We start from the raw sequence: 140,888 nt of genomic DNA on the forward strand, positions 1-140,888 counted from the left end.
GCAGAGAGACAGAGAAGGCAGGGGTAACTACGGAGCACCCCAGGAATGAGCAGGGACCAGGGAGTCTGGCCTGGGTGTCTTTAGGCCTGCCTGCAGAGCTGGGCCTGGCCTCTGGAGGGTGCTGGGACTGTCTGGGGAAGGAACAGCAACAGGTTACAGGCATAAACAGGAATGAGCTCAGCGATAGCTGGGTGGCCGGCCCTGCTCACTGATAGGGCAGGGGTTGGAAAGGAAGGATGGTGGCCCAAGATTCTTTCTCTGCATATTAGGATTACCCAGGATCTGTTCCCCTTGAAATCCTCCCCATTCCTCAAGGCCAGTCAGTGCCCCCGCCTCCATGCAGCCTCCCTGGATTCCCTCTGCTAACAGGAATCATCTTCCTTTAATTTCCAGGGCATGATATTTGTGCCTGTCTTTGGCTGGAATTCCACTGGACCATGGCATCATCTCCCTGTCAGTCCCTAAGTCAGCTCTGGAGGGCCATCTCCTGACACAGCTTCTCCTCACCTGCTCCTCCAGTAAAGGGTGCAGGCCAGCATCTATTCAGTCCATGACCCTTGACCAGCTGCCCTTTGTAGATCATCTCACTTAGTCTCCAGAGCAATGTCTCTTGTGCAGCTGTGGTGATGTTGTCACTGGTCATTACCCAGGCTTTAAAACCAGTCTTGGGTAAAACCTCAGATCTAGGGCTCCTTGGGTGGGTGGGCTTGCACTGGTTCTCCTCATCTTTGGGCTGGGACATCACGCCTGGCCCTCATGGTAACTATTACTGTTATAGGAACTGGCCTCAGAGGAGGTGGTAATAAATGTATATTCAATGAATGGATGCACGAAATCTGCAAATGTGCTTTGGCCTTGAGCGAACTTTTCGCAACTGGAGGGAGGCGGGCGTCAGGGGAAACGATGATGCAAATTGGTATCCAGATGGTGCTCAACTGCTGGGCTTGGGAGAGGTGGCCGCAAAGTCATCCTCCTCCTCATTTAAAGTGAGTTATTATTCTCCAGAGAATAGGGAAGCGGGCACTTGGCTCCAGCATTGAAATGGGAATGTGTTGGCCAAGCAGGGCTGGCAGAGCATCTGACTGTGCCCCGAGGTCGTCAGTACCAGGAAGTGGGGGCAGGGTGAGCAGGCTGCCCGGGGGTACACCTAGCCCAGTGCCAGGTCCCTGGGGAAAACCAGGAATCTCTGCTCTGGGTGAGGTGAGGAGGGGACTTGTGGGCAAGCCCCTGCCTGCCCTGTTTCATCAGCAAATGACCAGGATGAACAGAATCCAGTCCGGAGAGTGCCTCCCTCATGGACAATAAAGGATGTAAACCCTAATAGTGAAATTTTGAAAAGGCTTTTGGGTCTGAGGCCTGAGGCAAAGAGGCTAAATATTTTCAGCACGATAATAATAAGGTAGAGTGGAGTTGGGGGCTGGGGTGCACAAACTGTCTTTCTTCTAAATGGAAAAGTATGTTAGTCACTCAGTCATGTCCGATTCTTTGTGACCCCTTGGACTGCAGCCTACCAGGCTCCTCTGTCCATGGGACTCTCCAGGCAAGAATACTGGAGTGGGTTGCCATTCCCTGCTCCAGGGGATATTCCCCACCCAGGAATCGAAACCAGGTCTCCTTCATCACAGGCAGATTCTTTACCATCTGAGCCACCAAGGAAGCCCCAAATAGAAAAGACCAGAGTTTAAAATAAACTCTAGATGTGTCTTGGGAAAGGAGGGTTGTCTGGTGAGGAACCCTCCTCCACTTGAGAGCAGGAGACTGGCCCCTTGAGGGAGAAGCTCCCATTCACCGTTATGGTCTGGGGTCCCCCACCCCTGGGAGCCTGTGTGATGCTCCAGGGGGAGATGTTTGGGGTGTCTTCTGTTCTGGGGAGGGAGGAGAAGAGATTACCTCCCATGGGGGAGGAAGTCTGGTGGTGGGGGGCAACCACGAAGGTCCTGCTCACAGGCCCACCAGGCCAGGATGAGTCACGGGGTCTGCTTGGGCTGGTGACTAGGTTCAGTTCACTGCAACACATTTTGAGCACCTGCTGTGTGTCAGGCTCCGGGTAGGGACAAGACTGTGCTGTGACTGGAACCCAGTGGAGAACCTAATGCAGCGGGGTCGGGGGTATTTAGGGGCACTGGTGGGAGGGGGACAGTCAGGATGGGGGCGGCCTCTTCCTCCCCCACTGGGTCAGTCGCTAATTCCTGAGCTGCAGGAGGGGCCTAGTCCAGACTGCAGCATCCAGACGAGGTCCCAGCAGATGCTGCTGCCAGGGCGGCTGAGAGCTGGCCCTCTTCCCCTGGTCCCTGGTACCCAGCCCAGACTTAGCGGAAGTTGGCTGAGTGAGTCCGTTTGAGAGGACAATCCGCATTACCTGGCCTTCCAGGCTACTACGTGCCTGCATCGGGGAGCATCCTCGGGGCAGAGAAACAGCCCTGATGGGGCAATTGTGTGCCGGGTGGAGAGCATCGGGCAGCCAGGTTCCAGGCCGGTCTGCCCCTTCCTCACTCTGTGACCCCTTGAACTGACTCCTGAGCCTCAGTTTCCCCAGGTCTGGCCTGAGCTGGTGGAACTAACTGGTTCTAGCTCAGGCTTTTAAAAGAAAAAAGTGCTTCTGGGTCAAGGCCTTTTTGCCTCTTCCAGGCCCCTCGGGGATTCATTTGCATTCTTGGAATAAAAATGTGACTGTGCTTCATGCTTAGCCGCACATCTAAATGCTTCTTTGGGGTTTATTTTGGAGAAATAACTCTTCGGACTGCCACCAGCTGGGCCGGCGCCGCCACCTCCCCCGGGCGAGGCAATCAGCCCCCTGCCAAAGCTGGAGCCCACGAGGGGCAGAGTCTCCGGACCTGGGGGAGGTGCTGTCCAATGAGAGCCTCACCCCAGGGGCTGTCGCGAGGCTGTTGGGAAATGTCTCGTTTTTATATGTAAATAAATCATTTCCAGAGATTGCTCTGATCACAGCGGGGCTGCTGTTAAAACGTTTGAAGTGGGTCCTCTGCCACCGTAAACTTTGTTAAGCGTTATTATCGAGTTCACTTGTTTTCCTCCGCTGATGTCACAGAAATCTGCTCACTCCCTGCGTTTTCGCCACTTCTGCCTTTGTCCACCCTGGTTGCATCCCTCTAGGGCCGGGGAGCTCATCTCCAAGCCACCCATTCTGTGGTAGGACTCTCTGAGTAATGGGAAAGTGCGCTGGGATGGAAATTCTCTTTCTGTAGCTATCATGTCTGTCTCCCGAGCCACACCTTGCTCTTGTTTTTTAGGAGCTAAGTTGTGTCCGACTCTTGTGACCCTGTGGACTGTAGCCCACCAGGCTCCTCTAGCCATGAGATTTCCCAGGCAAGAATACTGGAGTGGGTTGCCATTTCCTTCTCCAGGGGATCCTCCCCACCCCAGGGATCAAAGCTGAGACTCATGCATTGGCAGGCAGATTCTTTACCTCTGAGCCACCAGGGAAGCCCCACGCTGCTCTGGCCTCTCAGAACCAACCTGCTCCCTCGGCCACGCTCCATATATGGGACCAAGCTCCCACCTCCGTCCAAAGCCTGTAATATCTGCTATCGCTTGGCCCTGGCCCCTTTTGCACCCTCACCAGTTCTCGCCCCTTACTTTCTCTCATCCAAAGCTGTCTGTCCTTCAAATGCACAAATGCACACCCATCTTAGGCTTTTACACTACTGTTGCCTCTACCAGGATACTTTTTGAAAGTTTCCTTCTCAAGGATCCCAGTTCAAATGTCACTTCTTCTGAGCAACCATCCTAGGTAAAGTGTCCCCTAAGGCCATCACTCTTATGTCATTTCCTCCAGAGCAGGTAACATTGTTTAACCATTGCTGTTGCTGTTCAGTTGCTAAGTCATGTCTGACCCTTTGTGACCCCATGAACTGCAGCCCACCAGGCTTCCCTGTCCTACACTACCTCCCAGAGTTTGCTCAAACTCACGTCCATTGAATTGGTGATTCCATCCAACCATCTCATTCTCTGTCACCCACTTCTCCTCCAACCCTCAGTCTTTCCCAGCATTAGGGTCTTTTCCAATGAATTGGCTCTTCTCATCAGATGGCCAAATTACTGGAGCTTCAGCATCAGTCCTTCCAGTGAATATTCAGGGTTGATTTCCTTGACTGTTTAACTGTAAAACAAAATTTACCTGGTCACACGTTGCTGTCTACCTAACTAGAATGCAAGTTCCCTGCCAGGATGGGTCTTTATCTTGCTCCCACTGTCATCTAGGGCCTACCATACAGTAGATGCTCAATAAATGCTTCTTCTAAGAATGTGGCACCTGTGTCCTCAGAGTCTCCTGGCCACTGGTTCCTCAATGGCCACTTGCAAAAAGTGGATTCAGGGCCCTCACATCCACAGCCCCCTCTCTGGACACGCTTCCCTTTGTCTAAATCACAGATGTCCAAACTCACTTAGCAGCAGCAGCTGTTCTCCAAACGAAATCTTAGCAGCAGGCCCACTATATAAAACAGATAAACAGAAAGGTAGTCTGGCTGAAGTCGGGGAGGAGAGGAGGGTCCCCATACTCCTTGGCCTGCCAGTTCCCAGTGTGGCCCCCCAGGCACCTGCAGAGATATCTAGTTTCTGCCCAGCCATACTTGTGCCCTTTTTGGTAACAGATTCTGATTTTCCTCTGTGGCCCCACCCTCACCCATTCTCAGACAGGGATTCCATGCACCCAACCTTGCCAATTAGCCAGTGCCACACTCTGTCGGCAGTGACTGGCTTGGGAAAGACACGTGACCTGAGTTGGTCCAGGGTCTAGCGCTGGAACTCTTCCTAGGAGCATCAAATAAGAAGTCTGCTCTTTGTTCTGGGGTTGCTTGGCTGGTTGAGCAGAAGGCAGAATCTGTGGGCATCCACAGGAGAGAGCCTTTCTGATTTAGCCAAGTCAGAGGACAGCAGACTCAAGAGATGGAGAAAAAGTAAACAAGGGCTAATGACATCTTTGGACTCCGGGATCTGGCTCTACCTACACAAATGCAATCCTTCACTTTACAGTTACCTGAGCTTATAGATTTCCTACTTTGCTTAAGCCTGTTTGAGCTGGGCTTTCTCTCACTTAATAACGGAAGGAATCCTGACGGCTATATTAGGGTTCATGGAATACAGCTGAAGAACCACCGTTCTAGATCATCCTTCAAATCAGGCAGGATGCATTGGATGTTTTAAAATTTCTGCCAACTTGTTTTCATGGATAATGATAATAACAATAATATCTCTCAGTTCTTCAGTGGTTTTCAGGTTTCATCATGCTTACAGGAGAACACTGTGAAAAAAACCCAACCATTTCTACCTGTAGATGAGGAAATTGGAGCTCAGTGAGGTTAAGAGAATTGCGCAGACACCTGAGGGATTAATCACAGAAATGCCTTTGCAAGGGTTTTTTTTTAGGACTTATAACAAACAAGTGAGAAAAATATTAATACTTCAGTTACAGAAAGAGCTCACATAAATTGGCAAACAAAACAAATAAAAATGTCTTTCAGTAAATAAATGAGCAATAGAGAATTCTCTAAAGAAGTGATTTAGGAAACAATTTAAAAATGAAAAAATATTTCAGACTCACCAATAGTCTAAGAAATTCAAGTGAAAATAAGAAAATACTATTTTTTATTCTCATTTTTTTAATGTGTAAATACAAAAACAAACAAACAAAAATACCCAAACACTGAATGCTATCCCGTACATAGAAAGGCATGCTCTTCCATGGCAATTCATTTGAAAAGAATTTGTCAAAAACATCTTTAAAGCAGGGTGGGCAAATGTTTTCTGAAATGGGTCAGATAATAAATATTTTCAGTTCACTGAATCATACAGGGTCTGTTGCAACTACTCAACCTGCCATTATAGTGCAAAAGCAGCCATAGATGTGGATAAAGCTGTGTTCCAATAAAACTTTATTTATAAGAACAGGTGATAGGTTGGTGTTGCCCCAGGGGCTGTGGCTTGCCAATCCTTTATTTTAACTATTTATTGTAGAATTATTAAAATGATGGTCATAAAGACATGTAGTTACATGGAAACATACTTTGGATATAAAGTTAACTGAAAAATAGCAGGTTACCCAATTGTTTATAAACATAACCAAGCAAAGAAAAAGCAAAGTCGCTCAGTCGTGTCTGACTCTTTGCAACCCCATGGATGGAATAGCCTGCACCAGGGATTTTCTAGGCAAGAGTACTGGAGTGGGTTGCCATTTCCTTCTCCAGGGAATCTTCCCGACCCAGGGATCGAACCCAGGTCTCCCTCGATGTAGACAGATGCTTTACCGTCTGAGTTACCAGGGAAGCCTAAGGAAACCAATAGCAAATATACCTGAATTTGTTAGCTGTGATTACATTAAAAAATCTAAATTTTAGGAGCTTAAGCCAACCACTATTACTTCTTCCAAGTCTTTATTTGGTAAGGCTGTTCTGTTGATTGGGCCAGTCTTGGCTGATTTCCGGAGGTTTGGCTGGAGGTCTGAACTGGCCTCAAAAGGATGACTCATCTCTGCCACATGCGGGTGCCTCTTCTCCAGCAAATCAGTCCAGGCATGGTCACCTGGGGGCACTGACAGAGGCCAGAGAGCCAACAAGAAGTTCATTTCTTTTTATTACTGAATAATAAGTCATTTTTGGATGCCCTACAGTTTATTTATCCCTTCCACTTTTGAAGGACATCTTGGTTGCTTCCAGTTTCAGTGAATTAGGAATGAAGTTGCTGTAAACATTTATGCGTGGGTTGTGGTGTGAGCATAAATTTTCACCTCCTTTGCGTAAACACCAAGGAGTGAGAATGCTTAATCATATGGTAAGGAGACTTCTAGTTTTGTAAGAAACCACCAAACTGTCTTTCAAAGTGGCTGGACCATTTTGCATTCCCACCTGGAATGAGAATTCCTGTTGCTTCACATCCTTGTCAGCATTTGATGTCAGTGTCACAGACTTTGGCCATTCTAGTAGGTGCGTAGTGGTATCTCATTGTTTTAAGTTGCATTTCCCTAATGACATAAGGTGTTGAAAACACCTTTTCATATGCTTCTTTGCTATCTGTTTCTCTTCTTTGGAGAGATGTCTATTCAGATCTTTTGCTCATTTTTATTTTTTAATTTTATTTATTTATTTTTATTTTTTCCATTCATTTTTATTAGTTGGAGGCTAATTACTTTACAATATTGTAGTGGGTTTGGCCATACATTGACATGAATCAGCCATGGATTTGCATGTGTTCCCCATCCCGATCCCCCCTCCCACCTTGCACTCCACCCCATCCCTCTGGGTCTTCCCAGTGCACCAGCCCTGAGCACTTGTCTCATGCATTGAACCTGGGCTGGTGGTCTGTTTCACCCTTGATAGTATACTTGTTTCAATGCTATTCTCTCAGAACATCCCACCCTCGCCTTCTCCCACAGAGTCTAAAAGTCTGTTCTGTACATCTGTGTCTCTTTTTCTGTTTTGCATATAGGGTTATCGTTACCATCTTTCTAAATTCCATATATATGCCTTAGTATACTGTATTGGTCTTTATCTTTCTGGCTTACTTCACTCTGTATAATGGGCTCCAGTTTCATCCATCTCATTAGAACTGGTTCAAATGAATTCTTTTTAACGGCTGAGTAATATTCCATGGTGTATATGTACCACAGCTTCCTTATCCATTTGTCTGCTGATGGGCATCTAGGTTGCTTCCATGTCCTGGCTATTATAAACAGTGCTGTGATGAACACTGGGGTGCACATGTCTCTTTCAGATCTGGTTTCCTTGGTGTGTATGCCCAGAAGTGGGATTGCTGGGTCATATGGCAGTTCTATTTCCAGTTTTTTAAGGAATCTCCACACTGTTTTCCATAGCAGCTGTACTAGTTTGCATTCCCACCAACAGTGTAAGAGGGTTCCCTTTTCTCCACAGCCTCTCCAGCATTTATTGCTTGTAGACTTTTGGATAGTAGCCATTCTGACTGGCGTGTAATGGTACCTCATTGAGGTTATGATTTGCATTTCTCTGATAATGAGTGATGTTGAGCATCTTTTCATGTGTTTGTTAGCCATCTGTATGTCTTCTTTGGAAAAATGTCTGTTTAGATCTTTGGCCCATTTTTTGATTGGGTCGTTTATTTTTCTGGAATTGAGCTGCAGGAGTTGCTTGTATATTTTTTAGATTAATCCTTTGTTTCTTCATTTGCTATTATTTTCTTCCATTTTGAAGGCTGTCTTTTCACCTTGCTTATAGTTTCCTTTGTTGTGCAAAAGCTTTTAAGTTTCATTAGGTCCCATTTGTTTATTTTTGCTTTTATTTCCAATATTCTGGGAGGTGGGTCATAGAGGATCCTGCTGTGATTGATGTCGGAGAGTGTTCTGCCTATGTTCTCCTCTAGGAGTTTTATAGTTTCTGGTCTTACATTTAGATCTTTAATCCATTTTGAGTTTATTTTTTGTATATGGTGTTAGAAAGTGTTCTAGTTTCATTCTTTTTCAAGTGGTTGACCAGTTTTCCCAGCACCACTTGTTAAAGAGGTTGTTTTTTTCCATTGTATATTCTTGCCTCCTTTGTAGAAGATAAGGTGTCCATAGGTTCGTGGATTTATCTCTAGGCTTTCTATTTTGTTCCATTGATCTATATTTCTGTCTTTGTGCCAGTATCATACTGTCTTGATGACTGTGGCTTTGTAGTATTTTGCTCATTTTTAAATTGGGTTTTTTGTTTTCTTATTGTTAAGCTCTGTATGTATTATGTACATTAGTCCTTTATCAGATACATTTTGCAAATATTGTCTACCAGTGTGTAGTTTACTTTTCATTCTCTTAAGAGTGTTTTTAACAGAGCAAAAATTTTCATTTTAATGAAGTCCAAGTTATCAATTTTTCTTTCATGGATTGTGCTTTTGGTGATGTATCTATAAACTCATTGCCAAACCCAAGATCACACATGTTGTCCTCTAGAAGTTCTATGGTCTTATGTTTTACGTTAAGTCTGTGATCCCTTGTGAGTTCATTTTTATGAAAAGCATAAGGTCATTATCTGGATCCTTTTGTGTGTTTTTTTTTTTTTTGGTATGCGGATGTACATTTATTCTATCATCATGTGTTGGAGAGACCATCCTTTCTCCATTTTATCACCTTTGCTCTTTTGTTGAAGATCATTTGACTATACATGTGTGGGTCTGTTTCCTGGGTTCTTTCTGTTTCTTTGATCTACTTGTTTATTTTTTCATCAACACTACACTGTCTTGATTGCAGTAGGTTTATAAATAAGTCTTGAGGTTGAGTAATGTCAGTCCTCTGACTTTGTTCTTATTAAGTGTTATGTTGGCTGTTCTGGAACTTTTATCTTTCCAAATAAACTTCAGAACCAATTTGGTGATTTCCAAATAATAACTTGCTAGGATTTTTACTGGTATTTCTTTGAATGTATAGATCAAGTTGGGTAAATGCACTATTGATAAATGTACAGTTGATGCTAACAGGTGAAAGTCATAATGTAGATTCCATTGCTCACACATGCACATGAAAATTTGCGTATTGTAAGCAGTGGTTTGGAAAAAATGCTAGGGGCAATAGTGGAGCACTCCTCTAAGAAGTGCTGCATCGCACTGTTTATAATTGCCAGGACAAGGAAGCAACCGATATGCCCATCAGCAGACGAATGGATAAGGAAGCTGTGGTATATATACACAATGGAATATTACTCAGCCATTAAAAAGAATTCATTTGAACCAGTTCTAATGAGATGGATGAAACTGGAGCCCATTATACAGAGTGAAGTAAGCCAGAAAGATAAAGACCAATACAGTATACTAAGGCATATATATGGAATTTTAAAAGATGGTAATGATAACCCTATATGCAAAACAGTAAAAGAGACACAGATGTACAAAACAGACTTTTGGACTCTATGGGAGAAGGTGAGGGTGGGATGTTCTGAGAGAACAGCATCGAATCATGTATATTATCAAGGGTGAAACAGATCACCAGCCCAGGTTGGATGCATGAGACAAGTGCTCAGGGCTGGTGCACTGGGAAGACCCAGAGGGATGGGATGGGGAGGGAGGTGGGAGGGGGGATCGGGATGGGGAATACATGTACATCCATGGCTGACTCATGTCAATGTATGGCAAAACCCACTACAATATTGTAAAGTAATTAGCCTCCAACTAATAAAAATAAATGAAAAAAAAAAAGAAGAAGAAGTGCTGCATCGCCAGTGCCCACAATGGCCCTGAGTCGACACCATGTGGACAAACACGGACGTCATGATTCTGAGACAAAGGTGGGCTCTGGGTATGGAGAAGTTCTGCAAATACCTTGACTGATTTATTTTGCTTATATTTTCTTTTTAATGTATACACAAGGGTGATACATGATTAAAAAGTACTTTCGGTCTAAATAAGTCTAAAACAGTTATTTCAATAAATATGAAATAAAAAATTTTAAAATGACAAGGAAGCGTCATAATTTATGGGTCTCTTGTGTCATCATTGTGACAGAGGTTTATTTTTTCTTAGTGGGACGTAGAAATAATTGTGCATCTTAAACCTGATGTCTCTAGATTCTATGATGTGCAGTAAATGGTGGTATCTGTTAGCCTCCTGGTAGAAATCCCATAGCATATGTAGCGTATGTGGAAGAGATTGTGAGTTTAATAGGGGGGACATTTACAAAGCTGTGGGCAGGGCTAAGGGAAATCAACCAGGGTGGTGCAGGGTCTCTGGCTGGCCACAGCTGGGACCCTAAGAGGCAAGGAGAAGCAGCAGTTACCAAAACCTGGGGAGAGGCTATAGGAAAGAATGGCTTGAGTCACGCTGCCCTCTTTGCAGGAAAGAGCCAGGGGAAGGAACGCCCAGCCTCGCTCTCTGGCATCCCTGATTCTACGCTCATGCCCACTCCTGTGGGGCCTCCCTGGGAAGCAGAGGCGAGGTGTCATTGAAACGCACCCAGCGATTCCCCTGCTGGACACAGGATGGCGGGGAGAGTGGGCGTGGCTCTGGATGGGTATGTGAAAATCATCAGGCGGAGGTTGATGACTTTTGTTTGTTTTTAGCTTTTATTTTATTGTACAAAGTTTAAACGTTTCTGAATTGTTTTATTTTTATTTTACTTTATTTTTTACTTTTTTGCAAAGAATCTTTAATGAGAACGTTGAACTTGCTTTCACAAATTATTTTTATACCAAAGTATAGTTGATTTACAGTGTTGTGTTAATTACTGTTGGGCAGCAAAGTGACTCAGTTACATACATACATATATGTATACATTCCTTTTTTAAAAAATTTGGCTGTGCTGAGTCTTAACTGGGCTTCCCAGTTAGTGCTAGTGGTAACGAACCCACCTGCCAATGCAGAAGACAGAAGAGAGGAGGGATCCCTGGGTTGGGAAGATCCCCTGGAGAAGGAAATGGCAACCCACTCCAGTATTCTTGCCTGGAGCATCCCATGGACAGAGGAGCCTGGTGGGCTACAGTCCATAGGGTTGCAAAGAGTCAGACACAACTGCAGCGACTTAGCACGCATGCACGAGTCTTAGTTGTGGCATACGTGATTTTTAGTTGCAGCCTGTGGGGTCTAGTTCACTGACCAGGAATTGATACTGGGTCCCCTGCATTGGGAGCGCAGTATCTCAGACACTGGACCACCAGGGACATCCCTTTTCCTTTCAAAAAACGATTTTCTTTTCCATGATGGTGCATCAGTGGGCTGCTCCTAACGCCACTCACCGCTCTCACCCTGGCGCCCTGCGCTGAGACCGCGTGGGCAGAGACCAGACGCACAGGCGCCTCGAGCTCCATCGCCGGGAGCAGGCCCGCTGTTCCTCCTCCACCCTCTGCAGGTTCTGCCGCTCCCGCCCTGTGCACGGCGTGGCCAGGTCTGGCCTCTGACCGCCTCTCCGCTCCCCTCCATGGCCCAGCATCTGATTTACAACGTGAGACGCTGTGCAGAGAAATGAAACGCCAGCTTCGGGGCTGAAACTTGGGTCCGGGCCGGCGGACGTCAGCTCACAGGCAGGGTGGTGGACAGCTGGAACTCGGATTGCAGGATGTTTATAGTTTATAAAGTGAGTTGTGCGTGTTTCAGTCTTGGCCTGAACACCTGCTGGCCCGGTTGGCTTGCCAGGCAGAGTCTCTTCTGATTTAGAGCTCTTGGTCTGCCAACTTGATCTTGGAAGCTAACTCTCTTGCTTGTCAAACCCACGGCAGACATAGGATCAAAGGATCTGTGACATCACAGCTGTGTTATCATTCCAGGTTCTCTGTCACTGGACAGGCCAGGAAACAGGCCCAGAAACGGAAGGTGCTGGCCCCAGGTCCCAGCACCTGGGGTGGAACAAAGATCCCGAGGGTTAGAGTTTGCTGCCTGTGTTCAAGACCTGGCCATGAGCACTTGGATAAGTCCCTCAGTCTTCCTGTCCTCAGTTTCCATCTCTGCAAAATGGGGCTGAAAATAATTCCAAGCTCATTGGTCATGAAACTCAAATGAGCTCTGAGACAGGTACGCTGTGAATGATTTTGAGCAATGTGGGTTCATGTCCATGGCCCCTATGAGCTAGCCCAGAAAGGGCCTTGGTGTTTGTTGAGTGACTTAATGAGCGTGGAAAGGGCTCTACAGACTGTGAGTATGTGTGCTACGCGTTATGTTTAGTGGTGCTCTGTAATGAGGCTGGATTTCTGCAAAGCAGTGAATCTCACCAACCCCATCCGTAGGCTAGAGGGTCCCCAAGATGACGGTCCTGTTTGCTTTTCTCAGCAGCAAGTCCAGAGGTTTTACTCGTGGGATGTAAAGGCGATACTGATGGTTTAAACAAGAACCACCCAGCTGTCAGGTGCTGCGGGAACGACTGCTTAGCCTGGACATATAATGCTGGCCTGGCACCCAAGGCAGTCATGAAGCCCTGGTTCACGGCCACAGCCAGGAGAAAGCCACTGATGCTGGAATGAGTTTCTGGGGCTCCTGGGAGCATGTGGGTTGGACTGGGCCCAGCAGAGGGTCTGCTCTGCAGCAGGCAGGCCCATGGAAAAGTCTCGGCTCCCAGGACTGGCAGGGAGGGGCCGGGAGAGGCCACGTGGCCCCCTCAGTGCTGGAGTCTACCCCCTCAGTGTATGGGCCCTGGCAGGGGTCATGACCTCTGCATCAGCCATGTGAGGGCTGCTGCAAGCTCCACAGAGAAAAGTGAGCTCTGGCAATAGGAACACAAGCTGGACGAGGCCTCGAAGACCCACTTGTCCCAGGTATTTTACAGAGAAACAGAGGCCCAGAAAGGGGAAGGCCTTGCCATGTAACATAGCGGGTCAGCCTTGAACTTGGGTCCTCACTTTCCTGACACATGGCCTTTCCCAGTCTCTCCAATCACTTTAGAGAATAGTTTCCAGGCTCCCAGGGGTAGGCATTGCAGCTGCTCCATGTGGAGCATGTCCATGGAACAGCCAGGATGGTCTCAGCAGAGTGGCTACTTTGCATGCCTCCCTCATGCTCTAGTCTAAAGAGATGGCAATGCCTGGAGTTGTGCAGTGTGTAGCCTGTGCAACAGTACATAGCAGCCCTGGCTGGACTTACACAAAATAGACTTCTATGACAGTTCAGAGGGCATGTCCACAAGTGGCCTATTTGCCATGTAGACATCCCCATCATTCTTGCTAGCTGATGTTTTCCTTGAGAAGTAGGAATATACTCTAGTTAGACAACTCAGGAAGGTCTACACTCTCAGAACCTTACCTCATCCACCCTTTTATTTTCTACGTAAATAAGGAAAACAGGCCTGAGAGGCGAGAAGGGATTGGCATATGATCACACAGTGAGTTGGTTGCAATTATTCTTGAGTGACTCCTCTGCAGACCCCTCTGGGGCCCTGGGAGTTTCTGTGAGTCTGCCCTTGGTTTCTCTCCCTTGGAATTCCACCTGTGTTCCCTGCAGTCCTGGCTGTGTACTCACCTCCGCATCCTTGTCCATCTGTTCTGTGCACCTCTGCAGAAGGAATTTTCCCTGAACGCTGACACCCTACCCTTTCTCTGGGTCCTCTTGCCAATCCTTCCTCCTCCCTCTGCTCCAGATCCATCTTCCCAAGGGGCCGTCCTGAAGCCAGGCTCATGTGGGTACAAGCTCTCAGGGCCTCTCGCAACCAGATGCCATCAGCTGTCAGGCGCCCTGCCCCCTGCCCCCTCCTCCTTCCCTCTGGCCACTCTGGTTTTTCTGCAGTGCTCAGCCTGTCCGTTGCTGCTGTGGACCCATGTTCCATAGATCCCGCAACCTAAACGTCTCCAGTGTCTGGCCCTGCCTCTCACCTTTGCTGTCACTTCCACTGCTCTGTCCCCCTGCTGTTCCTGCCATCTGGTCTCCCTGTCCCCCAGTCCATGCCCTCAAGGAGGTGAGAAGCCTTCAGAGGTGCTTGTGAATTTCTGTGCAAAATCTGAACAGCTCAGCTTGACTTAGGAGCCCTTCCAGGTCCAGCCCCCGTGAGACTACCCCACCCATTGCCCACCTTCTGCTCCCTTCTCTCCAGCCTTATCCAGATGTTTGTGGCCTCACAGGCTTCGGCAGTCTTCTGTCCCTTTCACACGTGCTCTCACTTCCTGGGCATCCTCTCACCTCCTCGAAGACCCAGCTTGAGAGTCCCCTCCGCCAATTGTCAACCCTAAACCACTCTTCTGGTGAGGGCAACGGTCAAAGCACAAAGGCTCCCCATCTTATCCAGTACCCCAAGGCATCTCAGCAGGACACATGCCTGAGGTTTTGGGGCTGAGCTCTCTGCACGGTCATGCTACGTCTAACCCCAGAACATTCTGGAAAGCCTGCCTCACATGAGAGTGATGTTTGTGTGGGAATAACTTGAAATCTGCTTTCATTTGTTGAGTGCATCATAGACAAATGCTGGGCTTCTGGAAGTGCTTGGAAGCCGTTACCTTGCTCAGCCCCTCACAGTGGATCACAGTGCCCTAGCAGGTGTCCTGTCCCACTGCGAGGTCATCACCTCCCAGGCAGGGCTGTAACAGTTTGCATGGTCTGCCTCCCGCCAGATTGAGTGCGGGGCGGTGCAAGCTGTCTTGATGACCTTTTTTTTGCCCTGGAGGAAGACGGCTCTGGTGCAGGGGGAGAGCTCTGGGCCAGGGCTGAGGGTCAGGACACAGCCCTCCTGAGAATTTTGTGTAGCGATGTACTCACCTCCGCTTGCTTGCCTGCTAGCCGGGAGGACCCTCACTGATGGATCTGCCTGCTCTAGACCCTCTGCTTCTGACTCTGGCTTCAGGGCTGTGCTTGTCAACAGTCTCCCAAAGGATGCGACTCTGGTCTGACATTCGGGAACTTTTGGGCTGCTATCCCCATGGGACTCCACACCCAGTGTTGTTATAATAACTCTGTGAGGCAGGAGGCTATTAACACACCTGTTCACAGGTGAGTAAGGAAAAGTAAGGGAGACTCAGAGATAGGAGGCGACATGCTCAGGACACCTGAGCAAGCCTCTCCCTCCAGCCCCTGTGCTTCTGCACCTGCTGAAAATTTAGGACCTGAACTTTCCGTGTTTGGCCGGTTCAATTTACAAGGAGAGGGGAGGATGGAGGCCAACGCGGAGCACTCTGAACTCTTTCAGTCCCTGTGGGTGGAAACCGACTGGACCCTGAAGTGCTGGTTGGCAATGCCTGGGGCCACCTGGTGGCGGCCGTGGGAACTGCAGACAGGTACCCAGGAGGCCAGAAGGGGCTTGACCAGCACCAGTCCTTGGAGCCCCAATCTGTGCACCCTCGGGAGGCAGAGGCCCCTCCATTTATCACGGCAGCAAGATGGCTCTATGGAGGCACCAACATCCATCTGAGGTGTTTGCTCCCTTGGATTCCGGTTTAGAAATCTAGAGTCTTTGACTTGGGTCTGGCTGGGTTCCAAGCAAGTCCAGGCCCTTTGGGAACTCCGTTTCCCCACTTGTCAGTGAAAAGGCTGGTTGTGATCTCTGAAGAATTCTCTTGGCTTGAACATTTCCTATGTCATGACTGAGGACAACGGATGGCACTCTGATGGGGCTAGAAGAATTCTTTCTCAAGTCTGAGGTTCAGGATCTGGGAAGAGGACCCAGATCCCAGAGCTGGGAAATGTGCTTTGTCCACTCCAGGGGGGAGGGAAAGACAGGCTGAACCACGCCCAGCTCTCCTCCGGGACTCCTGTGTTCACCAGGCGTTCTCTGTAGATGTTCAAATTAAAATATAATTGAAAAATGAGGCTGTAACTCTGGGATGAGGGGTGGCAGGGCCCAGGGCTGCTGACTTAATCAGGCGGCCTAATGTCATTACGTCTGTGTTAATAAGAGGCGCCGCGGCTGCGGGAGGGGGCCGCTCGCTGGGGCTCGGACACTTTCCAGCTAACGGGGCTTCTCTTCTGCTGCTTTTCACTGCAAACAAATGCCACTTGGGTTCTTTCTCCATTCCAGAGAGTTCCCTGGAGTGAGATGAACATATGGGCCAAGATGGACTCTTTCTGTATGTGTGCTCAGTCGCTAAGTCGTGTCTGCTTCTCTCTGAAAGCTTGAGCATGAAAAGCTGCCTGGTCTGTAACCTGGGAAGAAGTGATGGTTTATCCTCAGGGAGACTCTGCCTGAGGAGCCCCAAGCCCAGCCTCCCTAGCCCAACCCTGGAGAAGGCACCCCTTTCCCTCTCCCCCTCCTCTCTCTCTCTGACTCTCTCACGCTCTCTGCCTCCGTCCTTATCCTTAGCACCCCTTCCTCTTCAACTGCTCCTTTGCCAACACATATGACAATGGCCCCTTCAAACCCCAGACAAACAAAGGCTGGTGTGACTGCTCTGGGCTCTGTTGTTGTCCAGTTGCTAAGTTGTGTCTGAGTCCTGCGACCCCAAGGACTGTAGCCCACCAGGCTCCTCCGTCCATGGGATCCTCCAGCAAGAATACTGGAGTAAGTTGCCATTTCCTTCTCCAGGGGAATCTTCCTGACCCAGGTATCAAACCTGGGTCACCTGTGTCCCCTGCATTTGCAGGCGTATTCTTTACCACTGAGCCATCAGGGAAGTCTGTCTCCCAAATGCTGGGGTCCTTTGGACCCTGGGGCCTGGGCCTCATTTTAATTTGGGGAAATTCAATAAACAGAGAAAAATTCTCTTAGGAAAACTGATGACATCGCATACCTGCATTACTCTGAGTTAACTACTGTTAGTATGTAACACATCATTTTAGTTAGTATCGGACACAACTGTGGCTTCAGAGAGGGAAGACCAGACTGGGGAGACCAGGTAAGTGCCTGTCTTTATGCAAGAGCTCATTTACACACTGCTGTGGACTGGTCACTAAAGCCAAAGTCAGTAGAAAAAGCACAGACTCACGGTCAGAAGGACTGTGCTGCCCTTTGTGGGCAAATGTACATAAACAGAAGGAGTTGGAAAGTATTCTTGTCCACACAAGCAACTGGAGCTGCCTGGACCATCTCCGGAAATAAACACCAAGACTGGAAACGTGGCTACCTACCGAGAGGGGGATGGTTGGATAGCATCACCGATTCAATGGACAGGAACTTGGGCAAACTCCGGGAGATAGTAAGGGGCAGGGAGGCCTGGCGTGCTGCAGTCCCTGGGGTCGCAAATAGTCGGACACAACTTAGTAACTGAACAACAACAATAACAGAGAGAGGGGACCTGGGAGGCTGGGGCAGGGGAAGGGAGTGAGAGTCACTTTTTACTCTCTATTCTTCTACATCTTTAGGGGACAAGGCATGCGTGTAACTGTGCTGTCCATGGGGGATAATGGGGTTCCACAAGCAGGGTGGGCTCAAGTCTGGAGTCTGAGGCTCACCCTTTGGACCATGCGTATCATGAATGATCTGTCCAGAAGCGGACCGGCAGCCTTCCTTTCTCCTGCATCTTCACTCGTGGTAACATCCTTCCTGCTAGAGCCAAGGGAGACCAGGCTTCTCACCAAATAGGAGATGACCCAAGGAGACCCAAGGTCCTTGATAAAGAAGCGGAAAATCACTGCTGTGTCTGCTCACGTGACGGATATGCCCCACTGGAGCATCAGTCATGTGTCGCCAGCTCGCCAGGAACTCTGCTCGGGAGTCTGGGGAGCGCGAGGAGGTGGGCAGACAGGGACACCTCTGCTTCCACCTCCAGCCCTGTCTCTGGGCAGTACCCCTTCCTCTCTCTAAAGCTGCCGCAGAACAGCTGTCTGCTCGTCTCTCTGAAGCAGCTGCAGGTTCCACAATGCCCTGCGTCTTCCTGATCCTGGGTTGCCACGCGCTCCTTGCAGTCTGTGCCCAGGACAGGCTCCAGCGCCTGGATGGGAGCACCCCGAGGCTCAGACTGGCAGGTGAAGGCTGGGTTCCTGACCAACCAGAGGCGGGCCAGGGGGGACGGCCACGTCTCCCAGTGGGACTCTGTACAGGACGCACAGAGCGTAGTGAAGGAGCAGGGGCCTGGCCTTCCTGCCGGCCTTAGCCCCCTCTCTGGACTCTGGTCTTCAGCCCCTGTGTGCCAGCCCCCTCAGGGTGTTTCAGCCCCACCCGCTGGCGGTCTTCTCCCACTAGGACTGCTGCTGCCGCACCTGGATCCTTGCTCATGGTACAAGCTTGACTTCTTCCCGCTTGGGTGCTGACACCCTCCTGGAGAGCCCTACTCTGTCCCGGAGACCAGTGAAGTCTCTTCCAGGATAATCTCTTACACCCCCTCTCACACCTTGAACTTGGAATCCACACAGGCGGGGCTGGAAGCCAATGAGAGTGGGAAGCCTGAGTCCTGCAGGCTCTGGGGGCTGAGTCCTTTAACTGCTCCTCCAGCAGGGGGCGCCTTGGGGCACCATCTCCCACTGCCCAGGCCAAGGCAGGCGTCATATGGAGCTGGACCTGTCTGGACCGCAGGGTGACCAGCTGACACTCAAGCTGCCCATCCTCCACCCCCGGTGTTAAGTGCCCGGGTTCCCACTAGCTGCTCTGTAAGTCTAAGCTGCTGTCAGTAAGCCACTGTGGGCCACGATGTGCCAGTTCCAAGCTCTGAGCCAAGCCCATCCCCAGCCCCGGGAGGAAGGGCACTGCCCGGTAACCTGGTCAGGCCCCTCCCACCTCTGAGCCTCCCCACCTGTAAGACGAAAGATCAGGAAGCATCTTCCCTAAGACTCGTGCAGTCATAAAAAGGCCTTCTTGTCTCCATCTTGCCTGATGCTGCAGAAATGAGATTTTACTAAAGAAATATCCCCCTGCCTGTCCATGGGGATCTGGACGTTGGCTGTGTTTCTAATTGTCAAGTTCCCCTCCTGTAGTGACAATCTCCTCCTTCTGCCTAAAATGCTTAGACATACATTGCAGTCTGGGAGGGGCTGGGACAGCTTCACCCGCTCTTTGTTTAGCTTGCTTCTCAAGGGGGCCTGAGGCCCCTGGGTGGACTAAGGGCAGCACACCTGATCTCCTTTGGGCCACCTAGGAAGCAATTAGGGAAGTCCCAGGTGGCGCTAGTAGTTAAGAACCCACCTGCCAATGCAGGAGATGTAAGAGACACGGGTTCAATCCCTGGGTCAGGAAGATCCCCTGAAGGAGGGCATGACAACCCACTCCAGTATTTTTGCCCGGAGAATCTCAGGGACAGAGGAGCCTGGCAGGCTATAGGCCACAGGGTAGCAAAGAGTCAGACACAACTGAAGCAACTTAGCATGCAGGAAGTAATTTCCCCAGCCTGAGGGGAAGAGAAGGGGAGGCAAGTATAGAATAATAGAAACCCAAGAGAAGCCCAAGTGGGTGCTGTGGGAGCTCCAAGGAGTTAGTCAACTGTGAATGGCGAGTAATGGGAGACTTCCTGGAGGCGGTGATACTTGGGCTGTGTCTCGATGGATGAGTAGGAGTTTTCCAGAAAGAAGTCGGGGTGCAACAGGTAGAGAGCATGAAACCTGCAAAGGAGGAAAAATAAAGGGCAGCATCAAGACTCCAAAGCCCTGGAGTGCAGACTTTGGCTCTCTTGCTTCAGAGAGCTACCACTTGGACACTGGGTGGGGGATGGTGGAGGGAAATGAGCCCAGAAGGGGCAAGAGTGCCCCCTTTCTTCTCGCGCTCCCACCAGACTTCAGGCTGCAGTCTAGCTCCCTCCCAGCCTCCACGTCCAAGCCTCAATTTGCTAAAGCATCTGTCAACTCAAATCCCAAAAGGAGGAGCCCTTGACTCCCTCACCTCTGCTGAGCCTACTCGGTGTTCTGCAAATCTTGTCTAATTGCTGGTCACCTGGCTTCAATGGGGTCCCCTTTAAAAACCCACCCTCTACGCGGCCCCAGTTGGCTTTCCTGGTGGAGTCACTTGTTTGTGGCATCCATAAATCCCAGCACCAAACTAACCTCCAAAGCTGTTCACATCTCCCCTCAACCCAGCTCTCCAGGATGTGTGGAAATCATATTACAAGCCCTCCAGCCCAGCCTTCATCCACACCCCAAGCACCCTCTTGGTCTCCCCTCCCAACCACTTCAGCACCCAGGGCCCAGTGTCTCCACCTAGAGACCTCCCCTGGGCCCCGAGTCCCCCCACCCCGTCCCGAATTATTCAAGCTCTCCAGCCCCCAGCTCTTCTCGGTGCCTGGCCTGGCCTTGTCTGCAGAAATACCGATGAAGGCTGTGGCCTAGGCCCTCCTCTTGCTTTTTTCTGCCTCTGACCCACCAGCCCTGGTGCTCCCCTGTGACCCTGCCTGGCATGCCATCTCCTGTTTCCAGGGGAGCTGTGAGTACATTAAATTTTCTTTCAATGGCATTGGCCTCTGTGTGATGACTCAGTCACCTTTATGATAAATTCTAAGACCTAGGCACAACTCAGCAATCTCCTCTAGCTCCCAGGCCTTAGACACTGGTCCATCGTGGTCTCCCACGCTCATGCTTTCCCTAAGAATCCGAATTCACGTTTCTACCTGCTCTCATGACACTCCAGATCCATGTCTAAGTGACATATCAGGTTTATGGTGGCCAGACCTGAACTCTTGATTTCCTCCCACAAACTCACTCCTCCCTCCGCTTTTCTTTTCCCAGAAAACATCCCTCCTGTTCATCTGCTTGCTCAGGTCAGAGATCTAGGGGTTACCTTTGATCACTCCCTTTTTCTTGAAAGCCCACGCACCCCCACTTCAGGGGCTCTCTCTGGGAGATACCTACTCTCACCTTGACATTCAGATCCCAGCTTAAATGTCCCCTCCCCAGAAAGGCCCTTCCTGACCTGTCTCACGGCCCCTGTTAATTCCCTGCTTGGGAATCAAGGCCTGAAGCTTGGATGTGTTCAGGGTTGTCTTTTGCACATGATGGAATGGACTGGGCCCTCCTAGGTGTCTGCTGTGTCCCAGCATCCTGGGGAAGCCCGGGCACAGAGCAACACCTCGGGGTGCCTCTGCTGGGTATCAGGCAGAATGACCCCAGAGTCCTCAGGGCTGGGGGCTCAGGCACCTGGGGTGTGTACTTGGGAGGGAGAAGCAGAAAAGAAGCTTAGAGAGGATGGGGAGGGGGTCATGGCCAAGCCGGCGAGAGAGGCAGCTGATACTCGGGCTGACTCTGGCCCAGGGCCCGGAGCACTGTCGACTCCAGCCATTCACTTCTTGGTTCCCTGATTCACATGCGTCCAAGTCCACTCTCCTTTTTTAAATAAAAAAAAATTTTTTGGGGGGGCTCTGCCAGATCTTAGTTGCAGCATCTGGGATGGAGTCTTAGCCGCTGGACCACCAGGGAAGTCCCCAAGTCCACGCTCCTTTACAGTCACGTACATCTGAATGAGAGGTGGTCATCTCAGCCTTCAAAGCCATTTGAAATCTGGTTAAAATGGGCATTTAAGGTGGCTTCCCTAGGAAGTGGTTTGGAAAGGGTGCCTGATAGGTATACGAGCCTCCAGCCTCTCATAGTAGTGGGTGGTGGTCCCACTCCTCCTTGACCAGGGAGAGAAAGGCCCTCCCCAAACCCTGCTGAGCCTTTGATCCTGGACCCAGAGCCCAGGACCCTCAGCAGGCCTCCCATCCTGGGGCAGAGGTGGGGGCTCCTGGGTCAATCAGAGCCCCCAGAGAGGGCGCTTGGTCTCTGATAACGCTTCCCCACTTCTCTGGGTGAGATCTCAGATGGTTCCATCCTGCCCTCGAGGATGCCTTTGGGAGAAGTGGAGAATAGCATACTTGGTGATGCACGGCCAGGTGAGGAGAGAACGCAAAATAAAATGAACCACAGGCTTTGGAATGTAAGCGTGCTTTTTGGGTTGTTGAAAGTGGTCCACTGAACCCAACGAGGGTGTGGTTACGGTGTCCCGGGGCTCACTTCTCACTCCACCCCGCCCCAGACCAGAAGGACTCTTTGGAAAAATGGAAGCTAGCTTGTCATCTGTGAGTCTAAAATGATGGAAAAGGGGTGATGGGGCAATGCCAACATTCAAACAGTGCTCTTCACCCCAGAGTCGGGTCCTCCTGGCCGGCAGCCTCAGGGTGCAGGGGGCACGGTGCCCATAGCCACCTGGGATCATTTCCATAGACTTTAATTTTCTAAGAGCTGCAGGATGGTCTCCAGGGAGCCTGGCTTGTCTTTCTTCCTGCTTTTATTCTAATAGGGCTTATACGAGAAACTTAAAATGACTCAGGGGAAAGCTGAGGAAGGAAAGGGGGAGGGCGGCCCTGGGGGGGTCAGCAGCAGGAGCCCCTTAGGGACTGTCATTAGGGACCCAGGAAATGCATCTGCAAGCAGGTCACGGAAGGGAGACCGTGAACTGGAGGCTTACTGGGTAGAGCTTTGTGAAAGACAAAAACACTGGTGCTGCCGTATGTTGTTTAACACCAATGTTGGTGTGGGTTTTTGGTTTTTTTTTTTAGCATTTGCAGCCTGCTTCCACTGTTAGTCGTTGTATCCTCTTTCATTCTAAGAGGAGGCAGAGTAGGCATGAATTGTTATTCCCACTTACAGACGGGGAGAAGTGTCCAAAGTGGGGGTCCTCACCAAAAGGCATGGGTCTCCCCCTGTGGCTTCTTTGAACCAGGGGCTTACTTTCCTTGGCCGACTCTTTTGCTTCTTTGAGAACTCAAATCAGGAGAACCGGCCTCCAGAGGCTGCCCTGGGATCCCACCCTCAGCCCCTAGTAACGCACTGAGGTACATCTTGTCATCAGTGTTGTAACTAAGTCCCCCTCCCCTCCTGGAACGTCCCCTCCGAGAGGCAGGTGACTCTCTTGGGCCCTGCTCCATCTCCCAGGCCTGGCCTTGTCCTCCCATCAGCAAGCGCTGAGCAGATGTCAGTGGGTAGAGGTTTTGGGGTGTGGGTGGAAGCAACGAACAAACATCACTGTGATCCAGAACCCCCTGCTCAACAGAAACAAGAAGGGGCTTCCAAGGATCCCAGATCTATTCGGAAATGGAGACTAGATCTTCCTGAGGTGGGAGGTGGGGGCAGAAAGGAGGTGGGCAGGGGCTCTGGAAGGTGCTGGATGGGGTGGGTCGTGGAGGGCTCCCTTCAGAAGCCTGATGGGGTGGGAGCGCAGGCTGCAGGCCTGGGAGACCATGAACTTTGGAGCAGGACCTAAAGTCTCCTTCCCCTGTAACGCAGGAGACTCTGAACAATTCAGAGGGCGCCCACTTGTGGTCACTTGAGGCCAAAGCCGAGCACCCGCAGAAGAATCCCACATTTCCCTCTCGTAGCCAACCAACAGTGCAGGAAAAAAAAGGTTCAAAAGGAGGGTGGGAGCACTGCTTTAGGAGTCAGGAAGCTTGACCTTGCCATGCCACTAGTTCACCAGGGTGCTTTGGACAAGCCATTCCACCTCTCAGCTTTAGTTTCTTCACCTGATTGATAAGAAGGTCAGATAAAACAAAATGAAAGGGGATGGCAGAGGATGGGATGGTTGGATGGCATCACCGACTCGATGGACATGAGTTTGAGCAAGATGCAGGAGTTGGTGATGGACAGGGAAGCCTGTCCAGGCATGCTGCAGTCCATGGGGTCGCAAAGAGTCAGACACAACTGAGCGACTGAATCGAGCTGGACTGATGAAATGAATGGGAAATGCTGACCACAGGCCAGCCATGGGCTAAGCACGTGCCTGTGTTACCTGGTATCCTCCAAGGGCACGGCTGGTAGGCAACAGAGGAAAAACTGAGGCTCAGATTGGTTGAGTGGCTCATCTTTAGTCACCCAGCTGGTAAGTGGAAGAACTGGGCACCCACCCGCCAACTCCCATGGCCTCCAAGGTCCCTATCTCTGTCCTGAGGTTCAAGGCGTCTGCTGGAGAGAAAGAGATTCGCAGGAGCCCTTAGGGTCCTGGCAGGCAGCTAAGACAGGAACTGAAGAACCAGTTGGCCAGGCTTTCAGGCCACAGGGCTAGTGCTAAGTTCCTCCAGTCATGTCCGACTCTTTGTGACCCTATGGACCATAGCCTGCTCCTCTGTCCAAGGGAGTCTCCAGGCAAGAATACTGGAGTGGGTTGCCACTTCCTCCTCCAGGGGATCTTCCCAACCCAGGGATCGAACCCACGTCTCTTATGTCTCCTACGTTGGCAGACAGTTCTTTAGCACTAGCGCCACCTGGGAAGGCCTAAGTAAGCTCATATACAAAACGCACTGTCAGGACTTCCCTGGTGGCACAGTGGTTAAGACTCCACCATCCCTATGCAGAGGGCCTGGGTTCAATGTCTGGTCAGGGAACTAAGATCCACATGCCATACGGTATGGCCAAAAAAATAAAGCACTATCTACGGGAGTTCCCTGGTGGCCTAGTGGTCAGGATTCCGGGCTTTCACTGTCATGGCTCAGGTTCAGTCCCTGGTCAAGGAACTGAAATCCCACAAGCTGCATGGCATGACCAAAAAAAAAAGAAAAACCCAAGCAAAACAAAATAAAAACCAATTTTGCGCCATCTTTGCAAAAGAAATTATGACCACCACTCAACCAGCCATCAAAAAACTATGTTCTCTGGGCCAACTGCTTACCCAGGAGAAGATCCAGCTGCCCCAGGGCTCAGCTCTTATCCTCTGCCCTGCGGTGGTGGAGGATTTGGGGAGTGAACCTGAGCCCCCGTGTGTCTCCTTAGAGATGGATATAGCGCTCTGACCAGGGCTTATTGGTCTCAAGGGAAGCTCCTGACAGGGGGCATCTGATAGGAACTCATAGGGACCCAGGGAGGCAGGCTGGGTGGGAGTGGAGAGGAAGCTGATGGCAGGGCAGAGACCCTCCTGCACCACTCCAGGTGTCTCAGGGGGAGTTAGAAGTGCCCCAGCATTGAGGTTTTGATTTTTTTTCTGGTCCAGGCTTTGGACATTCCCTCCAATGAGATGACCGTTTCATAGGATTGAGGAAAGAAGAAAGCAAAGAGTGACTCTCTAACATCATTCACCTGTGTCCTGCCGGGCACTGTTCATTAATATCTAAGTTAACCTTCATTTTAACTATTTCAAAATTAACTATTTACCTTGTTGTAATAGATATTAACATTTTAACTGAACTGAATTAAAAGCAAAAATAAACTCTGTAGCTATCTTGTAAGTTTCACCATTATGTTGCAAAGCTTTTCTGTGTTAGGAGAGTATTATTCTGTCACATGTAAACATTTAAAACATCACCATTTCTGCACCTCCCTCCAAGTTAGAATGTGTTAAAATTTTTTTTAATATGATGAGAACTTCATGACATGGAAGTGGTACAGGGCTTGGCCTGAACCCAGGCTGAGTGTCCCCGGGGACTGCATCCTTTCATAATGGGACTCATCCTCCCTGGCAAAGGAAACTGAGTCAGAGACCCAGAGGTATGGGCTAGACCAGTGTCCCGGAGTGTGGGAAACATTCATTCATTAACTTACTTCTCCAGCACCTGTGTGAGGAGATACTGTTCTAGGCCCTGGGACAATCCCGCTAGCAGGAGTCCAAGTTCCTGCCTTCCGTGTGACTGACCTCTAGTGGCATGAGGGAGTAAAGCAGGTGAGCGAATATCCACAGGGCTTTGTGGAGGTGAGTGTGATGGGGAAGAATAAAGCAGAGGAGAACAAAGCAGAGAACGCAGCAGGAGGATGGGGGGATAAAGACATGAAGACATAAAGGAAGTGAAGGGGTGGACCCTGCAAAGATCCACGGCAGGGGTGGGCAAAGTTTTCTACAAAGGACCAGATGGTAAATACTTCTGGCTTTGTACGCCCTCTGGTGTCTGTTGCAGCCACTCTTGCCCCAAAGCAGCATAGATAACACGTCAATGGGTCAGGGCAAGTCTGTGTCCCAGTAAAGCTTTATTTATGCAACTAGGTGGCGGGAAGGGAGTTCCTGAAAGAGGGAACAGCAAATGCAAAGACGGAGTGCCTGGTGATTGCGGAAAAGCAAGGAGAACTGTGGTTCCATGAAACAAACATAGGAACACTATACAAGGTGGGTGATACTGGCCAGAAGAGCTCAGGTCTGGCATGGGGGCAGAGGTGAGCGGGCACTGCGTTCACCATGGTAACTCTCTTATTTATTTATCTGTTCGTTTATTTGGCTGTTTGGGGTCTTAGCTGTGGCATGTGGGATCTTTCACTGCAGTGTATGGATCCTCCAGTTGTGGTGTGTGGGCTCTGTGTGGGAATCTTAGTTCCCTGACCAGGGATTGAACCTGTGTCCCTTGCATTGCAAGGAGGATTCTTAACCTCTGGATCACCAAGGAAGTCCTGTGGTAACTCTCCTTACTCCCCTCCTACCTAGTCAGGACCTGTCAAGGACCCTGGGAAGGGAATGTACAGAGCAGGCTTGAAGAGCCCATTTGCTAGTTACATAATTGTTCCTCTCCTGTAGCAAGACTTTGTTCAGAGAATCCTTTAAAGATATATTTTAGGTTGGATTCGGGTGACATGCAGAATTGCAATCAGAGGTCAGGAAGTGAGAGTTAGATGATGAAAAGGAGTCCACTGTGTAGGACCAAAGAGGAGCAGATGCTCCAGGTGGGAAGCACAGGGCTGGAAATCCAAGAGGCCAGACAAGACAAGAGGGGACAATGCCCCCCACTTCTCTGAGGGGTGCAGTGGTGTGGACACAGACTGAGGTCAGACCCGGCTCTTCTGCTGCTCAGCACAGTGACAGTAAAGAATTCTAACTCCCCAAACCTCAGTTTCTTAACCTGTCAAATGGGAACGATAACTCCCATCTTAGAAAGTTTCATTCATTCATTCGCTCCTTGAGGATTAATTGAGACGGCAGGTATAAATCTCTCAGCACATTGTGTTCAGGGGGTGTCAGGCCCCCGCCCCACCACATTCCTCTGGGGAAATCCCATTCCCTGGGGGCAAAGGCTCCTCTTTGATGATGAGAGTGTGTTGTTTGTGCAAAGCAGCCAAGAGGGAGAGCTGTGGCCAGGAGGGCCAAGCATTGCAGAGACACCTGCTGTTTACACGTTGGGAGATGACTGTTGAGTTTCCAAGATGGCTTGGAAGCCAACCAATCATTTTGCTCCATATTCTAGTTTGTTCACTGAACCATATTCGACAGGCTTTATTATGTGCCTACTGCATGCAAATATGGCTTCCCAGGTGGCGCTAGTGGTAAAGAACCCGCTTGCCAGTGCAGGAGATTTAAGAGAGGTGGGTTCAATCCCTGGATCAGGAAGATCCTCTAGAGGAGAGTATGGCAACCTACTCTAGTATTTTGCCTGGAGAATCCCATGGACAGAGGAGCCTGGTGGGCTATAGTCCATAGGGTCTCAAAGAGTCGGTCATGATGATAGCAACTTAGCACACACGCCTGCCAAGGAGGACCATTTCCTTCCTCGCCTTATCCTGACCTACTCCCTGGGGCGACCTCCCCCCTCCATCACACTGAACTTCTCACTGGCTCTGTTTGCCAGCATGCCTAATACCCCAGTCTCAGTTTGTTGAACTGAATCAATGAACTCTGGCCTGGAAAGTGGGAGTACTTGAGTCCTTGGGGAATCACTTCCCTTCTCTGGGGCCCTGTTCCCTTAATGAAAACCCCAGAGATTGGGTTACCAGAATGCCAAGCTTTGCATACTGTGATCTCAAACTGGATCCAGGGACACCCAGCTAGGCCAGGCCCATGTAAGACATCACTAGCTGATTGGGGCATTCTAATGCTAAGCCCTGAGGAGCCCTCAGAATCCTTCCAGAGGGCACCTGCCAGCCATCACCAATCAAATGCGAGTTGGCAGTTGAGATTAAACGGACTTTTCATTCCGGGCTGGTGTCCTGGGTGAGGTGAAGAGACACATCAGAAAGGCGCCAAAGGATACAGTCAAGGTGATGGGGCATGCGGAGGGTGGCAGGGATCAGAACGGGATGGTGGTGAGAAGTGGGACACTGGTCCGTTGGGGGCGTCCACAGGGGCACTGAGATACTTCTTCTGTGTCCTTCCTGTCCCACATCAGCCCCTCTACGGGTGAGACATGCCCAAGGTGGGCTTCACCTGGGCAGTTTTGGGCCTGGCACAGAGGGGAAGAAAAGGAGAGAGAAAGGCATCAACTATGAGCCAGGCACCTCGTTAGTCTTTTTCAAAGATGATATTTCTTACTTCCCAGTATCTGCCCTGCCAGGGAACTACTATTAACTTCACTTTAAAGATGGAGAACCTGAGGCTCAGAGCTTATTATCATAAAACCATGATAATCTGCTGGGGCTGAACTCCAGCTTCACCTCTTCTAGCTGTGATATCTTGGGCAAGTCCCCTAGTCAGCCTATGGCTCAGTCTTCTCATCTGTAGGGTGGGGATGATAGCAACAGCCAGCATGTTATGAAGGAGTTGATACAGATGACATTTTGGGGACATTCTCTACAGCATAGAGTAAGAGGTCTATTTGCTAGGCTGTTGGCATGGATGTCTTATTCATTTTGACATCTCCAGTACCTCATAGAATGCCTTGCACATAGTAGGTGCTCATTAAATATTTTGGAATCAAACCACTGAGCTCTGACTTAGAAGAGTCCTGCATAGCTCTCCTTGTCCCCATTTCACAGAGAGAAAAACTGAAACTTGGTGTGATTAAGTGACTTGCCCAAAGTGCCAAAGCTAAGAAGTGGTGGAGCCAGCCTCCACTCCAGGTGTATCCCCCAGAGTGCTTCCCTCAGGGGCTTTACCCTTCACTTTTTCCTTAAAATATTTCCAAGTCTCACCTGCTGCTCAGCCCCTGAATAGAGTATACATAACCATGTGACGTGAGAATGCACGAGTGGACAGTGATTCTGACCAGAACGAATTAGTTAACCAATGAAGTCTGAAAGCTAGATCTATAAATAAAATGAGCTGTTTGATAAGTGTGTTCCAAGCTAACTTTGATTCCAGGCAGTGGAAGGTGAAGAATGAATATGATATAAAGTGGATTAAGAGAGTTCAAGGTGCCCATAAGCTGATTAGGGATTGAACACAGGTTTTATCATTTTGTTTACCATTTGTTTACCATTTGTTTACCATATTTGTTTAGTGGAGGCTGCTGAAAGGTACAGAGCCACTGCAGGGGTCAGCAGGAAAGGGTCCTGTGATCTATTAGTGATGTCTGCCTGGGGAAGGAAGTGACCAATAGGATTGGAAGTGAGCAATAGGTGTCCAATGACCATCTGTAAAGGAAATGATAAAAGGCTGGTTCTTTGGCTGGGATCTGGCCCCAAGCCTAGTGGCAAAGGGTCCTGAACCTTTATCTCATGATGCTTACTCAGTGGCTCAGGTGTTTTGTGAATGGCCAGGCTCCAGAACAACTGGAAGCACTGACTTCTAGAGGAACTGAGTACAGGCTAAGAGCAGAGCCCTCCTTGGTGAGAGGACAGGTGTCTGTCCTGTTCTTCCTAACTTCATCTGCAAGTTTGCTTTAGTGTCCAGTTCAGCCACTCAGTCATGTCCGACTCTTTGCGACCCCATGGACTGCAACACGCCAGGCTTCCCTGTCCATCACCAACTCCCGGGGCTTGCTCAAACTCATGTCCACCGAGTCGGTGATGCCATCCAGCCATCTCATCCTCTGTTGTCCACTTCTCCTGCCTGCAATCTTTCCCAGCATCAGGGTCTTTCCCAAAGAGTCAGTTCTTCGCATCAGGTGGCCAAAGTATAGGAGTTTCAGCTTCAGCATCAATCCTTCCAATGAATATTCAGGACTGATTTACTTTAGGATTGACTGGTTTGATCTCCTTGCAGTCCAAGGGGCTCTCAAGAATCTTCTCCAACACCATAGTTCAAAAGCATCAGTTCTTTGACACTCAGCTTTCTTCATGGTCCAACTCTCACATCCATGTATGACTACTGGATAAACCATATTTTCGACTAGATTGACCTTTGTTGGCTGAGTAAATGTCTCTGCTTTTTAATAAGCTGTCTAGGTTTGTCATAACTTTTCTTCTAAGGAGCAAGTGTCTTTTAATTTCATGGCTGCTATCACTATCTGCAGTGATTTTGGAGCCCCCCAAATTAAAGTCCCTCACTGTTTCCATTGTTTCTCCATCTATTTGCTATGAAGTGATGGAACCGGATGCTGTGATCTTAGTTTTCTGAATGTTGAGTTTTAAGCCAACTTATTCACTCTCTTCTTTCACTTTCATCAAGAGGCTCTTTAGTTCTTGTTTGCTTTCTGCCACAACGATGGTGCTTTAGCGTACTAAGTGACTTCTAGTCTTGGAACTAAAATGAGGTTTCAGACCTGGACATGTTTCTAGGCTCTCTGAGAATCTACACATGCCTAATTTATCTTTCCTGGAAGGAGTCTCAGAGAGCACCCAGGCAGTGAAATTCCAGCCTGGCTGCACATTAGAATCCCACCCAATAAAAGATTCTGAATTTGTTGGTTTGGGGAGGGGCCTGGAACCAGATAGAGAAGCACTGATCTAAGACAAGAGTAAAATGAAGAGTAACATGTTGAAAATAACAAGTTATGTATGTACACTGAAATATGTAGGGCAACCACAAAAACAAAAACAAAAAACCTATGTAAAGAGATATATTTAAAAAAAAAACAGAAAACAAATGACCAAATGTCAGATTTAAGCTCTAACATTTCATCAGTTAATGTAATTTAAATGGTATAAAAATTAAAAGAGATTGGCAGAGTTGATTAATAAAATGATCCAATCACGTATTGTCCCACAAGAGACTCACTTCAAATATAACTGTAATAGGCAGGTAGAAGGTAGAAAGATGAATAAAGATATATCTTGCAAGCATCAATTTTTTTAAAAATCAGGAGTGGCTATATTAATACCAAGTAAAGTAGATGTTAGAGCAAAGAGAACTACCAGGGATAAAGAGAAGCATTATGTAATACTTAAAGTGTCAATCAACCAAGAAACAGAAAACATAGCAATCTTAAATGTTTGTGTATCAACAAATAGAGCTGCAAAGTATATGAAGTAAAACCCATACGGCTGAAAGGAAAAGAAGACAAGTCCACAGTTATAGTTGAATACTTAGACAACCCTCTTTCAGCAGCTGATAGAACTACTAAATGGAAAACCGGCAAAGATATAAAAGGACTGCACAGAATCATCAGCCAGCAGGATCTAATTGACAAATAACACTCCAGTCACAAGAACGGAATATACATTCTTTTCAGGTGTTTGTGGAATATTTGCCAGGATAGACCATATCCTGGCTCATTAAACAAACTTCAACAAATTTAAAAGAATTTAAATTATACTGTGTGTGTTCTCTGACCCTAATGAAATAAAATTAGAATCAGTAGCAGGAAGATCTTCTCAAATCTCTAGGTGCTAGAAATTAAACAATATACTTCACAAATATATGGGCGGGAGAGAGAGATTTGTTATGAGGCATTGACTCATGCAATTATAGAGGCTAAGAGATCCTACGATCTCTTAGCTTGCCAAATGCAAGCTAGAGACCCAGCAAAGCTGGTAGTATACTTCCAGTCTGAGTACAAAGGTCTGAGAACCAGGTGAGCTGAAAATGTAAATCCCGGTTCAGTTCAATGGCAGGAAAAGACTGAGGTCCCTGTTCAAGCAGGGAGCCAGGAAGAAAGTAAATCCTCCCTTCCTTTGCTTTTTGTTTCATCCAGGTCCGCAACAGATTGGGTGGTGTCCGCCCACACTGGGAAGGGCAATGCCTTCTTCTCAGCCCAGTATTTCAAATTCTCATCTCTTCCAGAAACACCCTGACAGACACACCCAGAACTCATGACTAACCAGACATCTGGGCACCTCATAATCGAGTCAAGTTGACACATAAAATTAACCATCACAGGGTCAAAGAGGATGTATCACGGGAAATACAAAAATTCACTGAACTGATTGAAAATGAAAATAGAACATGTCAAAATATGTCAGATGCAGCTAAAGCAGGACCGAGAGGAAATTTTATAGCACTAACTTTTTACACTAGAAAAGAAAATGTCTATAATCTAAGTTCAGGAAATTAGAAAAAGAGAAACAAAACAAATCCAGAGAAGAAGGAAGAAAGTTAAATAATAAAGAATAGAAATCAATGAAACTTAAAACAGAAAACAATAGAGAAAATCAACAAAATGCTTGTTGTTTGAAAGATCAATAAGATTGTTTAGCAAGGCTGACGAAAAAGACACAAATCACTAGTACCAAGGATGAAATGGGATTGTACTGCAGATCCAGCAGATATGAAAAGGATAATAAGAGAATAACATGAACAACTCTGTGCACATAAATTCAATAACCTAGAGGAGATGGATCCATGCTTGAAAGACTACAAACTATCAAAGCTCATCCAATAGGAAGTAAATAATCTGAGTAACCCTATAAATATTAAAGAAATTGAATCCATAGTTAAAAATCTCCCTCAAAATAAATCCCCAAGCCCAGATATTCTCATGGGAGAATCTTACCATTTAATGAGTTAGCGTCAATTTTATAGCCTTCTAGGGGAAAAAATGCAAAGGAAACACTTCCCAGTTCATTTTATGAGGCCAGTGTTACCATGAAGCCAAAACTAGGGGAAAAAATTACAAAAAACAAGCCTATGGACTAATACATTCAATAAACATAGAAAAGAGCAAAGAAAAAAAAATCCGCAACAAAATATTAGCATATTATATTCAGCTTATATGAAAAGAATTATACACCCTAAGTGAATAGGATATTTTCCCCGGGAATGCAAGGCTGGTTCAGTATTTGAATATCAATCAGTATGATCCACCATATCAATAGGCTAAATAAGAAAAACAACATGATCATATAAACTGATGGAAAAAATCATTTGACAATATTCAACACTCATTTGTGATTTATTAAAAAAGAACACAACAGTCTGCACATTAGGAACAGAAGAAAACTTTCTCAATTAGATGAAGAGCATCTACAAAAATCCTGTAGCTAACATCAGACTGAATGCATTCCCCCTAACACCTAGGACAAGGCACGGATGTCTGCTCTCACCTCATCCAGCATAAAATTCTTTCCTGAACCCTGTTCTTTCTGAAACCGCATATGATGAATGAAAATTCAATGCCCTAGCCTCTCTTCCTTGAGAGCTGGTTGTCAGACTTACCAGCTCATTCATATCACTTTCAAGAAAGCACAGGGGAATGCAAGGGAGTCCAGCTAACTTTATTGTGCTGACTCTGTTCTAATTTATGTTAAGAAACAGCACATTTGCTAAGTTTGGAACCTTTGTAAATAACACTCACTTGTGACACACCAGCCCCTCACCAATGTCCGAGTGTGCAAAAATGGAGGCTGAGAACTGCTTGTGTAATCCAGCCATGAAGCTGAGACCCAGAGAGGGTGAGTGACTGGTCCAAGATCACACAGCCAGCTATAGGCAGAGTTCAGAGATCTTGTCTCCAAAGCCAGTGGTGAAATTGCTTCCAATATGGGACTTAGTCACACAGACATTTGTCTCTGTCACTGCAGTCAGGGACATAGGGGCTGTCTGAGCTGGGCTGTGACTTCTCCTGGGTCAGAGGGCCCAGCCACACTGATGTTCAGCCTCAGTTGTGAGGCAAGTTTCACCAAGACAGGAAGCCTGCGGCTCAGCAGCCAAATTTCAACCCCACACCTCCCATCACAAAGAAGCAGGAAGCCTGTCTCCTCTGATTACAGTTGACAGCAAGCCTCAGGCTGGTCTTTGATAGAAACACTCCCATTATATAAAGAGGTTACATAAATCATCTTGTGATGTCTGCGTCACACATCCACAGAGGTGCTGACTGGACCACTGTACCCTCACCCTCCACGTAGCCTTTGTGTGTTTCCTGAGCTGGGGTGGTTGAACAGTATAGCTGATGTCAGACTGTAATCTATAGACCCTTGTTTCAACATTCCCTGTCATCAAAACAACTTCTTTGTTCTGATCTACTGTTTGCAAAATAATTAGGGAGCATGCATTTGTGTGTGCAAAAATCAATCTGTGTTCACGGCACACCACTGCCGCTATTTTACATATTGGACTCCCACACAATATTTTTTAATGGGCTTCTCTGCATAAAAGCAGTTTGAAAGCCCACTGCCCCCAGATCACCTCCCCAGGTTCTGTCTGGCTTGGCTGGTATAAGACATGGCCAAATGTCTCCTTTAGTTTTCAGTTTCAGGTTGCACCTGCATCAGCTAATTCTAGAAGAGGGCCAAGTCAGGTGAAATCCAGAGATTCTGTAAGGGTGGCCGCTAGTAGTTTGTTTAAGAAACAGAGGAAAGTTAGGGTGTTGTTCATTTCACTGGTGGATGGGCAGAAAATGGATGCTTAATCATCAAGACAAAGTTGATCTGTTCCATAGTAAGTTGCCTCGGGAACAGAGGAGCAAGCCAAGCGAGCCCACCCTGGCCCCTCTGGTCCCTGGCATGTGGCAGGTGCTGAATGGAGTCCCTCGGGATGAACAGTGTGGATAAATTTGAGGCGGGGTTAACATGACGGGAACGTTGGAGATCCGTGGCAGTGATAGCAGATGGTTGGGATGGGACCTTCAAGCCCAAGTCAGCACAATTGGCTTGCCTTCAACAGAGCTTTCTAGAGCCCCTGCTGCGGTGTAGGGGTCGCAATTGTGAAATGGGGTTCCCTGATTGAAGACACATGGAGCACACAATTGGTCATCAGGTGTAAGCGTGGCAGACACAAGGCTCCATCACGAAGGCCTGCTCTTTGCCAAGGCCATTCTAGGCACTGGAGATACAGAAATGAACCAGCGGACAAGCTCCCTGCGTTCATGGAGCTCACACAGGTGTCGCTGGATGGGTGGGGTGTGTAAGCAATAATACCAGACAGGAGGCAGTTGCTTCTAGTCCACAGGGTAAATTCTTTTGAGATGGAATGTCCAAAGTACTTAATTCATGAAACATTTAGTGAGAAGCTACTTTCTTGGGCTCCAAAATCACTGTGGACAGTGACTGCAGCCACAAAATTAAGACGCTTGCTCCTTGGAAGGAAAGCTATGACAAACCTAGACAGCATATTAAAAAGCAGAGACATCACTTTGCTGACAGAGGTCCATATAGTCAAAGCTATGGTTTTTCCAGTAGTCATGTACAGATGTGAGAGTTGAGCCATAAAGAAGTCTGAGTGCCAAAGAATTGATGCTTTTGAATTGTGGTGCTGGGGAAGACTCTTGAGAGTCCTTTGGACTGCAAGGAGGTCAAAATAGTCAACTCTAAAGGAAATCAACCCTCTATATTCATTGGATGAACTGATGCTGAAGCTGAAGCTCCAATACTTTGGCCACTTGATGTGGAGAGCTGACTCACTGGAAAAGATCCTGATGCTGGGAAAGATTGAGGGCGAGAGGAGAAGGGGCTGACAGAGGATAAGATGGTTGGATGGTGTCACTGACTTAATGCACATGAGTTTGAGCAAGTAAGGAGGCAGCGAAGGACAGGGAAGCCTGGCGTGCTCCAGTCCATGGGGTCTCAAAGAGTCAGACATGACTTGGTGACTGAACAACAATAATACTCTGTGCCAGCCTTCTGTGTTAAATCAAGGAGGTTAGACTTCATCTTTGAATCTGTAAATGGAGGATGCTGCTGCTAAGTCATGTCAGTCATGACTCTGTGTGACCCCATAGACGGCAGCCCACCAGGCTCCCCCGTCCCTGGGATTCTCCAGGCAAGAACACTGGAGTGGGTTGCCATTTCCTTCTCCAATGCATGAAAGTGAAAACTGAAAGTGAAGTCGCTCAGTCGTGTCCAACTCTTAGCGACCCCATGGACTGCAGCCTACCAGGCTCCTCCATCCATGGGATTTTCCAGGCAAGAATACTGGAGTGGGGTGCCATTGCCTTCTCCGGAAATGGAGGATGAGAGCATATATAATGCTGGCACGTTGGTGAGACTTCCTGGATGCTTGAGCTGGGCCTGAAACAGTGCTGAGGGGACAGGGTTGCCTGAGTTGGGCCCAAGAAGCAGAAGTCTGAAGCTTGTCTTTGGATGTGTCACCCACTGTAAATAGGGAGAACAATTGCATCCCTGCACAGACCCATGACCACACCAAGAGAATGACTGTGGACATTCTCTCCAGAGCGAGGCATGATTATTATCAGTGATGTCTTCCCACCTGTGTATACGGGCCATCAGAAAATCATGGAGAAGGCTTCCTCGGCAAGGGTCACAGGCAGTCGCAGAGGTGTGGCCTGAAGCCTGGGGTGGGGCTGGGTCCGTGCAGGGCGGTGGTTCAGGTTCTCAGGCCACAGTTCAAGCCACAGTCGCCACCCCTCACCTCGCCTGATCACCCATGGCTGCAGCTCCCGTGTTCCTGAGTCAGAAGTTGAGAGTCACGTCCTGCCGAAGGACAGAAGAGCTGAAGCCAGGACTTGATACAGAAAACCTGGTCTGAGAGGCCATCCAACCCAACAGCTCAGGGGAGCGTCAGGGCCTGGGGGGACCGACATGGGCTTTGTATACAGACAGTCCTGGCTTCAGGTTCAAGTTCTACCGGTTAGTAGCTGTGGGCGCTTGGGAAACTAGCTGCCCCTCGTGCTCCTCATCTGGGCTGGCCACACCCACACCCTTGGAGCTGTCCCAGGGCCATGTGAGCTGGTCCACGTGCGTGCATCTCTGTGGGTACTAGGTGCTCTACAAGTCTCCACTGTCTTCATCCCATTTTTCTCTCCCTCCTTTCCTTCCTCGCCTCTCTCCTATATTTGGTGGAAGAGCAGCCCCTATTAAGAGCTCTGGAGATTTTTAAAGATGCAGACTCGACTCCCACAGGGCTCAGGGACCTGTTGGGGATGGGAGTCCATCACTGGTGGAGAAGCAAGGGGATGACATCACAGGCAGGTGGCATCAGGTGGGCTGGAGGGACTGCAGGTGCACTGAGATCTAAGCGGACTGTGCAGAGAGCATCTCCATGCTCTCAGAGGAGGGAAGGCGTACTAGACAGAGAGACTGGTGGGAGCAGACACACAGTGTCTGGAGTCTAGGCGGCACTGGGGCTGGGGTAATTTGAGGTCAGTCTCCCAGCAGAGAATAATGGAGGTGGTGGTTCCTGGGCCGCCGCTAGGTTGTGGAGGGGCTGGAATTCACACGAGGCTGGGTGCCCCTGGCAGTAGGCAATGTGGTGCCATGATGAGCGCTGCTCCAGAGCCTAACCGGGTGACCTCAGGCAGCAGAGTGTTTTCTCCCGTGTGGGCAAGGCACTTTGGGGCAGAAAGGATGTCTCCTGCTTCCGCCAGGCAGGGTGGGCTGGACTGTGCTGCAGAAGCAAATAACCCCTACATCTCAGGGTGGGGGGGTGGTAAAATGACAGTGGTTTAGCCCTGGGGCAGGCAGAGGCTGCTGCAGATAGGGGCCCACAATTGGGATGCTCCAGTCCAAGGTGACGCCTTCATCTCAGCAGCAGGGGAAGAGGGCCCGGAGAACGCTACACCGGGCTCCTCAGTGCCTAAACCATCTCCTCCAAACCCCTCATTCAGCCTGTGGGGACCCTCAGGCCAGAGGGGAGGTGACTTGGAGCCCCATGCTGCCTGCAGGCGCCTGGCGCTGGCAGTGGCCGCCCATTGGCCAGCAGGAAGGGGTGGGAGCATCACGCGTGGGTGAGCCCTGCTGCGCTGCCCGGGCTCCCAGTCTGGGGGTGGGGAGGGGGCTTTGGAGAGCATCCTTGGCATTTTAGTTTGTGATGTCAAGGTGTGGGCTAGTGTCGACTGGCTAGGGGGCAGGAGGAGCAGGCGGCAGAGGAAAGGGGAGAAGGAGAGGAAGAGGAAGGAGAGGAGGAAAGGAGAGAAGGGGCAGAGGGTGGCGTGTCGGGGGCCCACCCAGCTGGCTGGCACGGAGGCCTCACCCATCCGGATTTCCCAGGCAGTCCCCTCCGCCTGCGGCCGCACCTTCCTTCGGGCCGCCGGTGGGCAGGGCCAGTGGCCGGCCCCGGGTCCCTTGCTTGCTCGGAGCAGCCCTGCTTGCGGCCCCGCCGGCGTTGGCACGGTGACAGTAGCCAAGTGTGCAAACTTGTGCCATTGTCCCCAGGCCAAGGGGAGCCATGGAGACTGGCTAATATGACACAGGAAAATGTTTGCTGATGGCAATTCTATGGGCTTTGTCCACCTCTTTCTCCATCATGACGACTCGATTTAAGTCCCTAACTGTTTGACTACAAATGCTAGGGGACCGTGCAACGCCAACCTTTTGTCCGGCCTCACTGAATGGGCAATTCAGGCTTTGTGCAGCTCAATTGAGGAAGCAAACATAAAGACAAGATTCCTGAGAGCTCCAGCCCTCTTCCCATGGATATCCCAGCACCTCGTTAGAGGGCCCTTCCCTGGCCACCTTTCCAACATCAGCGTGCTGCCCGCCCTCGCAGGCCCGCCAGTGCCCATGCCTTGGGAAGGGGGTGGGGAGAGAGAGAGAGAGAGAGAGAGAGAGGAGAGGGAGACAGCGCGAGTGAGCCACTCAACACTCAAGGACAGCGGGGAAAGCAGCCCGCCCTGGCTTACCCCGTCCGATTGTCTGTCTGCACTCGAGCATAGCAGCTGCAGGCCCGGAGTCTTGGGGGGAGGTTTGCAAGCCCATCTCTTCTGGGTCCAGCCCCTCCTCAATCTTGGACTTTTTAAATACACACGTATACACACACACACATACGCGCACGCACACAACACACCCCGCCCCCTCGAGAAGCCAGGGAACCGAGGTCAAGGGGAGGAGGGGCGTGGAGGCCGAGACGGGAGAGTGGGCTGAAGGGTAGAAATTTACCGGGAAATGATTGCATTTGGGAGCTGTCTTTTTTGTGATGGTCCCCATGGCGACAATTTGTGACGGCAAAGAATGTGGGAACGGGGCCGCCGCCTGCTTGGGATGCTTTGTATCTGGAGAGGCGCTCCTGATTGGCCTGAGGGCCCCCCAGCTCCGGGGACCCGTCGTCCTCCATTCAGCCCACTCGAGGGCGGCACAACTGCCTCCAGCCGGACCACGGAGCTCGCCGGCCGCGCCGGGCCTGGCCCAGGTCTGCGGCGCGGGGGAAACCTCTGCGGGCCGCCTGGGTGGGGGCCCGGGGCCCCGCACCCTCGGTCAGTGTGAGGCCCAGGCGGCTCAGGCCCCACTGGGTGGGGGGCGTGGGGCGGGCCGGGACCTGGGGGAGGGGCGGGGTGGGGGCCGAGGAGGCATGAAATTGCTGCAGATGCTTCTACGGCGGAGCCCCCGCTGCCCGCAGCCTGCGATCAGCCCGCCAGGCAGGCCTCGGCTTGAGTGCCAGGCAGGGGTCCTGCCTGTCGTGCGTGAGACCTGTGGGTGGAGCGTGGAGGACCGAGGAGGGGGGTGGGGGGCGGCCACTAGCAGGGCTTGGGGGCGGGGGTGGGAGGAGGAGGGCACCGCCAGGCAACCAGGGGGCTTGGCCTTGCCTTAAAGTGGAGCGGCTGCCTCCGCTCAGAAAATGAGAACCTTGCTGGCAAGTCGGGCCCTGCAGGCAGCGTAGTGTGTGGGGAGACCCGCACCACTGCTGGTGGGGTCCCGCCCCAGCAATGCCGCTCGGTAGGCCCGGGAGGCCTTGGGCAAGTCTCCTGACCTGTCTGAGCCTCACCTGCAGGTGCGGAGCCCTGCTGAGGATGAAATGGGTTTCTTCCCATTGCATCCCAGAGGCTCTGGGAAATGCTTAGCAGCCTGAATGGGTATCCCATGACCCAGGGACCCTGTCTAGGGCTGAGGGGGGCTGAGGGGGGGACCACTGCTGTCTGCAGCCGTGTGGCCTTTGGGGAGGGTGGAGTGTGGATGCTCAGAAAGACACCAACGGCTGCTGTGTCCGACCCCCACAGCAGGTCGGCTCTGCGCTCTTCCCTGGAGCTGCCAGCTGCCTGGAGAACCCAGCCTCTTCATGGAAAGCCCGGTGCAGTGGCCCCCTGGTGATGGCATCCGACAGTGACGTGAAGATGCTGCTAAACTTCGTGAACCTGGCGTCCAGCGACATCAAGGCGGCCCTGGACAAGTCTGCGCCCTGCCGCCGCTCTGTGGACCACCGCAAGTACCTGCAGAAGCAGCTCAAACGCTTCTCCCAGAAGTATTCCCGGCTCCCGCGGGGCCTCCCTGGCAGAGGGGCTGAGCCTCACCTGAAAAGGGGGCCCGAGGACCGGCCCGGGAGGCTGCTGCCCCTCGAATCTGGCCACGGTTCCAGCCCCGGCGGGGGTGGGGGCTGCAAGGAGAAGGCGTTGGGGAACCCGGACCGGGAGGAAAGCCTCTCTAAGGAGCGGACCCTCCATGGGCCGGATCCAGGAGCTGCCAGGCCTGGCCAGGTGCCCATGAGGAAAAGACAGCTGCCTGCTTCCTTCTGGGAAGAGCCACGGCCCACCCACAGCTACCCTGTGGGGCTGGAGGGGGGCCTGGGACCCCGGGAGGGACCTCCCTACGAGGGTAAGAAACACTGTAAAGGCTTGGAGCCCCTGGGGCCTGAGACCGCCCCGGTGCCTGCCTCCCCTAGGGCACCGGCTGAGAAGGAGCCGCTCAAGATGCCCGGGGTCTCCCTGGTGGGCCGCGTCAGTGCCTGGAGCTGCTGCCCCTTCCAGTACCATGGACAGCCCGTCTACCCAAGCCCTCCCGGCGCCCTGCCCCAGAGCCCGATGCCCAGCCTGGGCCTCTGGCGGAAAAGCGCGGCTTCCCCCGGCGAGCTGGCCCACTTCTGCAAGGACGCGGAGGGCCCGGGGCAGAAAGTGTACAGACCTGTGGTTCTGAAACCCATCCCCACCAAGCCGGCTGTGCCCCCACCCATCTTCAACGTCTTCGGCTACCTCTAGCCGGGTGGGGAGGGCCTCGGCCCCTCCTCTGGCCTGCAGGGTATCGGGGACCCCCAGAAGCGAGCTCTTCTGGTGAGGAGTGGGCTGGGCGAGAACCATCCCTTTGCATCGGGGGGGAGGAGGGCAGGGCAGGATAGGGCAGGGGCTTCTTCTCGGGCAGCTGTCCAGCCAGCCCACACAGCCTCCGGAGGCCAGCCCCTCTGCAAGCAGGCCAGAGCCCGACAGATCACCTGTGTGCCCGTGCAGACCTCAGGTGGCAGGGGCCCTTGCCCTGGCCCTCCGGCCACCCCAGAAGCCAGCGTTATACCACCTGCTCACCTGCCACCCACTGTGTAAGCCAGTCTCAAGTCTTGTTCTTCTTGTTCTTTGTAAATACTAAGAAGGTTAAGAGAATAAAGACATTTCTTTTGCAGTTTTCACAGTCTCGGGTTCATGAAGTTGATTGGTCTTCCGGCCTAGGAAATGCTGGCTATGCCCAGGTGGAAGGCCGCTTACAGAAGCTGTCGGGGGTGGGTGGGGGCGGTGCCCGCAGTGGCCCAGAGGCCTCCGTGATGCCTGGGAATGGGCCTGGGAGCCCGGCAGCTCAACCTGAAGGAGGGTGGAGAGGATTCCTGGAAAAGGGTGCTCTGGTTCCCCATGTCAGCAAATAGAGGCCAGGGGAGGCCTGGAGCCCCAGAGGGTCCAAACTGCTCTGGAGACTGGGAGCTGGTACTGGGGTGTGTGTGTGTGTGTTGGGGTGGGGGGCGCGGTGAACCTGTCCTCCTGGTTCTGCCGTGGGATGTAGGGCTGGGCCCTTCCTCTCCGGGCCTCTCTGCCCCACCTGCGGGATGAGGGGTGAGATGAGAACAGGCCCCTCGGTGGCACCTCCCATCCCATCACAGCCTCAGAGCAGAGGCTGGGCCAAGGCAGTCACGTCCGACCCTGGTCAGAGGGGAAGGTCAGGCCAAACAGGAACGGGGCCTCTTATGGACAAAATAACTGGTTGTCTGAACAAGTTGTTTCTCGCTTATTCTTTGGTTCTGTGTCCACAGGCAAAGTCATCATCATCACCGTCATCACCATCACCTCTAGCTAATTCAGATTCCTAGGTTTCCTGCCGCTGGCTCTCTTCCCGGGCCTGACGCAGCCCTTGGCACACACTAGGCGCCCGTCAGTGGGAAGATGGGGGCCTCTGCCAGTGTCCAGGCAGAGAGAGGCGCACTGCTGGTGGGCAGCGGCCCTCGGTTTGGCCCCCGATAGCATCCAAACCAGCCAGGCCCCTGGAGGCCTCCACCCACGCTGCAGTGGGTGGCATGGCTCTCTGGCTGAGCGCGTGGGGGCTGCCACAGGGGCTTAGCGTCTCATTTCCTCAAAGCACAGTTCTCACGACTGGGATGGGGGCAGGGGGCCCGCCTGGTGGGGGACTCCACGCCCACATCGACAGCATAATGCTGAACAGGTTATTCCCCATTCTGAGCCTCAGTTTCCTCCTCTGTAAAGTAATGCATGTGTGCTGGGTCTCTCAGCCGTGTCCAACTCTGGAGTGGGTTACTCTTTCCTTCTCCAGGGCATCTTCCCAACCCAGGGGTTGAACTCGCATCTCTTAGGTCTCCTGCATTGGCAGGTGGCTTCTTTACCACTAGTGCCACCTGGGAAGATCAAAGATAGCAATCAGATGCACCCAGCGCTTCTGCATCCAACGTGAGCCTCATAACTGGTCACAGACGCTCCCCTTTCAGGTCTAGATATGGCCTCAGAATCCTTCCTAACACAGCACTCAGAATTAGCGATTGCTAAGGGCCTGTGGGTTCCCCCTGAAGCGAGGCATCTCCAGGGATGGGACAGCTTGCTCACTGGGAAAGCGGGTGGGTTTCTGGTGTTTTATGTCTGATGGTCTCAGAGGACGTCAGAGCCGCGAGGCCACGTGGCACAAGCAGGGTTGCTTTGCATGATCGTCTGGTTCATGGGGTAAGGAGTCCTCAGCCAGGACCCTCACCTCAGGCTGCTCCACTCTTAAATAACAGAGAGGGGCCCTGGAGGAGGCATGCCTCCACTTTCCCAACTTGCACGTCATTACAAAGGTCCCTGCAGGACCCGCTGTGATAAGGTTCAGCCCCTCCACACAGTACAGCGGGGTCTTAAAAGCTCTAACCCTGGCCCTGCCCCCTAGTAGCTGTGTGACCTTGGGCAAGTTACTTGACCTCTCTGTGCCAGAATTTCTTCATCCAAAAAATGTGATTGAAAATTAAAAAAAAAAAAAGGAAAATAGACCTGCCACGTGGGTAGCTGTGGGGCTGGTGAGAGCGCCAGGCAGTCTGGTGTGACACAAAGGATGAGAAGCCGCACCCACCCAAAGTCAGCTAGTGATCTGACTACGTCTCCAGGTCCCTCCACGCCAACATTTAAATGTTTATAGACTGTGCGGCCCACAGGAATGGGTCCTGGGGCCATCCAATCAGCCGACTCCCTCAGAGAAGCAGCCCCACTCTGGGAGGCATATTTCCTTGGGGTGCTGCTCCAGCGCATGGTGCTCGGGCCCCACAGCCCCTCTGGGGTTCAACCTTTCCCAGGGGGCCACCTGGTGGTGCTTCAGGCACACTCTGGGAGCCTTGTCTGGAAGCAGAAACCTTCACCAAGGTGCCACTCAGCAGAAGCACCCGACACCATAATTCCCCACGTGGAGGCAAGCTGGGAAAAGACACACCTTGGAAATTCTCAGTATTAAAACCAAGATCCAAAAAGACAGCTGCAGCTGCAGAAGTAGCTGCTCCCCTAACCAAAACGTGAATGGTGTTGGTTCAACGAGAAACCCAGGAACTCACCTCCTACACACAGGCTCGGATCTCCAGCACCGGGTCACACGTGCTCCCGCCCACGACACAGAGCCACTTTCAGGACTTTGTTTAGTGAGGCTGTCTGGACATCTCTGAGGCTGAAATCCTCCCAGGAGCTGGATAAGCATGGGAGTGCAGGCTGTACAGTCCTCTTGACAGCAGAGATGGTCAAAAAAGGGAAACCCTGGCACAGTCTGAGCACCAGCCAATCAGGATCGACCCCAGAAGCAGTGGGGTGTTAACCCCTTAGCTGCTGGGTTATGCGGAGGTTGTTGGGGGGGTGCAGGGGGCAGGGAATCTGCGAAGGCCATGCCTGGGCAAGGCACTGGAGGGGAAGGACCCTGACCAGTGGCTGTGACTGACTGGTATGGACGTATAACGGTATTCTAAGAACCCAGAGTGACTCCAGGACCTCCCGGGCTGGGCCGTGCATCCTGCAAAAAGATGGTGCCAATGCTGAATGCAGGCTTTCCTGGTGGCTCAGCTGGTAAAGAACCCACTAGTCAACGCAGGAGATACAAGAGACTGTGGGTTCGATCTCTGGGTCGGGAAGATCCCCTGGCGAAGGAAATGGCAAACCGCTCCAGTATTTTTGCCTGGAGAACTCCATGGACAGAGGAACCTGACAGGCTATATAGTCCACTGGGTCACAAAGAGCTGGACATGACTGAGTGTACACACATGTGCATGCGTGTGTGCGCACGCACACACGCACACACACAATGCTGAATGCAGGGGCTGAGCCCTCCCTCCCACCTCCTGCCACCTCCTCAAGCCTCACCTCCTCCAGGGGAGACCTCCCTCTGACCAGTGTCCCCATCCTGCCCAATGCCCCATGGCCCCTGTCTGTTAGGACCCCCTAAGATATAAGGTGACCTGAGAAGTGCTGGAGTTTAGTTTGCCTGATACCCAGCCCCATCCCAATGCACCCAAGCATCTTTCTGTTCCATCCCATCCTTGACTGCCTGCATGCCCTCTGGCTCCCGGTCGGCAAAGGCATTCTGCAGTCAGGGTTTTCCCGACTGTGTGCCGAGCCCTCCTCGGCCACTTCCCCTGGACCCCAAGGCTGAACATCCCCAGTCTGGGAGGATGCAGGCTTCCTTCAGGATTTCTTCAGGATCTCTGCAGCAAGACAGCGCGAGACTCTAGTGAGCACTGCTGGGCTGGACCCCGGGGATTTGCTGTGTGTACCAGGCAAGTCCCTTCCCCTCTCTGGGCCTATTTTCCCACCTGAACCAGGGAGGAGGTGGCAAGAAGCAGCTGGGTTCCCCAAACCCGTGGCTGGAAGGTGCTACTTGGCAGACTCGGCCTCTTCAGGAAGACACTGGGACTTACTGGTTCCATAGAAAGCCAAGATCTAAGAGCCAGAAAGGCCACCAAGGGCCACAAGGCTGGGAACCCAAGGCCCCAGAGGTGCAAGCCCACCTGGAGCCAGGCCTGGAACCAGTGCTCTCGCCACCCGCCCAGCTGCTTATCTAGCAAAGGCTAGATAAAGGCTAGATAACCTTTGATCGCCATTAAGCCTCTCCTAGAGGAGGCCTGAGCAGGCTCTTCAGCAAGGTCACCTGCTCTGGTGCCATCTGAGTGGCTTTAATCACACGGGGGAAGACAGTGCCTATGAGCTACTGCGCGTGCTCACTCAGTCATAACTGGTTCTTTGCGACCCAATGGACTGCAGCCCACCAGGCTCCTCTGTCCATGGGATTCTCCAGGCAAGAACACTGGAGTGGATTGCCATTTCCTTCTCCAGACTGACTGACTTCCATGGAAAAAGAGGGTGGTGTCAGTCAGAGAGACTCAGACCTGGAAAAAGTGCCCTAAGTGCCGGTCCTCAGCGGTCTCACCTGCAGCACCCAAAACGGGCTGGCGGCTCCTGCCCGGCTCCCCCCCAAGTCATGGGAGGATGGGAGGATGCGGTGGAGGGCACACAGCTGGCTTCTTGCCTCTCAAGTGTGGGGCCTTCGAGAGGGCTGATGATGGCCTCCCTCTGAAACCTGCTCACAGGAGCCAGTATTTAGACAGCTTTCCCTTCGTTTCTCAGCCTTTGTAGCCAAATGGGTGGGTTGAGGCATGAAGACAGTGCCAGGGCATGTTAAGACAAGGCCAGGTGTCAGGAGACTTGTAGCCTCTGAGACCCTGTTTGTGATGATGCTCTGGTTTCTATGGCAACGGAACCAGGAGAGAGAAACCAACGTTGCCTGCTCCGATCACAGGGCAGCAAGCTGCTCCCTCTCCTCGGGCCGTGGGTCTCTTCTGGTGAATGAAGGACACATGCTCTGGGGCCTTTCAGAAGTCCAAGCCAAAGTGACGCAATCAGGGCTCCGTGTGCCATGTCCCAGCCCCCTGTCCCACCCTCACTCCCACCAGGAGCAGGGCTGAGGACCTCAAGGCCCCGGAGGGGGCTGGTGAAAGAGACTCCACCGGGCAGGGTGTCGTCTGTGCAACATTTATTGTACCTAAGGAAGCCCTCTGGGCCCGAGGGGGCCCTCCCCACCCTGCTCCCCTGGGCCACACACAGCTTTGGAGAGAGAGCTCAGATCAAGTGGAGAGTTTCACAGAACACGGGGGAGGGGCACGGGGCAGCTCTGCAGCGAGGCTGTCCAGCAAAGACAGAATCACCCCGAAAGCTCTCCAGCCATAGCCTAGAGGTGGGGCCAGGGCTTCGCTGCCGGCCCCCTTGCCTTCCCCCGACCACCCCAAGTTCTGCCCTGGCACCCCAAGTTCTGCCCTGGCCCCACCTCCCGGCCCCAGGAATGGAGCTTTCTGCCATTCCCGATGGCAGAGCCGGTCTGGGCTCTCCTCATCCAAGTGAAAGTCAACATGGTTCTTCTGCTCGACACACCTGTCCTCTGTTCTGGGCAAAGCTCTGGTCCAGAGACTGCTGAGAGCCCAATGGCTCCCAGCCACGTCTGTCCCCGGGTCCCCTGGATTTGGGGACACCGCTGTCCTGAGACTCAGTGAAACCGTCTGAGGAGCCGCTCCTCCCCCGCGTGCTCTGGTTACTGGGTGTTCTCGTATTTCAGGTATCTGATCAGCCTGCCTGGAAGCGGCAACGTGTCCAGGAGTTTGATGCGGTACTTCCCGATGGCCTTTCGAACTCGCAGCCGGCAAAGATGAGCCAGGGGTCTTGGAGGTTCTGGACAAAGGACAGAAAGAGAGATGCTGACTGGTCGCCTGCACCTGGCAGAGGGTTTGCATCTCTGGCCCCTGGCTTGTGGGAAGCACCTGACCCATGTGGCCGGCTAAGACAGGAGATGCCCTGACTCCCCCATGCTCATGGTCCCTGCCAACTGAAAAGGTGTCATCCTTCACCCATTTGCACAGCCCAAGGAAGGAGGACGGCAGGTTTGCTGTTGTTGTTTAGTTGCTAAGTTGTGTTCAACTCTTTTGTGACCCCACGGATGGTAGCCCACCAGGCTCCTCTGTCCAAGGGATTTCCCAGGCAAGAATAATACTGGAGTGGGATGCCATTTCCTTCTCCAGGGGATTGTCCTGACCCAGGGATTGAGCTCACGTCTCCTGCACTGTCAGATGGATTCTTTACCACGGAGCCACCAGGCAAGCCCAAGGAGGACAGGTACCAAATGGGTACCAAACCCATTTCACAGGTGAGAGCTTAGCAAGAATCACGCCTGGCATTAGAGCTTGTCCTGGGCTCCCTCCTCTATGGGTCAGCCCAGACCCCACCCTTCCACACAGCCTCAGCAAATACGACCTCCTAAGTGACCCCATGCATCCAATTCAGCTCTGGGTTCTAGGAGGTGCAGAGAAGTCAGGATCATGGGCAGGGACTGAGCAGGTCCCAGAATCCTATCGGGCTGCCTCTTTCAGGAGGCCCCCAGGGATACTTCATTCAGTGGAGGTTTCTCAGCTAAGGGGTGGGGGGGTGGAGAGAGGGGGGTAAGAACTGGTCCTGATGCATCTAGTAATGGGGTAATTAATTTCAGCTCTGGGAACAGGGTAGGCATTTGCTGAATTAAAGAAGGCCATCCATTCATTCATTCAACACACACACGCTGACCCCTTCACTACGCTTGGCCCTGTGCATCAGACAGAGATGCAGGGGTACCCACTCAGGAGCTTTGGGGAAAGACTTCCACACCAGATGGTGCATCTGAGAAGGGTCTAGATGGGTGGGTAGGAATTTTCCAGGTGAGGGAGGGCAGTCCAAGCAGGGGAAGCAACAGTGCCAAGCCAAAGAGACCGCCCAGGGGAGATGGGAATGCAGAGGGAACATGGGGGGAGGGTGGAGAGGCCAGGGTGGACTAGCACTGCCTCTCTAGCTGCCCCATCAGGGCATTTCTGCCACTTCCACTGATCTCAGGACAGAGCCTGCCCTGGGAAGCAGAGTCCCTTTCTCAGCAGAGCAAAGGTTGAGCTTGTGGGAAGGCAAAAGGCTGCTGGTGGGCAGAGGACACAGGGCCTCCAAGGCTGGCATCCTGGCTGGCTTTGGAGTCTCTGATATCAACAACACAGCATTAAATGAAAGTCAGTCAGTCAGTTCAGTCACTCAGCTGTGTCCGTCTCTTTGTGACCCCATGGACTACAGTACGCCAGGCCTCCCTGTCCTGGGGCTTGCTCAAACTCATGTTCACTGAGTCAGTGATACCATCCAACTATTTCATCCTCTGTCGTCCCCTTCTCCTCCCGCCTTCAATCTTTCCCAGCATCAGGGTCTTTTCCAAAGAGTCAGTTCTTCACATCAGGTGGCCAAAGTGCTGGAGTTTCAGCTTCAGCATCAGTCCTTCCAATGCATATTCAGGACTGATTTCCTTTATGATTGACTGGTTTGATCTTCTTGCAGTCCAAGGGACTCTAGAGAGTCTTCTCCAGCACCACAGTTCAAAAGCATCATTTCTTCAGCACTCAGCTTTCTTTATAGTTCAACTCTCACATCCATATATGACTACTGGAAAAACCATAGTTTTGATTAGATGGACCTTTGTTGTCAAAGTAATGTCTCTGCTTTTTAATATGCTGCCTAGCTTTTGAAAGGTTGGTCATAACTTTTCTCCCAAGGAGCAAGTGTCTTTTAATTTCATGGCTGCAGTCACCATCTGCAGTGATTTTGGAGCCCCCCAGAATAAAGTCTCTTACTGTTTCCATTGTTTCCCCATCTATTTGCCATGAAGTGATGGGACCGGATGCCATGGTCTTAGTTTTCTGAATGCTGAGTTTTAAGCCAACTTTTTCACTCTCCTCTTTCACTTTCAAGAGGCTCTTTAGTTCTTCTTCGTTTTCTGCCATAAGGGTGGTGTCATCTGCCTAACTGGGGTTATTGATACTTCTCCCAGTAATCTTGATTCCAGCCTGTGCTTCTTCCAGTCTGGCATTTTGCATGATATACTCTGCATATAAGTTAAATAAGCAGGGTGACAATATACAACCTTGACATACTCCTTTCCCTATTTGTAACCAGTCTGTTGTGCCATGTCCAGTTCTGAATGTTGCTTCTTGACCTGCATTCAGATTTCTCAGGAGGCAGGTCAGATCGTCTGGTATTCCCATCTCCTGAAGACTTTTCCAGTTTATTGTGATCCACACAGTCAGAGGCTTTGGCATAGTCAATAAAGCAGAAATAGATGTTTTTCTGGAACTCTCTTGCTTTCTCAATGATCCAGCAGATGTTGACAATTTGATCTCTGGTTCCTCTGCCTTTTCTAAATTCAGCTTGAACATCTTGAAGTTCATGGTTCATGTATTGCTGAAGCCTGGCTTGGAGAAATTTTGAGCATTACTTTACTAGCGTGTGAGATGAGTGCAATTGTGCGGTAGTTTGAGCATTCTTTGGCATTGCCTTTCTTTGGGATTGGAATGAAAACTGACCTTTTCCAGTCCTGTGGCCACTGCGGAGCTTTCCAAATTTGCTGGCATATTGAGTGCAGCACTTTCACAGCAACATCTTTCAGGATTTGAAATAGCTCAGCTGGAATTCCATCACCTCCACTAGCTTTGTTCATAGTGATGCTTCCTAAGGCCCACTTGACTTAGCATTCCAGGATGTCTGGCTCTAGGTGAGTGATCACACCATCATGATTATCTGGGTCATGAAGATCTTTTTTGTGTTGTTTGTGTATTCTTGCCACCTCTTTTTAATATCTTCTGCCTCTGTTGGGTCCATACTATTTCGTCCTTTATTGTGCCCATCTTTGCATGAAGTGTTCCCTTGGTATCTCTAATTTTCTTGAAGAGATCTCTGGTCTTTCCCATTCTATTGTTTTCTTCTATTTCTTTGCATTGATCACTGAGGAAGGCTTTCTTATCTCTCCTGGCTATTCTTTGGAACTCTGCATTCAGATGGGTATATCTTTCCTTTTCTCCTTTGCCTTTAGTGTCTCTTCTTTTCTCAGCTATTTGTAAGGCCTCCTCAGACAACCATTTTGCCTTTTTGCATTTCTTTTTCTTGGGGATGGTCTTGATCACTGCCTCCTGTACAATGTCACGAACCTCTGTCCATGGTTCTTCAGGCACTCTATCAGATCTAATCCCCTGAATCTACTTATCACTTCCACTGTATAATCGTAAGGGATTTGATTTAGGTCATACCTGAATGGTCTAGTGGTTTCCCCTACTTTGGAGTCTCTGATACCAACAATAGCATTAAATGAAGAAGCACCTGGGAAAGTGTTTCACAGATGGAGGGCGGGCTTTAAAGTAATCAAAAGAGGTATTGGTTAAGAACTCTTTGTTCTTCCTATTAATAAATGTTCATAGCACAATAAAGGGTTCTGCAATTTTTTCCTCCGGGGACACAGTTTAGTTGTAAGTTACCCTTCCCAGGCAGGGCAGGTCCAGGAGAAAATGAGTTGGGATTCTCAGCAAGAACCGCTTTACTCTCTAGTGGCCTCTTGTGGCCAGTCCCAGTGACAGCAACCATTTATGAATTCAATGAATGTTTCATTGAGAATCTGGAGCTCCCAGCCAGTAAGCAAGTCAATACCATCCTCCTCCCTGTGTAGCCCCCGCTGCCTGGGTCTCTCTCTCCACCCACCCCTCCATCGCCTGCCCAGTAACTTTATCAAGGGCCTCAATTCCAGTGCTCCCAGGCATTTGTGCAAATGGAAAATCCTATCAGAAAGTTTTAGACTTAAAGGGGCCCCGGGATCAAGGAGGAACTCGGCAAGACTGGGCGCTGGGCTGTGGGATACCTGGACAGGTAATGAGGCAGCATTCTCACCTGGGGACAACAGCAGCAGTGGTGAGATAAAAATAACTTTCTGAGAGTCAGCCTTTGTGCTACGTGGTCTGACCAACAGCCGGAGACAGGACTGTGCCCTTCAGACCCAGAGGAAACTCCGGGGCAGTTGGGTCTCCTACTGGGGACAGGCATGTCCTCAGTATCAGCTAAAACACCAACTTCAACTGCTCTGACGCCTCACCTGCCCAGGCAAGCTCCACAATTCCTTAGACGGATTTCCGGCCTGACTCAGCGAGGCCACCTCATCTACGCTGCACACAGCTGTTGGAACATGGCCAAAGCCCACCTCACTGCGCCGGGCACATCCCACCTGCAAACATCCCAGGCTGGCAGAGCTGGAGGAGCTGGACATTGAGCACATCCAGCTTGCTCTGTTTGGACACGGGCCCTAAGGTCCAGAGGGGAGTCCTGCCCACGATCACCCAGCAAGCCCCTGGTTCCAGAGCTCTGGGGGCCTGCCTCCTAGACCAGTGCTGCTCTGGGGGTGCCCTGGGAGCATGTTGAAATGTACACGTTTAGGCCCCGCCCCAGACCTGCCAGGCTAGACTCTGCATTTTAAACAGGATGCTCAGGTGCTTCATGTGCATTTTACAGTTTGAGGTACCTGAGCCCATCACTCCCTCCTCCACCCATCACACGGCTTCCCAGTGGCCCACAAACCTGGACAGCTTACGCCCCCCGGGGAGCTGGGGTTTTTGTTTAAAACACTCTGGAAAGGTTAAGTGGATCAAACCTCGATTTGAATCCCTGCTCTGCCACTAACTAGTGATGAGACATTTTGCCCAAGTGACAGTCTCTCTGAGGGTCAGTCTCCTCATGTACCAAATGGAGTCACGGAGACACTGGATGTGACACACAGCTCACAGCCTCGCATGAGAAGGTGCTCATCAAATGTCAGGAGCAGTCACAGGCCCCCGAGTCCTGGGCCTGAGTCAGGCAGGGGGATCTGCCAGCAGCAGCAGCAGTGACAGCCCGTACCTGCTTTCTCCTTGATGACAGCCCAGTCCTCGAAGCTGTCAATATGCTCCTTCAGCCGTGAGCAGAGCTGCACGTTGCCCACGTAGTCCAAGAGGACATCGATGATGGGCCCGGCCCAGCGGCTCACTTCCGGGGCCGACAGGAACTCGCAGAACTGAAAAAGAACACACACCAGCGCTGGGACGCCCAGGACCAAGAGCACTGCCTCAGCAAGCTCATCCTACAGGTTGGAACCTACAGCCAGCGAGGGCAGGGGACACGTCTGAGCACAGACACCATGCGTGCCCAGGGTAGAATCAAGCTCTCCAGATCCACACCTCTCTCTCATCAACACAGGCCTCTGCTGCCAAAGATGGGAGGTGGGCAGCTTGGGCCCCTCTAAGCCTCAACCTCCTTGTCTAGAAAATGGGTATATGACACTCACTTGAAGGGGTTTTTATGAGAATTAAGGCAGAATAAACATAAACTTCTTTGCACATAGAAGATGGCCCATAAGTGATGCCATTAGCCATTGTTAATATCACTAAGAGAAGAGTGTTTCTAACTTCCTTTTTAAAGATTTATTTTTTTTGCCTATGGTGGGTTTTTGTCACTGCACGCAGGATTTCTCTAGTTGCAGCAAGCGGGGGCTACTCTTCATTGCCATCTGCAGGCTTCTCCCTGTGTTGGCTTCTCTCATTGCACAGGGTCTAGGCACGCAGGCTTCCGTAGTTGCGACTCACAGGCTTAGTTGCTCGGTGGTATGTGGGATCTTCTGGGACCAGGGATGGAACCAGTGTCCCTTGCAGTGTAAGGTGGATTCTTAGCCATTGGACCACTAGGGAAGTGCCTCTAACTTCCTGTTCATTGGACTTTGACTTATTAAGTCATCACCATGGGCAGGTCTTGCCTCTGGGGTCACTGACTTTCTGCAGCTCACCTGCTCTTCTAGGAGGCCTGCTCTCACCTCTACCCGGATCTTGGTCCATCACCATCATATTCCAGGTGCAGGTTTGCTGGGGGTGGTGAACCCCTCAGTTTTGCAGAGTTCCCCACCAATCGCCTGCCCAACTGTTCTCTCCCCTAATACAGTGGACCCAAGTGCTCCTGCGAACCGCTAAGTCCTGCTGCCTCTAAAGCATGTTAACCACTGAGTTTCCACTGCCTCCAAAGGGTGCTAAACGCCAGCTCACACGCCCTCCAAAGTGCACTAACCGTTAGTCCACACTGCTTCCAAATCCTGTTCACCACCGTCTCCAGCTGCCTCCCAAGTGCAGTCCACCCTGCCGAGGGTCCGCCCTGCCTCCAGAGCCGGCGAACCACCAGTCCCCCCAGCCTCGGGAGCCCGCTGGCCCTGGCCGCAGTCCCCGCGGCGCGCCCCCTTACCTGGACCGCGCTGGGCGCCTTGTCCGAGGCGGGCGCATCATTGAACCTGTTGGAGGGCGGCGGGGCGGGCGGGTGCGGGCCGTTGCCGTACAGGCAGGAGAAGCAGGGCTCGCCGTTGCAGCCGAGGTCCATGAGGAACTTGAGCAGCGACAAGCACTTCATGGCGAACATGATGGTGGCGGGGAAGGCGGTGGGGTGCGTGGCGATGTAGGCGTCGATGTTGGCGCCGTGGTCCAGCAGCAGCTGCATGGTGCGCAGGCAGCCGTGTCGGATGGCCACGAGCAGGGGGCTGATGACGTCGCGGTTGGGGTCGGCGCCGGCCAGCAGCAGCAGCTCGGTGGCGTACACGTTGTTGTTGACCACCGCAAAGTAGAGCGCCGAGCTGCGCCGGTCCTCGTACAGGCGCGCGCGCTCGGGCGCCAGCGGCGCGTTCACGTCGAAGCGCGCCCCAAGCAGGGCCTCGAGCACCTCGTCGTTGTTGCGCTCGGCCGCCAGGTGCAGCGGGCTGATGCCGCTGCGGCGCACGCGCGTGCGGCTGGTCACCGGCAGCAGCATCTGCACGATCCTGCGGGCGAGGCGGGCACGCGCGGGTCACGGCACCGGATCCGCCGGCAGGGGGCGCCGAGGGGGCCCAGGCTCGGCCGCTCGCAACCACTGCGTGGGAGCGGCAGGGCCCACCAGCAGGCGGCGCCGTGGAGGCGGCCAGTCTCAACAATTACCACTTGAGGGAGAGGGGGTCCACTTTACAGACAGGGAAACTGAGGCTCAGAGAGCTTCCACCACGTTCTCAAAACCTCAGAGCCGGTAACGAGTGGAGCTGGGCTTCAAACCCAGGACCCCTAAAGTTAGTGCGAAGTGAAAGTCGCTAAGTCGTGTCTGGCTCTTTTGCTACCCCATGGACTATAAAGTCCATGGAATTCTCCAGGCCAGAATAACTGGAGTGAGTAGCCTTTCCCTTCTCCAGGGGATCTTCCCAACCCAGGGCTCGAACCCAGGTCTCCCACACTGCAGGCGGATTCTTTACCAGCTGAGCCACAAGCCTCCAAAGTCTGAGCCCTTTAAAAACCTCAGCCAGACCGGACTGAAGTTTCAAGAATCTCTTGCTGACTTCTTTCAGGCTAAGGGGGATTGCCCACTCCCAGCTCAGTTTTCTAGAGGAATTGACTGGAAGGCCCCCAGACCTAGAGTGAGAAAATATGATGAAGTGGTGCTAGACCCTGCCCTGCCTAGGTCTGTGGGGGCTTGGGGGGCGAGGACAGCCCTATCCAAGGGTTCACTATGTGCCCGGACACCGTCCAAAGGCTTAAAGCATTATTTGGTTTAATCTCCACAACAGCCCATCAAGTATGTCTCGTCATTCCCAGTTTTTTTCAGATGAGAAAAATCAATGCTCAGTGATGTTAGGGGTCTTGCCCAGGCCATATGTGGGGAGGCACAAACCAGGACTTGTCCCCTCCTCTGACTCCAGGGCCGAGCTATGCTGTATCTCTGTTTTGCTGCCCCGAGGACTTGGGGGAGCCACCAGGTTCTGGGGGAACAGGAGGGGACACACGTGTCTGTCCCAACCACTCCTGCCCCAGGCCCCAGTCAGCCCTCCGTGACATGAGGTCGCCTCCCCTGTCTGGTGAGTCTCAGTGCCTCTTCCCCTGAAGGCTGATTCTAGCCTCTCCCAGGCAGGCTGCCCTGCCTATGGCCTGGAGAGGGTGATCAGCTGTGGCTGAGGCAGATTCCTGCCCGTCCTGACTGTGGTCTCTCCTGTTGAATCAGGTGCTGTTGTTCTCAGCAGTCAACCTACAGTAATCTATTATAATTATCCTCCCAACAGCCCTATGAGGTGTGTACTAGTATTAATCTCACTTACAGATGAGGAAACAGAAACCCAGAGAGGGTAAGTGACTTGCCCTGGGACACACAGCCAGTAGTAGGTGATGGAGGCAGGATTTGAACCCAGGGAGTCTAATTACCCCTAGCGCAGCAGTCCCCAACTTTTTTGGCGCCAGGGACTAGCTTCATGGAAGACAGTTTTTCCATGGACTGGGGATGGAGGGGTTGGTTTCAGAATGATTCAAGCGTATTCTATTTATTGTGCATTTTATTTCTATTGTTATTGCATCAGCTCCGTCTCAGATCATCAGGCAGTAGATCCCGGAGGCTGGGGACCCTTGTCCTAGAGTGAGAGGCACACTCTTAGCCACTCCCCTCCTTCTTGTGTAGCTAGTGGTCAGGTGACAGCTGCTATGTCACAGGGCTTTGAATTCCTTATGATGCATTAACTTGCCTGACCCATTTTACCTTCGCTGCAGCCCAGTGGGGCTGCCCAACTGTGTCTGTCGGCCTTCTTTGTAACAGAGGGGGCTCAGAGAGATGAAGCGACTGATCAAAGGCCATAAAGCCATTCTGGGGCTTGACCCCAGGACTCCTGACCTCTTGTGTTTGCTCTCTTCCCCTAAAGCCCTGCCACCTGCCAAGCTCTTGCCACTGACATGATTCCAGACCCTAATTCCCCCAACCCCTGCTGACCGGTGACCTCGGGTGGGCTTCGAGGAGGTGACCACGGCAGGGCAAGCAGGTGCACCAAGCCTGTTTCCAAGCCTCTCTGCCTCTTGGCACTTGGGCTCCCCGGGCTTCTGGCTTCCTGGAAATCTGATGCCAGGGATCTCCTGTTAGGATCTCGGTGGAAAGTATTATTAATGGTTAGTGACGCTGTGTTTGCTTAAAATCTGCCTCTCAAACCTCAAAAGGAAATTCACACACCCAGGGGGGCTAATTGCCTCCTAATTTCTATTTGTGCAGGCTTAGGAGGCCTGACCTCGCTCTGTAGAGGTGCTGGTCAAAGGCGGGGCCAGGGCCTCACCCTGGACCGCAGCCATCGCTGACAAATGCTCTGTAACAGCCGTAACGTGCCCAACCACGGGAAAAACAGCAAGGGGGACTGCCCGGGGCTGCTGGCCAGATGGGCTCATATCTGGCAGTTCACAGCTGGTCTCCAGTGGCCCCCTGTCAAATCAAGGGAAAGTGGCAGAAATGTGGGAACGTGACTGGAGGCAGCCTAGGTCCCAGAAGCATCCTCTTAATAGCAGTGAAATCATCTAATTGTTGTACACTTCTGGAGGACGTGGCCAAGCTGAGAGTCAATGTGTCATGCTGCATGGGGCCTGGAGATCAGCTTCCCATTTTACAGAGGGTGAAACTGAGACCCAAATGTGGGGGTGGGGGGAGGAGAGAGTGAGGTTGGCCTGGAGGTGGATGGCAAAGCCCAGGCAGAATGAAGGCGTTGGTGGCCCCACTGCACATCACTGTTCCTTTCCCAGCCCAGCTGGTGGGAAGAAGGCAGGAGGATGAGGGCTGGGACCTTCCCACTTCTCCCACAGGCAAGTCCTGGGACCATAGGAGCTCAAAATGCAACTTAAGTGGAGAGCAAAGGTGCCCATTGCCCGGTACAAGTTTTGGTGTCTGGGAGGCCCAGTGTCCCATCTGCCTCTTCTTTTCCCAGCACGGAGGCTGCACCCACCAGCTCAGCCTCCTGGGTCACCAGGTCATGGTGGTGTGACCTTTGCCAATATTCAGTGTAAATTTGACCATGGACTTGACTTTCACAAGGGAACCAGCTGCCCACAAATGGCTCTGCTCCCAGTAACACTGGGCAGCGGTGTGTCAACCCAGCTCTGTGTGTGTGTGTGTGTTGGGGGGATTATCTCTCCTCTGAGGCTGTGTGGAGCCAGAAAAGACTCCACAGAGGAGAATCTGCCTGAAGGCGTCCCCAAGGGCACAGTGGAACTTCTGCCCATGAGGGTCCCTCTGGGGGGAAGTCTGCAGCTTTTTTCCTGGGAGCTAGAGCAGGGAAGCAGTCTTCCCAGAAAGAGTTTTAAGGGGCTTGCAAAGGTAATATTAATTAGAAGTAAAAGGGAAAGTATATTTAAAAATGAGGGGGCCAGAAGTAAGGTCCAAAGGCAAGTCAGTGTTATATGTCAGCCACAAAATTGAGTCTAAGGTACTGGTTCTCTCCTGGGATGCCTCATAAAATCATCTGCAGCCCCAACCCCGACCCAGATTGCTTACGAGATCTCTGAGGCTGGGGCCCAAGCCTCAGGGGTTTAAGAGTTTGCCGGAGATCCAACATGTAGCCAAAGTTGAGAGCCAGTGGTTGCAGTGCTATTCTAAATTCAGTTTAAAGGAAACTTGGGCCATCTGCTCTTGTCTAATACCAACAGTTTCTTAATAAATCTATCTTTGGTGCTAGCTTCCCTGGTGGCTCAGATGGTAAAGAGTCTGCCTGCAGTGTGGGAGACCTGGGTTTGATTCCTGGGTCGGGAAGATCCCCTAGAGAAGGAAATGGCAAACCACTCCAGTATTCTCGCCTGCAAAAATCCCATGGACGAAGGAGCCTGGCGGGCTACAGCCCACGGGGTCCCAAAGAATCAGGACACGACTGAGAGACTTCACTGTCTTTCACTTGGTGCTGAGTTTTAATCTCAAAAGTTGCCTTTGCTAAACTGGAAATGAAAACTGAGAAAAAAGTTTATCTTGGAGGTGCCTAAGACTTTGGGGTCTTGGGGGCTTCTTTCTCAGCCACACCTAAATGTCACGCCCTGCAGTAAATACGCTGAATTCACCATCTGGCGAACATGGACCCCAGCTGCTGGAGCCACTTTCCATGCCCTGGACAGGCAGGGTGTCCTGGCGGGCGGCTGAGTGTGGAAAGCCTAGAGAATGTCACAGCAGATCCCCGGGCAGCCAAGGAAAGACGGCATGGACAAGGCCAGATGCCACATGCCCGGGGGCGAGTGCAGCGCTGGGGCCTTGCCTGGCCGGGGGCCCTGACAGGTGACAGAAGCTGTTGGGAACCTGCTTTTACCCCTTTGTAGGGCAACCCTCAAACTGCGGCCTGGTCCCTCTCACTCTTGGGGTCCAGAGGAACCTGGGATTGGAGAATGGAGGGTGAACAACCAGAGAAATGGCTTTGGGGGTCAGCACGAGTCTAAAGCAGGAGACTTTTGGGGAGAATACATCATTCACATAGGTGGTTCCAGAGAGGCCCAGCCTTGCTCCCTGGCCAGCCTTAGGCACGCCCAGTGCTGCTTCAAACTTTCCACCAGCTGGGGCCAGACTGCTGGCACCTGGGCCCACCTGAAGGCATCGGGTGTGACTGAAGGATGCCAAGTGACAGTCCCAGCTCTGCCACGCTCTGGCACGCCACTTCCCATCTCTGACCTCTGGTCCCTCCTCTGCAAAATCAGGCTTGGATTATATCAGTGATCCCCCTAAAGGTCTGACTGGGCTATATCTGGTTGGCTGGGAGCTCTTCAAAGATAAAGGCATGGGCTCCTTCTCTCCTGGAGATTCTGGTTTTGTGTGTCTGGGAGGCGTCATTTAAAAAATAGCCCAGAGTGACCATGCTGTATAGGCAGGTTCAGAGAGCCAGTGGACTTCTCTCTCTTTCCCTCTGGATCTTTCTAGAGTCAGACTAAGATAAACCATGTTTGTTGACTGCCGCTGGATCTTTCTGGAGTTGAAGAGCGAGATGCTCTCTTGCCCGTCACCTCTGCCGGACTTGAGTTGCTTTTGTCCTTCCACTGGCTTCACAGAAAAATGATGGAATTTACCTTTCCTACATGAGAGAGAACATAGACCCAGCGAGCACCTACTGTATGCTGCACTCTGCTGGGCTCTTTATTTCTGCTCTATACACACGTGTATCCATTTCACTAGTCCCCACAACAGCCCCGCCCCCCAGGCAGTGTGACTACTTCCTATTTTACAGAGGAGGGAATTGAGGCTCAGAAAGGTTAAGCAATTTCCCCAAGGCCTCAGTAGGAATTCAAACCCACATCTGTCTGCCTCATAGCCTACTATGCGTCCCAGAGAAGGCAAGGTGTCCTGTGTGCATGGATGGGGCGGGGAGGCATCCTTGTCTGGCCATTTGTGTGAGTACCTGCAAAGCAGGGCCTGGAGCCCTGAGGGTCAGCTCTGTCTCCCATATCTCCTCCATTCCATTCCCCAGAGTGTCATTCTCACCCCTATCTCCCTGAGCGGAGACCACCCACACCCCCCAGCATGCACAATATTCTCCCTGTTGGGGACAGGGCTGCATTTCCTGAAGTGTGTCATCTGGGGTACAGGAGATGGGATTATAGGTGAGAAGGGTTTTTTTTTTTAATTAATTGTAAATTGGTAATATGAACAATTTAATCATGTGATAAATGTTCCCTTTTGAAAATAAATTCATTTAAAATAAAAATGTCTTTAAGGGACCATACTAAGAAGTGAAGGTATAGACATCTAAAAACAGGAGGAAAGTCTGTGAATGCTCAGTTTAGGGAACACTGGTCGAGTGGAAATTACTGGGCCTACGCATCCTTCACGGTTAGCTGGAGTTCCACCCCCTGGGCAAGGCTCTCCTGACCCTCCAACTAGTGGTGGTGCTGGCGAAGTTTAATAGCTTGCTCTTCAGGGGAGGGAGGGGGCTCTAATTTCTAACAGTCACCAGTTTCCACGAAGTAAATACTCTCACCAAGGCCGATTTCAGACTACCAAGGTGATCAATCAGCTCACAGAAGTTGCACAAGCCAGGTCTAGCACACCTCTGCTTCCAGCCCATTCTAGTCTTGAGGACCACCATGCAGCTCAGCCCTGCGTGCTTTTTCATTTTCATGAGCGTGTTTCTGTGTGCGTGTGCCTGCGTGCATCTTCTCTCCCACCAGACTGCTCCCCGAGAGCTTTAGCTTCTTTCATCTCTTTCAAAGTACCTAACACATAGTAAGCGCTCAACAAAAACTAGCTAATACCAATGGTACTATTTGTATTATCGTAGATGTTCCCTGCATCCTCGCTTACTGCCTGAGAGATTATTTTCGCATCCCCAACAGAAATATCCCCTGGTCTGGATTCCTATCTGGCTTCCTGTGTGGAATCTGGTAGACATAAGATTCGGAACAAGTGAGCTCCTGTCATTTACAAGCTGAGTGATCTTGGGCAAGTCACTCAACCTCTCTGTGTCTCAGCTTCCTCATTTTGGAAAAAAAAAAAAGAAGGTAATCATATCTACCTCAGTAGATCTGTTAATGGAATTATGAAAAGTAGAGTTGTTAAAAAAAAAGTAGAGTTGTTAAAAGGATTAAATATGTTTACAATGTAAAGTGCTGGTAAGTGCCACATAAGAGTTTGCTATTATTGTTGTTCTTGCCATTGTTGTAAGCATTCACTGTAGCTTGCTAACTGCTTGGTGGTGTTCCACTTTTCCACCTAAATCGTGCGCTGGGCCCTGAACTCGCCGGGACCTCCCTACCCCCCAGTGGGCGGGGCATTCGGAGGAATGGGTGGGGCAAGGGGAGGAGCTGCGGGGCTGGGGGCGGGGCCTGCTGGGGCTGGGGGCGGGGCTGGGGCGGGGCCTGCTGGGGCTGGGGGCGGGGCTGGGGCGGGGCCTGCTGACCTGTAGTTACCCTTCTTGGAGGCGATGTGCAGAGGGAGCATGCCGTCCTTGTTGGTCTTATTGGCGTCCGCTCCCTGTGACAGCAGAAACTCCACCACCTCCTCGTGTCCGTTCTTGCAGGCCTCGTAGAGGGCGGACGCGCTGTCACTGGCCTGTGTGTTGATGTCAGCGCCTGGAGAAGGAGAGGAGGATCGGTGAGTGACCAGGCTGGTCACTGTCCTTGATGTAACGCCCACCTTGGGCTGGGCGCTGCTGCCGCAACCACCCTGACACATTGGATCACCCGGAGGACCCCCAGCTCCTTTCTGCTGCACTGAGGCCCCGGGCCGCCAGCCTGAACTGCCATAGTGACCCTGGGGTTTACAGACCATTTGCTCTATGCTGGGCTCTCGCTTATTTGGTAAACAATTTGCCTGCAATTCAGGAGACCTGGGTGGGGAAGATCCCCTGAAGAGGGGAATGGCAACCCACTCCAGTATTCTTGCCTGGGGAATTCCATGGATAATGGAGCCTGGCAGGCAATGGTCCATAGTGTCACAAAGAGTCAGACACGACTGAGCGGCTAAGACACAACATGGAGCTGTACATGTGCTGTCTCTTTGAGTCCACAACATATCCTAACCCCATGCCATCAGTAACAACTTTATCTCCATGTTACAGACAAGAACACTGAAACACGCATGTGTGTGTGTGTGCTAAGGCGCTTCAGTCATGTCCAACTCTTTCTGACCCTATGGACCGTAGTCTGCCTGGCTCCTCTGTCCATGGGATTCTCCAAGCAAGAATACTGGAGTGCCTTGCCATGCCCTCTTCCAGGGGATCTTCCTGACCCAGTGATTGAACCCGCATCTCTTATGTCTCTTGCATTGAAGTACAGAGAACCTCTGCAACTGGCCCCAGATCCCGCAGGTCATAAAGGAAGAGCCAAAATGTGAACCCAGATGGTCTGATGGCAGAAGCCCTGGCAGATGTTCTGATGGCAGAGACAATGCTCCGAACACTCGTTCCACCTACAATGATCCAGATCCTACCCTGAGGAAGGCCCTCACAATTCTAAGAGGGCACAGAGCCTCCTCATAAAGAAAACCCCCAACAACTTTATTAATTAGGATTTATTTGCTCTTCTCTGCCTGGTGGCTCAGATGGTAAAGAATCCGCCTGCAATGTGGGAGATCCGGGTTCAGTCCCTGGGTGGGGAAGATCCCCTGGAGGAGGGCATGGAAACCCACCCCAGTATTCTTGCCTGGAGACTCCCATGGACAGAGGAACCTGGTGGGCTACAGTCCATGGGGTCCCAAAGAACTGGAGACGAGTGAAGTGACTGAACACGCATGCAGCATGCCTTCCATTTCAAGGATTAAGAGAGGATTTACTAACAGGCATAGCTTCTTGTCTCCTCTGAAAGAAACACTACACCATGCTGCCAGGAGGAGGCATCAATCTGGTGATGGTCTCCCTTCAGCCCAGTCTCCTACATCTGCTCCATCTCCTGGTGGTGATGGAGAGAGAAGGCAGGGGTTTCTCTGCAGAGAGAAGTGCAGTCTGTTCCTCAGCCCCTACTCTGATAGGAAATGGAACTGAGATAGCAGTGAAATATCAGCAAGGGCTGAAATCAGTAGTATCTGTTAAACCACAGATCCCCTCTGGGCAGTCAGCTTATCACAAGCTCTCTGGTAATTTTAATATTTGATGACTGGTTTCTGGTCTAGTGGAAATATCACAGGTTTTCATGACAGACAGCAGCTGAAGTTTCTGCTTCACGCTTTACAAGCTCCATGGCCTCAAACAGCATTTAGGAACCTCAGTTTTCTCATCTGTTGACTGAGAAAAATAGTACCTAGCAACCAGGGTTACTGTGAGGTTATCTATGTAAGATAATAGAATTAAATATCTGCTATAGACAAAAGCATGTATGTCCCCCCCAGATTCACATGTAACCTAATCCTCAGTGTGATGGTGTTGGGAGATAGAGCCTTTGGGGGTGATTAGGTTATGCGGGTGGAGCCCTCGTCAATGGGATTAGTGCCCTAATAGAAGAGACCAGAGTGCTCCCTTGCCCCTTCCACCATGTGAGGACACAACAAGAAGATGGATGTCTAGGAGGTAGAAACAGGCTCTCATGGGACCCTGAGTCCAACGGCACCTTGATCCTGGACTTCCCAGCCTCCAAAACTGTGAGAAATAAGCCTCTGTTGCCTCTAAGCCATCCAGTCTGTGGTATTCTGTGATAGCCACCTCAGTGGACTAAGACAACCTCCCTACCTGGAGGCTGGCACAGAGAGGGTGCTCAGCAAATACGAGCTCCCCAGGACTAAGGGGCTGGGATGCAAGCACTGCTCCTGCCTCCACCCGAGGGAGAGTTGGCGGGTGGCTCCAACACCCCTGAGCTCTGGAAGACTTGCTCCCTGAAAGCCTGGACTCCCGCCAGCAAAGCCGCCCGCTCACTCAAGAAAAATATTTGGATTTGCAAATGGACTCAGCCCGCAGTGGGAACAGACTCTGACTCAGGGCGTCAGCAGGAGAGCTGGGCAGATGTTCAGTGCTAGCCTGTTCCTCTCACCCGCTGAGCCCTTGGCCCTTTGTCCAGCCTCCTTGCCTGGCTCCCAGGACCCTGCCTGTGCTCTTTGGCCTCTGGCTGGTCAGTCCAGATTTGTCCCCAGCGGCAAGGATGTGCCCTGGGTCTGTTTTCCCAACAGCTTGGGCACGTGCTGAGTAAATGGATGCTTATTCAGGCCAAGTCCGAGGATGGAAATTCTCGAGCCCTGGAGCGGGGTGGTGGAGTGCAAAGAGCATGCAGTTTGGGGTCAGATGATGGCAGTCAGAATCCAGACTTCGATTGTGTCCAATCATTTAATCTCTCTGAGCCTCAGTCTCCTCCACTCCCTACCTCCTAGGCTACAGAGAAAACCCCTGGGCCTATTCTGTGTTCATGCCTAGCACAGTGCCTGTCACACAGCAGGTCCTTGAAAGATTATTCCAGCTCAGCCCCCAGGTCTGGCTTGCTTCTGGTGTCTGTCTCTAGCAGAAAGGTCACTTCCCATGGGAGTGAGAAGAGAAATCAAAAGAGTTCTTGGGGAAAATCAGAATATTATGAACTTTTTAACCAAAAGAACATCTGTCATTGTCTTGGAGTCTTCTGTTACTGGGATGTAATAATTCAGGCAATGTTGTTTTATTTTATCCCATTAAGTGAACAAAGATTTTTAAGAGGCAAAGAGTCCAAAGACCAGGGTCTAAATGCCAGTTCTGCCACTAATTTATTGTGTGACCTTGGACGAATCACTTTCCCATCCTGGCCTTTGGTTTCATCACCTATAAAATGGGTTGTTGTTCTTTAGTCCTGAAGTTGTGTCTGACTCTTTTGCAACCCCATGGACTGTAGCCTGCCAGGTTCCTCTGTCCATGGGATTTTCAAGCAAGAATACTGGAGTGGGTTGTCATTTCCTTCTCCATATAGAGTGAGGAGGTGACCTAAATGTTGTCTGAAGTTCCTTCTGGCCCTGAAGGGTGTTGTGATAGAGAAATTGTTGGGATGTTCGGAGGCTAAGATTCTGGCTAGTCTATAAGTAATTTGCTGCGTGACTATAGATAGATAAGCCACTTCCTCTTTCTGGGCCTCAGATTCCTCATTTTATAAATGAGGATGTTGGACCAGGTGAGAGAAGGCTAACACGGGGCACGTGTACCACGCCCCTCCAAGTGTGTGCCTAATTGCAGGCACCACTGGTGGATCTCAACTTGTTTCCAGCCGAGCCTAGGCACAACCTCAGAATCCTTCTTAAGACAACACTCCCAGAAGATGCTGTCACTCAATCAGAGTATGTCCATAGATGACACCTAAACTTGCTTTCCCTTAGACTTAATCTGAGGTCCTCTTGGGAACTCCACGACCCAGGGACCTTAGTACTCACGGTGTTTGGCCAGGAATCTCAGTGCCTCCAGCTGCCCACTCTGGGCGGCCACAAACAAGGGGGTGATGCCATAGGCATTCTTGGCTTCCACCTTGGCGCCTCCGCTCACCAGGATCTCCATGACCTCCAGATCATTGCGAGCAACAGACTCGTGCAGAGCCGTCCAGCCTCGGTTACAGCGGTGGTTGGTGTCCGCCTTGTACTGCACCAGAATCCTCACTGCCTCCACGTTCTTGCGCTCACAGGCTGTGCCCAGCAAGAAGCAAGATGGTCAGCGGGGCCCCTGGCAGGCCCTGGTCAGCTGCGCCTTCATTCATTCATTTGTCCATCCAACCATTCATTCATCAGCCAGAAGTAAATTCACGCAACAAATATCTCCTGAGTCAGCAGTAAGTTCCATCCCTTCACTAAACCTAGGATATGCACTAAAGTAATAGTAATCAGCAATAATATCCGGATGTGTGTATAGCACTGTTTATGCACCTGCATTCTATTCTAAGCATTTCATGTGATTAATTTAGTTCTCCCAAATACCCTTAAAGGATGTTGTGTTATCCCTTTTCACAGAGGAGGACAGTGAGGCACAGAGGAATTAAGTGACTTGCCCAGGGTCACACAGTAAGTGACAGAACTGGGATTCAAATCCAGGTAATCGGGTCTGGAGTCTCTGTCCCCTGGAAGGTTCCAGAATGCTCCTAACTCATCTCCCTTTCCAGTGTTACCTGCTTCAGTCCTCCGCGAGGCCAGAAGAGGAGGGCAGTGTCATATATCTGCTCAAAACACTTCCTCAAAGGCTACTCAGTTAAAATTTGTCTTCTGAGTGCAGCTCATGAAGTCTTTCTCAACCGCTCAAACCTCCCTTTTAAGTCTTATCTGGCTCTGGACTCTAAATGTAGCCTCAGTGCTGGCAGAGCTGTTCCAAGGGAGACCGAGAACTTGTCCAAATTAACCACCCCTGGACGCTTCCTCAGTTAGGGAGGAGGGGAGTAGGAAGGGGGGCTTCCCAGGTGGCTCAGTGATAAAGAATCTGCCCGCAGATGCAGGAGACACAGGTTTGATCCCTGGGTTGGGAAGATTCCCTGAAGTAGCGAATGGCAGCCCATTCCAGTATTCTTGCCTGGAAAATCCCATGGGCCTGGTGGGTGACAGTCCATGGGGTCGCAAAGAATCAGACACGATTGAGAAACTGAGCATGCATACACAAGAAGGAAGAGGGGCTGCCTGTGTAACGTTTCAAACAGGACCCTCAACAAAGCTCACAGCTTCTCCAAGCCTTGGGCTGTTCACCTGTAAAGCACAGGTGACGAAACCTTCCCGAGAGGATGCTGCGGGAGAGTGGAGTGGGGCAAGGTACGAAGGCTCTAGGGTGGAGCTCATGCAGGATCAGGGCTCAGGCTTCAGCTGTGAGTCACTCAGCATCCTAGGAGCTCTCTCTGGGTCAGCTGGGGTTCTGCGTGATGGCTCCGGTGCCCAGGGGGACATGAGTTCTAAGGAAGACACTTCCACCGCAGGTCTGCAGTGGACCCGGTTCCTGCTGCCGATGGGATATTCCAGGAGCTGGAGACCAGCCACACGGGGAATTGGGAATTTCTGTAGTTTTTCAAAGTGTAGAGCTCCTGTCCTTTTTGCAAGACCCGAAGCTGATTGTTTACGTGCGTAGGCATAAACTAGACACCCAAGAGTGGAGGAGTTCAGAGCGTGATGCTGGCATCCAGCCCTCAGAGTTAGATCCCAGGTCTGCCCTTCCTGGCTGTGTGATCCTGGGTGCCTCCTGTCTGCTCTCTGTGCCTTAAGGCCTCATCTGTAAACTGGGGAAGCTAGCAGTGCTTGCTTCATCTTTGGATGGATGTGAGGGTTAGAAAAAAGAACAGAGCCTGGTGTATAGTAAACCCTTGATAATTGCCAGCTGTTATGATTATTCGGATTTTGACTCTGGGCACTGCTAGGGCAGCCAGTGACTGTCCTTGGATGACATGTGGAGTAAATTGGAGGTTTTCATTTTCTCAAAAATCCAGGAGCAACAAATTCCCTCTCATGCCTCTTCACTTTTGCTTATGCTGTTCCCCTTGATCGTCCAGCCGGTGAATCCCTCCTGTTCAGGCTCAGCTCTGGGACCCGCTCCTGTGGGGGTGCCCTCCCCACATCCCAGTCCCTCCCCCAGGCTCCCTCGTGTCAATCTCTTCATTGCCAGTAGCTGACTGAGAATCAGTGTATATCGTCTGTGAATCAGCGTCTACCAGACTGGACGATCACACGGGCATGGACCATATCTTTTCATTTCTGAGTCCTCAGTGTGCCAGGCCCATGGGAGAACTTGGGAAATATTGCCTGAATACATGCACAAATGAATGGTTCAGTTTTGTAAGTTATACACCTGAACGAGGCTGTACCCCGGTGGGAGGGTTGTACACTTTGCAAGCAAATCCTCCTGATAGCCCACTCAGTCTCTGGACCTTTCCTGGGGGACGCCCATGCCCCTGGGCTCACCTTTGTAGAGCGGTGTCTCTCGGGACTTGTTGGAGATGTCGGGCTCGGCGCCAGCCTGGAGCAGGAACTGGAGGCAGTCCACGTGTCCCCTGCAGGTCGCCAGGTAAAGGGCCGTTTCCTCCTGCAGGGTGCGCTGGTCGATGACTGCCGGGTATGCTGTGGAGGACAGATCAGGACATTCGTGAAGGAGGAAGATACCCATCTCTCCCTCCAACACAGAGTTGGTCCTGCTTTCCTCCCATTCTGAGGACAGACACGTGTGGCCTCTGCCTGAATTTACCATCCAGACTGCCTTCTTCCTCTTGGTCCTGTATTCAGCCACTTTCAACAGGGCTGTTTCAGCTTCCCAGTCATATTAATCCAGCTCAGATGCCACCTCCTCTGGGAAGTCTTCCCTGATTGAATCCCTTCCTTCTCTGAATGAACCCAGGCTTCCCTCACACTCCCACCAGCCACTGCTGCTCTTTCTGCCCTGGTGTGTGGTGGGCTGCCTGGGGTCCCTTTCTGGATACCTGAGGGCACAGGTAGGTCCTGCCTGCAGGTGTTCCCCACCCACATCTAGCCTGGGGGAAAGTCAAGGCTCCAGAGAGGAGGCCTGAGTTGCCCAGGATCTCACAGCTGTTGGAGATGGCCTTGGCAGGGCCCAGGCACAGCTGCGGTATTTTCCACACCAGATCAGCCCCTGGAACATTCTGGGACAAGCTGGCAGTGGCGCTCTGAGAAGTCAGCCCTCCCTCAATCCTCTTCTAGGAATTAGACTCTCCTGTCCTGGAGGGCTGGAGAGGTGGCAGGATGGGGTGGGAAGGGCGCAGCTGGGGAGGCAGGGCACACGTCACGTCTTCCCTTCCATTGTGCTGACTTTAACTCTGCAAGGCGGGGTGGTACCTTGGCCTTGCCCCCGGTCACCACGGTTGTTGTGGGCCGAAGCTCCAGAGGGAAAGTGCCACCACCCATGGGGCCCAGTCCCACCTGTGGCCGCAGCCCGACCCGCCGCCTCACCTCGGTGCAGGGCCTTCAGGCAGTTCAGCTGGCCGTAGTAGGCCGCCTCGTGCAGCGGCAGCCAGCCCTCCTTGTTGGGTTCTGAGAGGTTCTTGCCCGCCTTGATCATAGCCGTCAAGGCCTCTTCATCACCCTCCTTGATGGCCTTTAGCACAGGGTCCACGGGCCTGTCAGAGCAAGGGGCAGGTCATTCCTCAGGACCGGGGCGGACGGAGGCAGGGCTGGGAGCGGGGTTGGCCGTGGGATCACACAGCCCTGCTTGTCCCCGCTGCTCTGGGACCGGTGCTCAGCCCCTGCAGCCGTGTCCTCTCGATGAGGAGAATAATCCTTCCTAACCCCCACGGGCGAGCCCTGGGAAGCCTGCCCCGACCTCAGGCCTGACCTTGGCCCCTCCAGCTCTCAGCCCCATCACGGCTTCCTTGGCCTGCCCGCCCGTGTCAGCCTCTCCCTGCCTCCGGTCATAAGCCGTCGACTCATCACTGGCCTTTACATGTCTTTGATCATTCGCCCACCATCTCTCTGTCTCCTTCACTGGACTGTGAGCTTCAAGACCATAGGGCCTGTGTCTTTCTTTTATCCCTCATGATTTGATTCCCAGGGCCCAGTTCAGCAGCTGGTCCATAACAGGTGCTTAATAAATATTTGCTGCTTGAAAGAAAGAGCAAGAAAGAATATAGAAGGATGGGAGGGAGGGAGGAGGAAGAATTCAGAATTTAAGAACCGTAACAGGGAATTCTCTAGGGTCCAGTGGTTAGTGCTCTGCCCTTCCACTGCAAGGGACACAGGTTCAGTCCTTGTTCAGGGAACTAAAATCTCACCAAGCAAACTAACAAAAAACCAACCCAACAAAACAAACCCCTAATTCTTTCACTCCTTCATCTCTTCTATTTCCCAAAAAACAGTTTCTTCCTTGTTAGATTTTTGCTTGTTTCTTTGGGAATTTTATTTGCATCTCATTCAAAACAACTTTGCAGTGATTTCCTCTGAGCATTTGGAGGCATGAAAGTGAAAGTGAAAGTCGCTCAGTCGTGTTTGACTGCAACCCCATGGATCACACAGTCCATGGAATTCTCCAGGCCAGAATACTGGCGTGGGTAGCCTTTCCCTTCTCCAGGGGATCTTCCCAACCCAGGGATCAAACCCAGGTCTCCCTCATTGCAGGCAGATTCTTTACCAGCTGAGCCACAAGGGAAGCCCAAAGATACTGGAGTGGGTAGCCTCTCCTTTCTCCAGGGGGCCTTCCCAACCCAGGAATCGAATCGGGGTCTCCTGCATTGCAGGCAGATGCTCTATCAACTGGCTATCGGGAAAGCCCTATTTGGAGGCAAATCAACCTATGAAAATAAATATGGGGGCTCTGGATCAGGCCTTGCCTGTGTTCCATACCCTTGTGAGCCCCCTGAACTTGGAGCGTTTCTACATCTTTACCTCTGAGTTGGGTACCACAGAGGGAAACTCTACTAAAAACATGGCAAGCTCATTCACTGCTGCACCCCTCTGTCCCTGCCGCTTCCAGTGCCTGCGGCTACTGCACCAAGACCATTGTACCAGAGGATTCGGGCATCCAGCGCTGGCCTCCAAAGTGATGGATAACCAGCCCCATGGGAGTTTTTAATGATAATTAAACACCTTTCCTGCACGTAGTGCTCCAGAGTTTACCAAATGCCTTCACCTTAGGGCCTATTTGCACTGAGACGAAGGCACAGACCCCTCAGAGTGGGACTATTCACAGTGAGCATCTCTCTGGGGTCTTCCCAACCCTTTTCCTTACTCCAGATCCTTCTCCTCACCCCTAGAACTTTTAGCTGCTAAAAGATTTAAATGCCTGGAGGACAAATACATCTGAAGCCTTCACAATTTAAAACTCGTGAACGTCAAAGATTCCAGGGCTAAGGTGAAAGATAACTTCTTAGCTTGACTCATCCAAGCCACTTCATTCATTCATTCATTCGTTCTCTGAGCTGGCTTCCTCCATCCTTGGAGAGTCAGTGAGGATAACGACTGCTGTGGTTCCACCCTTGAGAAACATGCTGCATATATGTTCCCATCTCCTGGATGGAGGAGGTGAGACCAGAGGCCAGCCTTGTCCCAGGACCGTCATCCCTGTCAGGGGCCGGGATAGGCCCGGAGCGTCTGCAGGGCCAGCCCCTTCACCCTCCCAGCTGCTTCCTCCGGCGAGAGCAGCACTTCCTCCCGGCTCTCAGTCTCTCTGGTTATTAATAGCTTCAGAGCACAGATGCCGGTTAAGTTACAGATCCAGCAAGGACGATGGGTAACTGACCAGATAAGCCCTGGAGTCCCCATCAACGCCATCACTGCCACCTTGATGAGCTCCTCTTACAAGCGGCCAGAGCAGCCCCTGTTGGTGTCAGGAAAGGCCCCAGTGGGGTAGGTGCCCCGTCTCCCCCGGAAAGTCTCCTGTGGGACCCGGCTGAAGTGGAAGGGATGAGGGCAGGCTGTTCTTGTGGCCGTGGTGGTGTGCAGTGTCATGAGAACACTCTCAGGACCCGCTGCCCAGCTTGGGTCTCGTCCAGCTGTGGTGCAAGGACCGTGGAGCGCTCAGGCGCACACACCGCTGGTTTGTCTGTGAGCTCAGCCAGAGTGCCCGCCTCGAGGGTGGGGCGAGCTGCTGGGGTGTCAGGCCATTAAAGACTAAGGAGCCACACAGGACCCTGGAGGCCACTCTGTCCTAACACAGGACGGAGACTCAGAGAGGGACAGCAACTCGTGGACAGTTGCACAGGAAGTGGGAGCAACGCAGAGACCAGAAGCTGGGTCTCGCTCTTCGAGACGATCAAAACCCTACCTGCAGCACCAAGGGAGAGGGGGGATGGCAGGGCTTGCGAAGGGCTGAGAGGAAGTAAAACATTGGCCAATCACCTCCTCCCCACAATGTAAGTGATGAAGGATACAGGGGCTCCAGTGATGGGACCCTTTTTGGCTTTTAGCTGCTTCTAGGGTCGATATGGGGGAGCAGAGACAGAACTAGCACAGAGCTATTTTCAAGGACACACCTAGCCCAGCATCCTAGGACTAGGCAAACAGCCCCTCTTGCAGCTCGGATTGTTTCTCTGTTTTAGCACCTGGCGCTTAATAAATAAAAGCAACAAAGCAAAACCAAACTTGCGGGTATGGGCTTTGTGGATGTGCTCAGACAGACCCACGCTGATGGCAGGGGGGAAGTGAGACAGATGAGCAGCTGATTCATCAGTCTCAGCTCTGAGCCTCTGGGGTCCTGAAGCCATCCCCCCAATCTCCCTCTCGCTGGGTCCCCAGGTTCAGAGCCCTGTGGGGTGAATCCAGTACACAGGGCCCATTTGAGGCGGGGACGCACTGAGGGGTTAATCACAAGCTCAGCTTGGCTGGCAGTTCCTTGAGGATAGAGTCTGTGACCACCAAGCCTGCTTTGGCTGGAGCCTCTGAGTCTCAGGGGGACATACCTGGAAGAGGTGTATGTCTGGGGGGGTCCCTTCCTGGGGCCCGTGGGCCTGCCTTCCACCCCCAACCCGTCTGGAGGAGGGTGAGCTTGGATGGTCTGGGGGCCACGGCGGGGGGCACTTACGCCAGCTGGGACTTGCTGCGGTTGTATTTCTGCATAACCTCCTGGAACAGGCCCTTGGGGGCTGAGGTCGGGGCGCTCTCAGGAGACACTGCGGACCTGGAGGGTGCAGGGCAGGAGTGAAACAGGGAAAAATATTCCGCGTATGAGAAGCGGGTCATGGCCGGAGGCAGGAACGAGGATGGAGGGAGAGCGAGGGGGAGACTGACAGACAGATACAGGGCTCTGAACCAAAGCAGATGGCCGGGTCCTCCCTGTGTCTGGACGCAGCTGCTGTGTCTCCAGATTATTTTTGGCCCTTGGAGGAAGCCCTGGGAGATTTAAATGACCATATAAGACAACAATGAGGTTAACCTCACCCCACACCCCAGGTCCCCCTCCCCAGCCAACCACGGGGCAGATAGGAAGCAAGGTGACATTCTTCACCCAGAGGATGTGAGAAGTAGTCAGTGGCAGGTCCCAGGATGAAAAGCGCTCAGTCTCGGGCAGGCTGGGCTGGGTCCCAACAAGAGATGGACAAGAGATTCACCGGGGTGGGGGACAAGGAGAGTAAAGCTGGGGTGCCAAGCCAGGTCAGTGACCCACCCGCACCTCGCCAGCTCCTCATTAGAGGGTCCTGCCATCCCAGGGTCAGAACAAAGAGTGCAGAGGGTACAGCAGAAGGATGCATGAGGGTCATGAGAGCCGGGGTTTGGAGTCAGACTGACATGGGTTCAAATCCAGCTCTGGCACTTCCTGGCTATGTGACTTTGAACAGGTGCCCCTTCTCTGGGATTTAGCCTGGTGAGGCCTGAGTGTGTGAACAGTATAAAGGGCTTATCAGAGGGCCGGGCACGGGGCTCAACACGTGTCCACCGTTGATCATATCATTATTTCATCTCTCTGGGCTCAGGTTTCCCACCCTCCTCGGCTGTTGTGGGGACAGGAGGGTCAAAAGGAGGGGTGGTGGCCACTGTACAGATCTGAATTGGTCAGACTTGGCATGGGAACGAGGCTTCCTGGCCCCTCTTCCAGCAGGTTGGGGGCCCTGGGGCCATGGACACCCCAGAGGACCCAGTCTGGTCTCCTGCGCCCCTCTTGGGGTGCCCTAAAGGATTGGGAGGATGCTGCTGTAGGTGACCAGGCCCCTGTGGGCCACGGAGGTGCTGGAACTGTGACCACGAGGCCCTGCAGATTTTGTGGGCATTCTCAGCCAGGCGGGGACTCGGGGAAGGGTGAGGAGCAGAGAGACGGGCAGGACGCCAGCGCCTGTCCCATGTGGTTCATCACTGCACCACGGTCATCGCTTCCTACCTTCCTTCTCCCCCACCTGCTCCTGAGCACCGCGAGGCCGAGTGTGATGCCACGAAGGCTAGAGTGGATGCCAATGCCACTGCCTTGTCTAGACGTGGAGGCTGAGGCTCTGAGAAGTGAGAATCTGCCCCAGGGCCACACGCAGCTGCGAAGTCGCCGCCTGCCTGTCCACGGAGCTCTGACATGGGCTGTATTCCCCAGAGGCTTGGTCTCTCCCACCCCTCCATCCCCTCTCTGGCCCTCAGTCCTCTACACTGACAGGCCCTGCAACTGGGAACAAGCCCCCACCCCTCTGTGCCTGTTTCCTGTTTTGCAAAATGAGAAGGCGGGACCAGACCAGGGGTCCCATCGCTGCTGTGGTGGTGGTGCAGCTTTCCCTGCAGTGAACTCACGTGGAAACTCAGGAGGTCATACACATCTAAGGCCATGTCCTGGGGAGGGGGGCTCAGAGCCTGGCCCTGCCAGGGTCCCCTCCCCCAGCCCCAAGAGCTGCTGGTTCAGCGTCATTGCTGCACTTGCTGCGTGTATATGTGATCAGTTGCTCAGTCATGTCTGACTCTTTGCAACCCTGTGGACCGTAGCCCGCCGGGCTCCTCTGTCCATGGGGATTCTCCAGGCAGGAATACTGGTGTGGGTTGCCTTTTCCGCCTCCAGGGAATCTTCTCGACCCAGGGATTGAGCTCGAGTCTCCTGCATTGGCAGGTGTATTTTTTATTCCCGGCCCTGGAAAAGGGATACTTCTGGGCACAGCGGCAGTCCCCAACCCGAGGGTCGTGACAACACCCTGGACTTCTACATCGGCATGGTCCTGGGGACCCAGGCATGCTCATCATGGGTCCATGTGTGGCCTCATCACTTTTTGCTGTTAGACTCTTTTTAGCCAGGTAAAAAGCGTTGATAACAGCCCACTCCCACCCGGAAATGAGGACATTTCACTGATGGCATAAAAGTAACAGCAAGAAAGGGACAGTGAGGTGGTGATGGTGACTTTCCCTCATGAAGTCTCAGGGCAGCACCTCCTTTCCATCCTCCCGGCTCCCTGGATGGAGGCAGAGGGTGGATTGCTCCCACAGATGGAGGAGGGAGCAGACAGACCAGGTCTGTTTCAACGAGAACTTCCCAGGTCCTGCTGGTCCTACGCCCTGCGCTAGGCCCGAGCGGTGCAGATCATTGATGTGATCCTCAAGATGTTCAGAGGTCTACAGTGTTGGGGGGCCAGGACACCCACCACCACTAGGCTACAGGGTAGGGTCTGGGAGAGAGGCCAGAGGGCTCGCTCTGGGGGCTCTGAAATCAGGCATTAACTGGGCTGGAGGGGCAGACAGGGTGAGTGCTCAGAGCTGGAAAGCAGGCTGGGCCCCCGACTGGGTTCCGTGTTCTTTCTGATCAAGCCTGCCAGCCCCACTTCCCCTCAGGTCCGAAGCAGGGAAATTCCCAGCAGAGAAAACCACCAAGGCTGAGTAATCCGAGGTGAGAGGGACCTGGCAGGATGTGGGCGCAGGTCATGACCTGGAAGGGGCCCAGGAAGGGTCCCCTGTCCTCTGTGTGGGCGGGCAGGTCGGGGTTGGGGGTGTGTCACCGTCACCACGTCCCTGTCCTGGAATCCAGCTCATCCTGATCCTGGCTTCAGACACGGGTCAGGCTCGGTGAGAGTGGGGAGCCGAGCAGTGATGACAAGGTCCCCTAACTTCTCAGCTAGTCCTGTTGGAGTTAATAAGATGCCCAGGCCAGTCCCAGGAAGAGTGTTAATTTGATCTGGACCTGGGTGAACGCAGATGGCAAGCAGGCATCTTCATAGCGGAGGGAGCTGACAACAAGACTCTCCGCTGTGCCTACCACCCTACCAAGCAGCGTCCGATACCTGCTCCCTCATCTGGGCCTTACACAAACCCTATGTCCAGTGCAGGTGTCACAAGTACAAGGTCTGGCACCCAGTCAAGCGTTAGTCGCTCCGTCGTGTCTGACTCTTTGCAGCCCCATGGACTGCAGCCCGCCAATCTCCTCTGTCCATGGGATTCTCCAGGCAAGAATATTGGTGTGGGTAGACATTCCCTTCTCCAGAGGATCTTCCTGACCGAGGGATCGAACCTAAGTCTCCTGCATGGGAGGCAGATTCTTTACTGTTTGAGCCCCCAGCGAAGCACACAGTAGATGCTTGATAAATTTCAATGAATATAACAAAACAAGCGAACAGAAACCTTTGAAAGGGTAATGCCCTCTATGGCAGTCTTGGTGGTGTGTGGTTGTAGGCCAAGACTTCAGATTCCTGGAGAACCAGCCCTCTGTCCTCATGATTAGAGAGATGAAGAGCTCATGTGGGATCACTACCTCCATGCCCCTGCCATGAGGGTTCTGTTTCCCTCTCATCCACTGGCCAACTCATTCTTTCTGGGCTGGCCAGCGAGTACTCATATGTAGAGGAGAATGTGAATTCTAATGCAGCAACTTCTGCCTTCCCAGCTAAGGCTAAGCTTCACTGAGAGCTTGCTCTATACCTAGTCTTAGGATAGGGGCATGGCACAAAGTATTTCATTTCATCCTCTAGACCACTTTGTGAAGGAGATATAATTGGCTCCGTTTTGCACATGAGGACACAAGCTCAAAGACGTTTGCTTCCTCTAGCCTGTTTGACGAACTCCTATTCATCCTGCAAAGCCCACTTCCTAGACTAAGAATTAAATCAACTCTTTCTGTGTCCCTCTGACACTGAAGCAAGCCTCTTTGCTGCATCCATCCTATTCGATCATTATGTACCTTTGAGCCTTGCCCTCATTAGACTGCAAGCTTAGGGAAAGCAGGGATCAGGCCTGATTCACACATCCAAGTGCCAAGAATGAAGCTGGAACATCATAACTGTACAGTAAAAGTGGCTTTTTTGAATTGTTTGCAGCTGTGCATACATCAGCTCAAGCAAGTTCCTGCCTCATGCTTTCATCTTCTTAGAAATGTAACCTTAAATAAAATGCAGAAGTTTAAAAACTGGAAGACTCAGCCTTCTAGACCCACCATTTGAACTGGTTTATATCAGTAACCCTGGACTCCCTGTTTCATGAGTGCATGAACCCTGTTTCTTTATTGGATAGGAAGTTCGTCTTCCAATCAGGGAGTCCTCAGTAGGCCAAGGTTTGGCAAATGATCTTCATACGTATTCAAGCCAAACCCTTTACCTTGGGTTCAGGGATCAGGGTTTAACCCTTTACCCTGTGGCAGAAGAGAAACAAATTGGAAAATGACTTTAAGAAGGAGTATTATATTTTCTCTGAAATGCTGAGCTGGCTTTCATTTCTAGGATCCCAAAGTGCCAGTTGACCTTTATGTCCACATTTGCCATTTTGGTCACAAGCAGGTAACAATAAATTGTATTTCTAGAGAACTTTATTGGATTCAAAGTACACCGATTTGTATAAAAACATTCCCTGGGCATCTGCAGTGATCCAGGCTCTTTGCCAGGCACTGAGGATACAAAAGTGAATAATATCTGTTCCCTGTCCCCAGGGAGGTCACACAGGGTCATTGGGGACACTCTCAGGAGGCCAGATAATGTCTTCCTACAGGGACACAAAAGCTTGTCCAGGAAACGGAGGCTGTCATGAGATGAGCAGTCAGGGTACACAGGGAGGAAGTGGGGGGAAGTCGTTCAGGCGGCAGGATGTTGCGGGGGGGCTTCAACACCTACCTCATCTGATTTGCTTTTCGTAAGAAAAGGTACAAGGTGAACCTAGGCAAGTTTTGTTATTACCATTTTAGGGATAAGGCTGCTGGGGCTCAGAAAAGTCAAGTCACTTGCCTGAGGTCACACAGCCAGTAGTGACAGAGGAAGGATTCAAACCCATTCTACACCCGCTTCGCTTTCCGGTCTAATCAGCCACAGCCTCGCTTGGGTCTGCATTCACCCATTCATCTGCCTACAAAGAGCTCTGTGGTATTGCCACAGGTCAGGCCCCATGTGCTAGACTCAGGGCCTCACAGGAAGAAAGACGAGTGAGGCTCCGGCCTCCAAGGAGCTCACAGGTGAACGGCAGAAATAAAAAGATAGAAGCTGTAAGTCATTGTCGGGGCAGTGAAGTAAACAGCCAGGAAAGTAAGAATGCGACCTGCTTGACCGGGGAGCCTGCTCAAAGATGAAGAGGGGCTGGCCACGGGGCGCCTCTGAGGGCATGTGTGATGCCCGCCTTCTAGACCTGCTGTGGGTGCACTTAATGGACACGGTGATATTCGGGGATAAACGTGTTCAAGGACTCTATCGGACTTAGATGTCAGGCTGTGTGTGAGTGTGAGCGCAAGCCCGTGTGTCTCTTACACAGGGGTGACCCTGAATCTCAGTGGGGAGAGCACTTGGAAGTGGAGGAGGGACAGAAAACAGAGAGAGGCCTCTGTAGCATCAGCACAGCTGGCTAAGTGTCTGAAACTCGAGGCGGGTCAGACCTTGGTTTGGGTCCTGGCCCTGCGGGGCGCCTGCGTTGTCACATGTAAACCGGACCCCGAGACATCCACCTTCCTTGGCTTCTCTCAGGGTCAGGTGAATGCCTGTGGGCTGAGCTGGCAGGGCAGGAGGAGGAGAATTTCATTAAAAATCACATGGAAGGGACTTGCTTTCCCAGCAGCTCTGCCTCCTTTCAGAGAGGAGAGGCCAGAACAGAACGTAGGCGGCCGCAGGTCACCTCCAGGGTGAGGAGAGGCAGGCCGAGTCCTCCTGCCCTGCTCGACTCCGCCTGGGTCTTAGGTGAGGACCACATGGCCTCGCCTAAGTCCTTGCCCTGCTGTGTGAGAGGTTTCTTTTCAGGATAAATGTTTACACCCCACGATGGGCTTCTACTTCCTACCCCTAGGAGGAGGAGGAGGTCAGGGCCCAGTGCTATTATTTTCAAGGGTCCTCAGGGCTCCTGGGGTTGGTTCCCACACTGGGGAGAAGGCTGCAGAGGTGGCCCCGGGATGCATGGTTTGTGCTGCAGCTGGGATGAGGGGAGGATGCTCTGCTCTCTATCTGATCCCCCTGAGAAAGAGGAACCTGTGGTCTGACTTAGGCTGAACCGGCCAGAACAGGAACCAGGGCTTCTAGAACATGAGCCACCATGATCTTGGCTTTGGACTTCTGCATTTCAGATTGGGTCCCAGGATGGGACTTCCTTATGCACAGCTCAGTAACTTGGAGCCTTCATCTGAGGAGGTTGCCTGCCTGCCCCTTTAGGGAAGGGACGCCTGAGTGGTGGGCATCCCAGGCCTTTGCTCAGCCTGCCTGGCAGAAGTGGTCTAGCCTTCAAAGGGCCAAAGTCACCCTTTCATCAGAGGACAGGGTCAAGGTGTACCATCACCCACCTTCATCCCTATCCACTGGTTCTGGGCATCAGAAAATCTGTTTATTGTTGCTGCTGTTATTACTATTATTGTTTGAGGTTCAGAGAGGTTAAGTGACTTGCTGGAGGTCACACAGGAAGTCAATTGGCTGTTGAAAACAATAAGATTTGAGGCCCATGCCTCAAGGAAACACCCACACAACTGTTATATCACTTCCTACCCCCATGGAGAATGGACACATGTATATGTATGGCTGAGTCCCTTCACTGTTCACCTAAAATTATCACAACTATACTCCAGTTGTTAATTAGCTATACTCCAATACAAAATGTTTCTGGTGTTAAAATAAAAAAATAATAAAAATAAAATTTAACAAAATTCCTGCAAATACACACTTTACTTGGACTCCGTACTGAGCAAAAGCAGTTTTTAAAATGTATATGCTTCTTTTCTAAAAGCATTATAAGATCCAGTGCCATTTTAAGATCCCAATAACCTCCCTGCTTCTCACCTCCTATGAAGTGGGCACTAGGTATCTAGTTCTGTCTCTGGACATGCTACATGTCCAGCATGTAGCCACATATGGCTAGTGAGCCCTTGAGATGTGGCTAGTCTGGATTGAGATGGGCTGTGAATGCAAAATACACACTGGCTTCCAGAGACTTGATATGAAAGGGGATGTAAGTATCTCATTCATAAGCTTCATATTAATGACATTTGGAAATTATAATATTTTAGATACAAATTAATTTCATCTGTTTCTCTTTACTTTTAGAGTGGCTCTTGGGAAATTCAAATTGCATCTGTGAAATTACAGTTGAGGCCCACATCATAGTTCTATTGATGCAACCTGGTGCTGCTGTAGATGGTCCGGCTAATGGGATGATGAGGTCATACCGAGATGGGGGAGCCAGAACAGAAGGCAAGATGGCTTTGCCAGGCAGATATTACTGCTTCTCAGACATGTTTTTCCAGGGAGACAGCACAGATAGGGTTGTAAACTCTGGCCAGATTCAGCACCTCAGTTCCACTGCATCCAATCATAAAGCCAGTGATGCAAGACTAAGCTATGGGCTTTGGAACCAGATAAGTTCCATGTCTGCAACACAGTCTGCCAGCTGTGTGACCCTGGACTATCACTCAACCCTGAGCTTCAGTTTCCTCATCTGTAAAATGGGAATATAGCATAGAGCCTCCTAGACGGTCCTTAAGAGGATAAAATGAGGCAAAGTGCATATAGTACCCAGGGCAGTGCCTGGCACCTTCAGAGCTCAGGAGGCTTAGATAACAACTGTAAGTCATTACAGTGTGAAAATACATCTTAGAGACCAGGCTACTTTGGTCTTGGGTTAACAGTGTTTGGGATCTGCACCCGATTGGATCCCCTTGCTCACCTGGTCCATGGGTAGAAGTGGGCGGGTTCGCGGTTGACACGTGTGGGCACAGTGGTCTCAGTGGCGGCTGGGCCCCGAGTCTTGTCAGCCAGGCTCTGCTCAATGGCCATCTGGACCAGCTCGTCCTCGCTCAGGCTGCTATACAGGTTGTATTCCTCTTGCCCAATGGCGCGCGGTGTGCCCCGAGCACTGATCTCCGTGGCCATCCTCTTACACCCCTTACCTCCGCCTCCAGAAGACACTCAGCAGGGAGGAGCAAGCATCAAACCAGAAAACTCTGTGAGGAGACCAAAGTATTCCTGGTGACTAAGAGTTTGGAAAGTAGCTGTGTTTATGCACAGGAAAGGCTATGCTTTCTTGTAGCAATCACACAATCATGTTTCATCCTTTCATTTTGTCATATGATCTACCCAATCACCCATTCATCTATACATCCATCCATCCATCCACTCATCTATTCATCAATCTGCCAGCCTGACTATCCATCCAACCAACCACCCACCTGTCCAATTATTCATTCTCTCACGGATCTAGCTGTCCAACTACCTGCTCATTTATCCATTTGCCCTCCCATTCGTTCTCCTCTCCATCCATTTGTCCAGCCCTCTAATAATCTATCCATCCGACCATACATGCTCCTATCCATCCACTCATCTGTCTATCCAACCATCCAGTCATTCACCCATCTCTCCACTATTTAACCTCTGATGTATTTGTTTGTCCCCCACCCAGTCATTTATCCATTCATCCACCTATATGCATCTATGTATTCAACCAACCATCCACTCATCCACGGTTTATTTTTCCATCCCAGACAGTCTATCTATGCATGTATGCATGCATCATTAATTGAGAGATTGTTTACTGAGCACTCTTCTAAGCACTGGTGATATAACAACGATACCAACAGACAGAATCCCTGCCGTCACGGCACTTACACAACTGTGCTCACATTCCTTCCTTCCAATTATCCACAACACCATATTCCCCACTTCTCTGCCCTATACTACAGTTGAGATTATTAGAGGTGAATCATAAGCTCTAGTTAAAAATCAGTTGTTAAAATCACTTGCCGTGTTAATTCCAGGGACTGTCTTCTCAAAAAAAAAAAAAAAAAAAACTGCCTAAAGGAGAAATGGACTTTGCTTGAGTCAACTGCTTTAAGGAAATGAGGTCAAATCAGCTAAGCCTGACTTTTGTTTTGACTGGCTGACATGCAGTGTGACTCTAGGTCAGTGGTTCTGAGCCTTGATCGAAGATTAGAGTCATATAAGGTCTTTTAAAAATATATGCAAAATACCAGGGCTGTAATTTGGTTTGCTCAGCAAATATTCACCTTCCTCTTCCCCTGTCCTTCCCCACTGAGACTGGGCTTGGCCTTGTAGCTTGCTCTGGCCAATGAGTGTTGGTGGACGTGGTAAAGCAGCCGGTTGACACGAGCATGTGCAGCGCACTCGCTCCTCTGCCATCGCCAGGACTCCCCCCTGGAGCCATTGCCCTTGAGCTGGGCCCCCGGGTGAACCCACCTGGGGCAGCCTTAGCCCAACCCGCGTAGAGGAGCTGTGTCCAGCGGGCCTGCAGCCTGAAGCTGAGTAGCCCAGCCTGGCCTGGCCTACATCAGCCCATCGACCTGCAGACCCAGAACACCGGACTGAACTCTTTTTGTTTGTTTGTTTTCTTGTTTTGGCTGCACCAAGTAACTTGTGGGATCTAGGTTCCATGACCAGGAATTGAACCCCTGCCCTCCGCACTAAGATCATGGAGTCCTAACCACCAGACCACCAGGGAATTCCTGAGAATGAATTCTTACTGGGGGTGCTGTGGTATGTAGGATTCTTGTGGCTCTAGTTGACTGATACTCAAAAGACTATGCCAGGCACTTCACAAAGAAAACAGCTAAATGGCCAACCACCAGAGGTAAGGGCACTTCACTTCCTAAGTGTGTGGGGAGAATGTAAATTAAGACTCCAATGGAATACTGCTATATACCCACCAGAATGGCTCAAGAGAAGAAGACGGGAAATGAGGAGGATTAGAGAGCATGTGGAGCAACCAGAATGCTCCCTACTCCTGGCAGGAGTGTCAAAATGGGAAGGCATTTGCTGATGGTGAACATATATATTTCCTTTGACCCTCAAATCCCACTCCAGGCTCTATGCCTGAGACTTGTGTACATATGTTCACCAAAAGAAAAGTTCAAGAGTGTCCATAGCAGTGCGGTTCATTATAACCCCCCTGGAAACTCCGCAAATGCCTATTAGCATTCTACATTGTGGTATATTCACATGACAGATAGTAGACATCATTGAAATACCCAAACCACCACTACACACACTAACAGGATGAATCTCATGAACCAAACTGAGCAAAAGAAATCAGATAACAAAGAACACACGCACACCATTCAATTTGTATAAAGTTCAAGAACAGGCAAAACTAATCTATGGTGATGTCAGAAGAGTGGTTACCTTTAGGAGTTAACTGAGAGGGCCCATGAAGGGGGCCAGTCACACGGTATTTTTTTGACTTTTTTTGATGAGGACCATTTTAAAAGTCTTTATTGAGTTTGTTACAATCTTCCTTCTGTTTTATGTTTTGACTTTTTGGCCCTGAGGCATGTGGGATCTTAGTTCCCTGACCAGGGATCGAACCTGCACCCCCTGCATTGGATGGGGAAGTCCTAACCACTGGACTGCCAGGGATGTCCCCTGTATTTCTTGGTCTAAGTGATTTACTGTTGGTTGGTTCCCTTTGAATCCTTGGAGCCATTCAAGTGTGATCTGTATGCTTCTCTGTGAGTACATTATACCACAATAATATATCTACTTTAAAAGTATATAAAATTGGTTCTCTATAAAGGACTGTGTTTGGGCCCCATCTCAGACCCATTACGTCAGAATCTCTGGATTCTGGTGTGTGGCCTGGGTATCACACTTCTTCTAAGAGCTGCACAGGGGACTGGGAACATCACTTGGCAGAATGACCGGTCATAAAGCACAGGTGGGGCAGGGGAGCACCGTCCGGGGTGGAGGAGGGGCAGGGAATGAGGACATGGGCTGAGTCCTCGGTAGATATTCTTCTCATGACTGTCACCAGGGCTTAGCTGGTGGCTCAGTGGTAAAGAATCTGCCTGCCAATGCAGGAGACTGGGTTCAATCCCTGATCCAGGACGATCCCCTGGAGAAGGAAATGGCAACCCACTCCAGTATTCTTGCCTGGGAAATCCCATGGACAGAGGAACCTGGAAGGCTATAGTCCATGGGGTCCCAAAGATTGAGACATGATTTAATGACTGAACACACATACACACACACACACACACACACAATTACTGTCACAGCCCTAAGAGTAACAACTGTTGCCCTATAAAGTTCCACCTGATCTCCTACCTCTACCATTATTATTATTTTGCAGCAGCAACAACATCAATTTTGCTTATTGTATAAATAGCTCAAGACTGGGAATCAAGAGACTTGGGTTCATTTCCCAGCTCAGCCATGAGCATCTTCCTCTCTTAGGCCCTTGGTTTTTCTGTCTGTTAAATGGCGGGATGGACTAGATCCTGGCACCATGCAGCCAGGTGGTCCCCCCAGCCGCCTGGGCCAGACCCTGCTTCCCACACCTCCTTCGCTACCCTGTGCCTAAGATCCCTGCCTTGGCTTTTCCAGGCCTGGAGTCCAGCTCTACCCCTGCCTTGGAACAAGGGAGAGACTCAATACCTGTGGTGCTGCCCTGACCGGAAGTGCTGACACCCAGTGCCTGGCCTAATGTTTTGATGCCTCCACCTGAGGGCATCTCTCTGCTCCAGGCCAGTGCCAACGGGGAAGAGCACTGGACGAAGAGCCAGAGACCTGGGTTATAGTCTCCCAGACACTCAAGTGCTCTGTGACCTCAGCCACATCCCTGTCTCTCTCTGGGCCTCAGTTTTCCCATTGCAAAAGGAGGGTTTTGGCTAGAAGGTTTCCAAGGGTTCTTCCTGTTCTAAAATTTCTGCAACTCGTTGAGATGTTTGGTCAGCTCTATGCCAAACTCTCTGTCCCTGGGGGTCCCTATGGCCACGTCAATAGATTCTCCATAGGTATGGAGCTTAGCAGGGGGAATCCAGACCCAGGTAGGAGTGGAAGGATCTCAGATCTGAGAGTCAGGAACTCTAGGTCTAGTTTCAATTCTGCAACTTACTAGCTTTGTGACCTTGGTCAAGTCACTTCCCCTTCTGGGCTTCAGCTCCTTTATCAGTAAAAATGGGAATGAGACAACCCATTTCACTGCGTTGTGGGAGCCATACCTGTGCTGGGTAGGTGTGGGCAGTGGGGAGGAGACCCCTCCAGTCCTTCACCCCAAGATAGCCATTGGCTCTGCAGCCTGGTGTGGGTGGTTCAGAGGCACCTGGACAGCACCCAGCTCCAGCGAGCACCCCTTCCCTGACCAGATTTCTAGGAAGGCGAGGGCAGCCAGGTGATGCTCACCTGGAACCACCTTCTCCTGCAGCCAATGCCAGACTCCCCACTCCCCATCCCCCACCCCCATGGGTCAGACAGCATACAGAGACTTTGCCTTTTATCATTTATCTCATAGCATTGCCCTGACAACAGCCCTAGAAAGTAAGAACGTTTTTTGTTGAGTTAACTTACTAAATCTTCGGCATCCTCGAGCCTTCCAAAAGGACTTGATGCCCCTATGTACCTGATACCCACACATGAGTATGATGGATGAAGCAATTATGATTCAGAAAGGGGAAGGGAAAGGCTTGTATGAGGACAGGCAGCTGGAACATAGGGCTTTGGAGCCGAAGCTTCCTACCTCAAATCCAGTTCTCCTTCTGGGAATTCCAGGGACATGGATCCAGGTAAGCAGCACTCATGGGGTTCTGAGCAGGCAGGGGTAATACTGCCATCCTCCTCCAGCCTGGCACCTGCACAGTGGGCATGGTGTCAGGTTCTCGGCCCACACAGGGGAAGTTTCCCAGATGTCCATCACCAACTCCCAGAGTTTACTCAAACTCATGTCCATTGAGTTGGTGATGCCATCCAACCATCTCATCCTCTGTCGTCCCCTTCTCCTCCTGCCCCCAATCCCTCCCAGCATCAGGGTCTTTTCAAATGAGCCAGTTCTTCGCATTAGGCAGCCAAAGTATTGCAGCTTCAGCTTCAGCATCAGTCCTTCCAATGAATATTCAGGACTGATTTCCTTTAGGATGGACTGGTTGGATCTCCTTGCAGTCCAAGGGACTCTCAAAAGTCTTCTCCAACACCATAGTCCAAAAGCATCAATTCTTCGGCGCTCAGCTTTCTTTATAGTCCAACTCTCACATCCATACATGACTACTGGAAAAACCACAGCCTTGACTAGATGGACCTTTGTTGGCAAAGTAATGTCTCTGCTTTTTAATATGCTGTCTAGGTTGGTCATAAGTTCTCTTCCCAGGAGCAAGCGTCTTTTAATTTCATGGCTGCAATCACCATCTGCAGTGGTTTTGGAGCCCAGAAAAATAAAGTCAGCCACTGTTTCCACTGTTTCCCCATCTATTTGCCATGAAGTGATGGGACCTGATGCCATGATCTTAGTTTTCTGAATGTTGAGCTTTAAGCCAACGTTTTCACCCTCCTCTTTCACTTTCATCAAGAGGCTCTTTAGCTCTTCTTCGCTTTCTGCCATAAGGGTGGTGTCCCTGCAATGGACTTAATCAGTTCAGTTCAGATCAGTTCAATCGCTTAGTCGTGTCCGACTCTTTGTGACCCCATGGACTGCAGCACACCAGGCCTCCCTGTCCATCACCAACTCCCAGAGTTTTCTCAAACTCATGCCCATCGAGTCGGTGATGCCATCCAGCCATCTCATCCTCTGTCATCCCCTTCTCCTCCTGCCCCCAATCCCTCCCAGCATCAGGGTCTTTTCCAATGAGTCAACTCTTTGCATGAGGTGGCCAAAGTATTGGAGTTTCAGCTTCAGCATCAGTCTTTCCAATGAACACCCAGGACTGATCTCCTTCAGGATGGACTGGTTGGATCTCCTTGCAATCCAAGGGACTCTCAAGAGTCTTCTTCAAAACCAGTTCAAAAGCATCAATTTTTCAGTGCTCAGCTTTCTTCACAGTCCAACTCTCACATCTATACGTGACCATTGGAAAAACCATAGCCTTGACCAAATGGACCTTTGTTGGCAAAGTAATGTCTCTGTTTTTTAATATGCTGTCTAGGTTGGTCATAACTTTCCTTCCAAGGAGTAAGCGTCTTTTAATTTCATGGCTGCAATCACCATCTGTAGTGATTTTGGAGCCCCCAAAAATAAAGTCTGACACTGTTTCCACTGTCTCCCCATCTATTTCCCATGAAGTGATGGGACCCGATGCCATGATCTTAGTTTTCTGAATGTTGAGCTTTAAACCAACTTTTTCACCCTCCTCTTTCACTTTCATCAAGAGGCTCTTTAGTTCCTCTTCACTTTCTTCCATAAAGGTGGTGTCATCTGCATATCTGAGGTTATTGATATTTCTCCTGGCAATCTTGATTCCAGCTTGTGCTTCTTCCAGCCCAGCGTTTCTCATGATGTACTCTGCATATAAGTTAAATAAGCAGGGTGACAATATACAGCCTTGACGTACTCCTTTTCCTATTTGGAACAATGGGCTTAATAAGAGCACCTATTTCATGGCAGAGTGACGGTGGGGTGAGGAGGTGAGATCCTGGGTGATGCCCTGCCCCTCTCTTGTCCTCAGTTTCTCCTCATTTTCATGCTGCTCAGCTTGATTTCTGAGGCCTCGGCTTGGGGACTGGGCCACCTTCTGGGCCTGAGTCCAGGAAAGAGGCCGGCCATCTCATAGGACCCTCTGGGAGGCTGACTGAGATAAAAATAGCCCTTTCCCAGGGAAAGTGAGAGTGCAGTGGGCCCTGCCAGTCAAGCTAGAGGCCTGCGGAGGGAGCAGTGTTTGAGCGTGGCCCATCCAAGGCCAGCTTGGAATAGGGGAGACCGAGGCTTCCAGGGGCCCCTCTTTTTCTCCTTTGTGGGTCCCCAAACATTGGCTCCAGGGGAACCCCCACCTCTCCCAGGTGGCATCTGTAAAATGGGGGTAACAGTCGCTGTGACGGGGGTTCTTGTGTTAACACAGTAAAGCACTCAGCACAATGCCTGGCCAATCCACAGTCAGTGCTCTTCCAAGCTGGGCCTCAGTTTCTACACCTGTAAAATGGGCATAGAAACATGGGCCCTTGCAAAACTGAAGTGAGGATTAAATAATAGCATTTGAAAAGTGGTCCTTCTTCCTCCGGTTCCTTCCCCTTCCCACAAATCCAGGCTCCCTGACAGCCAGGGTCTGCCTGCGAGCTGGCAGGGACCTGGGTTCCCACTGATGGCGTGGGGTCATTGTGGCTGTTTGGGGTGGGAAGAGTGGCTTCTTGATGTCTTAGTAGAAATTGGGGCTGGGGGCATGGCTGGGAGTGTCGGGGACAGGAAAGGGCCTGGCAGTCATCTTCCAGGGCACCAAGCTCCCACTCTGCTGAGGACCTGAGTCAGAGGTAAGAGCCCAGATAAGCCACTTCCAGCTGTCCGCTCATCTGCCTTCCCTTCCCGGCCTCGTCCATTCACTGTCTGTCCCAGATGCCTTCCTGTGGCTTCTCCAGCAGGAAGCCTCCCAGATCTGATGGCTGAGGAGCCCTGAGCTGCCTCCAAGGGCCCCCGTCCTCTCCTAGTGCTCTGACTACCCACTGTGGGCCTGGCTTCCCAGGGAGTCCAGAGGCGTCCAGAGAACAGGGCTGTGTCACATTCGCGCCATAACCCCAGGACCTAACCCGAGGCCAGGTACGCAGTAGGTACTTAGTAAATGTCAGATGGGCAAGTGAATGAATGATTGGGTCAAACCTTGGAAGCACAGCTATTATGAGAAGACCCTGCTTTTGGTAGATAGCATGACCACAGATGTCTGACTGCCTGGGTTCAAAGCCGGCTCTGCCACCAGCTGACTGCGTCATGGGAAGCATGTTGCTCCCACCCCTTCTGCCTCAATTTGCCCTTCTGTAAAATGGAGACATAGTAGCGTCTGGTCTACAGAGGTACCGGCAGATGAAACCAGGTGACCTGTATGAACATGGGGCAGGCCACTTAGCACGTGGCCAGTGGCCCAGGAAAACCTGCTAACACTAGTCCACGCTCCAGAGATGCTGTGATTCTCTGCTCTGACTCATTCCCGCTGCGACTCTGTCACCCGGAACGCCTTCCCGGTTGGCAATTTCCGTGCGAGCCGCCTTCCCCTCAGCTGTGATCAGGATGGACGTTAGTCCAGGCAGCCCCGCGGGACCCTGCAGAGCTCTGATGGGCGGGCCCGGGGGTGAGTAACAGGCTCAGAGCTTGGGAAGGAAGGAGATCGCCATGCCCTCCCCAAGCCCAGCCTGGGTGCGGGATGGATTCCGCCCACCACTTCCAAATCCCTCGCTCCCCAGGGCCCCTCCCGCCACCTCCTCCTTTCCTGCGTACACGACCTGCTGTCCTGGGAACTTTGTAAGGACCCACAGCCCGTCCCACTCCTTCTAATCCCAGGTTTGAATTCATGTATGAGGTGACCGCCTACAAACAACAATAGAGGGTGTCTAGTGAACACTTATTTCCTGGAATAGGGTTGGCACATAGTAAGGGCTGGATGAGTGTTTCAGGCAGGGTCGACTTAAGTGTTTTAGGTATGAGTGTGGACTGTCCGGGTCAGCTCTTACGTAAATCGCTGTGTTTCAGACTCTGCAACGAGCACTGGGAGAACCACAGCCCTAATGCCTCCCCTTGCAGTTAATTTACACTCTCCTGAATGTTGTCCTCTTGAGCCAGTGGTAGATCTATGATGAGGGTGTTGTTGTTCCCATTCTACAGATGAGGAAATTGAGGCAACAGCAGGGCAAAATTGAGAAAGAGACCAGAGGCTGTATCTTCTGACCTCACACCTAGTCCTCATCCCATGTAACCAACAGACTCTAGTTGTTTTGTAAGCTTTGAATAAAGGGCCAGGTTAAACTGAAGGCTATATATATAGAAAGACTATATATATATATGCACACATACATATACATATATATTCAAAGGGGGCTTTCCTGGCTCAGATGATAGAATATAGCTGCAATGCAGAAGACCTGGGTTCGATTCCTAGGTCGGGAAGATCCCCTGGAGGAGGGAATGGCAACCCAATCCAGTATTCTTGCTTGGAGAATCCCATGGACAGAGGAGCCTGGTGGGTCCATGGGGTCTCAAAGAGTCGGATACAACTGAGCAACTAACACTTTCACTTTCATATATTACTATATTATAAATGTATGTACATATATGTTATATAAGTATATAACTGTCTATCTATTCTAGGGCCTCCCAAACATCCCATGACCTTACCCTGAGATAGTCCTAACCATAGACTGCTTGGTGAGCCTGGGGCCACATGAGGAAGTGAGGAATTGACCTGGGCTGTTTCTTGGCCTCCAGGGTTCTCAACCCCACTCCTTGCAATGCCCAATACGTTTATGAAGCTTAATCTTTCTGATCTGCTGTTGCCCTAGATCCGGAGGGGCCCTGGGAAATCTGAGGAAATACTTCCAGCTGGAGACTCGTGTTTGTAAAACATTAAAGCATCTCTCCCTTTCCTGGGTCCTAAGGCTTTAAAAGCTAAACCATAGAAAAGGCTGGTGCTCACACTACTATATATAAAACAGATGAACAACAAGGACCTTCTGTATAGTATAGGGAACTATATTCATTATCTTGTAACGACCCATAAATGAAAAGAATCTGAAACAGAGTACATATATCGGGTTAACCAAATAGTTCATTTGGATTTTTCTGTAAGATGTTATGGAAAAGCTCTAATGAACTTTCTGGCCAACCCAGTATATGTGTATAACTGAATCACTTCTCTGTATACCTGAAACATTGTAAATCAACTACACTGAACTAAAGAAAAAAAAAAGCCGGTGCTGTGGGTCCCTTCACCATTTCCTGGCCAATTTCACATACTGCACCTTTTGACTTCTCAAGACCCCTGCACTGGGGGAGGATTCTTCCCATTGCCCAGATGGGGAGACCCAGATTATAAGTGGTAGAGAGCCTAAACCTAACCCTAACCCTAACCCTCTGCCCCTTTTTTCATCAGACTCTCTGACACTGAACACTTAGGGCCGTGAGCAGGGGTTAGTCTGGAAGTCTCTGCTAAGGGCTGACTTGGCCCTGGGGTGTGGGGGAGCGGAATCCAGGCCATCTTGCTCGGCCCCCAGAGGGCCCAGGTTAGAGCCCCAGGCTGGGCCTTTGTAAGAGGCAGTGCTGACAAGCCTCTGGCTGCTGGCGTCTGGGGCCTCACAGCTGTTAGGATTTGAGCCTTTGTTCAGACTCTAAAGCTCTAAAGCCCCTCCCTGCTCTTCTGATCTCAGACACTTTGATGCTGGTGACAGACACAGTCCTGGCTTCCCTCGGGAGCTAGGACTCTAGATTTCTGAGGCTGCAAGGGCGTTGTTGGAGGTTACTGAGCTGACCTGTTACTGAATAACCCTGTCAAAGGTTACCTGACCACTGCTGACCCATAGCCCAGGAGGGGAAACTGAGGCCCAGAGACAGGGTGCGACGGGCCCAAGTCACCAAGGGACATCTGCTTCCACACCACCACGCCCCCAGGCCCTCTGCACCCATCATATGCAGAGGAGTTCAAGACTGTGCTAAACGAGCTGAGCACCGCTCGCCAACCTGAATCAGGATGAATCGCTCACCAGGGGTTAGGACCCTGATGACGTTTTAGAAGATTATGTATTGATTGTTGCAAACTGCAGGCAGAAGCTACCCCTAAAACAGGGGAGAGAAATAGGGGGAGGGGGAGACAGGGAAGAAGAAAGAACAAGGGGGAAGAAACCTATTTTCTCTTTTTTGGTGGAAAATACTCCATTTTCCGAGGAGAAGCACACACTCTGCACAGGCCCAAAGGCCCACAGTCTGAGGCGGGGCCACGAGCACCAGCTAAGGAAAGCATCAGTGAATGCCAAGTTTCCATTTTATACCTTTGGGTCCCATGCTATTGAGTCCCCAGGCCCCGTGGGTCACCTTCTGCTCAGCCTCCCAAGTGGAGGATGTGTCTCTTACCTCCCAGCCCTGAAGGGGCTGGTCCTGGCACAGCTAGCCCCCTCCCATGCTCCCCTGGCACACCTCCTCACTCTTTTCCACAGCAGCAGTTCGGCACATACAGGTCTGGCACGTACGCAGGACTCGAGACCCCCCCCCCGCCCCCTGGTTTCTGCCCAGGGATCAGCGAATGCCAGGCTTTGCCTTGTGCCAGAAGCCTGGGCTGGGGATGCGAAGGGGCCGGGTTCCCCAGTGTAGGTCTGAGTCTCTGATCACTGTTGCCCCAGCCCTTGCACGCAGCCCAAATATGGCCTTGCCGGCTAAGTTGCTTCAGTCGCGTCCTACCCTTTGCGACCCTATGGACTGTAGCCCACCAGGCTTCTCTGTCCACGGAATTCTCCAGGCAGTGGGTTGCCACGCCCTCCTCCAGGGGATCTTCCCCACCCAGGGATCGAACCCGCGTCTCATGCCTCCTGCATTGGCGGGCAGGTTCTTTACCACTAGCGCCACCTGGCAAGCCCAAGTATGGCCTTGCCCAGCCCTATTCTGGGCACCCAGAGGACATGGACTCTTTCTCATCTTGACCCCTGGGTGGTAGAATGTTCTGGAAGCTCTAACTCCAGGCTCCAGAAGAGAAAATCTCAGGCGGGGCTGGGGTGCCCTCCCAGAGCCCTCTCTCCCCTCACCCAGCCTAACCACATGCAGGACTGGCTGGAAATCTTTTATTCGAGATCACTTCAAAATCAGCTAGGATCCTTCTCCTTTTTGTCTTTGCTTGCTTGCTTGCTTTTGTTCTCCTGCCTTTACTTAAATCTTTTTCTTTTTCTCCCTCTATTTTTTCTGTCTTTTCTACCCTTCTTTTCTGTCGCCCTTTCTTTAAAAAATTCAGGCAGGTTAGGAATCAACTGACTTCTGCTTGGAAAATCCCACGAACAGAGGAGCCTGGTGGGCTAGAGTCCATAGGGTCGCAAAGAGTCAGACCTGGCTGAGCAACTGACCATGAGCAGGAGCTCTGTGTTACCATCACCTCCCCACAACGTTTTCCTCGGCCACAAAGCTCTTAACAACTCATTTATACTCCCAAGCACTAACTGGTTCAAAAGAAGGTGCTGAGGATGAGAAGTAAAGATATCAACAAGTCCTGTGATGGCTGCCCATTCCAGGCGGCCTGACCCTCTTCAGCTCAGCAGTGGAAGGACAGTGGGCGGGTCCAGGGATATTTTTGTGCCTCCTCTGGGAAGACTGTTTTGGATCCAGCCTGCCCACATTGTAGAGCACCTTATGATGGTTCAGTGGTGCCAGGACGGGTCTGTTTACCGCAGTGCTGGTCCCCTGGGGGACCTCAGAGACCACACTTAGGCCTTGGGCACTGGAGGCCCATCAGCTAAGAAGCCAGGATTTGAGTCCCATCTCCAACACCTCCTAGCTCTCTGGCTTTAGATGAGACCCTCAACCTCTCGGGACCTCAGTTTCCACCTTTGGGAAATGGGAGTCACCATCGTCTCTAACTCATGATGCCCAGGAGAAGAGTCAGTGAGAGGAACTACCACAAGCGCTGGGCCAGCACCTGGCTCACGGTGAGTGCTCAATGAAGGCTCACGGGTATCGATGGCTCTTACTCATTGTCAGGTCACCAGGGGTGGATCACACATGGTCCCCACCCCAAGGAGGAGGGAGAAGGTGACGCCCTCCCCTCTCCCAGGCCCTCGTGGGCTGGGTTGTTTGTGCAAGAATGGATGATGCAACCTGGAAGGCTGCCAGGTGGTGGCAGCCGCCAGTCCTGGAGGGGGCTGTGCTGTAAACAGTCCTGCCACCAGCTGTCGGGACCTGTCCAACTGTTGCAGAAGTGACTGGAGCCCGCCCCTGGCTGCCCCACCGCGCTCTGCCCCGGGCCTCCGACCACAGAGGTCAGGGGCTATGACTGGTGCGCTGGCCGCGCCGGCTCTGCCTGGGCGCCTGTGAACTCCCTCAACTGCTGCCTCGTGCGTAAACTTACCTTTTGTTGAGGCAAGCTCTTCTATCCTGTGCTGGGGGCTCAATTTCTGCCCTGACTCAGGCCTTAATGACTTACCTAAGGGTCGCTGCCTCCCTGCCTCCTCGTTCCTCTGGCTTTGCAAGGAGCTGCCTAAAGTCAGATTCTCTCCACCCCTTCTCTGCTCAAAAATGGTCAGGACATGTTCCATCCTCTTGCCTGGCCTGGTGGGAGATACTGCTCTCCCACCACTACCCCCATTCCCGACTTCCCCTTCCAGCATCACTGCCACTTCTCACCTCCTGACCCTTTGCTATAACCACACGGCTCTCCCTACTCTCTCCCCAGACCCACCCCAGCTTGTCTGCCTTTGCCCGAGCTGATCCTCCAGCTGGAGGTCCCTATCCCACCCACCCTCCACCCATCTGAGACATCCATCCATCTTTTCAAAGGCCAGCACTTCTTTGAATGTGTCCTCATGTTTACACACACACACCCTTTTTCATTCTTTACGTGGTATCTTAGTTTTGTTTGCAGATTCTATTTCCTCTCCTAAACCCCAAGTTATTGCAAATACAGCTCGTGGCATCCAAGGTTGCTATCACCCCCTCCCCCCCACCCACACACAATCCTGCCCATACATAGATGTTCCATAGACGCTCCAAAAATGGCACATGAAATTACGACCCCATGCATGAAAATATTTCTTCCCTCAACCTGAAAGCATTTCTGAAAGTCATTTGTCTGATACAGACATTGCCCAAGGCCTATAGGACCAACAATAGCATCATTGATAACTCCTTTTGCATTGCCATTTTTAGAAGTACACAGCAGAGTGATATTCTGAGCAAGAATCCTCCGGAAGATTGGACAAGTACATGCAAACGGCTGATTCTCTGTGCCCCCAATCCAAAATAAAAGTCACCAGCCTGCTTTAATAACTCAAGAGAATAGAAGAAAGAGGGAGACACACAAACATACTTTGACTCTAAGAGGCTATGAATAGATACCACAGCAGTTAAGTCCCAGCCCGACAAGCAGTCTTTCTGCATAAGAAAGTTGAAAGCATGCATTACCTGTTAGGCTCTGAAACAAGGGTAAAATTCAGGGGTAAGAAAAAGGATTTTTCCGAGAGTGTCTTAATTCAGAACATGCTCCCTGAGTTTGCCTTCAGCCCTGGCCCTGGGCTTCTGGCTGCTCTGCCAGGCAGTTCTGAAATGCTCTCCTTTGAAGCAGGGAGTTTATTTCGGGCCCATCGCATGACCAATGATGGCAAGCCAAACTATAAGATGTTATGAATCTCAGGTTTCCTGTTTAAAGACTGCACCGAGGAAGCCGCGATCCTGGTTTCCTCCAGGCCGCGTCAATTACGGACTTGACTTCGGAGAGCATCTCGGAGCCTTGGCTCTCCCGTGACGTCATCACTTCTGATCCTTGACACGGAGGCCATATATGGGTATGTTTCTGGAACTCCCCAGGAGGGAGCGAGAGAGGAGAGAGATGCAGAGAGTAAGAGACACAGAGCTGGGAGAGAAAGCTGCAAGCAAGAGCAAGGAAGGAAATGTGGGAGAGAGGAGAAAGGAAGAGAAGAGACAGAAAAGAGGGAAAGTGGGAAGAAAGGATGGAGAGAAGAGAGGAGGAAGGAGGGGAGTCAGGGAGGCTGGGAAGGAAGAGGGGAAGGAGAGAGACGGAGAGCAGGCAGGAAGGCAGGGAGGAAGAAACTCTGAACGAGAGGGAAGTGAGGATACGCAGGTTCAATGTTGGGCCTTTGCGGGTAGCAGGTGGCAGAGCCTGATATTTGGGGGTCCCAGGGCAGGAATCCAGCTGCTGGAGTCTGTGGGGTGGGCAGGGGAACAAACGAATGAATAAGCCTGTGGGCAAGCCCGGGCAGGGGCAGTGGAGCCCTTCCTCCAGGCCCAGGGAAGAAATTCTCTGCTTCTGGACTCGAATGAGTGGCCCCAGATGTTAGCCTCGGGTGGCAAAGACAGCACACATACGGGCACATGCCCTGAGCATGCACGATGCCAGGCACCCACATGCCCACGTCTGCGTTCAGATCTCAGGTTACAGAGTCGGGGACGCTGGAAATGTCACTTGGCCACTCCTCTAAATGGAAAATAATTTCCGTTTCAGAGACCACTTCCCCTTGCAGAATATTGGACTTGTGACCCCAGAGCGTGGCTCACTTTGCATATTCCATCTGGAAATTAATCTCAGTGAGTTCAGGGCGCCCTGTAGTCAGGTCAGTGTTCTAGAGGCTGACCTGGGGCTAAGGACAGGAGGGTGTGATGAGTCCCAGGCTGTCTGTCTCCCAGCTACCAGCATCACCTCCACTTGGGACAGTCCCCCCAGGCCACTGTGGCTGATGACCCCGAAAGGTCAGTTCATACATAGCACCCCCAGGCCATGTGCTATGACAGGGATGCAAGAGAAGAGGGGGCTGTCCGGGGCTCTTTACTGTTTGGGGATATTTCTCGGCAGGAAGAAATTCTAGTAGGTTCCATGGAGTGCATCCTTGGAGTTCTACTGCTTCCTTGGGATCCCTGCCAGATGTAGGGCACAGATGCCACTGCCTTCCATGTCAGAGACCCAGGTCTGGCCTGCCTGGGAGGGCTGGGCTGTGCGCAGGGATAGGGCCCCTTTTTAGGTGGCCCTCTGTCTTGCCTCTCCCTCCTAGTCCAGACAAACCTCATAGAGTCAAGAAAGCTGGAGAAACTTGGTCTCCAAATCCTGTTGCCTGTGCCTGCACTCAACTTTTGAAAATTAAGAGCCTGAATTGTGGGTCAAGCATCACAGGGAACAGAAAATGCATCGAGGGCGGACAGCAATGGGAGGGGGCTGGCCAGACACACTTTGACTCATATGACAACGTCTTCCGGCTGCACTTGCACAACTCTTGCAGCAAGTGCTATCATTACCCCATTTCACAGATGAGAAAACTGAGGCTTGGAGAGACTGCGGAGTTTGTCCAGAATCTATAAGTAGTGGTTTAGCAATTTGAACCACGTCTGCCTGATGCAAAAGCTGATGCTTTTAGCTATAGCTCTATCTCCCCAAAGTGAAAGTGTTAGTCGATTAGTCATGTCCAACTCTTTGTGATCCCATGGACTATAGCCTGCCAGGCTCCTCTGTCCATGGGATTCTCCAGGCAAAAATACTGGAGTGGTAGCCATTCCCTTCTCCCAGGCATATTCTCAACCCAAGGATTGAACCCAGGTCTCCCACATTGTTGTGGGCAGATTCTTTACCGTCTGAGCCACAAGGGAAGCCCCTATCCCCCAGGTAATGAGGAAATCAAATGTTGGAGCAAAACAAGGAGTGCCACAAGGCTTTGACTATAAATTGGTGAATATTTGCTATTCCCCTAGTCCTTCACTCATCCCACGTGGGAGGCTTGATGCTATGGATAAAGGTCCACAGAGTCTGAGACCAGGTTGGCCTGTCTGTTCACATTACAGGTCAGTCAACTCCAAAATGAAGTTGGGCTGACATGTTGATTCCCAAGCTAAACTGCACATTAGAATCCTATTAAACTTAGCCATACCTGCCTCTACCCCAGAGATTCTAATTTAATTTATCCGAGGCAAGGCCTGAACAGCACTGATTTTTTAAAACATTTCATTTAAGTGTAATATGCCCACAGAAAAGCAGACTTATCACTAGAATATATCCCATCAATTCACAGGCACCCCAGCACCACATCAAAGAGAGATGCATCAAAGAGATTGCCCATTTCAATGCAACCCTCTGCCACCTCCTGCCAAGGGTGACCGCTCTTCCTGATGACTAGTGGCTCAGGTTGTTTTGAACTTCCTACGAGTGGAGTTACACCAGTGTCTTCCCCACTGAACAGTGTAGTCTGAGGTCCGTCCATATTGTTTCATGTAGTTCCAGATTGTTCCTTCCCATTGCCGTGTGGTTTTCCATGCTCTGAATATATCTCAGTTGGTCCACTCTGCTGCTGTTGGTCCTTTGGGTGGTACCTAGTTTGGGACTATAATGGATATTGTAGCTGTGAACATTCTAGAACATGTCTGTTGGTGACTATCCATGGCCATTTCTGCTGGGCCAACACCTAGGACAGGAATCAGTAGGTCATAGAATCGGTATATGTTCAGCTACAGGAACACAGCCAGTTTTCCAAAGGTGTTGTACCGACTGTGTGCCTGAGTTCCAGGTACTCTATATCCTCCCACAGGCTGTGTGCCTGAGTTCCAGGTACTCCATATCCTCACCAGCACTTGCATTTTCCACCTTTTCTCACATTATCCATTCTGATGGGCAATACTGTTAATTCACTGAGGTTTTCTTTTATGTGTCTCAGATAACAAATTACACAAACCTCTGAAAAGTCTTGGCCCCAGGGCTATTCGGAGCCTTTGTGCAAGGCCCTATAGATGGTCCTTTGGAACAGTCCTCGAGGGAAGGTTTTTATGGGGACAGAAAGGAGTCCATGGGGGCACAGATGCAGAGGCAGAAATCAAACAACTCGTCAACTTGAAGGGCAATGGAAAGAAGGCCTGGCTGCCAAGAGAAAACCCCAGGGCTCACAGATGGCACCAGGAAGTTTCTCTCCTGATCCCACACAGAGCCTCCCCTCCCTCCCTCTCTAGCTCCCTACCCTGCTTCATTTATCTCCACAGCACTTATCACCCTCCCCCGGAGTTATGATGTATTTATTTGTCATTCCTTATTTATTGCCTGCCTGTCCCATCTGGATTATTTCTGTTCACTGCTGCGGATCAGGGCTTACAATGATGCCTGGTGCATAGTAGGTGCTCATTAAATGACTATTGCTATATGTGTTCTCATGCAAGCCACATAGCTCCTGGGTCTAAACTGGGAAAGGCTGTATCACATTTGCCAGGTTCATCCTAGCTCATGGCTGCATAGACACTCACACACATGCACACACACATCAGACCTTTCAGGCTTCCCTCCATGTTTATTTTAATCTGAATTAGATGAGTAAAGCTGGGGGGAGGGAGGCAGTTCATAGAGCCCCAAACCTAGTAAGGACCAGAGAGGGAGCCAGTCCCAGCATGTTCTCCATATGACAGTGATACCTCTTTCAGGAGGGAGAGAAAGAGAGGGGAGAGGGGAAGAGCCAGAGAAGAAGGAGAGGGCGCTCTGAGCTGGGATGTGGGACTCAGTGCCGAGTTTTGGAACGGTTTGGACCCAGTGACAGCACATCACCAGCTAAAATAAGCACCCCTGAGGTCTTGGTGTGCTGGCCCCTAGCCCTGGCTGCCTCTTGATATCAGTTTATTTTGGTTTCAAGGGATGAAGAGGGACAGGAAAGAGTCAGATCCACACCCTGGGCAGAGTGCTGGGGTGGAGAGGACCCAAGGCAGACAGCAGGGGCGGGGAGGGCAGACGAAGGCCCCAGGTCCTGGGAGGGAGGGAGATGCATCTACAGAAAGGAAGGAGGGGGCGAGGAGAAGGCAGAGAGAAGTCCCCGCCCCTCCTCCTTTCCTTATGATGAGCATGGTGCCCTCCGGGCCGTGGCTAACCGACAGTTCCTTTCCTCTGGAGCAATCGGGACCCTCCTCAACCTCCCAGCTCAGGGGGCCAAGGCAAACTCCTGGAGAGAAGACCGTTTGTCTATTTATAGAGAGCAGAGTGGCTCAGACAGTGAAGAATCTGCCTGCAATCCAGGAGACCCAGGTTCGATCCCTGAGTCGGGACGATCCCCTGGAGAAGGGGATGGCAACCCACTCCAGTATTCTTGCCTGGAGAATCCCATGGAGAGAGGAGCCTGACAGTCCATGGGGTCGCAAAGTATTAGACACAACTGAGCAACTAACACTTTCACTTTTCTTTTCAGAGAGCAGAGTAAGGGCACGACCTCACCCCTCAGATGGGAGAGCAGGGCAGGTCAGCCTCACACCCCATCACACCCTAGATATGGAGGTGACACCCCCAAGGATGAAGGGTCATCACCCTGCAGGACCCCTGGGGATGGGAGAAGGGCTGCCCGATCCCACCCTGCTCCCTCTAATAGCCCGTGGTCCTGTCAGGGAGGAACAGTAGAATCTTGTAAGGGTTTCCATCACAATGAGCAGATCCAAGACACAGACTCCATCGTGGGACACTGGGCTCTTTTCAGCCGCCTGGGGCTTCCTGGAGCCATGACCATCCATGGCTGACCCTCATACAAGAGTGGCCAGGACAGGCCAGCAAGACAGCCAGCTTCAAAGCTCCCTGCTGTAAACCCCACTCGCCACTGTACAAATGGCCAACTCTCCTTGGAGGGCTGCACTGAGCTACCCTGCCCAGAGACGCAGAGGAAGAGCATCTACCTCAACTCAGGCTTCAGCCTTTGGATGCACAACCGTCCGCAGCAGAAGCCCTGCAGCCCCAGGCCCATCCATCTGTGAGCTCTTTCTCCGGGGAGCGTCTGGCCCTAGAGGATGTTCTAACAGAGGGTGGTCCTGGGCCTTGCGGGGACGTGCTCGGTCAGCCCCATGCAGACAGTACCTTCCTTGTGGAGATGCCACTGGCGCAACCTCAGTTATCATCATCCTGTCCTGCTTCCGGCACCGGCACTACTGCTGGTTAATACCTGCTTGCTGCGGGACCTGCCCACAGCCCGGCACTTCGCCGAACCTCACTTTCATCTTCTGAGGCTAGGAGAGCACTGACTCTTCTCTCCCATGGCTTTTAGGGGATTAGACGAGATCCCAGGACTCAGACAGCCCACCCTGGGCCCCACACTCAGTTGACCCTCATCCATGGGACTTCTTCTACCCCACCTGCCCCCTGCAGAGGGACTGTATGTGCAGAGCAGGAGGGCATCTCCCACGGGCCAGGAAGGTGACCAGTGAGTGGGCCTTGGACTGATCCATCCTGGAAGCTGCTGGCCCCTGCACCGGCCAAGCCCCTTGGCCCCTTCCAGGGCTTGATTTCATCATGCCTGAATCACCCTTGGGAGCTCGAGTGAGCTTTGGTAGCTGCCGGGAACAGGTTTTCCATGAACATAAACATGTTTTGAGTGGAGCTGGGCGCTCTCTATTGCCCTTTGGCGAGAGGGAAGGCAACCCACCTCCCAGCCAGGGCGAGCCTGCAGCCAGCCGGCCCTCCTGCCCGGGGGTGAGCCAGGCTGTCAGACAATGCTTTTCCCGCTGGGTCCAGCCTCTCCTGGCCGGCCCAGCGCCATCCAGACAGAGCTGAGGCCAGGTCGCTGGGCCGTTCCCTCCATCACTGCAATGGAGCAGGGAGGGCAGGTACCTCTTGTATTCGGCCCCTGGTCAGCCACTCTGGAGATGGAGCTTGCAGGGAACGAAGTGACCGCTCCAGAAACACAGATGTCACAGGCGGGCGTCTCTGCAGGGCAGCTGGCTGTAGGGCTGCTGACCGCTTCTCCTTTGCCTTATTCCTCAGGGAATGCAAAGTGGCCAGAGATGTGACATTGCAGAGGTGTCAGCAGGGAGGCTCTGAGCTTGCTGGGAGGAGGGGGGGACCTGGGTTCTGGGAGGGAGTTGGGGCTGATGAGGAGGCAGCCAGTGGACTGGGTGTCCCCACATCCTGGGGTTGGGGAGGGATGCAGACACCCCCACTGAGCAGTCCCTCCAGGGGTCCAGGCACCTGCATGGCCATCCCAGAGGGAGGCATATAATCCTGATGGAGGAACCGAGGCCCTCCTGGGATTCACCTGCTCCTGGTGATGGTGACACCTCCACCCACACCACCTCTGTCCCACAGAGAACTGAAAGATCAAAAGAAGAAGAAATGTCTGAAGCAGAAGGTCCTCGGGGTTCACCTGCACCAGCATCCTTTTTCTGAGAAAAGGGAATATGAGGCTGGAGAGGGCGAGGCTTTGCAGAAACCACAGCGTCCAGAAATTCATTCTGCTTCTCTGCAGCTCCCTCCCAAACTTATGGTGTGGTAATAGAGGTTGATAATCACATCAAGCCCTGGACACAAAAACCCAAGTTGCTGGGCAAGGGGGCAGGAACTCCACCACGTCAGAGGGAGATGGCAAAAGGCAGGCTGGACGTCCCCTGGCCACATTTACAATGCCTGCTACCTCCTGGAGGCTCCCAGCAATGCTTCGGGGTGGGGAGGTTGTGGTTTGCAACAGACCACAAGTTCCACTGAGGAACTGGAGGCTTAAGCACAGGCAACTTGGGTGTCAATGTCATTGTGCTTCCTTGTTCCCTCTCCAGGAGGTCAGGCAGGGGCCACTCTCAGCACAGAGTCGCTTTACAAACGCTTTACAAGTGACCTGGGTGACTGCCCCAGGTCTCGCTTGCAGAGCCAAGTGGCTAAGAACCAAGACTCCAGAGTCATCTGCCAGCTCCACAACTTTCTAGCTGTGTGATCTTGGATAACTTACTTAACCTCTCTGAGCCTTGGCGTTCTGATCTATAAGGTGGGAGAAAAAATGACAGTACCTATGCCTCATAGGAAAACTGCAAAGATTAAATTTTATATATGGTAGGCACCCCCACCTTACTGTCAGTTTCACTTTTCATGGTTTCAGTTACCCTCGGTCAACTGCAGTCGGAAAATGTTAAATGGAAAATTCCAGAAATAGACAATTCTTAAGTTTTAAATTTCAAGCTGTTCTGAGTAGCAAGATGAAATCTCACACCATCCTGCTCTGTCTGCCTGGGACCTGAATCATCTCTTTGTCCATCGCATCCCAGCTTCGGTCACTTAGTGTCCATCTCAGTTATCAGATTGACTGTTGAGGTATCACGGTGCTTGTGTTCACTAAGTAACCATTTTACTTAATAATGAGCCCAAAACGCAGGTGCATTGATGCTGGCAATCTGGATCTGCCAAAGAGAAGTTGTGAAGTGCTTCTTTTAAGTAAAAAGGTGAAAACACACAAATTAATAAGGAGAGAAAAAAAATGTATATTGAGGTTGCTAAGATCTAGGGTGAGAATAAATCTGTGAAATTGTGATGAAGGATAAAGGAATTGCTGCTAGTTTTGCTGTCGAACTTCAAATTGCAAAAGTTACAGCCACAGCATGTGACAAGTACTTAGTTAAATTGAAAAGGGCATTAAATTTGTACAATAGTTATTCTGAGAGAGAGGGAGAGAGAGGGACTTCACTCACATATCTTTTTATCACAAGTGGCTCAACTGGTAAAGAATCCGCCTGCAAAGCAGGAGACCGCGGTTTGATTCCTGGGTGGGGAAGGTCCCCTGGAGAAGGGATAGGCTACCCACTCCAATATTCTGGCCTGGAGAATTCTGTGAACTGTATAGTCCGTGGGGTCGCAAAGAGTCAGAAACAACTGAATGACTTTCACTTCACTTCATTGTTATGATTGTTTAATTTTATTATTGCTTATTGTTGCTAATCTCTTACTGTTCCTAATTTATAAATTTTTATTTTATCATAGGAACATATGTGGGCTTCCCAGGCGGCTCCAGTGGTAAACAACCCACCTGCCAAGGCAGGAGACGTGGCACAGATTTGATCCCTGGGTCAGGAAGATCGCCTGGAGGAGGGTGTGGCAACCCACTGCAGTATTCTTGCCTGGAGAATTCCATGGACGGGGGACCAAGGCAGGCTACGGTCCATAGTGTTGCAGAGTCAAACACAACTGAAGCAACTCAGCACGCGTGCATGCACGTATGTTTAGGAAAAAGCAGTATATATAGGATCCAGCACTATCCGTGGTTTCAGGCATCCACTGAGAGCCTTAGAATGTATCCTCCTTGGCTAAGAGGGAACTACATGTATATATTTTGGTCACCTGATGTGAACAGCCAACTTATTGGAAAAGTCCCTGATGCTGTGGAAAAATTGAGGGCAGAAGGAGAAGAGGGCATCAGAGGATGAGATGGCTGGATGGCATCACCAGTGCAATGGGCATGAACTTGGGCCAACTCTGGGAGATGGTGAGGAACGGGGAGGCCTGACGTGCTACAGTCCATGGGGTCGCAAAGAGTCGGATACAACTGGGCAACTGAACAACAACTGTGTATATTCCTTAGAATAAAGACTTATAAATGTTAGGTGTTGTTATTAGCTTAAACTTCCTGAGAGAGACAGAGGGAATGGTGGTTAGTTGAAAACAGTGGTTCTTAACTGGGGACATTTCCTCCTAGGGAACAGTTGACAATTCCTGGAGACATTTCTGGTAGCCACAAGTGAGGAAGCTGGGGGTGCTACTGCATCTGGTGGGGAGAGGTCAGGGATGCTGCCAAACATCCTACAGTGTTCAGGATACCTTTCCCAGCATAGAATTAAGAGCCCAAATGTGCACGGTGCAGTGGTGGAGAAGCCTGGCTGGAGGGACGGCATGTGGAAGGAAGAGGATTGTGTGGGTAGGAAGAGGTCTGCTCGGAGTGACCAGGGCTCTCCCTGCTCCCCAAGGATGGCTTTGGATTTCAGGAATAATTGCCATCAGGAGGGCCAGGTGTTTGGAGTTTAAGTACCTTGAGACTGTTATAGGGAAGGCTCGTTGAACCAGTCTCATAAACAGGCCCTGAAGGTCACCGGCAGAGGCAAATGCAGCCATAATTCAAGCAAAGCAGAAGCAACAGCCTCAGTGATCCCCATGAAGCCTGGGGTTTGCCAGTCAGCAGGAAAGGGGGGACTCAGCCCTGCGAGGGCCAGGTGTCCCTGATGGTAGTGGTGCATTCAGAAACACACACACACATGCGCGCGCACACACTGATGATGCTTAGATCATCTAGACACTACACATAACTTACCTTCTTTCAGTGAAGAGCTGAATTTAATCCACCAGTTGTGAGGGCCGTTGGCCAATGAACCTTTAGTCTCATCAGTCACACCTGACTCTGCGACCCCGTGGACTGTAGCCCACCAGGCTTCTTTGTCCATGGCATTTCCCAGGCAAGAATACTGGCGTGGGTTGCCATTTCCTTCTCCAGGGAATTGAACCTTCGTCTCCTGCATTGCAGGTGAATTCTGAGCCACTAGGGAAGCCCAAAAGGGCGTGTTGCCTCCCCACTAGGGGGTCAAACCCCGGAATCCCACGTGACAGGAGGGGATATTCACCACTATACTAATGAGCATGGCAGCAAGTCTTACAAAAATACTAAATAACTGTCAATGTCTCTTTTTTCCTAAAAACATATACTAGACCTCCCTCTCTTTCTTGGTGCCCGTGTGTGGGTACACATGTCAGGTGAGAGGCAGCTAGCACTCTGAAAAGAGCTCAGGCCTAGCCACCAGGGTCCTGGTCTTGGCCCTTCCGGAAAGTTCTCTGTGACCTCATGCAGACCTTTCCTGTTTCTGGAGCCCTGAGGAAAGAAGAACGGTGCTGCCCCATGAACTGGTAGGAACCCAGGCTCCTCCAGACTCCGAGAGCCTCTGAAACCAGAAGGAGCAGCCATAAGTGGCTGCACCCACAGCTCTTTGCTCTCCGAGAATAAAAATTCTAAGTCAGCTGGAATTCAAAATCGAGCCTATGTAAATATTTTCAAAACCAGAAAAAAAAAAAAAAAAGTTGGGACAACACTGATTTTGAACAAGTGTCTGAGTCCAAGTTGACTCAGTTATTACAGGTGCCGGAAGGAAAACTCTCCTTTGTCTCTGTTCTTTCCTTTCGCCGCTTACTTTCCAGTCCCCCTGGTGCCACTCAAGTCAGCCAGCGTCCCCTCCAAACTGCACTGTCATTGCTCCTGGCCGCTGAGAGCGCGTGACCTGGGTGCACACGGCGCCTGCCAGCAGCCAGGGCTGTGCCGGGGGAGGGAGGGTGGAGGACGTCTGCCAACCCCTGGGCTCCTCTTCTTGTTGACGCGGGGCCTGTGGGTGGCCCCAGCTGGCCAGCTGGCCCCTCGGGCTCGTCCCGCTCTCTGAGCCTCCCGCCCTCTATTTAGCAGCAACGCTAAATAGCAGGATCAGGTGTCTGCCGTGCCACGCGTCCTGGGAGAGGGGAGTGTGGGGGCCCGAAGATAGTCTCCGGGCTGTAGTGACCAGTGGCTGGCTCCTGACCCTTGCCGTCAGGTGCCTGTCTGGGTGAGGGTGCTGCATCCCCCGGGGGCACGTGGATCCTGGGAGAACCAAAACAGGCTGCCTCTGACACGTGCTGCCTGGGCGCCTTGGTGGGCTCTCCATGGCTGCTGTGGGCAGCCCCCCACGCCTTCTGCAGCCTCATTCTCTCTGTGCCCCATTCCCACTCCACCTGTCTGCATGTGGCTATGTTGGACCCTCCAGGATCGGTGGTGGTCTGTCCCTTCACCCTTTGGGCAGGTTCTGCAGAGTGACTGGTGCGAGGTTAGAGCAGGTGCCCTGTGGGTGGTCTGCTGAGGGTCTATCTCCCCTTCCCCACCCCCTGCAACTGCTGGGAGGCTTAGCCCTCTCAGGGCCCCAGGTTCTCAATTTTAAGTCAAGAACCGTAAGGAACACCTTCCTCATGGGGCTGGGGTAAGGCTTAAATGAGAAGATCTAGGGCAGGGTTGGGCTTCTCTTGTGACTCAGATGGTAAAGAGTCCACCTGCAATTCAGGAGACCCGGTTTCAACCCCTGGGTCGGGAAACTCCCTGGAGAAGGGCTTGGCAACCCACTCCAGTATTCTTGCCTGGAGAATCCCATGGACAGAGGAGCCTGGCAGGCTAGAGCCCATGGGGTCACAAAGAGTAGGCACTGTTTACAATAGCCAGAACATGGAAGCAACCTAGATGTCCATTGGCAGACGAATGGATAAAAAAGCTGTGGCACATATACACAATGAAATATTACTCAGCTATTAAAAAGAATGCATTTGAATCAGCTCTAATGAGGTGGATGAAACTGGAGCCTATTATACAGAATGAAGTACGTCAGAAAGGAAAACACCAATATAGTATATTAACGCAGATATATGGAATTTAGAAAGATGGTAATGATGACCCTATATGGGAGACAGCAAAAGTGGCACAGAGATAAAGAACAGACTTCTGCACTCTGTGGGAGAAGGCGAGGGTGGGATGATTTGAGAGAACATCATTGAAACCTGTATATTACCATATGTGGAATAGATAGCCACTCCAGGTTCGATGCCTGAGGCAGGGCGCTCAGGGCCGGTGCTCTGGGATGACCCTGAGGGATGGGATGGGGATGGAGGGGGGAGGGGGGTTCAGGATGGGGGACATGTGTACAGCCATGGCTGATTCATGTCAATGTATGGCAAAAACCACTACAATATTGTAATTAGCCTCCAATTAAAATTAATTAATTAATTAAAAAAAACTAAAACTAAAAAAAAAAAAGTAGGACAGGACTGAGCAACTCACACACACACACAGGGCAGGGCTGTGTGAAGCTCAGTGACTGTAACTATTTCTATTTTTATCCTCGAGGCACAAACTAAATGCCATGAGCCCCACTAGGAGCCAGAAGCTGCTGGGATGTAGAACTGCTACATCTGAGCCCTGGGGAGACACAGCCTAGGGGGTCAGGTAGCAGGGGTCAGGAAGGGGAGTAGGGAGAGTGAAGGGGGAGGGGAGGAGTCAGGAAGAGTGGGGGAGGGGAGTAGGGCGGGAAGAAGGAGGGGAAGGGGTTAGCGTGGGGGTCAGGAGACCATCCGACAAAGGAGGATCAGGCCGCCTTGAGTCTCTGCAGGTGAAGAGTGTCTAGGAGCACAGGTGGGTACAGGGTAGCCCAGGCCAAGGGCGAGGTGTGAGCCAAGGCTTGTGGCCTTGAAGCCGGTGGCCAGCTGGGCAACCACAGGAGATGGGCCTGGCCAGGGTGTGGGGGAGGGCAGACGTGAGCTGGAAGAGAAGGCAGGCGCTGGGCCAGCAGAGCTGGGCAAGCCATGCTTGAGGGCTTGGACTGTGGGGGAGACGATGGAGGGATGGTTTGGTTTCCTTTGGGGCTGCCAAGATGGGCCTTTATTCCTCTTCTGTATCAGTCCAAGGTCAGCATTCCAGGGAGTGGGTAGCTTGCTTCTCAGTCAGCGACCCAGGTTCCCACGTTGCACTGACATCCCTTAAAGTCTGGCATTATCTGCAGGTTTGGGGCGGGGCTGTCACAGGTTCCAGGATTCTGGAGTCTGGGAAGGCCGAGATCAAGGTGCCGGCAGACCCAGTGTCTGGGAAGGGCCCACTTCCTGGCTTGTAGGTGGTTGGCTGTCTTCTCACACAGCATGGAGCAACTGGGGAAGTTTCTCCCTTTTCTACAGCCTAGAACAAGGAATATGGTGGTGGGGGGCGGGTGTTGGGAAGAGCAAGGGGGGAGAGATGGAGGAAGTGAGGGAGGAAGAGAGACAGACAGACAAAGAGGGTCTTGGCTGGGAAATACTTGGATGAAAGTTTGGTGTGGGTGTGACTCCCACTTCATTCTGGGCCTTCAGAGTTGGGGAGCAACTCCACATAGCAGATAGAGAAGGTCATGGACCCAGGAAGGAGACAGCTGAGGAGGGCATTGTAGAGGACCAGCCCCGCACACGGGGTCAGCGGTGGCTGGGGGACCTCCTGCCTGCATTTCCCAGGAAGGACAGTGAGGCTCCGAATGGTGAATGGTGGGCGCTGTAGACAGTGAGCCTGCTGGGGCAGTGGGGTGGGCGTCCAGTCTGGGTGGAGGTAGGCAGCCTGGAGCCTTGGGGAGCAGGAGAACAGAAGTCCTAAAATTGGTAGAAGTGTTGGGAAAGGCTTTGGACACAAAGGGCCAGAGACCCCGATGAGCTTGGAGCCAGTGGGAGCTATGCTTTGACACGAGAAGGGCCCTGCGGACATCTGGCTGCATCTGCTTGGCCTGCACGTGGGGCCTCTTCCTGGAGGACGGGGGGCCTGGGTATAGCGTCTGTGACTGCCCCATCCTGCCCAGCCTGCTGGGAAAGTCCTCTCTAAGTCTTATCATAGGGCAGAGTCCAGGGTGGTTAAGAAGCCCTGGTCTCCTGTCCACACTGTACTGACGGCTCCTTTGCTCTCAGATCCCTGCTCTGCCCTTCGGTGCCTGGCAGGCTGACCAGGGCATCACCCAAGGCCCCTGCCCAGGGTCTGGGGGCCTCGCCTCCAAGCTGAATGATGGCATGACTGCCCAGGGTCAGGTAACCCCTGGAGAGTTTGGGAAGTGCTGAGACTCCCCCTGGTCCACTGTGAGGGGGTGGCTGACAGCTGGGAGCAGGTGGGGTGGGCGACCCAGAAAGAAGGGGCCCTTTTTCCAGCTTGGCTGCAGAGCATTCAAGAGAGGGCCTGGCCTTAACCGGAAATGGCTGTGGACCTGAAAATGGCACAAATTCTGGCTCTGGGAGTGGACCCACACCAGGCAGAGTAAGAGTCCTAACAGTGGCTTTGTGTGTGTGTGTGTGGGGGGGGGGGGATCACCTACTATGTGCTAAGTGTATGTGTGAAAGTCGCTCAGTTGGGCCTGACTCCTTGTGACCCCATGGACTATATAGTCCATGGAATTCTCCAGGCCAGAATACTGGAGTGGGTAGCCTTTCCCTTCTCCAGGGGATCTTCCCAACCCAGGGATTGAACCTAGGTCTTCCGCATTGCAGGTGGATTCTTTGCCAGCTGAGCTACAAGGGAAGCCCAAGTGTATGTGTAAATCAGCTAATTTAATCCCAACTATGGATGAGGTAGGTACTATGTTAACCCCATTTCACAGAGGAATAAACTGAGGCTCAGCGAGGTCAGGTGACGTGTCAAGACAAGACAGCACACGACTGGAGAGGAGCCACTGAGGGATGTCACATCTGCCTTCAGTGCCATGCTGAAATGTGACATCAGTCTGTTCCAACATTCACAGCGTGGTTATGAAAACACAAGACTTCCTATGAGGACCTAGGACTTAACGAGAGATACTATGAGGAGACATAATTGGACTCAGTATAAGGAAGGGAAGATGTTCTGGCGATTAGAGTGACCCAGAGGTGGACAAGGTGACTTTGGGGGGGACTGAGTCCCTGTGATTGGGTATATGCAAGTGAAGAGGCTGGTCGCATTTTCTGAGACCCAGGTAATAACAGACACTGTACTCCAGGTTCTCGCAGCTCCATCACACAGGCACTGCCATCCCCAATTTACAGATGGGGAAACTGAGGTCCAGAGAGATTAAGTGACTCCATGATGGTTATGTATGTGACTGGTGGGGGAGCCATGACTTAAACCCAAAGTTGTGTCTCCAAAGCTGTGCTTGTGCCCATAGGTCTATTGAGCACCTACTGTGTGTCTGGTACTATTCTCCTCTGTGTGTGTGCTCAGTCGCTAAGTCCAACTCTTTGGGACCCCATGGAGTGTAGCCTGCCAGGCTCCTCTGTCCATGGGATTCTCCAGGCAAGAATGCTGGGGTGGGTTGCCATTTCCTTCTCCAGGGCATCTTCCTGACCCAAAGATCGAAACTGAGTCTCCTACATTGGCAAACGGATTCTTTACCGCTGAGTTACCAGAAAGGTACGCTATTCTCTTAGACATTAAGATCCCAGGAGGGACCATTCTTTGCCCTGGTGGACATCAGATTCCGGTGAGGAGAGAGACAACCCAGAGTAACAAGACCAAAATAGAACTGAACAAGAATGTTGTTGTTCACTCGCTAAGTCATGCCTGACTCTTTGTGACCCCATAGATGGCAGCATGCCAGGCTTCTCTGTCCTTCACTATCTCCCAGAGCTTGCTCAAACCACTGAGTCAGTGATGCCACTCAACCATCTCATCCTCTATCGCCCCCTTCTCCTCCTGTCCTCAATCTTTCCCAGAATCAGGGTCCAAAGAGTTGGCTCTTCGCATTAGGTGGCCAAAGTATTGGAACTTCAGCTTCAGTATCAGTCCTTCCAATGAGTATTTAAGGTTGATTTCCTTTAGGATTGACTGGTTTGATTTCCTTGCAGTCCAAGGGACTCTCACGAGTCCTCTCCTGCACCACAATTTGAAAGTATCAATTTTTCGGTGTTCAGCCTTCTTTGTGGTCCAACTCTCACATCTGTACGTGATTACAGGAAAAACCATAGCTTTGACTATATAGACCTTTGTTGGCAAAGTGGTGTCTATGCTTTTTAATATGCTTTCTAGATCTGTCATAGCTTTTCTTCCAAGGAGCAAGTATTTTTTAATTTCATGGCTTTAGTCACCTTCCACAGTGGTTTTGGAGCCCAAGAAAATAAAATCTGCCACTGATTCCATTTTTTCCCCATTTCCCCCATTTTCTCCGTTTTCCATTTTTTCCCAGAACAAGAACGAGGTGAGACCAAAGGTGAGCTGGAGTTAAGAGGGTTTGAGATGGTCAGGGGAGGCCACTCTGAGAGGTGCATCTGAGCTGAGATCAAAAAGGCAAGAGGAAGAAAGTATTTATATTATAAAGAGCTGAGCAAACAGTGCTGTGAGCAGAGGAAACCACAGGTAAAAGGCCCTGGGGTGAACCGGGGGAAGACCAATGTGGGGAGCATGGTCAAGGCAGGGGCCCAGATCACTGGGGACCTGGTCATCCAGGGTATGAACTTCATTTGTAATTATTGGAAGGTTTATAAGCGGTGGTGTGCTGCAGATGACTCACGCCCACTCCTGACAATCATCTGTTAAATCTTCAGGATTTTTGCTTGTTGTTAAGCTATTAGTAGCTTGAAATCAGCCATGGTGGGAGTATTTACACCATGGAAATTGGCAAGCACCACAGGTCGTGGCTTTGCACCCTAGGAAGCAGGTGGTTAAGCAGTTATCTGCAATGCACTGGTTTTAGACAGGGAAGTGGGGAGAGGGGATTTGCACTTGAAGGAACCCTCTCTGGCCACAGGGAGGAGAGTGGCCTGCAGGAGACAGAAGTAGGATGCCCAGCAGGGACGGTCACTGCACTGGTCCATGTCGGAGAGATGGGGTTTTGGAGCGGTGTGGGCCAGTGGATGGATCTGAGTGGTTCTGAAGGCAGATCCAGTGGGCCTCGTTAAGATGACCCCACTGAAGCTCAGAGCAAGGAAATGACCTGTCCAATGTCACAAGGCTGGAGTATGAAGGAGCTGTGGTTGAGCCCAGGCCTTTCTGTTCCCTATTCCTCAGTGTTTCCCCAGATTGCCTTGAAGACTCTTCCTGGGGAAGGTCATGTTCTAGGACCAAGGGGAAATAATTAATGGGTGACCCTCAGACCCTAGTGGGCTTTGCAGGTAAAGTAAAGAATGTGCCTGCCAGTAATGTGCCTTCCCAGTAGTAAAGAATGTGCTTGCCAAGCAGGAGACATGGGTTCAATCCCTGGATAGGAAAGATCCCCTGAAAAAAGAAAAGGGCAACCCACTCCAGTATTCTTGCCTGGGAAATCCCACAGAAGGGGGAGCCCCGAGGGCTACAGTCCATGCAGTCGCAAAGAGCAGGACACAATTTAGTGACTAAAGAACTCAGCCCTCGCTTCTTGTGGTCAGAGCAGGCCCTTCCCACACCTCTTCTCAGGAGGGCAGCTCCTCTGAGCTGCTGTGGGGGGTGTGGGGCGTGGAGGGAGCCAAGATGTCATGGCAGAGACATTGAAAGGCCCAGCCCCCCCTGGTGGGCCCTGGGACCCCGGCCAGTGCCCCTGTCCTCCATCCCAGGAGGGCCCGGCAGCCTCAGGAGGGCTGCCCCACCGCTGGTACCCAAGACCTTCCTGGGGGGGCGGTGGGGGTGCCGGGTTGGTGGGGCGCAGAGCAAGGATGAGGACTGGAGCCGGGACCTCAGAGGAGCAGCCCCCACGCGGCTTCCTGGGCCCAGGGCTGCTCTGGGTTTGCCGGGGTGGGAGGGAGGGTTAGGGACACACCTGAGGGTCCATCTCGGTGGGGGTGGGGAGTCTAAGCAGTGCAGGGTCTTAGCAAGATTCTGGCAGAACCGCTATGCTTGTCTGCCTCACGCTCGCTACGCCCCCACCCCCAACCCCGCAACACCCCTCCCTCCGCACGTCACCCCTCCTCACCCCCCACCAGCTACACACACTCCCAGCCCCTTCCCTGGAGCCGCCCTTGGCACCAGCCCCAGCAACAGGGCTCAGCTGCTTCAGGCCCGCCCTCTGTGAAAACTCACTTTCAGACAAGCGTCCTGTGCCCGGCGATCACTGCCACTGTGATCTTCTGGAGGGAGCGAGAAGGGAGGAGCGAGAAGGAAAACTCAGGCTGGTGGAACCCCTACCAGGTGTCAGGCAGAGCTGCTTGCTTTTCTCAAAGAGTTAGAGAAAAGTTTGCCCTCATCCTCTGTCCCTAAAATATTAATCAGATCCTAAAAGCTTATTCCTATCCTTCTAGAGTTTCCTCTTTGTGCACACACACACACACACACACACACACACACATATGCACGCACTATTTTTACCAAAATGAGATGCTGTTACATGTTCTATGTGGATTATTTCATTTAATCCCAGGTTGTTAATATCTCTACTTTGCATTTCTGGACAATGAGGCTCAGAGAGGTTGTGTGATTTTCCTAAGGTCACACAGCTGGTCAAACCTCCTGGCTCCACAGCCTCACTCTCTGCATTCTGGGCATCATCACCTCTGGTTGCAGAAGGCCACCCTTGTCCCTGTCGAGGGGCATTTGGGGGCTGCAGAGCAGACGGGCCTGGAATTCTGGGCAGAAGCCTGATTTGCCATTCCCTTCTGCTGTGCTGTGAGACTCAAGCCCTGGGGTCAAATTCCAGCCCCACCATCCTTGTTAAAGCTTTTCAAAAGGGGATTCTATTGCCATTTAATTGTGGCTCTGCCCTTGAAGCGGACTCCCAGCTGTTTATAATAGACAGCTTGACCTTGAATTTCTCTCTCCGGGAGCCCAAGAGATAGAGGCTGCCCTGGGAGGTCTGGAACCTGGGCTCTACCCCAGCAGTGGAACCTCGGCACTTCCTGCCTCCCTCACCTTGATCTCCACTTTTCTGAAGTTCCTTCCATCCCCGAGGTAAGCCCCCGACTCCTCCCCAGGTCACTGCAGCTCGCTGGAGAGTGGCAGGGGTGGGGCAGGGGGCGGGGGGAAGGAGGGTTCAGGGCAGCTTAGTGGTCTGGAAGGAAGTGGGAGTTTACAAACAGGTTCTAGACCCCCCTAGACCCGGGTCCAAACCCCGAGCAGGAATGCAGTTGTGCAAGGCCCATGCTCTCAAGATTCCCAATTTGGTTTTACGGCCTGTCGTCGCTGTCCTCTGAGCGACTTCACTTTCACTTTTCACTTTCATGCATTGGAGAAGGAAATGGCAACCCACTCCAGTTTTTTTGCCTGGAGAATCCCAGGGATGGGGGAGCCTGGTGGGCTGCTGTCTATGGGGTCGCACAGAGTCGGACACGACTGAAGCGACTTAGCAGCAGCAGCAGCAGTTGCTGTCTTGAAATTCTTAATTTTCTGAGTAAGGGGCCCAGCTTTTTCCTGTTGCCCCGGGTCCCACAGATTGCACAGCCAGCCCTGCTACCCATTATGAGCCACGTGCCCTTGGCAAGTGACTTCTCATCGATCCTCAGTTTTCTCATCAGGCCAAGAGCTAAGCAGCAGGTGTCATGCCCTGGAAATTGTGACTGTCTTTCTATAGGGCTCTGTGTGGCCCTGCATAGTCATTGCCTGCCTCTTTGCAGCCCTTTGGACGGTAGCCCCCAAGGCTCCTCTGTCCATGGAATTTTCCGGGCAAGAATGCTGGAGCAGGTTGCCATCTCCTTCTCCAGGGGATCTTCCCAACCCAGGGACTGGACCTGTGTCTCCTCTGTCTCCTACACTGCAGGTGAATTCTTTACCCTCTGAGCCATCTAGGAAGCCCCATCTGTATGGCCAGACAGGGAGAAATATGTCTGGAGCCACATGCGGTCTGTCTCCCAGCCTTGTTTGTGGGTGGGATATTTCAGGCCAAAAATAAAATCCTCACTGGGAAGTGAATGGTCCCACCACCTGCGCAACCCCCCTGCCTATGGCTATATTGGGTCAAGTGGTTTAGGGCCCTGTGCTGCTGGGAGATGAGGTACAGAGAGGGGTGGGCCTGGGAAGAGATGAGGGTCTGGTGAGGCTGTTCCAGCAGCTTCTTTCAGCAGAAGGAGGGTCAGTCATGTGCCCTTAATAATAAATGAAAGCCTGACGCCCAGGGGAAGCTGACGGAGCCTCCCTCAGGGCCGCCTCCCTCACTCTGTATCCGTGGAGGACCCCATGTCCCAGCAAAACTCAACCTCCCAGAAGTTTCTAGAATCCCAACTTCCTGAATTCATAGCTCAGCAATTTCCCAATGGTGGCAACTTACGTAACCTCTCTGGGCCTCAGTTTCCCCATCTGCAAAATAGCAGGTTTGACCTCATGGATGTGAGATGTTAAATGATCCCCCACGTGGCAGCATCTCTCCAGGGACTTTCCGGCTGGCTCAGACGGTAAAGCATCTGCCTACAATGTGGTAGACCGGGGTTCAGTCCCTGGGTTGGGAAGATCTCCTGGAGAAGGAAGTGGCAACCCACTCCAGTATTCTTGCCTGGAAAATCCCATGGACAGAGGAGCCTGGTGGACTACAGTCCATGGGGTCGCAAAGAGTCGGACACGACTGAGCGACTTCACTTTCACTTTTCACTTTCAGTGTCTCTCCTTTAGCTGCTTATCGCCTTCAGGATAAAGCCCAAACTCCTTATTCCATCTTCTCTGGGCCTCCGTGCAGTGAGCCCTGCCCAGGGTCCATTTCCCCTTTTAGAGTCAACAGCCTCAGGATTTGCCCTGGGAAACCTTCAGCCCCCAAGGCAGAGCCCATGATGTGACTGTCAGTCAAGCCAAGGGGCGGGCACATGACCCAGGCTCAGCCAATTAGGCACATTCTCTCAGGACTTTGCCTCTTAAGGATGGAAAAGCTTATGGAAAGAGGTTGGAAGGATTCATTTGGGAGGTTATCACCCTGAGTTCCTGCTGTCTGGATCCCCAGGGCTGCCCTGGGACCTAGTCCTCTCTGAACCTGGCTCTTCAGCCTTCCTTCTGATTCTGTGCAACCCTTCACAGCCTCTCACGGATGTCCTCTTTGTCCAGAGTGGCCCCATCAGTTTCTGTTTCAAGTGTCCCAAGGTCCTGGTGGAGATGCTCTGGCTCCTGCTGGCAGCTTCCCCAAACTTATCCCGACTTTGACCTTCACCTTCAGCTTTTAAGGACCCGCCTACTGTTCTCACACTCCATGTCTGCTACTGTGTGCGTCTGAACATTTGTCTTTGCCGGTCCTTCTGCCAGGAATGCCCTTTCAACCTTACTTCTCCTCACTCACTCATCTTTTTAAAACTGAAGTATAGTTGATCTACAATGCTGTGTTAGTTCCAGGTATAAAGAAAAGTGACTCAGTTATCCATATGTATCTATCTATTCTATTTCAGATTCCCTTCCAGGAGAGGTTATTACAAGAACTGAGTCGATGAGTTTGGTGGGGATTGTGACCAGAAGATTTGGAAAATTAAATATGGCTGAAGATTCAACTTCCACTTTTAACCGTTCCAGAAATAGAGAAAGTATCGAAAAAGAAGATGTGTAATCACTCTGTGTAAAAGTTCACATGTATATCTGTGTATATATATTAACCACATACAGCTTTTCCTTGAAGTCGTTTTGTCATATTTTTGTACTAAAACATTCTTCTAAGATTGCATGTTGTATGTGATTTTTTTGGGGGTCAAATTTGATTTACCTGGTTATCAAATATTCCATTAACAATTTGTAAGGGAAATTTATTTTGATAATCTGTAAAGTGAGGATATATGCCTTTTGATTACTTTGGACAAGGAATTCAGGACATTTTACTTAACCTCTAAAAGGCAATAACTTGTTGCTTAACATTCAAATATTTAAATTTGGTGAAAATGCCATTCTGTTTAAAGCATTGTGTAAAGAAAGTTGTTCTGTTATTTTTTGAAAATGAAATTTAAATTTGGGAGGGGTGGGTTGTCTTTTGTTGCTAGTAAACAAGTACTATTTTATCAGTATTGGTGTTCTTCATGTGTAACTATTAACTGGTTATTTGCAAGTTTTTTAATAATTGTTAATGATGTATAAACTGTCAGTGATCCTTAGATTGTTCTTAACTTTCTGGAATTTAAACAGTAGTTAAAAAGAAAACAAGATGTGCTAATGCTGAATGGAGTTGACAAGTATGTGTGTCTGTAGGTCTTAATGCCAAAAGTGTGAGTGGGAATCTGAAATTAGTTTTTGTTTAAAGTCTGTAGTTAACGTTTCTGTTCCCTACTCCCTTCATAAAGCAGATTTTGGCAACAGTGACAGTTGACAAGTGGAACCTAAGTAGAGGCAGTCAGAGCAATATCCCTGCTGCTTCTCCTGTGTTTTTTGTCTCTAGCCTGGGTTTCATATGTGGTAGAAAAATGTGGGTTAACTTAAGAATGATTGTATTTTAAATGATCGGTTGTTGAAATTGGACCCAAGTTAAATTTTGTAAGAGGGATGCCATTTTAGTAATATGGAATAAATTAACATGTAACCTCAATGTGCCACCCAATACATTTTGAGAACATTCTTTCAAAATGCATTGTGTGAAGTTGAACAAAACTAGCATGTCCCTTCTTTAAGAAATATAAAGAGCTTAATTAAGGATCCCTGAATAGAAAAGGTAAGAATTTCACAGTTCTGGAGTTCAGTAAAAGGTAAATAATTTCCAGAATGAGAGAATACTACTAAGAATGATGTAGTGCTTACAAAATGGAAATCGAACTGTCCATTAGTTTGAGTTCTTGAACCTTTTGAATTGGAAACCTAAAAATTGTTTTGGTGTTTAATGACAAACACTGCTTTAAACTATGCTTTAAAAGTCCCACAATGTTAGCATGGCTTACAGTACTCTACAAAATGGTGTGCTATAGGTTAAAAGGGAAAAAAGGAATGTTTACATGTACCAGATCATATAATTTTATTTTTAAAGCTTTTAAAAATTTTATTTTTATAGCATTGTTCAGAGTGAAACAATGATAAGCCTGTCAGATGATTCTTAAACATGCTAAACCATAAGTCAAGTAACTAAAAGAATTGTTAGGTTAAAAGATAATTCTTCTTAGATGCTGAATTTGTGATGTTCAGAGTTTAGTTGAGCTGTTAATCAGTGAGAGAACGTTTTATGTGGGCATTGGCGGTGGGGCTGAGGTTGTGTAGGGTTTAGTAAGATTTAGTAGGAATTGCATCTGATGCTGGATAAAATGCATGGCAAATTTTGTATGCTTATGTCTAAAGATTTCTTAGGCATGGACAACATACTCTTCAAGTAACACTAAAGAAAAGACATGCAAATAACAAAGGTTAACATTCAGCCATTTTGAGATATCAGTAAGGGAACAAGTTGATTATAGCTAATGATTGCCTCACGTATAATTAACCTGGGGAAAACCGCTCTGGCCAATTTTTCTCAGTGTTTTAACCTTGAAATTCCTTAAAGTTTCAAATTTGATAGCCTTAAGACTATTTTCAGAAAAAATTAATAATATTCTTTTGTATGTTATTTATATCTCATTCTCCAGTTTGTGTGTAAAAAAAGCAAAGTACTTATGGTTTTACAAGTTATTCTTTGTCAAAGCTGCTTGCAAAGTAGTGGTGATTTTACTAAAAACTTCTGAGATCTTCATTTTACAGGCAAACCTATCTAAGCAGAGCAAACCAGACTTGGGGGTTTTCCCTGTATTTTGAAGAGCCCTACAAATGATTGAGCCCTACAGAATGATTCGTGATACAAAGCAACCTACAACTGCCTGGAGAAAAATTTGGTGTCACATTATAAAGCTTGCTGTGCGTTTAATGAAGTACTGTTCTGAATTGATAACCTTGGGGTAGTTTGTCTAGCGTCAGAGTTCAGAGCCTCTGCGCTGAGCAGTAAAGGTAAGGAGGGCTCACTGTGCAAGGTCAGTTTTTGTTGTCCCACTGGAAATCCTGCCATGCCTACTTGAAGACAGCACATTCCTCTTTGCTTTGGAGGTTGTTGAGCTTTCATTGTGCTTAAAGCCTGGATACAGTTTTCTGTTTTGTTAAGTTAAATTCAGGAGGTAATATTCTTACCGAGTTTTAAAGGGTAATGAAGTTGGGCATATCCTGTGAATTTTAAGGCCATAGAAAAATCCATGAAGGCTTAGTTTTCTTCTAATTTAGTGTATACAGCATTCAGAGATGCTTATGTATTTGCAACTAAGTCATGCTGTTGGAATTGTTTTGATGCTTTTAATGTAAATAAATTTATGCATTTTAAAACTACTTGTTAAATTGACCAGAATGAGAATTTTGAAATAAAAATTTTAAGGTTTAAAAAAAAAAAAAAGAACTGAGTCGAGTTCCCTGTGCTAGATAGTAGGGCCTTGTTGGTTATTATTTTATATATAGTAGTGTATATTTGTTAATCCCAAACTCCTAACTTATCTCTCCTCCTCCTTTTCCCTTTGGTAAACCCTAAGTCTGTTTTCTATGTCTGAGAGCCTGTTTCTGTTTGGTAAATAGTCATTTGTAATTTTTTTTAACTCCACACATAAGTGATGTGTGCCATTTGTCTTTCTCTGACTTACTCCGCTTATTACAATCACCTCTATGTGCATCCTCATTCATTCTTATCTTCAAGAACCACCTCATACATGCGTGCTAAGTTGCTTTAGTCATGTCTATTTGTGACCTTGCAACCCCATGTAGCTTGCCAGGCTCCTCTCTCCATAGGATTCTCCAGGCAAGAATATTGGAGTGGGTTGCCTTGCCCTTCTCCAGGGGATCCTCCCAACCCAGGGATCCAACCCACATGTCTTATGTCTCCTGCATTGGCAGGTGGGTTCTTTGCCACTACTACCAACTGGGAAGCCCAAGAACCCCCTCAGACATTGTCAAAACTGGGGGGGACTTCCTCCACCCCTCCTCCACACACAACCCCCCACCCCCAGGCCTGGCTCTGACCCTCTAGGCAGCCCCAGAGCTTCTCTCTCTCAGCACCAGCAACCCTTCATCTGAGCCCAAGGCCAGATCCAGGTCCACCTTTGTTTCTTGGTTGGTCTCAACAAAAGCTTTCTGGGCTCCAGAACCATGGAGGGGCAGATAGACAGCTCCCTTGGGACCTGCTCAGGGACTCCTCTGCCAGCTAAGACTGAATCCACTGCCCACTGATGAAGAGTCATGAGGGGGAATGCTGAAGAATGCAAGCTGGGGAATTGTCCCAGAATAACAACAAGCCCAGCTCCTCTGGGTTGGCTGTTGCCCCATTCTCAACCTTTGATCCAGAGCCTGCCCCAGCCTTAGTCACAGCCCCAGCCCCTGCCCAGCTCCAGCCACAGACCCGACCTCACACCCTGCCCTCAACCCCAACCCTGTCTCTGCACCCACATAGCCCCTCGCTCCACATATGCCCTCACTGCAGCCCCTCCTGACAGTCTCCCCAGTGAGACCCTCCCAGGCTGGCCTCTGCAGAGCCCCAGCTCTGATTGAAGGGCCTCCAGTGGGGAAGGCCGGGCCAGATAACTGGGCAGTGAATGGAACAGGTGTATCAGAGGCAGGCACCATGCCCAGGTCCCCTCCAGTGACAGAGGCCCTGCACCAGGTAACAGGGCTGAGCATTAGGCAGGGGCAGGGCCAGGATCAGGTTTAGGTCCAGAAGTGTCCTTCTGTTCCCTCACCTCCCCTGCCCCAGGCCAGGCTTCATCCTGAGCCTTGGGGAGGCGGGTGGCCAGGGAGAGAGGGACTGAACCCTCCATGGTTGCTGACTATCCCACCTAGGGAAGTACCCAAGCTATAGCTACCCAGAATCAGGTTAAAAGAGGCAAAAAGGGGAGTCCCAGGACAAGCCAGTAGGATTTGGGAAGCTTGCAAGGTAGGGATATCAAGGAAGATGAGTCTTGAAAGAAGGGCAAAAACAGCCCAAGTCCACCCCACCATCACCCCGAGGTCACCAACACCTCTCCACCCCTTCCCCTGGGGAACTGAACCAGGGACAAAAAGGCCCCCAGGACCTCAGGGAATCAGGCCCTCCACTCCACCCCCAGGTGAATCCTGCAATAGACAATGTCATGAGAACGGAAGCCGGCATTGTGACGTCACAGGTTGGCGATGGCTTTGTGCTCCTGGAGCTGTCTAGTGAGTCAGCCGGGCCCCTTCCTCCTCCCTTTGTTCATGGACCCATATCTGACGCTGGGGGCTGGAGAAGTTGACCAAGCAGCCCCTCCCCTTCTCACCCTGCTCCTCCCATGTGCTGGCCTGGCCCAGCAGGTGGCCAGTGAATGGCGCTTAGGGAGATTGTCTTCTTTTAGCTGTAACTAGCAAACCAGACTTAGGTGAGCAGCCCAGGAACTCTTTGCAAGGCTGTGTTGAAACTTGCCTGTTAACTAGGCCACTTTCCCAGCTTGATCGTGAGCTTACTCCAAGTGTGTACCTCAGTCTAGCTCTATGGAAGCTCAGAGTATATGTCAGTTAAATGCATAAATGGTTGGCAGGATGGGTGGGTAGAGATAGATGACAAAGGTGCCTCCTCCCTCTGTGGGCTACTCTCTGACCCTGCCCCAGCTCTGCCCCCTTGGACTCTTTTCCTGAATGCTCTTGGAAGCCAGCACCTGTTGGAAGTCCCAGGCATCTTGGCACCCATGGGTCTTGACAGTCCCCATTATGGGGTGACAATGACAATGATGCCACTGCAGAATGGCCCCTTTGGTCCCCCCAGAGCTGGAGGCACTGCTCAAAGGCCCCAGACTTTGAATTTAATGAAACTTGAGTCCAGATCAGCCCTGCGGTACATTCTCGAGCTGGTCACAGGGGTCCCCTCTGAACCTCGGTTTCCTTTTCTAGGAAGTGAAACTGGAACCTGACTTCTGAGGGCTGTCAGGAGGACCGGAAGAGAAAACTGCCACCTTGACTGTTGTCGTAGCCACCCATCTCCTTCCTGCCTGGCCCACGCGGCCCCCATCGTTCAGAGTCGCCCGGGGTGGTGTGGCGGCGATGCCGGCGGCCAGGGATGCAGGCCAGGAGGCTGGCCCGCGTGATCCCGGCAACAAGGACAGGGACCTGCGGGTGCTGTCCCAGGAACTCTGCCAACTCCAGGCCAAGTACGAGCTGTCCCGAGCCCCGCTGTGCCCCGGCCCCGGCCCCGGGGCCACCTGCGGTGGGCTAAGCGGCTGGGACTGAACAAAAATGCCTGAGGAAGCAACGGAAAAATTCCTCAGGGCCAGGAAATGGCCAGGGAGTGGGGGATGCCTGGGAGTAAGTCAGGAGGGGTAGCTGAATTGTGAGTAGCAAGAGGTGGGGGCACCTAACTCTCCCCCTTTGACTTTAGGCTTTGGCTGGTCCCAGGCCCTGCACAAGCTCAATCTCCCAGCACGAAGGCAGGGCTGTGGGTGGCCATCCCCATGCACCTGTCGGCTCAGCCTTTCCAAAATCAATGTGTGAGGCTGCTGCCCTGGCTCCAAGCAGACGCCCTGGGTCCTTGCCCAGAGAGGTCTTTCCATATCAGGCTGCCCACGAAAAGCCTGAATTGGGTGCAAAAGGATGTTTCTGTGAGTGAGGTTTTGGAGAGAAGGTCCAACCCATCCATCATATTCTCACAGGGTTTCCAACCCCAATAATGTTTAGTACAGAGGCTCACCCCACGTATTTGCAGCAGGGAATACCATTCTTTCTTGCATTTTTCAGGATGGTGTGGATGAGAAAATAGGGTCTGAGATGCAGAGTGGCTTGCCCTGGGGCACTCAGCGGTCACTCAGAGATGTGACCCACGGCCCTGTCCCCCTCTGCCCTCTGCCCTTGACTGCTGATCTTGAATGGGCCCAGAGCAGGAGACTCATCTTGCTTGGTGATGCCCTTGACTGTCAAGCGTGGCTGGGCAGTAGCATGTGGCCGTCTCCCTTCTGGGGGCTGCTGGGGCCCCGACCTCAGATGTGCTGGGCGTCCCAGACCTGGTCCCCACCGTCCTGTGAGGGAGGGTCTGGTTACCCCTGTTACACATGGCCCACCCAGGCACAGAGAGGTGAAGCCCCTGGCTACATCACCAGCTAGTGGGGGCTCAGGTCATCTGCGAGCCTACAGGAGGGGCTCCATAGACCCCACATCAGAAAGTCTCAGCCTTGCTTTCCCCCCGGGTCTCCTTTCTCACAGCCTGACCACCGGCATCTATTTGACCTGTCTATGACTCAGTTTACTCAGCAGTAAAACGGGAGTGGAGAGACGCAAGTCAGTGTCCCCAGGTGATGGGGACAGTGACCGGTCCAGCCCAGATCCACACGGCTCCAGAGACGGGCCCTTGCCAGGGGTCACGGCCTGGGGGTCCCCACACCACGTCGTCCTGTCTGGCTCACTTGCTGGCACTGAAATGTCTCTACAGGCAGAGGAAGCTGAAGAGGGAGGTGGAGAAGCACAAGCTTTTTGAAGACTATCTGATCAGGGTCCTTGAGAAGATCCCCAAGGGTACGTATGGAGCTTTCTCAGAAGGCCTGTCCTCTCCGCGACCACCTCCCAGCCCGGGACCCGGGCACCTGTGACCCCAATGAACCTCGAGCTCACCTGCCGCATGGGAACCCACAGGCCCGTGCCACTGTGGTCGAGCCAGCCTGGCCACCAGCCGTGTGAGCTGTGTGGCAAGTTCTCAAGGTCTCTGTACAGTGGGAACAGCGAGAGCTCCGTAGCACGGATCATCTTTTATCATCATGTACTGGCTTGGCCAAAAAGTTCCCTTGGGTTTTTCTGTACCATCTTGGGGGAAAGCTCGAACGAACTTTCTGGCCAACCCAGAGGCACAGAGCCTGATGTTCAGCTAGCACCCAGGAAATGGCAGCTATTATTATTATCTTATTTGTCTTTGGTTTTGCTCGTTGGAGCTAAAATTACACAGACATCTGAAATGGGTTTCTGTGTTTCGTTTGATCATGGTTTGTGCCGGAATCCACTGTGATCAGTGCCGGAAACTTGGTAGGAAAGGGAAGGGAAGTCATAGTTACATATTTGTATTATTATTACCATATTATTATCTTTACACCATCAATAATAAAACAACTATTATTGTTTATGAAATATTTACTCTGTGCAAAGCTCTTTAGCTAGTCTTTTTAACCCCTCCTTATGAGGTGCCGGGGCTTCCCGGGTGGCTCAGCAGTAAAAAAATCTGCCTGTCAAAGAAAGAGATGCAGGAGACGCAGGTTTGATCCCTGGGTCAGGAAGATCCCCTGGAGAAGGAAATGGCAATCCAGTATTCTTGCCTGGAGAATCCCATGGACAGAGGAGCCCGGCAGGCTACAGTCCACGGGGTTGCAAAGAGTTGGACACAACTGGGTAATTGAGCACACACACTCATAGGAGCTTCTGGGAACTGTGTTACCCAGGCTCAGAGACCTTTAGGGACTTGGCCAAGGTCACCTAGCCAGGAAGTGGTGGAGCTGGGTCTCAGACTTTGGTCCATCTGATTTCAGAGCCACTGTGCTAAGTGCTCTGTAACTGTGGGAGCCCCAGGGACTCTGCCCTGGAGGTCAGGGAAGGCTTCATGGAGGAGGGGGCCACTCATGGAGCTCAAAGGTATTCAGCAAAGGGGCCCAGCATTGCAGTCAGAGGGAACAGCACAAACGTAGCCTGGAGCCCTGCGTGGTGGGTTTGGGACTGGTGAGTTCCAGTGTGCTGGAGTGCCGGGGCCTGGCAGGGATTGCTGGGAGGTGTGATTGGAAGGTTGAGAAGCACCAGAGAGCCTTGAGCGCTGAGCCAAGGAAGGGCGCAGGGCTCCAGGCCGAGCACAGGTCTTGATGTGGACCCAGCGCCCAGGGTTGCTGCCGGCAGCCTCCTAGGTTGGGGTCTTCCTAATTCAGCCATGCAACCCTGTCCAACCCACCAGAAGGAGCAAACACCAAGGCTGGGGCCTGTTTGCTCAGGGCAGCAATGACCCCTGTCCTCTTCCTGCAGGCTCCCCCAGCCAGCAGTTTCTCCTGGGGGTTCCAGGGGGTGGGGCGGGGCGTGGGGAGTCTCCTGCCTCACTTGACAGCGATCCAGAATCCCCACAAATCCAGAATCCTTGCAGCCTTTCAAATGTTGAGGCTTCTCCTAAAGGGACAGGAGATGGGTGATGGAGCCTTCTCAACTCTGGGGCTCCAGCTGAAGCATCAGCCCCCGCCCCCACACCGTGTGAGCATCACTGCAGGGGGCAGGTAAGGGCTGGGCATTCTGTGCCCACCCATCCTGCCACACACTGTCTCCATAGGCCATAACCAAGGGGAGGAGCCGGAGGAAACCCCGTTGGCCGCCATGGTGGAGCACTATGGGAAGCTCTTCGCAGTCAGCCAGGACATCCAGAAGCATCTCGAGGCCTTCTTTGAGATGAACCAGGCCGTCCACAAGAGTCTGGAGTCTCTAGAGGAGGGCCACAGGGCTCTGATCCCGGTAACAGCTGTCTGAAGCCTGGCCCATCCCCCTGGGCAGAGAACTGGGGTGTAGGCACCCACCACCCTCTGCACCCCAGAAGAAGGCCTGGAGCAGGGGTGGGCTGCTGGGAATCTGGGTGGGGCTGTCACTCCAGAGCCTTGTTCTGAATCCCTTTCCCTCCGCTTCTGCTGGGTGTCTCCCCTGGAAAACTCAGCTTATGCTTAAAAAGTAATCTTCATGGTAGAAAAGTCAGGAGTGCTAGATTCAGACAGACTGAGGTTTAAATTCCCCTTCAGCCTCTGACTAGCTGCATGACCCTGGGCACGACCCTCTCTGAGCCTCAGTTTCTTCAACTGCGAAATGGGGGCAATACAACCTAGCTGGTAGGCTGTTGTGAGACACTGAACAGAAACTGTCTCAGAGTAAATGCCCCCAGAGGTCATATCTCTCATATTTGGTTTATCTTCTAATGAATTCAACTTTCAGCCCAAGGGATGGGCATTCTATGCAGAAGAAATTGCCCTGGCAAAGGCATGGCATGATGAATTTTTGTGCTGCAGCTGGGGCCTGGGGACACAAGAGGCCAGAGGATAGGGACGTGGAGAGGGACAAAACAGGAAAAGAGAAGCTGACGGGTTGGTTGATTCTTGCAAGGACCTGGCTTGGAATTTGCAGCCAGTCTCTGCCCCCTAGTGGTAGCACTGAAAACTTACACCATTTTGTACCTTTTTTTCCTTTGAGGGAGGGACACTGTGAAAAGACTTAACATGCTTTATCTCATTCAAATCTCACCCCAGCAACCCAAGGTAGGTGCTTCTCTTCCTAGAGCTGAGACTAGGGGAGGGGAGTGAGGTGTGCAAGTGCAATACTGGATTCCAACTTTATTGAAAATTTTAATATTTTGCTCATTGTACATTATTTTTCGCACTAACTTTAATTTTTAAAAACATTGCATTAAAATATTGATGATATTAATTCTGAGCTAAGTGTTGCACTTTAGTCCCAGGCAGACTATTTTTCCTCATTTTCAAAGTAAGGAAACTAGGGCTCAAAGTGAGGAGTCATGTATATCCTGTGTCCCCCAACACATCCTCACGGGGGCAATGTGCCCAGCGCAGCCTGTGCCCCAGAGGCCTTCACAGCTTTGTCCCCGACCCAGTGTCCTCCCAGCAGCACCTGCAGCCAGAAGGGCCCAGACAGGTGGTTTTGCTTATGGAGAGTGAAACTGGGCTCTAGGAGCTGAGCTTCGATTCAAACCCCAGTAGGCCTGAAAAGTGAAAGTGTTTGTCACTCAGTAGCCCTCAGTAACCCTGGTGACTCAGAGGTTAAAGCTTCCGCCTGCAATGGGGGAGACCTGGGTTCCATCACTGGGTCGGGAAGATCCCCTGGAGAAGGAAAGGCAACCTACTCCAGTATTCTTGCCTGGAGAATCCCATGGATGGAGGAACTTGGTGGGCTACAGTCCACAGGTTGCAAAGAGTCAGACGTGACTTCTCTTTCTTTCTTTCTTTCTTCCTTCCTTCCTTCCTCCCTCCCTCCCTCCCTCCCTCTCTCCCTCTCTCTCTCTCTCTCCTTCTTCCCTCCTTTCCCTCCTTCCCTCCCCTCCCTCCCCCTCCTCCTCCCTCCCTCCCTCTCTCTCTCTCTCTCTCTTTCTTTCTTTCCTTTCTTTCTTGTCTGACTCTTTGCAACCGCAAGGACTGTAGCCTGCCAGGCTCCTGTGTCCATAGAATTCTCCAGGCAAGAAATACTGGAGTGGGTTACCATGCCCTCCTCCAGGGGATCTTCCCGACCCAGGGACTAAACCTGGGTGTCCCGCATTGCAGGCAAATTCTTTGCCACCTGCGCCACCAGAGAAGCCCCACACATACCTTTCCTTACATCTCCTGGTGCTTTGAATGGCTCTGACACCCCCCCACCCAGAGCTTTCTGATCCCCGATCTTGCCACTCCCCACCCCCACCCTCGCTCAGACCGCCCTGAGCAGCGAGCTCCTGGACCAGGCCCAGGGCAGACGCCCCCGGGGAGGGTCTGCGGCCCCGAGGTGACCCAGCCACCCTCACCGCAGTGCCTCAGGATCCGGCTGTGCCAGCTGCAGAGGAGGTGTCACCGCAAGCAGGAGCAGTGGCAGCGGCTGGAGCGTGGCGTCACCCACCAGAAAGCCACGGGCAGCGGTGAGGTGAGCTCAGTCCGCCGGGCGGGGTGGGGCTGGGGCGAGAGCCGGGGGCTGCTGTGTCCTCCATAATATCAGCCCCCAATGCGCGCTCTCACGCGCGTGGGCACAAACACACACCCCGCTTACCCACTTCTCCCTTGTGGCCTGGTGGTGTTGTACAGTTGCCAAGTCACATCTGACTCTTTGTGATCCCATGGACTGCAGCACGCCAGGCTTCCCTGTCCTTCCCCATCTCCCGGGGTTTGCCCAAGTTCATGTCCATCCAGTCGCTGATGCCATTCATCCATCTCATCCACTGTCTTCCCCTTCTCCTCCCACCTTCAGTCTTTCACAGCATCAGGGGCTTTTCTAATGAGTCAGTTCTTCCCATTAGGTGGCTAGACTACTGGAGCTTCAGCTTCAGCATCAGTCCTTTCAATAACTATTCAGGGTTGATTTCCTTTAGGATTGACTGCTTTGATCTGGTGGCTATTAGCTGTCACAGTGCTTCTCTAAGAAGAGGCAGATGCTGAGGCCACAGGCAGTTAAGGCAGCTGGGATGCCCCCATTCAGGCATGTGCACTCTTAAATAATGTGATTCTTACTCATATCTATTTCACCGTGGAGAAGAGTGATGCTCAGAAAGAATCAGTCAGGGCTGAAGTCAGGGGACTTGAAGCTACGGTTTTTCCAGTGGTCATGTATGGATGTGAGAGTTGGACTATAAAGAAAGCTGAGCGCCGAAGAATTGATGCTTTTGAACTGTGGTGTTGGAGGAGACTCTTGAGAGTCCATTGGACTGCAAGGAGATCCAACCAGTCAATCATAAAGGAAATCAGTCCTGAATATTCATTGGAAGGACGGATGCTGAGGCTGAAACTCCAACACTTTGGCCACCTGATGTGAAGAGCTTACTCATTGGAAAAGACCCTGATGGTGGGAAAGATTGGAGGTGGGAGGAAAAGGGGATGACAGAGGATGAGATGGTTGGATGGCACCACCGACTTGATAGACATGAGTTTGAGCAAGCTCCAGGAGTTGGTGATGGACAAGGAGGCCTGGTGTGCTGCAGTGCATGGGGTCACAAAGAGTCAGACACGACTGAGTGACTGAACTGAACTAAACTGAAGTCAGGGGACAAGATTTCTGGGCTTAATCCTTTGAGCTTTTCTTTCCTGGGCTGGGGAATGTGGACTAGTTACCCTCTGAACTCTCCCCGGGTCCTCCCCATGCCAGAGTCTGTGCCCTCCTAGCCTCAGGGTTTGCTGGGAGGAGGTGGGGAAGCCAGGCTGGGGCACAGGGCAGTGCTGGGCACACCCCACGTGAGCAGGGTGCAGTCGGAGAATGTGGGACCTTCTCAGGCCCCGTGGGAGACTAGTTTGGAAGACATGAGCATTGGAGTCCGTGGGCTTCTACTCCCAGCCAAGGAGCCCTGAGGGGGACCTGGATCGGCCGCAGTTTACAGAGCCTGTTCTGGGTCTTTCTCTTTAAGGTGGGAAGCAAGGAAGCCATGGCTGATCACGACTCTGAAGACCTGAAGTGCGGGACTCTGGAGCTGCCCCGAGTAAGGAGCCCTGGGTTCCTCCAGGTGCCCCCCACCAAGCCCCTCCATTGGGTGTGAACCTCAGGTTTCCCCAGCCAGGAGGACCCTCTGGAAAGCCATCCGTCCTGTGTCCCTCTTTGCAGGGGAGGATGTTCTGACTCTGGGGAGTGGAGGGACTCATCTCAGCCCCTTTGGGTGTGGAGCACAGGCCGAGATGAGAAGGTAGCTCCTGGCTCCAGGATGCCTCTCTGGCCTGAGCAAGGTGGGGAGAGGGGGCAGGGGATTCTAAGAGGGGGCCCCAGCCTGCTCCCCTTCCTGCAGAACGAGCTGCTCAACTATGTGCAAGCGGCCATCAATGACATGGTCCAGCAGTGCTGCTCCTCTGCCCAGGCTGTGCCCAGGGGCCTGGGCCTCTTCTCCAAGCTCGACCTGATCCAGGTGAGGACTTGTGCTCCCCAGGCAGGCTCTGACCTGAGCCTGTCCTGGGCCTCGGCTCCTGGTGTGTCCGTGTTGGCCCTTCCCTCCCTGGCTGCATGGTGTCTGCATGTGTGTGGCGGGGTCTTGGGGTCTTTTTTAGCCTCTCAACAAACTTGTAATGAGCACCTATTGGTGCTGGGTCAGAGAGTTATAAAGCAACTCCTGCCCTGCCTGGGCTTAATGTGTAGTCCCACTTTGTTACATCACACACACACACACACAAACACACATGGGGTACACACCCATGCAGACAGTCATATGGTCTCACCGGACACCCTGCAATACACATGAAACATACATGGACACACCTGCAAACCAACACACCAAGATGCTCACAGATGTGGCCATATGTTTACACAGGGAGGGACATTTCAGTGACCGAGGGAGTCTCAGTGCAGGGTCCTCATCTGAAACTTCAGGCTCCTTTCAAGTCCGCTGAGCTTTGCCTTCTCACTGGGGGTCCCCACCCTCATCAGTCATAATGCTGATGCTGCAACAGTGGAGGTCAGGACATCAGATTGGCTTCCACCAATGACAGCATACCTTGTTTTAGTTTTAATATCTTTAATGAGATATACTTCCAGTGCCCTAAGATTTACCCATTCAGAGTGCTCACTTCACTGTTTTCAGTACAGTCAGAACTGCACCATCATTGGTAGTATCTCATTCCTGAATCCTTTTACCACTCCCCCAAAATAATACATTTTGTATCTGCTTTCTTTCACTTTGCATAATGTCTTCAAGTTTCATCCACATGGTAGCATAAATCATTCCCTTTTATGACTGAATAATATTCCATTGTATGGATAGACCACTTTTGTTTATCCAGCAGTCAACTGATGGACATTTGGGTTGTTTTCATTTGGCGGCTATTATAAATAATTACCATCTGAGCCACCAGGGAAGCCCTATAAATAATGCCTCTATTGCCTGTGTTCTTTTAAAAATATTTATTTATTTGGCTGCACTGAGTCTTAGTTGTAGCACAGGGGATTTTTTGATCTTCACTGCAACATGTGTGATCTTGTATAGTTGTGGCACGTGGGACCTAGTTCCCTGACCAGGGATCAAACCTGGGCCCCCTGCCTTGGGAGCACGAGTCTTAGCCACTGAACCACCAAGAAAGTCCCCATGGCCACGTACTTGTGTGGACATAGCTTTTCCAATTATCTTGGGTAAATGCTTAGGAGTCGAATTTCTGATTCATGTGGTAACTCTATTTAACATTTTGAGGAACTGCCAAACTGTTTTCCAAAGTGGCTCTGTAATTTTACAGTCCTGTGATCAAAGTATGAGGGGCCCAGTTTCTTCATATCCTTGTTAACACTTGATGGTCTGTCTTTGATAATTTAGCCATCCTAGTGCATATAAAGTGGTATCTCATTGTGATTTTGATTTTCATCTCTCTGATGATGCATAATGTGGAACACACATGTGTTTATTGTCCATTTGCATATCTTCTTTGGAGAAATGTCTACTCAGATCCTTTGCCCATTTTTTAAACTGGATTATTTGTCTTTATTGTTGAGTTGTAAATATTCTTTACATACTCTGAATATAAGTTCCTTATCAAATGTATTATTTGAAAATATTTTGTCTTATTCTACTGGTCATCTATTCACATTGATGATGTCCTTTAAAGCACAAAGATTTCAATTTTGCTGAAATCCAATGTATATATTTTTATTTTAGTTACTTGTGCTTTACTTATCATATCTAAGAAACTATTACCTAATCCAAGGTCATGAAGATTTGTATCTAAGTTTTCTTGTAAGATATTTATAGTTTTAGGTTTGTGATGTAATTTTAGTTAATTTTTGTATATGGTATCAGATAGGGGTCCAATTTCATTATTTTGCATAAGGATATTCAGTTGTCCTGTTACCATTTGCTGAAAGGACTACTCTTTGCTCATTGAATTGTCTCCTCCTCCTTGTCAAAAATCAACTGGCTACAAATGTGAAGGTTTATTTCTGGACTCTTAATCCTATTCCATTGGTCCTCACGTCTGTCCTTAGCCAATACTGGACCGTCTGGATCACTGCAGCTTTGTAGTAAGTTTTTTATAATTGGGAAGTGAGTCTTCTAGCTTTGTTCTTCCCTTATTTATTTATTTTTTTGAGGTTATTTGATTCTTGTAACAGCATGTCTTGTGTTGTGCGTGTAATTTCAACATCTGGGTGGGTTTCAGACTCAGTTTGACCAAGGCTCAGTGGCACTTAAAGGACCGAACTTTCCACCCTCCCCTATTTCCCCTTCAGCGCTGGCTTTATCCTAAGCCGTAACTTGCTTTCCTCATTCATGGCAGGTTCAGTGGAGTAGTTTGAATTCAGGATTTTAGTGCCTCTGGGACCTGTTACTGCCTGCTAAGTTGCTTCAGTTGTGTCCGACTCTTTGCACAACTCAATGGGCTGTAGCCCACCAAGATCTTCTGTCCATGGGATTTACCAGGACACTGGTGGGCGGCAGGTGGCGGTCAAGTCCCATGTTGTTGTCCCAAGTCCCAAGTCCCATGCCTATGTTGTCCAGCAGTGATGGTCCACAATGAGTGAGGCTGCATCTTAATTGAGAAGAACTTCTCACAAGAATGTCATGGGCAGTGTCAGGGCCACCCTGCTCCGTGGCACAGCTCACACTGAACGCCACATATTTGGCATCCCCTGGGGGTGTAGCTCCTTCATGTTGGACGTGAATGAACATTTGAGAAAGGGCACATTTGCCCTTACACTTGCAGTGTATTAATTTCATCTTCTTCCCAAGAAAAAGGAGGAAATTACCCAGTGATGTCAAGGGGTCCCAAGGATCTCCCTCAACAATCAATCAGTCAAGACTTACAGTCACACTCTTATGCCCAGGAAAGAGTTAGAGGTGGGGGAAATAAAGATCACCTGGCCCTTAAGAAATGAGTGCCCCTCAGAGAGAGAGAGGCTGTGGGCAGTCAGGGTGGGCTTCTTGGAGGAAGTGGTGAGAAGAGGCAGGCAACCCCATTCAGGAAGCCACACGAGGACCTGGACTCTGAGCCATCCACCTCTGCCACTGCTGAGCTGTGTCGTTTCAGAAAAGTCACCTGACCTCTCTGAACCCCAGTTTGCTCCTTGCCAATTGGCATTGATACCACATCCTTGTTGGGGCCCTTGTGAGAGGACGTGCAGGTCAACCTTTGACGGCGGTTTGGTGTCTGGGAAGCAGCGTCCAGGGCCCAGTGCCCAGTCAGGCACCAGAGATTTCTTTTTCCTTCCAGGAATTCATGTTGGACAAAATGGAGACGGTGAGATTCATCTCACTGCTCACAGAACCCATCGTGTGCTGGACAGCAAACAATCCCAAGGACCGGGGCCGCAGAAGCTACCGCAGACCCTTCCGGAAACATTCAGTGAGTGAAGACTCAACCCCCAGGAACCTCTTCGCCAGCACCCAGACCTCAGAGTGCTTCAGCCTATGCTGAGGCAGCCCCGGGCCTCCAGGCTGCCAGCATCATGACCAAATCCTTACCTGCTTTGGCCTCTTTTCTTCACCCACCAGAGCTCCCGACTCAGCGGGGGTGGGGGGTTGGGGGAGCCAGCAGGCCCTGGCGGGGCAGCGAGAGAGCAGGATTGGATCCTGAGGCCAGAAGGGGCTGAGGGGGTGCTGTTCCCCACATTTGGGGACTGATAGGGATCAAGGTGTGGCTTCCCTGGTAGCTCAGCTGGTAAAGAATCTGCCTGCAATGCAGGTTGGGAAGATCCCCTGGAGAAGGGACAGGCTACCCACTCCAGTATTCTTGGGCTTCCCTGGTGGGGAAGATGGTCAAGAATCCGTCTGCAATGTGGGAGACCTGGGTTCGATCCCTGGGTTGGGGAAGATCTCTCAGACGAGGGCATAGCAACCCACTCTGGTATTCTTGCCTGGAGAAGCCCCATGGACCGAGGAACCTGGAGGGGCTATAGTCCAAGGGATCGGACATGACTTAGTGACTAAGTACAGCACAGCGATCAAGATGAGGCCTGCCCGGGACCATGGACAAGCAAGGGGGTCGGGGGAGGAAGGTCCCGAGTTGGAGGCAGCAGCCAGGTGGGAGGTATCGGGCTGGAGACCTGTACCGGAAGTGAGGAATGCATTTCTCACTGTTGTGAGTGGATCCGTCTGAGACCAAGGAGCTTTGGATAAATGCTTGATTATTGGGAACATAGGAGTCACAGGAGCTGCCCAGAGCCATAGGATGTGTGGGAGCTGACCTGACCCGAAGCAGGGTAGGGGGCACTCAGTTTGTAGGGAGACATCTCATCACTGGCTCCCAAAAGCTGGATACCAAGCCAGTGCCTACTGCCCACCGAAGGGTCCCAGAGCTTCCTGGCATGAGTGCTACTCTCAGGGAGACCGGGGCAAGGCAAAGCCCTTCTTGGGGCTGGTTTTCCCACCTGTGAGATTGAATTCAAGGTTGTCTAAGGAAGTCCCCGCTCCAGTCTGATGTTCTCAGGTCAAGGTTGGAAAGACCTGGTATGTGTGGATGCACTGGCTTGGTGTCATTGAGCCACAGGAATAAAATCATCCTAGTGACCACTGCAGCCCCTGGGGATCTGCTGATGTTGACTGACTTAGGTAAATGTTGAAAGTTCAGAGCAACTGATTTGTGGCAAACGGTGGCCTGTCAGCAAGTTACCTTTCATGGGGGAGCTTCAGAAGAGATGATGCAATTCTTTCAATAAGCAACACGGGACTGATGTTCTCCAGGTACTGTTGGGAGAGATGATGGGAGGTTCGGAGGGAGGAAGGGTGGGGTGGGGCCCTGAGTAGGACCTGGCTACTGAATTAATTAGGGAAGCTGAATAAAAGAAAGGAGGTGATGTCAGGCCAGGTCTTAAGAGCAGTTTACACCAAAAGGGTGAGGGTGCTGCAGAGAAAGCATCATTTTGAGTTTCTGACTCTTGGAACTTTGGAGCCAAGAGAACATTCCAGGTAGAGTTTGAGTCAGATTTCAGAAGAGAGAGGTGAGGGGAGGGCTGGAGGAAGTGAAGGAAACACACAGGGGCTTCCCGTTTGGCTGCAGCACGAAGAATCTGACTGGCAATCTAAGACGGTGGGTGGGCTGGGGAGCCACAAGGGGCCCCAAAGTCCGGGCTGTGAGGTTTGGACTCTGGTCTGGAGGATGTACATGGGAGTGTTTTGTCCATTCTGGCTGCCATAATAAAATATGCTAGAGCTTTCGTGGTGGTCCAGGGGTTAAGAATCCACCTTCCAATGCAAGGGACACCAGTTCAATCTCTGCTCCCAGAAGATCCTACATGTTGCAGGGCAACTGAGCCTGTGAGCTATACCTACTGAGACTGCGCTCTAGAACCCGTGAGTCACAGCTGCTGAAGCCTGTGCACCTAGAGTCCAGGCTCCCAACAAGAGAAACCACTGCAGTGAGAAGCCCACACACTGCAACTAGAGAGCAGCCCTCTCTCACCGCAACTAGAGAAAGCCTGTGAAATAAGGCTGCAACTAGAGAACGCAGCAACGAAGACCCCGCACAGTCATAAATAAGTAAATCTTTTTGAAAATATCATGTGCTGGGTGGCTTAAACAGCAGACGTTTTTCTCATGATTCTAGAGGCTGGAAGTCGACGATGAAGGCACTGGCAGGTTTGGTCTGGTGAGAGCCCACTTCCTGGTTCAGGTGGTGGAAGGAGGGATGGAGCCCCTCGAGGTCCCTTTATAAAGGCACTAATCCCATCCATGAGGGCTCCACCCTCAACTAGTCACCTCCCTGAGGCCCCACCTCCTAACACCATTGTACAGGGGTGAGGATTTCAACACAGGAATGCGGGGGGACAGGAACACTCCGTCCATCACAGGGACTATGATCCCCTCCCCTCTGCTTTCTTTCTCTCCCCACAACACCTGCTTTCCAAAGAGATCTGAAGCATCTCAGTAATCTCCCTGTGCTGTGGGAGATCCCATGGAATGGGATCCCATGTCATGTGGGCACATGTTAGGCCAGGGATTCTTAAATCTGCACAGGAAGCCTTTTTAGGATCAAGTGTGGATCCACGCCCAGAGCTTCTGACCAAGCAGGCCTGGAGTGGCCAGGCCTTGGAGTCTGCACTCTATGACAAGCTCCCCGGTGATGTTGATGCTGCTGGTCCGAGGACCACATTTTGGAAACTGCTGCTTTGGAGGAATGACAAATCCCAAATGCTTCACCTGAGCTCTGCTCCTTGTGGAACACCAAGCCCCTCGCCTGGAGTCCAGTTCCCATCCGTACAGTGGGGCAAGCATGATGGGGTCCTGGCACTCTGGGAGGGCCATCCCCACCCCATATGACCTCCCCGGAGGTGTTGGACATAACACCCTGTTAGAGGCCCAGGGCACAGTCCTCTGGTTTGCCCACTGGGGCCCTGTGAAGAGCTGTTGGCCTTCTGTACCCTGCCATCGGCTTGCTGTGCACACGTTATGCATGTGTTCATAAGTCAAGTTCAGATTTTTGACTGGGAAGGAGGGCCATCAGAACAGAGGCCTGGTGTGACAGTGACTTGGTCACTAAGTTTGCAGCAGGCATCTGAGTCTTCTAGAAGCTCCCAGCCTCCCCTGGGTGGAGCTTGGTCATGAAATTGACAACTGGGCCTTGCATTTAAGCCTCCCAGGCTGCTGGCATGTACTAGAGTGTGGGAGTTTATCCTTGCTGGGCTTTTTTGTCAAAAAAAAAAAAGCCTCTCTTTTGAGAAAGCTCTCTCAGCCGTGGCCCTGAACCTTCAAAGCACTTTCTTCCTGGATTCCAAATTAGCTGGAGAAAGGCCTTCAGGAGCATTTGGAGGAAAAAAGCAGTGGTTTCAGGTACCTTATGAAATGTCATTTCATCTGACTTCACATCCAGACCCTGAGACCCCAAGACACCAGGAGCCCGAGGGCTTGGACATTTTCCAAGACTGAGAGTTCTTTGTAACTGACATCAAACTCCAGCTTTAATTTTCTTTAAGTGTGAGAGCATTCTTTCTACAGACTATTCAGGAAGAGGTGGACTATTAGCTAATGGCTGGAGCTGAGAAAATTGGCTATTTGGCAGAAAGATCAAGTTATGTCTTTTTTCCCACCAGATATTATAGTATATTCCAATTCCTTTGAGATGTGGTTTTCCAATGTCAATACTCATTAAAACCACCTATGATACTTGCTAAACAGGGCTTATTCTCAGAAATTATGGATTCTGGCATGATGCCCCCAAAACCTGTTTTTATAACAATCATCCCAGATGGTTCCAGTGCAGACTGGTCTCCAATCACAGGGTGCGGAACACTGAGTACATCGTCAAAAAGAAGAAACTCTGCTCCACATCTACCAGAAGAATTCCGGAAGCATCAAAGCAATCAGAAGTGATACCTGAAAATAGTTGAACCACATAAAAATGAAAGCTGCATCTACCTCAGAACACAGCAAAATGCCTAAGAAAAAAAAAATGGGGCGGGGGGGGGCAGGGGTAGTCGTCAAGGAAATGCTGAGAAATTTGAAAAAGGATCAATGTTTTTGATATTTAAAGAACACAAGTAAAAAGAATGACATCAATTGTTCCCCAAATAGACAAAAAATACATCACAAAATAAAAATGGCCTACAAACATGAGAGATATTTCACTTCACTAAAAATAAAATTGCACATTTTAACTTCTTTTTTCAAAGGGTCTTTGTGGATGTGGTTAAGTAAAGATTTATTTATTTTTGGCTGCACCGAGTCTTCATTGCTGCTCCAGGCTCTCTCTAGTGGCAGCAGGGGCTACTCTCTAGTTTCGGTGTGAGGGCTTGTTACCGCGGTGGTTTCTTTCCTGAAGGAGCACAGACTCTCGGGCACGCAGTCTCAGGAGCTGTGGCACACAGGCTTAGTTGCTTTGTGTGATGTGGAATCTTCCCAGGCCAGGGATCTAACCTGTGTCCCCTACTTTGGCAGGTGGGTTCTTAACCACTGGACCACCAGGGACGTCCACACCTTATAACTTCTGCCCATCAAAAAAATATCAGCTAGTATACTAATGCATGTAAGGTAGACTCTCCAACACTGCAATGCTGTTTGTATAAACTCTCTGGAAAACGATCTGAAAAGGGGGTCTTAAGAAGCTTACAAAATGTTTATGGCCTTTGGCTCAGCAATTCTAAGTCAAAAAATTTAAGTGAATTCCATGCTGTCTCTAATCCAAGAATCACCAGCATATGGGGAACCAGTCCACCTGCTGGGCAGGAGTTGGGTCCCTGAGGACGGCTGAACTGTCAAAAAGGAGTTAGAAACTCTGTTCTGCCATGTTAAAAATGGTGAACCCTGGATGGGAAGATTCTAATTTTTCCTTTTTTTCTTTATACTTTTGTATAGTTTCCAAAATTTCTGCAATAAGCATGGTTAATTTTTATAATTGGGGGGGACTTTATTCAAAAATTGATTAAATTAATTGGAAACCAACTCTTCTTGACATTCACTGATCCTAACCTTTGGCGTCTCTAAGAACAAAGTAGATTGTCAGGTACTTCAACCACAGGACTCTCATCAAGACAGGGTTCTTGGCCACTGCATACTGCTTTCTCCAAGTTCAGCAATTCTGCTTTCTGGAATGTGGCTCCATTCTCTGAATGGTCTCTATCTAAACTTAAAAATCTGGTGTCCCAATCTGAGTGCCATTCTTCAGGTAAGGAAGTTGACCAGATGGGGTAACAGGACAATTGTGGAGGAGGCTTCTTTGCCATGGCCCCAGCTGAAAAGGCTCTGGGTATTTCTGCCTTCACTCCCAGCTCATCACCCTAGGGACTCCAGGCTCTGCCCAGCCCTATCTTGGCCCAGGAATGGCCAGGCTACTTCAAGGCTTGTACTCAAGACTATAAGTGCTGGCCAGACTATGGGGACATCTAAAATGTCTTCAGAACCTACTGTATAGCACAGGGAACTCTACTCAGAGCTTGGTGGTGACCTAAACGGGAAGGAAATCCAAAAAAGAGAGGCTATATGTATACATACAGCTGATTCACTTTGCTGTACAGTAGAAACCAACATAGCATTGTAAAGCAACTATACTCCAATAAAACTTAAAAAAAAATCTCAAATGTCTTCAGACCCAAACCCATCTGGTACCAGCACGTCCCTGTTTCTTACTAGGCATCTTCAGAGGATGCTGCCCATTTCCATGCCCTTTGGTGCCAAAGCTCGCTTGTCCTGGCTGCCAGCTGCCAGGATGCCCAGCCCCGGGTCCCCAAGCTGCTGTCCAGCCCTGTGCAACGGGAAATGTGAGGCCCAGAGTGGCATCTCCCTCACCCCTAAATTCCTGTGCCTATTTGGGACCTGGTACAGAGCAGGTGTTCCATGTTGGACAAGCAGGGATGTGTGAGTAAATCTAGAGAGCTAGGCTTCCTGCTGGCTCTCCACATGGTGAGAACTTCCTGGTGTGGTACCAAGGTGCTGCTTGCAGACCACGGGGTCCTCCCCACAACCCATGAGCTAGAAAGCGGCAGTTTCCCAACTCTATTCTACAGAAGGGGCAGCCACCGCTCAGTGAAGTTATGTGGCTTGTCCAAGGTCATGCAGCCGCTCAGCGGTTGAGCTGGGATATTAACTCAAGTCCACTGGGCTCCAGATGGAACAATATAACTGGAAACATTGCCAGCAAAAAGAACAAGTACAAGCAGTAACATGCATTGGTCGCTGCTGTGTGCCATCCACTTTGCTAAGCTCATCATTGCTCATGCAGCCTTCATGCCCACCCTGTGAAAATGACTATCCTATTTTGCATATGAGGAAATGGAGGCTCAGAGAGGTTGAAGGCTTGCCTGAGGTCACACAGCCCAGGGGGCAGGCCCCACATCTGTCTCTTTCCAGAGTTGGTGGGACGGATGGGTGTTATGTTATGAAGGTGTGAATCATGAGCCAGAGGGCAGGAGCCAATGGCTCAAGTTCAGATCTGGGTGAAATGAAGTTCCCGGGTGGAATCAAGGGGGTGTGCTACTATAGATCCCTACTACTCAAAGTGTGGTCCGGGGACCTGCGTCCCTGGAATCACCTGGGAGCTTGTGAGAACGGCAGAGAATCTGCATTTTAACAAGATCCTCTCAGGATCCACCTGCATGGCCAAGCGCTGGTCTAATTTGCTCTGAGGCAAGGTTGCATTCCCCTCGAGTGAAATTAGACTTTTCTTGGTTCCGCTGGGATCTGGGAGGGGCCTCTGGGAACTGGGAGGAGCCTTGTCTCTAGCCAACCAATCAACCACCCAGGCTCCCACTGAGCGAGCCCGGTCCTGTGCTTCGAGGGAGGTTCCTTCCGCCCTGACTCCCTTTCCCTGCCCCTCCCCTCCATCCACTTCCAGCCTCACCTCCTCCATGAAGCCTCCCCAGCTGCCCCTGCCCCACAGCCCGCCTCTGGGTTGCCATCCCCTTGTAGAAGGCTCTCAAGCGCACCTAGCTCCTTAAAGGTATCATTTAATTGTTTGAATTTATATCCTCCCCACCGGAAGGAGACGTTCTCAGAAAGAAAAGCCATGTCTTAACCACATATTCTAGCACCCAGTGTGAAGCCTAGCACAGAATAGGTGGCAGGAAGTAAGTTTTGAATGAATGCATTCTTATACCCGCTGAGTGAATGAATGAACAAACGAAAGAAAGTCTTAAGCAAAGGAGTGAATCTCTAAGAGAAAAGAAGTTTAAGGCCTGTGTAGGAGCCCAGAGTGAGGGATATTTAGAGGGCAGAGGGATCTTGGCTACCACTTGGCCATCAGGGTCATCCATGTCCCATACATGAGGGCTGATGGATACCTGGGCCCATGCCACCATCCAGGATGAGCTGTCTCCACACCAGTCGCCCAGGGTGAGACTTGCTAAAGCAGGCAAGGATTCATGAGTCCTCCAAGGGAATTCTCAGGGGAACTCTCCCTCTCTCCTCTCTCCACAATATTGTAGATCGTAAGCATGCTGTAGCCCATCACCGTGGCCTGTTCCAAGGGATGAGGGAGGAGGGGACCTCAGGACAGCCAGTACCCACACTCAAGACAGTGACAGTGTGTGCTTCTTTGGAGCCAGCAGAGACTCACTCTGGAGTGAGTGAAGCCACACAGGCCCACAGAGCCCTTTCAGCCCTCACTGGCCTTTAACATATGGAGTTGGGATGGATGAAATGGAAAGGGAATAAAAAAACACGATGGCCCTTGTGTGTGTGTTTGTGTATGTATTTGTCTGTTAATAGTTTATTCACAACGACTGGATAGATTATCACCAGCTCTATGGGATGGGAAGTTCTTTTAAAAGATTTGTTTTTAAAACCCTTTTATTTTGAGGCATTATAGACATTTCTTACAACATTTAGTTGTAAGAAATAATACAGAAATATTTGTATACCATTCATTCAGCTTCCCCCAGTGGTAACTGTCTTACATAACTGGAGAAGACTCTTGAGAGTCCCTTGGACTACAAGGAGATCCAACCAGTCCATCCTAAAGGAGATCAGTCCTGGGTGTTCATTGGAAGGACTGATGTTGAAGCTGAAACTCCAATACTTTGGCCACCTGATGCAAAGAGCTGACTCATTTGAAAAGACCCTGATGCTGGGAAAGATTGAGAGCAGGAGCAGAGGGGAAGACAGAGGAGAAGATGGTTGGATGGCATCACCGACTCGATGGACATGGGTTTGGGTGGACTCCAGGAGTTGGTGATGGACAGGGAGGCCTGGAGTGCTGCGGTTCACGGGGTCACAAAGAGTCGGACACAACTGAGAGACTGAACTGAACTTACATAACTGGAGCACAATGTAACAACCAGGAAACAGTCACTGAGACAGCCCATTGACCTTGTTCAAATTTTACCCAGTTTTGCAGGCCTTCATTGTATTATATGTGCATGTAATTAGTTGCATGCAGTTTATCACACCTGTAGATTCTTGTGGCCATCACCACAGTCAGGATACAGAACAACCCCATCAAAAGAATTCTTCCAGCTACCCTTTTATAGCCATAATCATAAGCTCTTCCCCACCCCACTCAGTCCCACAACACCTAGCAACCACTGCCGTGTTTTTTATCTTTAATTTTGCCATTTCAAGAGTGTTATACAGGTGAAAATTTACAACATATAACCTGTTTGATATTGACTTTTTTTCACTCATAATTTTTGTTTTCATACAATTCCCTTGAGAGTCAAATGAGTTGTTTTGTGCATCAATAGTTTGTTCCTTTGTACTGCTGAGTAATATTCCATGATATGGATGTACTGCAATTTGTTGAACCATTCACCTGTTGTGGGCTTCCCTTGTGGCTCAACTGGTAAAGAATCTGCCTGCAATGCAGGAGACCTAGGTTCGATCCCTGGGTTGGGAAGATCCCTTGGTGAAGGGAAAGACTACCCTCTCTAGTATTCTGGCCTGGAGAATTCCATGGACTGTGTAGTCCAGTTCAGTTCAGTCCAGTCGCTCAGTGGTGTCCAACTCTTTGTGACCCCATGGACCACAGCACGCCAGGCCTCCCCGTCCATCACCAACTCCTGGAGTTTACTCAGACTCACGTCCATTGAGTCAGTGATGCCATCCAACCATCTCATCCTCTGTCATCCCCTTCTCCTTCTGCCTTCAATCTTTCCTAGCATCAGGGTCTTTTCAAATGAATCAGTACTTTGCATCAGGTGGCCAAAGTATTGGAGTTTCAGCTTCAGCATCAGTCCTTCCTGAATATTCAGGACTGATTTCCTTTAGGATGAACTGGTTAGATCTCCTTGCAGTCCAAGGGAGTCTCAAGAGTCTCCTCCAACACCACAGTTCAAAAGCATCAATTCTTTGGCGCTCAGCTTTCTTTATAGTCCAGTTCTCACCTCCATACATGACTACTGGAAAAACCATAGCTTTGACTAGATGAACCTTTGTTGGCAAAGTAATGTCTCT

General features: G+C 51.1%; 3 protein-coding genes and 2 long non-coding RNA genes across 15 annotated transcripts; 3 read left to right on the plus strand and 2 right to left on the minus strand.

Annotated features, from left to right (window-relative positions):
* The first annotated feature begins 28,086 nt into the window (after window positions 1–28,086).
* FAM181A (family with sequence similarity 181 member A) lies at window positions 28,087–41,404 on the plus strand. Of its 6 annotated transcripts, none has more exons than XM_043921492.1 (2): window positions 28,087–28,131; window positions 40,020–41,404. In XM_043921492.1, the coding sequence occupies exon 2, from the start codon at window positions 40,107–40,109 to the stop codon at window positions 40,986–40,988; it is 882 nt and encodes a 293-aa protein (XP_043777427.1). In that variant the 5' UTR covers window positions 28,087–28,131; window positions 40,020–40,106; the 3' UTR covers window positions 40,989–41,404. The 6 variants fall into 6 exon arrangements, with proteins under 6 accessions (XP_043777427.1, XP_043777422.1, XP_043777426.1 ...); XM_043921487.1 differs by lacking the exon at window positions 28,087–28,131 and adding an exon at window positions 38,999–39,211 and having other exon boundaries at window positions 40,017–41,404; XM_043921491.1 differs by lacking the exon at window positions 28,087–28,131 and adding an exon at window positions 39,116–39,275 and having other exon boundaries at window positions 40,017–41,404.
* LOC122706341 lies at window positions 28,139–38,843 on the minus strand. The gene is made up of 3 exons (XR_006344384.1): window positions 38,706–38,843; window positions 36,335–36,558; window positions 28,139–28,313 (listed from the first exon to the last, which is right to left on the minus strand). It is a non-coding gene; the product is annotated as an uncharacterized LOC122706341 (long non-coding RNA).
* A 4,827-nt stretch (window positions 41,405–46,231) lies between the features above and the next one.
* ASB2 (ankyrin repeat and SOCS box containing 2) lies at window positions 46,232–94,098 on the minus strand. 2 transcript variants are annotated; one of them, XM_043921486.1, is made up of 11 exons: window positions 93,825–94,098; window positions 84,510–84,621; window positions 79,710–79,986; window positions 71,731–71,826; window positions 68,169–68,335; window positions 67,170–67,325; window positions 64,683–64,928; window positions 60,772–60,943; window positions 53,343–53,907; window positions 51,978–52,131; window positions 46,232–46,937 (listed from the first exon to the last, which is right to left on the minus strand). In XM_043921486.1, the coding sequence occupies exons 3-11, from the start codon at window positions 79,913–79,915 to the stop codon at window positions 46,801–46,803; spliced, it is 1,899 nt and encodes a 632-aa protein (XP_043777421.1). In that variant the 5' UTR covers window positions 79,916–79,986; window positions 84,510–84,621; window positions 93,825–94,098; the 3' UTR covers window positions 46,232–46,800. The 2 variants fall into 2 exon arrangements, with proteins under 2 accessions (XP_043777421.1, XP_043777420.1); XM_043921485.1 differs by lacking the exon at window positions 84,510–84,621.
* An 11,928-nt stretch (window positions 94,099–106,026) lies between these two features.
* Window positions 106,027–117,816, plus strand: LOC122706340. Of its 5 annotated transcripts, none has more exons than XR_006344381.1 (4): window positions 106,027–106,306; window positions 107,827–107,932; window positions 109,830–109,999; window positions 114,907–117,816. It is a non-coding gene; the product is annotated as an uncharacterized LOC122706340 (long non-coding RNA). The 5 variants fall into 5 exon arrangements; XR_006344382.1 differs by having other exon boundaries at window positions 106,031–106,306; window positions 114,919–117,816; XR_006344379.1 differs by lacking the exon at window positions 109,830–109,999 and adding an exon at window positions 108,163–108,243 and having other exon boundaries at window positions 106,071–106,306; window positions 114,919–117,816.
* Window positions 117,817–119,528: 1,712 nt separating this feature from the next.
* Window positions 119,529–131,487, plus strand: CCDC197 (coiled-coil domain containing 197). Its single transcript, XM_043921563.1, has 8 exons — window positions 119,529–119,620; window positions 120,326–120,582; window positions 121,854–121,936; window positions 123,711–123,889; window positions 125,936–126,046; window positions 127,515–127,586; window positions 127,887–128,003; window positions 131,284–131,487. Exons 2-8 carry the CDS (start codon window positions 120,476–120,478, stop codon window positions 131,485–131,487), a joined length of 873 nt encoding a protein of 290 aa, XP_043777498.1. The 5' UTR covers window positions 119,529–119,620; window positions 120,326–120,475.
* The last annotated feature ends 9,401 nt before the right edge of the window (window positions 131,488–140,888 follow it).

This window comes from Cervus elaphus, chromosome 13 (genome assembly GCF_910594005.1).
Source record: "Cervus elaphus chromosome 13, mCerEla1.1, whole genome shotgun sequence".
Lineage (NCBI taxonomy): Eukaryota > Metazoa > Chordata > Mammalia > Artiodactyla > Cervidae > Cervus > Cervus elaphus.

Coding starts and splice junctions, on each gene's coding strand:
- FAM181A (XM_043921487.1), top strand. CDS start 38,999: ATGGTCCCCATGGCGACAATTTGTGACGGCAAAGAATGTGGGAACGGG. Junction 39,212..40,016: donor CCGCGCCGGGCCTGGCCCAG/GTCTGCGGCGCG, acceptor CGACCCCCACAG/CAGGTCGGCTCTGCGCTCTT.
- ASB2 (XM_043921485.1), bottom strand. CDS start 79,915: ATGGCCACGGAGATCAGTGCTCGGGGCACACCGCGCGCCATTGGGCAA. Junction 53,908..60,771: donor TCCAAGAAGGGTAACTACAG/GTCAGCAGGCCC, acceptor CCTCGCCCGCAG/GATCGTGCAGATGCTGCTGC. Junction 52,132..53,342: donor AGGCGCCCAGCGCGGTCCAG/GTAAGGGGGCGC, acceptor GTTCTTTTTCAG/TTCTGCGAGTTCCTGTCGGC.
- CCDC197 (XM_043921563.1), top strand. CDS start 120,476: ATGCCGGCGGCCAGGGATGCAGGCCAGGAGGCTGGCCCGCGTGATCCC. Junction 120,583..121,853: donor CTCTGCCAACTCCAGGCCAA/GTACGAGCTGTC, acceptor ATGTCTCTACAG/GCAGAGGAAGCTGAAGAGGG. Junction 121,937..123,710: donor CCTTGAGAAGATCCCCAAGG/GTACGTATGGAG, acceptor CTGTCTCCATAG/GCCATAACCAAGGGGAGGAG.